The sequence below is a fragment of the Diplotaxodon limnothrissa genome, linkage group LG16 (assembly GCF_057381915.1).
Source record: "Diplotaxodon limnothrissa isolate DT_005_m linkage group LG16, D_limnothrissa_male_GT1.1, whole genome shotgun sequence".
NCBI classification, from domain to species: domain Eukaryota; kingdom Metazoa; phylum Chordata; class Actinopteri; order Cichliformes; family Cichlidae; genus Diplotaxodon; species Diplotaxodon limnothrissa.
Window position 1 is genome coordinate 32326587 of NC_140611.1, and position 142898 is coordinate 32469484.

General features: G+C 41.0%; 7 protein-coding genes and 2 non-coding genes across 10 annotated transcripts; 3 read left to right on the plus strand and 6 right to left on the minus strand.

Annotated features, from left to right (window-relative positions):
* Positions 1-29239: 29239 nt before the first annotated feature.
* On the minus strand, positions 29240-31279 carry LOC146616488 (CD276 antigen homolog). The gene is made up of 4 exons (XM_085375285.1): positions 31240-31279; positions 30690-31052; positions 29429-29722; positions 29240-29325 (listed from the first exon to the last, which is right to left on the minus strand). The coding sequence occupies exons 1-4, from the start codon at positions 31277-31279 to the stop codon at positions 29240-29242; spliced, it is 783 nt and encodes a 260-aa protein (XP_085231411.1).
* A 6196-nt stretch (positions 31280-37475) lies between these two features.
* On the minus strand, positions 37476-41786 carry nifk (nucleolar protein interacting with the FHA domain of MKI67). Its single transcript, XM_085374181.1, has 6 exons — positions 41577-41786; positions 40856-40984; positions 40022-40130; positions 39703-39914; positions 38885-38947; positions 37476-38533 (listed from the first exon to the last, which is right to left on the minus strand). The coding sequence occupies exons 1-6, from the start codon at positions 41697-41699 to the stop codon at positions 38321-38323; spliced, it is 849 nt and encodes a 282-aa protein (XP_085230307.1). The 5' UTR covers positions 41700-41786; the 3' UTR covers positions 37476-38320.
* LOC146616490 (small nucleolar RNA ACA64) lies at positions 38718-38848 on the minus strand. Its single transcript, XR_014906979.1, has one exon. It is a non-coding gene; the product is annotated as a small nucleolar RNA ACA64 (small nucleolar RNA).
* Positions 40200-40330, minus strand: LOC146616491 (small nucleolar RNA ACA64). Its single transcript, XR_014906976.1, has one exon. It is a non-coding gene; the product is annotated as a small nucleolar RNA ACA64 (small nucleolar RNA).
* Positions 41787-43506: 1720 nt separating the features above from the next.
* On the plus strand, positions 43507-52390 carry LOC146616492 (high affinity cGMP-specific 3',5'-cyclic phosphodiesterase 9A). Its single transcript, XM_085374718.1, has 14 exons — positions 43507-43594; positions 44950-45111; positions 45199-45250; positions 45419-45521; positions 45787-45929; positions 46002-46061; positions 47568-47745; positions 49494-49616; positions 50147-50239; positions 50318-50385; positions 50924-51026; positions 51096-51200; positions 51665-51811; positions 52199-52390. The coding sequence occupies exons 1-14, from the start codon at positions 43507-43509 to the stop codon at positions 52388-52390; spliced, it is 1617 nt and encodes a 538-aa protein (XP_085230844.1).
* A 3443-nt stretch (positions 52391-55833) lies between these two features.
* On the plus strand, positions 55834-77842 carry LOC146616493 (glycerol kinase-like). 2 transcript variants are annotated; one of them, XM_085375062.1, is made up of 20 exons: positions 55834-55995; positions 58558-58631; positions 60524-60630; positions 60716-60793; positions 62748-62827; positions 63017-63154; positions 63236-63345; positions 64785-64851; positions 69398-69433; positions 70172-70239; positions 71005-71047; positions 72749-72829; positions 72929-73007; positions 73106-73202; positions 73920-74004; positions 74255-74375; positions 75373-75516; positions 76225-76311; positions 76413-76487; positions 77753-77816. In XM_085375062.1, exons 1-19 carry the CDS (start codon positions 55942-55944, stop codon positions 76484-76486), a joined length of 1623 nt encoding a protein of 540 aa, XP_085231188.1. In that variant the 5' UTR covers positions 55834-55941; the 3' UTR covers position 76487; positions 77753-77816. The 2 variants fall into 2 exon arrangements, with proteins under 2 accessions (XP_085231188.1, XP_085231189.1); XM_085375063.1 differs by lacking the exon at positions 76413-76487 and having other exon boundaries at positions 77753-77842.
* An 876-nt stretch (positions 77843-78718) lies between these two features.
* Positions 78719-84784, minus strand: ddx18 (DEAD (Asp-Glu-Ala-Asp) box polypeptide 18). The gene is made up of 14 exons (XM_085375061.1): positions 84634-84784; positions 84164-84340; positions 83931-84080; positions 82419-82554; positions 82237-82337; positions 81945-82144; positions 81741-81855; positions 80835-80974; positions 80472-80633; positions 80075-80227; positions 79838-79951; positions 79479-79535; positions 79218-79395; positions 78719-79067 (listed from the first exon to the last, which is right to left on the minus strand). The coding sequence occupies exons 1-14, from the start codon at positions 84764-84766 to the stop codon at positions 78922-78924; spliced, it is 1962 nt and encodes a 653-aa protein (XP_085231187.1). The 5' UTR covers positions 84767-84784; the 3' UTR covers positions 78719-78921.
* A 1679-nt stretch (positions 84785-86463) lies between these two features.
* On the minus strand, positions 86464-92716 carry LOC146616495 (uncharacterized). Its single transcript, XM_085375205.1, has 4 exons — positions 92587-92716; positions 92194-92445; positions 88994-89367; positions 86464-87189 (listed from the first exon to the last, which is right to left on the minus strand). Exons 1-4 carry the CDS (start codon positions 92714-92716, stop codon positions 86464-86466), a joined length of 1482 nt encoding a protein of 493 aa, XP_085231331.1.
* Positions 92717-100683: 7967 nt separating this feature from the next.
* LOC146616496 (actin-related protein 3-like) lies at positions 100684-118940 on the plus strand. Its single transcript, XM_085375274.1, has 12 exons — positions 100684-100870; positions 108381-108436; positions 108595-108719; positions 109139-109249; positions 109462-109557; positions 110277-110384; positions 111748-111891; positions 113115-113288; positions 113886-113978; positions 114977-115102; positions 116590-116673; positions 118018-118940. Exons 1-12 carry the CDS (start codon positions 100827-100829, stop codon positions 118111-118113), a joined length of 1257 nt encoding a protein of 418 aa, XP_085231400.1. The 5' UTR covers positions 100684-100826; the 3' UTR covers positions 118114-118940.
* Positions 118941-142898: the final 23958 nt, after the last annotated feature.

Below are 142898 nucleotides of genomic sequence, written 5' to 3' on the forward strand. Positions count from 1 at the left end.
TTGAAACACAGAATCAGAAAAAATTGAGATGAGAACACGCTGGCATGAATCAAGTGAGGAAAAAGAAAGTAAAGCATAAGTCTTTGGCATCGAAAACTTTTCTTGTGGATGTTTAAATTCCTCTCATGTGACATATTTTAGCTCACAAAATACTGTTGTCAGCTCGTTTGCACCCTAGCCTTCACTGCTGTGCAGAAACAAACTCGTTGGTCTGACTTCTTCTTCTCTCTGCAGGGCTTCTGTAGGCTTTAACAGATGGATTAACCCTTTCTTCCTCTCTTCCCTGCGGGGCTGTGCTTTGTCTTTCTGGATGACATGAGATCATCTGGGATCAACGCCGTGCTCACCGCCGCTTCCTCCTTGTGTTAAATCCATTCGTTTTTTTGTGTCCTCTCTTGACCTTTTCCATGGAAAGTGGCTGCTTCTGTTTTTTTTATAAGAGTGAAGATTAGAGCTCCCTAACCAGATACATGCACACATCAGCTAATTGCCTCTGTTGGCTGAATAACTTTAAAGAACTTGTTCATTATGCATTTCAATCCACAGAAAGCCTCCTGAGATGATGTAATCCTGCAGAGAGGAGCATGAGGATGGTAAGGTCACCTGGCAGGAACCATGAAACCCGCAGCTTCTTTTTGCATTAATGTGCACCTTAATGCTAATTTTCTTACCAACAATCAAGTGTTTCCTGTAATCAGCCATATTTATGTGTCTCCTGAAGGCATCAATGCGAAGTTTCCAGGTTGGAAACTAATTTCCTGATTAGTTTTTAAACTTCAGGCAAACCATCATGAATGTAAAGGTAAGCAGAACCATCATTTATATCCCAAATATAGTTGGGAGAAGCCATATCTGTGCAACTATGCTTGCATTGTTTGTCCAGGTGGCAAGAAAACAAACTACAGTGCCTCTGATGTCCAACTCTAGGATTTTATTTTGATGTCACATGTTTGGATATGGACACTTCTGGCTCGAAAAAACCAACATGGCTAGTGCGCTAACACCAAGGCTTCAAAGTGTTGAGTAGAGAATGAGTAGGCGATATTACATTTTCAGGTCCATCTTACATATACAGTCTGTGAGTTTAGCAGGTAGCTGCAGGTCAAAATGTCTATCAACACATCCTGTAACTGTGCTGCAGACTGGAGCGGAAACATGTGAGTGGTGTGTGTGCAAAGTGGACCACACAAGCCAGAAGTGGATAAGTGTTCATCTACCTGAGTATAAACATGTCTGTGTGTGTGTGTTTGTGTTTGTGTGTGTGGTTCTGGCCAGCCTTTCCTCAGGGTCTGCCTGGCATTGTGCTGCTTCCTGACCAGGCCTACGTTATCAGTGTGGGATCAGTGAAGGGACAAAAGGCCTACGAACACACACATAGAGTTACTAACTTCTTTTTTTTTTCTCAGGCCTCTTGGAGCCGCTGATGGCTTCCTGTCTGTATGAGTAAATATCTATCTTTGTATCTCAGGGTGTCAGATTCATTTTCTCTGAGGACCTCACTGGGAAACGAGAATCCCATTGAGGGCCAGGCGTCTGTCACTTACTGCCATGGTTTAATTAATTGGAAATGTAGCTCTTGTTGAGCCTGTTGATATGCAGATTAGGCCACATAAACCAGTAAGCAAAATAATAATAATAATTATGAAACTCTTTCTGATTACTGGTACAGACTAGTGCTTTTCTTAACAAAGTGGCTGATAACACAGCAGCAGTGAAAATGACGTTGGTGTTCATGGTGGAGCCGCAGTGAGCAGCAAATGTCACACGTGTGACTGTAAACCCTGGTGGACGTGAAGCTGAAAGCTCATATGCACATGTAAGAGTATTCGCTTGCCAGCCTTCATGCGTATATGAACTTGAGTTAAATCTCATTCTTGATACTCTTTTCTGACAAAGTTGTATTTTTACTTAGTTGTATTGCTATATAACTTTTGCACTGTCCACTTCCTGCTGTGACAAAACAAATTCCCCACGTGTGGGACTAATAAAGGTTATCTTATCTTATCTTGATCCATTGCATTCAGTATGATGGTAAATGGTCTGTATTTGTATAGTGCTTTACTTAGTTCCTAAGGACCCCAAAGTGCTTTACACTACATTCAGTCATCCACCCATTCACACACACATTCACACACTGGTGATGGCAAGCTACATTGTAGCCACAGCTGCCCTGGGGCGCACTGACAGAGGCGAGGCTACCGGACACTGGCACCACCGGGCCCTCTGGCCACCACCAGTAGGCAACGGGTAAAGTGACCGAGACTGTCCGAGCCGGGGCTCGAACCGGCAACCTTCCAATTACAAGATGAACTCCCAACTCTTGAGCCACGATCACCCCCATGATGTCAGCTTTGACAGTTTCAGCTCTTCCAGGAAGGGTTTCCAAAGTTTTTATGAAAGTTTTCCAGAAATTTTTGATCATTCTCCCAGAAGAACAAGAAAAAGTTCCCCACACCATAACCCCCTCTCAACCAAACTTTACACTGGCACAGTGCAGTCAGACAAGTATGTTTCTCCTGACAACCACCAAACGCAGACTCATTGATCAGATTGCCAGACGAAGAAGCGGGATTTGTCAGAGAACACGTCTCCTTCTCTAGAGCACAGTGGCGACACGCTTTACACCACTGCATTTGACGCTCTGCTTTGCACTTGGTGATATAAGGCTTGGATGGAGCTGCTTGGCCATTGAAACCTATTAAATGAAGCTCTCTGCTAATCTGAAGGCCATGTGAAATTTGGAGGTCTGTAGCAACTGACTCTTCAGGTAGTTGGCGACTCGCTCTTTGATTTTACAACTTCATGTTGAATTGCTGTTGTTCCCAATCATTTCCACTTTGCTATAATACCACTAACATCTGACTGAATATTTTGTAGCGAGGAAATTTCACAACTGGACTTGTTGCATGGGCCACAGTACCTCATTGGAATTCACTGAGCTCCTGAGACCCATTGTTTCACAAATGTTTGCAGAAGCAGTCTGTATGCATAGGCGCTTAACTTTAAACATTTGTGACCTTGGAAGTGATTGGATGCCTGAATTCAATGATTTGGATGGGTGAGTGAATACTTTTGGTAATACAGTGTATGAATATAGTAGGTAGGTAGGTTATATAGAGCATGTACAGTTTTTCAACAGTGCAGTGATCAACTGGTCCAAAAACATACAGTTTTACAGCTTTTTCACAAATATTCTACCATTGCATCATATTTCTGAGAAGCTTATTACTCTCTGTGGTTTATCTGACTATTAAACAGTAAACCAGTTGTGACCCCTCTCAGAAAAACAAGCCATGTTTAGCCTGGGCTCCTGATCGTGTTTCTAATGTCTATGAGATGTTGACATTTCCTCCAAACAGACATTTCCCCTCTAAACTCTGGGTTCAATTTAAATGTAAACTGTCAAGAAAAGAAATGACTTAAACAAGAAAACAAAGAGGTTTAATTCTTCAATATTTCACCAGCAAAGCACGAGATGGAAAAAGATTAGAGGAAAGAACAAGAAGCTGGAGTCTTGCCCACTTATCTGATCTAATGGCACATAAAAGAGGGGAGAGTCCGAGCTGATCGCCAATCCTCGGCCTTCATGAGTCGGTTTCCTTCATGGTGTTTTACTGTGGATTTATTTCACTGTGGGTGTCACTGGTCTCTAACTGGGATTCCTCACTAAATATGACTTTTTCCATCATCTATAGTGTAAAGTGGTGGCTGATCTGAGCCTTCCTTCCAATTTAAATATAGATTACAGACAGTAATTTATAAAGAAACCCCCACAATATCAGGATGGTGTGCACTGCTGCTGTTTACAGAACCTCGCTATGGCAGCAGGCTGTAAATGTGTTTACTTGTGCTGGACATTTTATTATGAGAGCCTATGGGGACTTACTCGCTGTTGGCTTCAGCCTCTAGTGGACATTAGAAGTGCAATAGTGATTATATAATCAGAAAGAAAAACACAATTACTTACTTTCGGAAAAATCCTCCAGAGTCTCCAAATACAGCTCAGGAATCGCAGTGTATTCTGGGTAGTCCCACTACCACACTAATAGACACTGAAAAAACACCAAAATAACCTGTGAGTGATACAGCAGCCTGATATAAAACACAGACAAGCTAAACTGGTGTACATTTTTCCTGTTGTTAGATAGCATCATTTTTACAGGTTATACTGCTGTAATGATCTTAGTTACCTGACAATAGCACTAACAAAGGCTATGTTAACATATCTGATTATGACAAAGTAATGGTTTAATGAGGGACAGATCCATATGAACACAAAGAATGGTCTTGGATACAACTTTAACTCCTGGATCAAACAACCAAATTTTTTCCAGCTTCCAGAATCTTCACTTTGATCCTTTTCTTGTTTAGAAATATCAGGTCCAGCTCATCATTTCTTGATGTTGAATTTTCCACAAAAATGCAGCACATTGTGTATAACTAACTAACTAAATGCAGTTCATTTGACTTAATATTTAATACTGTACTTAAATATTTTTAGTATTTTTTAATTTTGTATTGCAGGTTAGATTTTTACATCTCACAACTCTGCATACACACTTATAAAGCATTACTTGGTGTTCAACATTTTACTGTAATACTATCTCACCTGTTCTGACTTGTAGTTGCAGCTCTACTGGGAGTCTTAAAAGTCATTCAGGTGTGAAGTAGTTTTATATTTTTTATTATGGTACAATGCCTCTTTACAAGACTTTGTGTTGTGTTGTGGTGCTGCATCAGCAGCTGTAGGAGTTTCTAGACTGTTCTCTATTAATACTGGTCTGAGGAGCTATGACTTCTGTATGTTCAAGGTGTAATGATAGGACAGTGTCACATTTCAGAAGCTGTTTTTTTTTTTTTTTTTTAACAAAAAGCATAAAAAATTTCTTTCATTCTGGCTATGCCATCATGTACAGCCAAGAGAAATTCCATAACTAATGTGTGTAACCGCACGTAACTACAACAGTTAGACGTGTTATAACATACTTATATTTTCCAAAAACTCCATCCGTCATACATACAGATGAATAACTTCATCATTTCTCGGGTGGTTGGCCTTTTCTAAATCGTGACAAGCAAAAAAAGGAAAAAGATTCTTTGTACAAAATACAGAAAGAGACAGAAAGAGCATTTGTTTAAAAACAACAATCTTTGTGTTGTATCTAGCTATGTGGATAGATGTAATGTGAGACAACAGTGCAACTCATCTTTGCCTGAAACTCTTTTTTGTGACTTTAGTCCAACCTGAAATATCATTAAAACAACCCAAAACATAATCATGTGTCCATAGATTTAATGAAACATGTTTGAGGACCTTTGATGCCTCAATTTCTCTCCTTGTACATCTGTTTTATGCCTTTGTTTTCTTCATATAACTGATTGCTATCTTCATCTGTGATTGCCATCCCCCCCTCTTCCTCCCCTCATTCCTTCTGTTAGCTTCACAGCTCTGCATCACACATGACTGCATCCCTCCCCTCCTGTATAAACCTTGTTTTCAGCCTGTTTGGCTGTTGCTGTGATAATGAAGGCACAGGAGGGGAGGTGCCAAGAAAAATAAAGACTGCTGGTTATTGCACTTACATTTTGTTGATGCACATCAGTTTCGCTGTGTGGGAGCGCTTTCTTAAAAAATTCTCATGGGTCTGAGAGTGCACTGAGGAGCATTGTTCATGTTTTAAATATTTTTTTAAAGTGCCATTGCCTGAACAGATTGGGACTTTAAGAATTATACCAACTTCACAGCTGGTGCCTCTTTTCTGCTCCCCTAGTGTGCCAGCAGTTAGCAGTAATAGCTAAAGTTAGTTTGGAAATGGACTCCACGAATCAGTAATGTAGCTGTGACATCGGCTGTTTGTTTGAAATTTCAGGCGAGTGTTTTCACTGTCGACATGTTGGTGTTTTGAAACCAGATGTGATGAGCAAGGGATGGACAAAATTATGGAACTACAAGCTAACAATTTATAACTGACAAGCAATTAGCCAGTTAGCTTACTGTGCATAATCCTCCCTTTTGACTTTCAGAATAACCAGAATTTAAAAAAGCTGAGTTAACATTTTAATCAATCAATAATTTTTCAGATACAGAAGCTACGTTTATACACATTTGATTTTACCTAAAGAAGCTCAAACTCTTTATTCTGGCTAATGTGAGCTAACACTAGCTTGTCTGCTAATGTAGCTGTTTTTCTTTTTGAGCTTTTTATGAATTTTTAATTTCTTGTGGTCCTGAGCAAACATTATACTAAATTCTTCATCATGCATGCATATAAACATCACCATAATCACCCTAATGTGTGATTTTTTTCTTAAACCACAAAACCACAAAAATAGGAGTTGCGTTGCAGAATAAGTCAGAAATTCTGAATTCCTAGTTTGAAATTTTCGAGGTATCTTCCGAGGTATCTGGAACATTGTGTTAGTCACGACAGCCACAGGTGTCATTAATAGAATAATTTTTGTGGGTCTAATACTTTTAAATCATAGCAGGAGGACATGGGACAAGGTGAAAATGTAAATGAAGCAGCATGTCCAACAATGGCAGACCCGGTCTGCTACGTAATTCAACGTGCTAAGTCCCTGTTTGGGCCTTGTCTGAGAAAGAAACAGCCTCTCTCAGTGCCAGTTTGAGAGTTATTTTAATTTCCAAACATGGCAGAGTGAAAAGGTCCTTCTCTCCCGTGGCACCATGCCTCTGATTGTGATGCACGCTCGTGTTTGTTGATAAGGTCACAAAAGACCTCGACAGTGTTTGCGCCTGGTTTTAGTGGGCGAATGTAAACGTTTTGGGGAACAGAAACAATCCTCAGCTGACGGCGAGCTGTGAGCGAACACAGAGATAAGATGGAAATTCAATGGTAAAATTAAACACAATTAAACAGCAGCAATAACGAAATAGCACAGATGGTTTGAGTCACATGCAGACAGCACAGCGGGATAAGACAAAGACTGAAGTTCCCACCAAAAAAGAGACTTATAGTAAATGTAAAATGTCATCAGAATAAACTGAATATTACTGATAATATAATAAACTGACATACATAAAGGCTTAGATATAAAAAAAAAAACTGGTGGATGATCAATCATGTGCTGTGTTGTAAATGCTCACAGTGATGGATAAAAGTCTGTCACAGTTGGATCTTGGACATCATCTGAATATCTGACTGAAGATCAGGCTGAAATCTCTTTAAGACATGAAAAGGGAAGCAAATGTATTTAAAGTGAGCTTCTAAATGCAGCCTGATTGTAATCTGATTACACAATTAATGTTGGAATTTGTTGAAAGATTGAGATTCAGTCATTATAAATGATTTCAAACGATATTTTAAAGGCACAGAGTCTGAAATTTAAGAAAAAAATAAGGGTGAGAGAGGAATGTCAATGGTGAGGAAAAGAACACAAAAACTAAAACTTGCTAAGGAAAAACTTCTAAATTTGCTATTTGTGAATTCTGTATTTCTTCATTCAAAATTACAGAAATTACAGAAGATGATTAGGGCCACTGCATGGGGGAAAAAAAGTGGGCACGTCTATTTTTTCTTCTTTTCCAGAATTCTGTAAATGTTGTAATTTCTTTCTCACTGGTTTGTCATTGTTTTTGTTTTGTTTTGTTTGAAAAATAGGTGTTTTGTTTTTTTGTTTTTTTTAAAGAAATTTGCAGGATTTTCTAGAGTTTTCCTCATAAATTTGCAATTTTATATCTTTAATTTTTTCTTCTAAATTTCAAACTTCTCCCCAACCAAACCATCAGCAATCCTGATACTAGATTCACAAAGTAAAACTTTATGTTTTACCTTCTGTGATGTTGTTTGAGGTGTTTTCTTTGTCCTCACACCTCACAGAGCATCACTGTGGGAAACAAGAAGCCTCCTCCTCACCATCATCTGTCTCTCAGCCAAGCGTACACAAATAGGAAAGGACAGCAGCTAAATAGTAACACACACACAGACACACACACATCCGCTGTATTTGTGCTGTTTGTGCAGTCTTATCGGGCAGAGATAGGGCAGCTGAGCGGATTGTCTCAGGACCTCGGCTGAACCCCTGAACCTGGAGGCTGTTATCACGACCTCTGACCTCTCACACATGCACACACAGAGATAAGTTGACTCCTGCAGTTCAGGTGATTTTCGAGAGCATGAACGTGTGTGTGTTGATGGTTAATGTGTTCCGGAAGGCGAGCAGAAGAGGAAAGGGAGTGGAGATCAGATGAATCAGATGTGTTCTCTTTGGCCTCACAAACCAACACACACATATATGTAAAGAGGCTGTTAGCCGCCTCTTAGCTTTTCTTATGCAAAGTGGTCCCTGGAGGCGCAGACAGTAAAGTCACCTTCTCCACTCTCAGGGGAAGTTTCCACCATTAGAAGGTGAAATACAGCCAGAGATGAAGCTCAGATCTCCTGTAACACAGTCCACATGTAGAGCAGATCAAACCCATCTCCCCGCTTCACGTCTAACTCCCCTGACGGATCCGAATGTTTGTTAGGCCTCCAAGTAGAAAAGACACCCGCCTTTGTTCCCTGGAGTTGGCCTGTAAAAAAGAGGCAGGTTTAATGTTTTAAACGACGAGCACCTTCTTCATCTTCCCGACTTTCCAGCGAACGGGGAAGGCCAAGTGGCGAAGATAATCATTCGCTGATCCAAATATTTCTCATCTTCATCCCTGAGAGCAGCCAGACAGGAGGAAAAAAGCAACAGCTTCTTTTTATCTAAAGCACGCACGGCCGAAATGGAGCCACCTCCATCTGACCCACAACATCTTAAAAAGGGAAAAGGCAGCTTTACACACAGGAACCTCAGCATTAATGACTGCATTGTGTCTGCACAGATTTAACTTTTTAAAGTGGTTAGTGACCCAGCAAACGCTTCCAATACCCTTCAGCTGACAATCTTTATTCTGAGTGATTAATCGTTTTAAATTAACCTTTGGGAAGGAAATCCAATGAACAAAACCCGAGATGAATCGGGAAGAAACAGATGAGGCTGATGTGTTACGACACAAACAGGCGTTCTTTCTCTTGAACTGGAATAACATGATCAGTCCTTCCTTTCCAAAGTGACGAGTTTGCTTGGGAGTCAGTGATGGTGGTTTCTCGAAAACCAGGTTTGATACAAACGTCAGCTTTTCTTTAGATGGGATGTTTTTTTAAAACTGCCATAAAATCTTTTTACCACAGTCTGGATCACATGACCTTGAACAAAATTATTATTGTGATGGATTTCCAGTTCACTTAGCCTATAATGAGGCATTAGCAGCTCTGCATCATGGTGCCTGGACGGGAGCAAGAAACGAATGTTAAGGATGGCTGTTTTATGCAGAGTTATTATACTGTTGTATTTGTTATTAATATTTTTTAAATTAAATTTCTTGTTTTCGATACATTGTCTACTTGGTTTGGTTTGGTTGTGGTTATTTTCAGTGCTACTTTTTAGTGTTTTTTTTAATACTTAATTTGGGTTCGGGCAGGTATTAAAACAGAAATAAACTGTGAAGGCAGCCATGAAGATAAATCAATAAACAAGCTTTTCAAACCATCTTTATGCTTGGCATATCAGACAAATGGAAATAAACTCTTATGTACTTTTTTAGATGATCTGAGTTACTTGTGTAAGTACAAATATCCTTTGTGACACGGTCCTTGAGTTTTGCAGCATTTTGGGTTTTAGTCCCTGGTTTGAACCACTTTTCCCATTCAGAGCTGCTTTAATTCTTCATTCCATAGATTCAACAAGGTGCTGGAAACATTTCTCAGAGATGTTGGTCCATGTTCCCATCCCAAAGGTGCTCTGCTGGGTTTAGATCTGGTTCAAGTAACCAGTTTGAGATTATTTGAGCTTTGTGACATGATGTGATATCCTGCTAGAAGCAGCCACCAGAAGACAGGTACACTGTCATAAAACCATGGACACGGTCGGCAACAATACAGCTGGCACTGAGGGCACCCAAAGTGTGCCAAGAACACAATCCTCTACACCATTTACACCACCAGCAGCCTGACCTGTTGATACAAGCCAGATCCAAGCTCTTATGTTTTTTTACCTCACCCCCAACTCGCAGCAGATTCTGTTTCTGCCGGACATTTTTTTCCTCTGAAAAGGGAGTTTTTCCTTCCCACTGTCGCCAAAGTGCGAGGGGTCTTCTGATTTGGGGGGTTTTCTCTGTAATATTGTAGGGTCTTTACCTGCCAATATGAAGTGCCTTGAAGCAACTGTTGTAATTTGGTGTGATATAAATAAAACTGAATTGAACTAAAAGTGTGTTTTGGCTCAGGTTTTGTCTTCCTTCAGTGTTTCCTTGTCTCATCTTTCTCTCTGTGCCTGCCTCTGTTGTTATGTCTGAGGTGAGTCTTCTCTCTGCGTTTAGCGTTTGTTTTCAGTGATTTCCTGTTTACTTTGAAGGTTGCTGATCTTGCCTTGCATTAGTTTTTCTTCCACCTTTATGATTGTCTGCATTACTTTCTGCTCTCACTGCATTAAAAGTCCCAGGTTGCTGATTGTTTTTGTTGGATTGTCTGTTTCACCTGTTACCCTCTCCAGAGTTTCCCTGCCTTGTTTATGTACCTCTAGATTTATTCACCTTTTGTTCTGAACTTAAATTATGAGTCTGCTTTTTATTTTTATTTTACTCCGTGTTTTGTTCTGTATTTGGTCCGTCCCTGAGCTGAACTGCAGGTTTTAGTAATAGCCTCCATTTAAGTCAGTAAAATTTTCATTGTGGCAGGTCATGTTTAAATTCAGGCTTTTCGCTCGCCTTTTAGTTTGACCCTGTGGAGAAATCCTCTGAAGGATGTTGAAGGAATATTTACAGTTGAGACAGGGAGAGACAGGTTTTAAGGGTAGAAATCAGTCGATTTGTAAGGGAAGATGGAGAGGGAGACGAAAAGGAGAGATTAGAGGAATGGAAGGATTTGGAAAAAAGTGACACACGAGAGGGTGATGGTGAAAGGCAGGGTCGAGCTGACCATATTCTGTGTCATTTTATTGGAGAAAATGTGCTTTTTTTGTGGAAAAACTTCAGTATTTCTAGTTTTTGTTGTCCAGCTTGGTGATAAAATGTAATTTATACAGAATATTTTTAAAGAATGTCAAGTATCCTCCCTTTTCTTTCCCAGTCAGGGATCAGGCTTCATGTTGGGTGTAGGGCATGGTTCCAGGAGGCACACGTGTGCACCAAATTTCATACATGTGCACAAAACACGATGGTGTTTTTTTTTTCAGATATTTGTGAGGCTCAAACCTGTAGCTGAAAAAGAGATGTACCAGCTGATGAAAGCATTCCTACTGAAACCCAAAGACAGACAGCAACTGCTGCAACAGCTAACACCTGTTTATTATTTAAAGGTTACTGGGATAAAATAGAGAAAACTTGAGTATTTACTTAAGTATTTACACACTTAGGACACATCAACAAGCACTGTGATTTCAGCTGCTCTTCTGCCTGGTAACAGTGTTTGGTGTTTCACTTTGGATGGATCCACAGATTAGCATATGCTTTTTCAGACTGACACTTTTAGCCTTTCTTTATATAACCTTATACATTTATGACACACGCGTGCTGTGTCATGTCACACCATGTTTTCCCCTTGTGTAAAAGTGAAAAATAGGACAAAAAGATAAAACTCTCAGAATGTTCGACTGCTTCGTTATATTTGGAGTGGTTTCCATCACATTCAACAAAATCTGCAAATCTTGTAACCTTTTGGTGAATTGTAACATTGTAACATTCCCTGATGAGACTGACTTCCTTCTACCATGAAAAGCCTTCCCTTCATATAAACTGGATAAAAGCCAGACTTTCGAAAAGTGCATGTCTGGCAGAACCATTTAAAAGATATGACACTGTCTCAGTAATAAAAATGCTGTGCAATCACAGATAAAGAGCGACGTAAGGTCACCCTACCCTTCATGTTATAATCTTCCCAGCTTCGTTAACATGTCCCACATTTAGTTCATTTTGATCTGGTCACTCTAATCGCAGATGTTTATTAATCTCTAGGTGATTATTAGGTCTTCATAACTTTCTTCTTAAAACAAATGTTTCAGATTTCAAGTCGGCTTTGAGGACCCAGATCTCACAGCAGTCAAGTCCAAGTCTTGGGTTTGCCTAAGACTTGGACTTCCTTTTGCTGATCAGTTCTTGAGTTTATAAAATAGTTCCCATTACTGTCTGCACCTCTGACTGTTTTTTGTCTTCAAGTATGCAGCTCTTCTCTGTTTGCAGGACTAAATAAAGTCCCACAGCCCACCAACACTCCATCGTCCCATTCCTGTCATTCCTGGAATTAGTGACGCGAAGCGTGGGGCCTTAAAGAACCAAGGTGCTCTCCTCCTCCACCGCTTTGTTCTTTCTCACGCTGAGACCAGCCGAGATCATCACTTCTCCACTTCTTCCCATTGAATCCTCCTCCTCCTCCTCTGCATTCCTGAGGGCAGCGCATTGCCTGGGAGTGACGAGGAGACATTCCTGGGACTTTTGTTGGGCTCAGGATGCTCTTCCGGGGAGAAATGGAAGGAGGAGCAGTAACGGTAGAAGGTGTTTCTTTACGACTGCTTTAAATTTATTTACAAAGATGGAGATGCTGGAGGTAATAATGGCCTTTTTATTTTCACTTACAGTGAATGTGATGACGCAGTGACACAGTGAGCTTGAGCAAGCTGTGTTCATGTAAGGACTTAAATAGCAAAGTGTATATAAATACTTTTAAAGGACACATTCTCTCCTCCAAATCATTGCAATAAAGCTAAGCCAAAATAAATCTTCTGGCCACCACCAAGCAACAGGCCAGAGCTGGCTATAGCAGTGCATTCAGCAGCTTAAGAAGCAGAATGGAGTGGCCACAAATCCCAAAGCGGAAATAAAGACCCCAAATCATGACATCACAGCCAATCTCTAATGTAGTATTGCATTTCTCTAATCTCTAATATAATGACCAAATACCCCTTTTGGGCACACTTTAGCCCATATGGGACCAACTCTGAACAGAGGGTCAACATTCAGTCACAAAGAGCCCCAAAAGTAGCCCCTATTAGGCCTAACCTGTTTGCTAACTAGAGTGGTTTTACCCCATTCAGGTGGGCTAACTTATTTTAGCCTTGTGGCAAATATGGTCCAGATTTGGTCCACTTTAGCCCAGATTTAACCCCAATGGATTCCATCTAGATAGCAATGATTGTTTTGCTGACACCTGGAATTTTCTTTGTGCTACATTTTGGCCCTGACTAGCCAAGTTGACTAGGGGAGCGCAAGATGTCAGGTGTGTTGTGGCACTTGGGTCACATCTGTCCCATTTTTTCCAGTGCTGTAGCTGAGCCATAAGTGCCGAAAGTAGCCCAGCTTTGGCACAAATGTGGGGAACTGGAGCAAGGGGATGGTTGTAACAAAGCTCAGGTCTCTGTGTGAGTACTGACCCACCTCACAGGTCAAATAAATCATTATTTTAAACATGACGAGCATTCTTTCTGCAGCTGTGCAAGTTTAGAAGTTATTTATCTGTTGGTTGTGTATATGCAGCTGAGAACCAGACTGCTCTTATCACAGCCAGTGTGTATAGAAGCCTGCACTTTTGTCTTACGTCTGCTGAGTAGGCTGGCACTCCTCAGACGGGTGTGTGTTTTGTGCCTATATGTCTGAAGAATGTTAATTCACGGTGGACAGAAATCAAGGAAGAGAGCCAGACAATAGAAAATGGATAACGTGAGAGGACAAAGAAGCTGGCAGGTCAGATTAATGAAGTTGAACAAGTCTGTGAAGTCTTTGAGAGTCATACACTCAGAGATGCTTTAATTGCTCCTAATCACGTGATTTCATTGTTCATTGAATGTCTGCATCCAGTTTTTAGGGGCCTTTTAGGGGGCTGTGGTCCATTCTCTTAGTGGAAATGTTAGCCAAATGGAAAGTTAGTCTAAGACCATGACTAAACAATGACAGGGCTGGGTGATTATTAGATTTTTTTTTTTCAGCTAACAAAGATTACGGAAACAAGATAAAGGGGATAAAACAATTATTTTGCTTTATCTCGTGCTTTAAATCAAGCACACCCCTTTCGTTTTGCAATATGTGCTTTCAATGCTCAGACCCACTCTGAGTTTGGTTCAGCTCAAGTATGAGGAGATATCGGTGTAATTAACAGTTTAAGAGGGCAACAGACTTTTCTGTAACTTCCATGTTTGCTTCATAGAAGACTTCCAGAAAAGCACACCAGGGTGAATCAGGTGTAAACTCTTTATATACCCTTAAAAGGACCTTTAATATCTCCTTGTATATGATCCTTTATACGACTGTAACAACAGCACATTTCAGGCCTCGGTCAGCAACACTCCTTTCACCAGTTTCACTGAAGAATAACCCGGCCGTTCAAACTGAAGACTGATGTGAGATCATCATTACTTTTGTGCAATGAAGTGTGTCTTATAGTTTGACTAAGATTAATGCCTTCATGATATATTTCACAACCCAAGCAAGGAGCAAAAATATTACTGGAAACCAGTTGTTGATTGAAAGTGGCAGGAAGTACCTGTACGCATTGTGTCAGATACATAAACACAGTGAATTAACCCTTAAAACAGCCACATAAATAAGCCCTCTTATCACTGCACCCTCTGGCATGGCGGTAAATAGGTGAGAAACCGCCATCTTTTCCTTTTCGCTCCCTCAAACTCGAGCACACAGACGGTTTCTCACAATATCCTGTTTCCGATCACTGCCTCTTTAACACTGGATCCCCCTGCACTCGGCCAGAGGCGAGGAGGGAGTAACAGGCGGGCATGAGAGAGACTGCCTCTGAGGGTTCACAGGCATCAGCGAGGGCAGCCTGGGCATTGTTTGTCTGAGTGGTTTATGTCTGGCATGTGAGCAGAAATCACTGATGGTTCATAGTCAAAATAAACACTCCTGTAAATCACCTTTGATTAAACCCTGTTCAGGTACTGATAGTGTAATGTTACAGACTGTAAATATAATATTTCCTATAGTTTTACTTAGAAATGTCAGGACTCTTACAGAAAGAGGTGCATTAATGTTATATTACACTTTAGATTGGATCATGAAGACTTTAAAATCAGTTGTAGACCTAGGAAAAGGTAAATATTCTCTTAATTGCTATGAATGACATTCACGGCTGTTAACTGAGCTGTCTTTAGCATTTTATGGCTCAACAGCATCTGTTTTTTTTTTGTTTTTTTTAAAGTCTTGTTTATTATATATGTTATGATGACTTGGACACAAACGTAAGTGCCAGACACCTGTTGCATAGTCAATTTTTCCATGCTTCCCATAGATATGAACCCAATAAAGACTTTCCTGATGAGTTTATGCACTCAGATACTCATGAATAAAACATTAGGTCCATCTGACAGTCAATTAAATGTCAGAAAGCCGGACTAGCCTCTATAGCTAGCTGTTAACCTATCCAATGATAGGATTTTGCTGATTATGGTGTGCTTCTGTGTCCACAGACACACTAACATTAGCTAACATTAGACAGAAAAAAAGATAACTCAGGGCTGGATTTGATTATGAAGCACTAAACAATCCCTCTCTAGCCTTTATTAGAAAAAAAAACATGCTTTTTTACTGGCTAATGCTATGAATTTTCTAACGTCATCAAATGAACATATTTTTCATGTCTGTGTACGTCTGTTTTTACACCCACTAGTTTGAGTGCATAACTGTCTTCTTACTATCAAGTGCTGCTACATGAACAGTTTTGCCATTTGTTTAGGAGGGCTTCATTTCATCTGGTAAATGCTAATTTACCTTTCAAGCTAAATATTAGCTTACAATCTAATTTTACCTATCATTAGCTTCCAAGCTAATACAAACAAATAGCTTGATACCATATGTAAAAGCTAACTGGCTAACCCTAGCATTAGCAAAATACTATCTGAAACCACATCAGTTGTCAGTGTTTGTTAATGCTATTAATTATATGAAGATTTCAAAGGTAATGTTAGCTAATGTTCCTCACTGTTGTTATTGGGAGTGGGAAAAAATGAGGGATAATCCTTCCTGAGTCCTTTATATAGCAACCACTAAATGACTGGGATTAAAGCGTGTTCAATGCTTATGTAATACATGCTTAATTTGGATTTTTCCTTAAAAATTTATTTTCCTTAAAAAACAAAAGGTGAACTCTACCTGCTGAACCACACCTGTCTGAGAGTGTGTCTTCTAATCTGTTTTCAAAGCAAACTGCATGTATCAAACCTTCCTCGATTTACTGAGGAGCTAAATAAATATTTGAGGGGGATCAATGAACAGTGCTGCTCTTCACAATGCTATCACTGTCTTGTATGTGCTTCATGCTAACAGAGCATTGTGGGTATTGTTAAACCGGCATTGTGGTCCTGTTTCTTTAATGTTTCTGTGATCAATCACAGGGGTTACAGTGCAAACAGCAACAGACCTGGAGTCAGAGCAGGCACAGCTTTCTACTTTACTTTCTATAAAAACCCCCAGCACAAATACAGATCTTAAAGAATCTGAGCACACATCACCTCCTACAATCCTGCAGCTATTACTGGAGGTTTTCACGTTGCCAAGCTTGTTTCACCTCAGTGATCCGAAGCAGAGAGTAAAACCAGCACCTGTTTCTCAGACCAATCCTCCTCAGTGCTGGAATCTTTCCTTCCCATGGAGATTACTGCTTCTGCAACTCCCTGATTTATGTTTCCTACAAGAGCTCAATAATAAAGAGATATGAGGGAGAGTGGGAGGAAGAGGAGAGGAGGAGATAGAGATGGGAGAAAGCAGAGGATTTCATGGTCAACAGGGCAAACACACACACTCACATACACAATGTTACACATGTTCACCCCACACAAAGTTCATGTCTGGTATTTACTGCTTCCTGGGTCTAGCAGAGCTAAAAGACTGTTTTATTGATCTCTTTGTGTGCACATTTGAGGCTTTCTCCATCATTAAGATGTCCTCTAAGGCAGTGAGAGGTGAAGCATCTGCATTAAAATGTCAGAAAATGTGAAAATGATTTATTCCTACTGAGATAATTCATCAGTTTTATCAGGTGCCAGCTTTCAGATGGAGTCATATTGGGCCACTGTGTATTTAAGAAAGCCACAAAGCCCCACAATAATACAAAAATAATGTCTTAAATCATTAATCATTCCTTATCCTCTTTGCTTCCTGAACAGGGATAATTCTGTTCATATGTGATGGTAATTCACCAAACTTCAGCAGACTGCATATAACAGATGAATGCAGCCAGTGTAATGCCACCTATAGGTTTGTGAAGTTATTGTGAAGTTGTGGTCAACCCAGAACGTCAGCCCATATTAAAGAGGCGGGGTTTGTAGCACCTGACCAATCAGAAAACTGTACAGGTCTATTGGCAGCAGAGCAGCTGGTAAGAGAAAAATAAGGGATTAAACACATAATACAGACTGAATACCTCACAGCAGCAGTGTGTGTGTGTGGTTTAACAGCTTTAAGACTGGAAAGGAGCTGCATTAATAAATTTTAATTGAAGCCAGGAGGAAAATTAACACGTCTCAGTGTCACAGCTCTATAATTAAGACACAGGAGAATCTGGCAGATTACAATTTTTATACCATTAACATAATATGTAGATGTGTGCAAGACAGTTTTATTCTTCCAGCTGCTGCCCTGAAGGCTTCGCCTGTGATCAGATTTGATATAAAGTCCGCAGGTACAAACAGTTTTCCTGTTTTAGGAGCATATATTAATTCTTAAAGAACAATAAAAATGTTTTAAAGTTGCCGTTAATAGAAGAAAAAAAAAGCAAGAATAAAGTTTGACTAGGAATCTGTATTTCTTACTGATGCTCAACAGATAAAGACCAAGACTTTGGACCCTCTTACTGTCTGCACGCTGATATCAGAGGGGGTGTCACAAATGCAGACTCTGTTCTCCATGTAAGGATCAGAATATAGGTTTTAAGCTGTCAGTCATGCAGAGCTACTCTAGTGGAGTCCAAGAATAAAAATATTAAGCTGGAATTGAGCTGAATGGATCCACCTTAAAGCTGAAATGATGGCACTAGTACACTTGGACATGAAGGAGCAGGTTTAATAGGATGCATCCAGCTTGTTTGTGGCAGCAACACTTATCTGTGAAAGGAGTGTTTAAGCTCAGCTTTATTGACTGAAAGAGCCTGAAGCTGCCATAAAAGTCCACGACTACCACTCCTGCTAGTACTGCTACTACTGTGACTACCACTATTACTGCTACTGCTGTTTTATGACCGAGCCTGCAGGTTGTAAAGTTACTGCTGTTCACATACACAAAAAAGATGTGTGCTCAAACACACGCACACACACACACACACACACACACATAGAAGTCCAAGGGGAGATGTGTGGGTGGGTGTCACACCTGGTCAGGTAAAATCCACCTGGCTGCTCCCCTCTTCTTCACTTGTCGTTCACCCGGCGGCTGTGAAGCGAGCAAGGTTCCCCCCCCCCGCTTTCTTCAACCTTTTGACCTCTACACTGATTATGAAACCACATTTACACACAAACATTTAAAGCATTCCTTAGACACAGTAAATTTCTCACACACACACACACACACACACACACACACACACACACACACAGATGCCCAGCCGGCCCTGCCAGAGGCCGGTAAACTGCAGTGTTTTTGTTATTCATGGACTCGGACAGAGCAGCAAACACTAACCAAGGCTGAACTGTTTGGACAGATGTGCTTCAGTCCCTCCAGCAGACACACACACACAAACCCTGGGCTACCAGCTGACCCCCACAACCTTGACCTGTGACCCTCAGAGACGGTCTGGCTCTATTTTCAGACCAACATTTGAGCAGTGTGACACATAGAAGTGACATAAGCCTGTTTTCCAGCTCAGGGAAGGTGGACCTTATCCTCTCGTTTTAGCTGATGTAGATTTGTTCATGAAAGTCCGATTTCAAGTCATCAACCTTTGGGAGAGTAAGAGCCAAAGTCCCGGGTGGGCTGTAGGTGGAAGCCTATCCATTCATTTTCTTAACCGTTTAACCCTTGTGTCTACAAGGTTGGCTAAGCTGGTTGAACGTTGGTGTAGTTTGCTGTGTTGTGGCTAAACGTTGGCTGATTGCTGGCTCGGTGTTAGCACAGTGGCCATACTTTGGTTCAGTGTTGCGATTCTGGCACAGTTAATTAATTTTCATGCTAAATACTGTTGGAGTACTATTTCTACTTGCTTATTTCATGGGCTGTTTGGGATGTCTGTGGCCTTAAAATGCTGATTACCATATAAACAGCCAAAGCACTGAAGCTATGAGGCATTCAGGACTGCCCTAAAATTAGAGCTATGAAAGGCCCAGATTTTACTCTGTTTCACAGATCAATAGGCTTTTACTACATTAAAGCTATTACAGCCTTTTCACTTGGTTCACTGTTGTCAGTTGCCGGTTTCACAAACACCCCCCCTGCTGTGAAATTGCCTCAGTTCCCACCTGTTAACATGAGTTTTCAGCCCAGTTTCCTCTTGTTCTCTGTGTCCTCTTCCCTCCCTGCAGGGATCAGATGGGAATGATGCCTCTCCCTGCTCCCAGCTCCTTAACGCTGCCGCTGAGTGATGGGAACAGGCGACGTATGGCTACTTTCTCATGGCTGTGAGGTTTCAGTGCTGCAAGCTCTCACACAGGCCTGCAGAGGTAGAAGCAGACACACATAAATAGAAGCAAAGCAGAGACTATGAGGAGCTGAGAAGGGAGGAAGAAAAGTATAATCTTGATACACTTTTCCTGTATTTTTTGAGTCAAGGTCACAGAGGCAGGAAGGTGCAGGCGAGGGTGAAACACTAAGATAAAATGCTTTGACATCACTAAAATGTTATTTCACAACATAATACAATGAAGACTCTTAATTTACTTCAGAATCTGGGTCTGATATTTTTTTTGAGGATCAGAGAATAAATTTCATTTTCAGCAGGAAGGGAACAAATCTTTGTAAGAGCAGATGATAATAATAGCTACAGTAATGGTCAGCAGTAGTGACAGAGTGGGGTGGTGGAGAGGCAAAACATGAAGCTAGAGTTTGTTTGCCATCAACACTGCTCCGTAAATATCCATATGAATTAAAAACGTGACTCCTGGGTCTGAAAATGTGCTTGGTGAGTTTATTAAATACCTGCAGCTTCATGCGATCCACATGTGCATCTCTGAAGTGGGAGGCACAGCCGTGCTTTGTGACTTCACAGAGAGAGGATCGTCAGGACCTAACCGCCTACACCTGAGAAAGGTGTCCCGTCTCACACACAGTCACACCTTTAACGATCTGTCATTTGTTAGAGAGCCGTTGTCCTCGTGTTTTGAAGATCCGTCACAGCTGTTAGTAAAGTTTTGAGCTGGCTACCAAACTGGTTATTATTATTCTTTCACTTTTTCCTGTTTAACTTCATACAGGGACACTTGATAAGCAAATAAATATTGTGGTTACCGTGTTTTTACCCAGCTCAAGACACACTCTCACCCTCGAGTGGATGTTGGAGGACAGCTTTGTTTGTGCAAAACAGATTAAAATCCTTTTTTTCCATCAGATCTCGAGAAAGTCGTGCTTGCCTTTGCAGCTTTGTTACTGGACGAGTGTAACACACTGAACGCCGGGCTTAGCAAATCATCTTTTGCTCTTTTGGTCCATAGACAAAAGATCACATTACTCCAAGGTTTGCACTCGTGTAGGATCCCTGTGTATTAGAGTCGAGTGTAAAATGGTCGTGCACCTGCATATGCGATAGAAGTGCTGTGCTCGTACACTCCTGCAAGATCCTAAAAGTCTGCATCCCAGTAAAGAGTCTGAGTTCCCAGTGTTTTAGGGAGCAGATAATAACTTTTTTGTAGATGTACAGTTGCACCTCTAGACTAAAGGTCCAGGTGAAGGTATAGATAGGATTTAAATGAAGAGCTCAAGCAGGCGAAATATTAAAAATCAAGCCTTTTAATTCAGCTGACAGCAAAGTTCAAACAGATAAACTGAAAAACAAGCCGAGGGAGCTCATCAAAACACTTTAATAAAGACACAGGTAGGGAACAAGGTACAATTAAAAGCAAAGAAGAGGTGAAGACATTCAGAGAGTAGGGAAAAACAGGAAGTAAAACTGGCCCTCCCTGAGCCTGGTTATGCTCAAGGTTTCTTCTTGTAAAAAGGGAGTTTTTCCTTCCCGCTGTTACCAAGTATTTGCTCAAAGGGGCCCGCCTGATTGTTGGGATTTTCTCTCTATTGTAGGTATTAAACTGAACTAAATTAGTGCGTCGCCTGCTAGAATAAGTTTGAGGCCCACAGAGCTGGAGTAACACACCTTCAGCGTACACACACACACACTCACACAGAGACCTCACTTTTAGGCCCACTTAGTGCTCCAATGGGCACATCCATCTCACTCTCTCGGCACACACCGCTAACACGGACCCTCGAGTGGACAGCTCTGTTTGTGCACACCAAAAACAAAGTCCTATCTCGCTCTCTCTCTTTGTTAGACTCAGGGTGAGAGTTCATTTGCTGAAGAAAAGCGGGGTCAGATGCATCGATTTGGCCTTGTGACCGAGCGGGGAGGAGGAGGAGGAGGGTCTGCAGGCCTGACCTCTTCGTCACTGTTGCAGTTTTTGCTCTGAGGCTGAGGTGTTTACTCAAGCAGTGGGGGAACACGAGGATATCAACTTACCCCTCTGCTCAACTGGGAGCTAACCAGGCTTCCTATTCAGGCCGCACTGTCAGTCAATATCTTCCTCTATTCATACAAAGGTCAGCGGGCAGATCCCGGGGCAGCGGGGCCGGCCGGCGCTGAGGCCCGCACTCTGTTTGTGTGGTAACCCCACTGCTCTCAGATAGAGTCCACCGAGAGGGGCTTTAAGTCCTTTTTAATCATTTCTTTCTGATTTATTATAACCTGGGCCGTAACTCGATGGAGCCGGGCCCTCCTCCTCCTCCGGAGATCTGAGAAGGTGTTGACACGTCGAAAAAGAAAGAAGAAAATGAATCATTGCTGAGTCTGAGTTTCTCTGAATGTTGTGCGATTGTTGACGAACACATGGCAAAGGACACGCACAGTCGGCTGCGCTTTGATGTGGAGCACATGCGTTTTACATTTAATCTGATTGCAGTGTCACTCTGTGTGTGTGTGTGTGTGTGTGTGTGTGTGTGTGTGTGTGTGTGTGTGTGTGTGTGTGTGTGTGAGTGAATCAAAGGGAGACGAGGCTTAGCCTGGGACACGGTGGGTGACCCTGACAGTGTGAAACGCAACCTGACAGGACAACAGGGAGGGTATATTACCACAAAGTCTCCACAGCATGTGTGTTTCACTGTGTATTTTTGTTTCACTCTGTGTGTGTGTGTGTGTGTGTGTGTGTGTGTGTGTGCGCGCGTACGTGTCTGGTCACTGCAGGACATAGCTCACCCACATCTGAGTGACAACACAAACAATGATAGCAGGTAACAACACATCTGCAAATCAAAGATCTCATAACGGGACTTCAGAGTGGGAAAGTTAGAGCAGAGGACTTCTCATCAACACACACACACACACACACACACACACACACACACACACACACACACACACACACAACCACACACAACTGGGAATTCGCTGGTAAAGGCTGCCCTCCAGTGGAGAAACAGGTGCACTATCTTGTCAACTATTCGGTTTTTAAAGTCCTGCAAACTAAATCTTTATTTCTAAATATTTTTATGGAAGATTCTCTTTCAAAAATTATTCATTTAACTTTTATAAACACTCATAAGAGTCATGCACATCCTTGGTTAACATAGGATGGACGGCGGATCAAACAAATTGAGCCGTTCTACATAAAATGAGACAAATCTGAGAAGAGCTTTAAAAAAAAGTAAAGAAAAAAAAGCATTAATGAAACTAGGCAAAACGGTACCTTCATACTGAGTGCGTGAATATATTTGAAGTACATATCAGTGGGATGAAATGCAATTTTTCTGGCATTTCTGATCCCTCGTAACCTCGTAATAGGAGCTAGCCAGATTTTCAGGGTTGAAAAACTCATTTAAGCCGTGTGGGATGGATGGTTACTCCGAACAAGTCAGTTCATATGAGACGGCTCCTTCACAGGAGCAAACTTTTAATACCGGCTTCATCTTCTGGCTGTGGCTTCCTCTGGGTTAAAATAATTTTCTGACTAGTCCTGAAGTAGTTTTTTTTTAAATCCTCGAAGGACGTTGATCTCTGAGGGTTTCGGGATCAGTCTGTTCAACTTGGGATGATTTTCTTTTGCCTCTTTTACTTATTTTACTAAACTTTAGATCAGCTTCTGTGATGCTTTTGTTTAGATATTGACTTTTTGGGTCCATTTATGAAACAAAACAAATCAGATTATGAATAAAACTGTAACTATATCTATCCACAGCAACGAAACACAGACAGATAAGAAATCAATGGATAACTTCCACCCGCAGCCTTGTTGATTATTTGATAATTTACGTAAGATTCAGCTGGTCACTCTTTGCCATAACATTCGAGCGGTATGGAGATGATCTTCATCTTCTTCATTTTTTCTTTCTGATTTGTACATTTACTCTGGAATGAAATTTGAATGTTTTCTACCCTTTATCTATAATTTTTATTATCTTTCTTGGGCTTTTTTGTCGCTCCGTGATCTTGTCCTCCTCTCCCTGAGGGGTTTCCATCTGCCATCAAGACCTGGACTTGGTTCAATGCTGTGTAGGAGCTCCAAAGTGCAATCAGTGTCTTTGCTGTAAATCAGAAACACTCCTGGTCCTCGTCTGATTGGATCCCAATCATCTTGAAGCACAAACGAAAGAGAATAAACACATTTTATGAATAAAAATGTTCAGAGCCACGATATGTGGAAGAGAACAGGATGGCTTTTATGTGGATGTTTTCTGATCTTACTGACTAATGCACATGTTTCACCAGCACTGCAACATGTGGAGGTAACGCTGGGGATATTTTGGTAAAACCACCCAAAATCGTACCCCTAATGACATCATGATTTCTCTAAATTGCTGCAAGACGTTTTCCTGACTTTCTTTGGAGAAGTATTTTATGTTGGAGCAGCTCTGAGAACTGAGTGCATAAAATATAAGATTTCTTTATGCCTCGGGATAATTTGAGCACTTGTTATCGGCTGCTGTAGTTCGCTAAGGTGAAGCTAATCGATACAGCCGGAGTTCACAACTACAGGCATCTCATTGTGGTTTCTAAGGAAAGGTAAAGGTAAAAAAAACTCAAGAAGAATGGAGAGAAAACCCTGATTAACAGACAGTCTGTGGAAACTGGGAACTATGAGGATGTGGACACATTTCAACAGAAGCAAAACAGTAAAAAAAAATCTGGACATATGTGAAATGTTAGTTTGTGCTATCGAGTAGAAAAAATGCAAAAAGGAAAATTTTCTGTTAAAAAAAACCTCTGTGATAAATTACTGACAGACAGTCTGATTACAGCTAACACAACATAGAGTACAAAATCAGTTTCTTAGCAGCAGGTTAGAGCTGAGCATAAAAAAACATGTTAATTTCACTGAATTTAGCTTTATGGCTGCTGCCATGTTATCAGTGTTGTTTTTGGTCAATAATAATTATCTGTTTATTAATTATCTGTATTTAGCAATCAATAGCAACAAAATGCTACCATTGAGGCTTCTGAATGTGGAGTCCAGAAACCCGTGCATGACATCACAGCTGCTGTGGCTGCTGACGTTTTGGGTGATTGAGGATTCGAGCTGCTGGGCCCACTGAGTCATTTTATGAAGCTTCTTATTGTGAAGCCATGCTGCTGGAATAGATGCAGTATGTGGTTTAGCACTGTCTTGCTGAAATATGCCATACCTTCCCTGAAAACATGTTTTCTCAATGGGACGTGTCTTTCAGCACTGATGGTCTTTTTCCAGATGTGCAACCTACCAACTCCACAGGCACTGATGCAACCCATTACTATCAGAGAGGCAGGGTCCAGAGGACGTGTTGTCCACGTTCAGAGCATTTCAGACTTTGTAGACACAGTTTTCTTTTTGTAGCTTGATGAACCTCTTCCCATTTAAGCCCACACCGAGTAGCAGACCTTCAGACTGGTCTCCTCAGCACCGTGACAGATAAAAACTATCAAAGACTCTTCTCTCTGATTTAAACTCATCATCAGTGTCCTGGTCGCTGTGCAAAGCTTCTTCTACTGTGTTTCCTGCTGCTAAATCTGTTCAGGGTGATGTTTGTCCTGAGTTTGTCCAACACCTCCATCCCTCAGTGTCTGTCACAGAGGATCCCTGTTGGGTCGTTTAGCCCTCTTGTATCTTTGGCGTTCCCGGCTCCGTTTGTGGACCGACCGGAACAGCTGCTGCTGGCTCTGATCAAAGCAGACTGGGGCCTGAGCACCGTCAGTCCCTGTGTTCAGCAGGGCCATTCTGTTTGGGATTATCACACCTGTGGTTCAGGGATTAATCCCAGCAGAGACATGGGAACCAGGAACAAGAGGCTCCCGAGAATGGCTGCACTACCTGAGTGCATGCTGGGAGTTTGGCCCCATAAATTGACTTTTTCATTTAATGATCAGTTGATTGTTCTAAATTAGTTTGGATCTAACTGATAAAGAACATTTTCAGGGAAACTGCAGAAACATGCAAGTCTGAAACTGAATAAAGTGTTTGTCATAGCCTGTATTTAAAAGATGTAACCTGTGTGACATCACCGAATGGTTTGTGAGGTTGTGCGTTTGAAGGCTGAGCGTTTTGGCTCTCAGCTTTTTGAAACCAGAGGTCTGCAGCGTCTTTGGGTCTGAAAAGTGAAACCAATGCTTTAGACTTGCAGTGTTTCCAATGACCAGCAGGGGGCGTTTCTGTCTGATTCTATGGGAGTCTGAAAAAAATGTACCTCCTTCTCACCCAGCTTATAACCTCAGTTATTTCCTGCTCAGTCATTAATTTTAAGTCTTAATGAATGCCATACAATTTTTATTTTATAAATTCTGATCATATTAGAGGGGAAAGGAGGAGAAACCAGAGCAAACTAGTGCATGCTAGTTGGCTAACAGCAACTGAAGTTTCAAAATAAATGCCAGGGGATTGTTTGCTACTGAAGTATTCATGTTGTTGTTCCAGACAGATGAAAAAAACTAAATAAAACTGAAAGAATGCCAAAGAAACTCTACATATATGTAACAAATGTCCATAAAAAGTAAACACAAGCCAGCTTGAATTAATTCAGTGATGCACGGATGCGTTTCAATTTTAAAGAATGACACAGAAAACACTCAGACCTACTTTGAAACAATCATTCGTGTCTAAAAGGAACTGCATTGAACATATTTCAGGTCTTTCGGTGTCGTGATTCTTCAGCATGTCGCCCTCCACTCACTGTGGAGACGAAATAATGATCTAAATGAATGGAAATGTCATTGACTGAACACATGAGGTCTTTACTAGTTTGGTATTTGCTAAAGTCTGACCTCCGACCTTTGAGCGTGATTCCAGCGGCGTCATGTGTCCACACACGATCAGGCCGAGCGGAAAATCCTCTCCTTGTTTGCTTAGCTTGTTCGACTGTTTCCCGCTCTGTTCCCTGTGAGCCCGTCTGTCCAACAGCTTTAAGTCCTGGCTGGCTTCACCCTCCACCCCCCCACCCAGAAGGTCAGGCGTCTGAACCCATCACACACACACACACACGTATGTAAAAACACACCAAATACCACTAATGCCACTTGTGCAGCAGCACCTTTTCTCTCACATTGTTTGACAAACATGGGCTTAACCCTGTAGGACCCTTAGAGACACACACTTCATTAAAGCAGCCACAAAGGCGGCATCTTAAAAACACTCTTCATTTTTCCCAATTTACCTCGCAGCTGCAGACGAGGGACAAATTAAAGGAAAAACTTGAACTTTTAACCCTACAGTGAGGAGATTCGGTGTCTCTTGCAGGGTTTGGGTCCCACATTTGTGTCCTAAGTGGTGTCATCTTCAGTAGATCAACCAAAATGAGCTGAAAATATAATTGATTAATTTGATTTTCCTGTCGTGTCATGACTAAATCAATACGCCCAGCTCAAACAGGCTCATAAATACCAATAAAAAAAAAGTTGATCCGAGGAGAACTATAACCTACAATTACTGAAGAAATAATCCAATAAACCAGTTTTTTTAACTCACAAGTGACCGAGCTACTTTATTTTAATGGCTGTTTGGGTTTCTCACACCTGTACCTTGTCCTTTATTTGTGATGGCTACTCTAAAATATTCTAATGCAAAATTAATCACAGTTTTCAATCATGTAAAATAAGCTAAAACCCCCACAAATTGTGCTTTCTGTAATCCAGTACGCTTGTATTATTTTAACATCAAAACACTGATGAACCAGTAACTCCATAATACTTTGATCAACAACAAATTACTTCCATGCTTCAGTTTCAAGCTAAATGTGAACAAACATCTGGTTTACAGATGTGGAAGTCTTCAAGATTTTTGTGCAAAAAGATGAAAAAAATATTTAGATTCATGAAATATCTGAAAATTGTGCTAAAAGAGACGTTTATTTATGTAATAATAACTACAGAGAAATTACAATAAGATCAGAAGACTGCAATATTAAAGAGAGAGAGACGCATATTTCACACAGCTCTGCATTATCCGCACCATTAGCCTCAATCAGTTTAATCAGGTCCTGTAAAATCTATGAAAAGATGCAGAAGGTTGGTTGATAAATTCATGGTGGGTTATTAATCATGTTCATGAATAATAACATCCACAAACAGCAAAAAACATGGACATATCTTCAAGATCAGTAAACTGAAGCCAGTGTGGACGTGACTTAAATCTGCTTTCTCTCCACCAGATGGCGATAAGCTTTGGTCATCTTGACCTCTGTAATCTCTTTCCTTCTGATTTCATGGACTCAGTCGCTTATTTTGGTTCACACTGAAAAAAAAAATAGAGTGTTTTGTATTTTGGTCACACAACTGATGACTGAGGGCTGCTTTCTGTACAGCCTGCAGGGTGGAGTCAAAAAGGGGGGGGGGGTCCTTCACCATATTTCTCTTGAAGTCTGAATAAAACATTTTTCAGCTTATAATATAAAACATAAATATACTAAAAAACATGTATTATTGTAAATGAAGCCACCCAGCAGCATAAAAAGTAAGGTTGTAAAGGTGCTTTGTTGTTTGCAGTCCAGCGCTCTCCTCTGCCATTATTATGGGTTGCAGGGGGAGACCATTATGTTTACATCTTGCCACAAAGTTATGAGCCAATCACAATAAGGCTGGTGAGTGTAGTTCACTATGCCATCAGCATAATCTGAATGGATTTCCAAAACTTTACAGGAACCACCAGGAAATATCAGGAAGAACTAAAAAACCTTTAAACTTTAATGGCAAAACTGTAAAATAAGAAACAGAAGCATAAGTAAAATAACATTTTATTCATATAGATAAATATAACAAAGTGCTTCACAATCATAGTGCTAAAAAAACCAAACAAGTTTAAAAGGAGATTTCTGCTGCTTTTCAAAACAGATCACTCCCAGCACCCTCCCCCATCACCAGTCCTTCACTACATCCATGAATCTCCGAGGTCTTCCTCTGTTTCTTTTCTTCACGTCTCGTCTGCTCTGTCTATTTGGAAGGTCGAGCCCAAACATTTAAACTCATCCACCTTCACAATCTCTACTCCTTTCATCTTCTGCCCGCACTCCCTTCACTGAACACAAAACTAGCAGGACTATTATTATCCACCTCGAGGTTTTTGACCCACATGTGTGCGCAATTGTTCCTTTTATGAAATCCTGAAGTAACTACTGACACGAAATGGATGAAACCACACAGGGAACCTGATCCTAGGTGTGATCTTTTGGTTTCATTTTTCTGATTCATGAAACTCAGTCTGTGTTTTCCCGTCCAGGCCAGACTGAAACTGGATAAGCAGCATTTTCAAAAGTCTCTGATTTGGGCTTGCAATAAGACTGGAGTAGTGTGGCATAAATACACTTATAAATACATCAAAAGTCACACAAACTTTGGTGTACTTTGAATATCCTAGACCAGCTGAAGTCGTCCACCACCAAAACCAGGCCCTGAGAAAGGAACAGAAAATAAATTAACAGATTTTTCTATCTTCAGGTGGACAAAATACACAGATTAATCTATTTCTAATACCTGTATTCAAAATGTAAAGGCACTAAGATGTTGCTGTGTCACATACACAAGAGACAGAAACACATACACGTCCTTTAAACATATATAAACCTGAAAAAAGCTTCTTCTGTCGATCAACTCACATCATGTGTGAACTACAGCTGCTGCAGAGCTGTTAGAAGAACTGCAGCAGCCACTATGAGACCTGCAGTCCGGCCAGGTAAACTCCACACTGCTGCACCTGGAGAAGCAGAAAGACACAGTCTGTATCCACAAAGCTCTTCCTGTTTCCTGTTTTCTGACTCAACATGTTGAAAACAGGGCATTATGAACTTTTAACCTACCTTTGCTTAAAGTATAAGTGGCGTTCAGAGTCGTATTTGAAGTGGGGTTGTGGCACAGACAGGTAATGGCTCGGTAATGATCTGCAGGGATGTGGAGAGTGCTGCTAGAGGTGTACAAATAGTTTTCAGGATCCTGCTCTGTCTTAGTGTGGACATGCTTCGACTCAACCAAGGATTCAGAGTGGTTGTAGTGGATGGTCCAGCGTATCTCAGGAGCTGGAAATACACCATGCAGCGTGCACACTGAAGTCATTGTTTTAGTGTTTACAGCCAGCTTGAGGTGCTTGTAAGGCACTGAGGAGAGAGGGGAAGAATGTTAAAGTCAATTTAAAAAAAAGTCCCTTTCATCTTTAAGAATGCTTGTTCGGTTTCGAGTGAGAGTTAGATTAATCAAACTGATACCATCATTCTACCTACTGAGGTTTTGCAGACACGTGATGACATTAACTTGTCTGACATCGAGACTGGTCATGAGGGGAAATGAATAATTCCTGACTGGTTGGTAGTAGTTGCTGGGAAAATGACTGCTAAAGTCACACAGGCCTACCGACCAATCAGTGACCTGAATCTTTCCCTAGCAACCGATCTGTTGCTAGAGAAAAGCGTTTATTCCCCAACCGGCTCCCAAAACCCTCTGTGATCAACTATAGTTTGCATGGTCATGGCTAATAATATCCATCCACTAATACCTTTAAATCAGTAGAAGTAATTTCTTCTGATCGTTAAAGCTAACCATAAACCCAGTTTTATCCAAAGCTAACAGCTAGCCTGTTGTATTCCACAGCTAATAACATATTTCAAAATCAGCTAAATCTCTAATTTTTTTCTTTATTTTATATCTTATATCTTTAGCTAGCAGGTAGTTAGCCAAATGTAAAAAAAAAAAAAAAAACGCAAAATTAGTTCGAAGGTTTATGTTAAAATAAATTAACTTTAGAGAATCCCAACTGTAAGGTCACTTTTACTTCATGACCAGGGCTGGGTCAGATAACTCTTACATGTAGTGAGTTAAAAATAAATTACATGGGAAGTTGCGTCTTTAGTTATGCAATCCATTATGATTTAAAATCATGTGCTCTAACTAAAGTGAAATTCACAAAAAGAAAAGAGTTCACATATCTTCTCTTTAATCCCAAACAACTTATGCATATTTAGTGTGAACTTTGAGTGTTAACTCAAAAAAGCCTTTTTCAGAAATTTCGCTGGTATACTCACTTCTTCATAAAACATAAACATCAGCAAAGCCAACTTCCTCTCTTACCTGTTACATACAAATTTGCATGGCAAACTTTTGAGGTCTGCATCACTGTCTCCGAACCATTAAAAACTGCAGCGTAAGCTTCAAATATCCTCCCATTATCTCCAAGAGTCAAATTCTTGACTAGGACTGAAATATTTCCTTTCGTCATTTCCTGGGTGAAGGCCGCGGTCCTGTTCAGATAAGGGTCTTTTACATGCGTGAACATTGTCTTTCCTTTATTGAAAGAGTACAAAACAGCCTTCCTTTCATCCTGCCAGTAAAAGCGAAGATTTTTCAAGTCTGTTTTAACTGGCACGCTACATCCCAGGAGTGCTGAGTCCATGATGGTTGAGTTGACATTGTACACAAATATGGCTTCAGACACTAAAATGTAAAAAAAAAAAAAAAAGGAAAGCAGTTAATGAGTCTCAAACACCGGTATTGGACTTTTCGATGATGCAACAAACAGCCATGTTTAATATGAGTTTCAAACCCAGTCCCACAGAAACCAGCTGACTTTGTTTCTTTAATGTAAACACACAGGCTTTGCATAAAAATATATAAAGCTTACCAAACAGGAGAGCAGAAAAAAGTCCAAGCAGAATAGCCATTTTTGTGAGGATGTTTCCTATAAATCGAGATGACAAAACTGATTTTAGACGCATGGTGCCCAGGCATGGTGCATCTTCCGCTTCCTCTTATGAGATGCGGTAGACGTCATCGGGACTTCCCCTAAATTCGCTTTGATGACCATTTTAAAGTAATGACGCATGTCTCTAACAGTTCTTTGCTATTTCTGATTCACAAGAATATGGCTGAGTGGGTGGACTGTCCCGGGCTCTGTGGGGCCGGGCGGCGCTGCTGCACTGGGCCCGGTCTGGATGGGCCTGGGCCCCCTTTCCCTGGCGGGTCGCAGAGTATGGGGGTGCCTACTGGGGTCAGCGGGGGAGCTGACCCCAGGGAGGGGTCACCTGCCCCTCCCTTCCTTCCCTCCCCATCTCCAGCTGCCTCCCTCTTCCCGCTCCACCACAACCACCCACACATGCAGGGCCTTGGAGTAGGGGTATGTCACCAGGGTGCAGAGGAGGCTACCCCCCCCCCCCCCCCCCCCCCTCTGTCCCCTTCTGGCTGCCTCTGCCTCAATTTTATCCCACAACTTAGACATTCACATTACTCACACTCTCATTACACATACATATAGGATCTTGGGGGTGGGCACGATACACGGAGTCCAAAGTACCATCAGGGTGTACACCCCACCCCTGGCATCGTTGCCCACCTCTCAATTTTAAATACACGTAGACATTGAGGGCTAGCAGGAGGGACCATGCGCTTACCTGCTGCTCTCTGGCAGGTAGCTCCAAGCCCTCCTGGGTTTTAAATGCACCTTAGAACACACATGCATCAACATTACAATGAGCGGGTGGAGGGAGGTTCGGAGTCTTCTCTCACCCCCGTTCTCTGCGACCTGCTGGAGCAGGGGGGCTAGGACTAGGAGGAGGAGTTGGCCGTCCGACTGCGGTCTGGAGTGTGGAGCCTTCCTGCTGCTGCGGAGTCGGGGCGGTCTGCCTCCCCCCACCGCAGGGAAAAGGGAAACACCACCTGGGTCTGGGTGCAGTTCCCCCCTCCAGGGGCGGGGGCACCTAGACCCGGTTTGTAGAGTACGCTTGGGGAGTGTGATCGTGTGTACAACGTCTCTTTATGTATGTCTCCACGTTGGTTGAGTGTGGAGTAAGTGCATATGAGAGCATGAGGGTGGGAATGGATGTTTGTATCTGTGTGTGCCTGTATGTCTGTGTCTATATGTCAGGTTGGGTGTCAGGCGCCACCTCTCTGGGGACATCTCAGGCCCTCCAAGGTTTGGAGGCCTATCTCCCCCTACCACCACTTCCCCTGCCAGTGGCGGACCCCCTCAGACATCGGTGCGTTGGTGGTTCTTTGTGTCCGGGGATGGGCGTCCAGGTACACACCGGCTCACTCCTTGGCGGCCGCTTATCGGGGCCTGGAGCCTGGGGCTCGCTCGGGCCACTTCGGAGGTGGGGTGCCCCCGGCCTCTCGGCCTGGGGCTCGGTCACTCAGGCGCAGCTGGCTGCCGGCGGAGCTCACGGGCGCGTCACTGCAACTCCCCCTGGCTTCTGCTCCGCAGCTGCTGAGTGAGCCCTCATCTGGGACTCTCCTCAGCTCTTTCCGGGACAGTGGCGCAGCTGCCCCTCTGTTGGTCTTCCTTGGTCTCTTGTGTTCTGGGGGCCTCTGGATGTCTGGAGTTTTGATCTCCTCCACACCTGCTTCACGCCCTGGAGGACGGGGCTGTGGCCCCCCCACACCCTCTAGCAGATTATTACATGAAGGAACCTTTTAAAAAAACAAAAAACAAGCGCGTCCATGCTCACAGGTGTACACACGGGTGATCACACCCACAAACTACACCCTTTTTGGCTCCTACCTCAAAGCACACTGTGTTCTGTTGATCTTATGTGCTGCACAATAATGTTTAACATTTAGTATTTACTGTCATATTCCCATATATCATTGTGATGTTGTTTATTCTATTACTCTTGTTCTCTTCTGCTTGCTTTCTTTTTTCTTTCTCAGCAGGTGATCCAGGTGATTGATATATGCATTTTTTTTTCTCTGCCCGTTCTGTTGGTTTTTGTTTTTTGCCCTTCTCCCCCGTCCCTCTTCTCAGCTGTTTCTCTTTCCCTCTTTCTTTCTCCCCTTCTTTCCCCCAGTCAAGTCTGTCCCGTATTCAGTAAGTGAAAATAAAATAAACAATAAAAGGTGAATCAAATGGACCATTACGGCAAGGCTGGGATGGTCAGTTTGGTAAAGTAAATCCGTTGGGCATCTTTCTTTGCCTTTAGACAACAATTCTGATGGCAAAAGAGCCAAACGGGACAGGCCAAAAAAAAAAGAAGAATATGGCTGACTTGTTAATAGTTATGCAGGTTTTGCAATGCGTATTATGTGTAATGGAGTATGTGACATTTGTAGGGTCAAAGGTCAAATGGTCACAAAGACAATTAAACGGAGGTGTGAGGTTAGACAAAAACGTTTGGCACGTCTTCATAAACTGCACAACTTTGCACGGTTTCCCGTCATTTTTTTCATCCTTTGCACATTTTCGAATTATCGAATTTCCCAGAGGAACCCACCCGAGGGATTAATAAAGTTCTATCTTATCTTATTTTGGTGTTATCACGAGGTGCTTCATCGCGTCTTCCACCCACCCTGTGATCACTGATCTTCGTTCTGTATAGTTTTTGTTGGGATAGATGACTGACAAGCAGTTTCGTGGCCAGACGAAGCCTATTACCTTATTACCTCAGCCCAGGCATAACAGCATCATTTCATAAATATTTCCAATACAAACAAAGGCAGTAGAATTGTAAAAGACATAATTTTAAAGATAATAGACATTTTATGAAAGTTTGACCCTGGTTGACCTCCAGAGGAAGATACTTAGAATCCCCGTATGTCATCCCCTACGTGCCTATATGTTGTTAATACAGACAAAGTGTCAATGGAAAATTGTATTTAGTAGTCAGTATAATCTTTTAGTGATATAAGTTTGCATATGGTAGAATACTGCATGTAGTTATTTGTATTAGGAAATATTCAACCATGTATACTTAGAGGCATATAATTAATTGTGTGTGATCTCTAGCAGGCTGCAGGCTTGGCGTGCACCCCAGGAATGCACCCCCACGTCCTGGGAGAACGAGAGAGCTTGTACCTGGTTTTATTGTTTTATGGCAGGATTAACGTAGTTACGTTTGTTTTAGTCTAAGTGCTTTAACTGCTGGACTTCCTCACCCTTCTCCTGACCAAGGATGTACCTTTTATGACCCTTTGATCAGCAGGACACACACACACACACACACACACACACACACGTACACACGTTCAATGGAGTATAAAATAAAGACCAGGGGCAGTGCTCAGCGCGAGTCTCAGTCTGGAGGCTGCCCTTGCTAGCAAGAAGTTCTGTGTGTTTCTCTGAGTCTTTACTGAAGAAGTGTTTTAGAATATTTTCCCTAACACAAAGGCAGGAAGAATCATAGGTTTAAGTCTACAGAGCACTTTGACATTAAGATCAATCTGCTGACCTTCAAGACCTCAGTAGATGTAGGCCAAATTTTATTAGACTGTTAACATCACTGCACTCTACCCCAGCGGTCCCCAACCCCCGGGTCACGAACTGGTACCGGGCCACGAGAGTTGAGGCTCAGGTGTGAAATTCATGGTTTTCAGGGTTTTTATCGTTAACTCGGTTTCCCTGGATCTTTTCCCATGTTGTAGTTGTGCGTCTTATTTTGAAAGAAATATTTACGCATTACCATAGTGACCAGAGGGCATTAAGGGGCAGAGCGGAGGATGTTGCTCTTAATGTTGTTGCAGCATTTTCGGAGGACTCTGCTAATAAAGTTACACAATTACACAGTGAATTCACGTTTATTATTGTATTTACAAAACACCACAGTTTTTGTCTTGATCGTATCATTTTATTTTGTTGTTTATCCGTGACAGCTTAAAGGCCGGTCTGTGAAAATATTGTCTGACATTAAACCGATCTGGTTGGGGACCGCTGGTCTACACCCCTGCAAAGTTTTGTTGGAATTGATTCAAAACTTTTTGAGCTATTGTGTTTACAGGCAGGATAACCTCTATACAAGACCTTCTTCTAAACTCTTCGGAAAGAGGAATGTTTTAATAGTCTACATTCCCCGTCTGAAAGGTCAAAAACACCCGGTAAATACAGGGGAGGTATTGCTGATATCAATACCGATACTGATACTTTTAACCTATAAAGGCAGCTTATGTAAGGGAGAGCAGTGTTTCATAGCTTAAGAGATCAATCTCAGTTCACCAAATTCTGAACACATTTCAATTACCACCAAATCACTTTCATTTTCCACAATAATAAGTTAACACACCTTTCGGTTTTGTTTTGAGAAGAGGAAGGTATACGTGCCTGTCTTTGGGTCAACTTCTGTTGTTTAAATGTGTTGTAGGCTATTATTAAAAGATGTGACTTTCAACGCAAAAAGATTCAGAGATTTTTTTATTGTGCATGTTTGAAGTACAGTTTTTAATTTGTAAAAAAAACAAACAATTCAGTGGGCTACATGCTGAACTTGGAGGATAGAGCCAGATTATCGATCTGATACCAATCCCAGCATTGGTATGGATCGTCTCTACGGGTGAGCATCAGTATCAAGTGGCGTCGTTTAGTTTTACCCAACAGGACTTAACGATTGCTGCAATTTTTTTCAGGAACCAAATCATACTTACAACTGTGTAACAGCTGTTACTCATAGAAAGTTTAGAGAAATGTTTTACAGAAAAAACAAAGACTGAGTCAGTTGCATTTCTCAGATTTCCTGTAAATTAATAGTAAACAGAGGCCAGTTCAGGAGCGTCACATTACTTATGCTGAAGTACGGAATTTTTTTTTCAGCCCTTTTACTGGTAATAAAACGAATTGTGTGGAGTTTCTGATCTCTCCTGCAAGGATTTTCCCCGCTCGCCAGCTTTTTCTCGCTGTAAAAACTAACCACACACTCAAAACTTTCATATTGTTACAGAGAAGTGCTCCACACCGAAGGTCCAACCTATCAAACAGGAAGTGGGAAGTTCTATTTATAATGCGGGGGTTTTGCAGGGTTTTATCGGGACACCCTTTTTTCAGTTTAAAAATAAAAAAAGAAAGCAAATTTTCGACTTAAAGTTTAAATTGAAAGACTAAACACATTTAACACCTTTAAAAAACAAATCAGTTCAACAGCTTCATTTCAAAAAGAGACATATGCATTATTAAGTCACACTTTATTAAGCTGAATTAAATAAAGTTCAAAGATAAACACACGTATGCTTGTCATTAGTTGTTAGTCAACGAGGGAGCAGTCACATCGTCCCCTCGATTCAGAGAAAAACTTTCAGCTTTCAGTCTTCAAAACTTCACCAGCTCAGCACTCCTGTTTCCCCTGCTGAGGTTCTCTGCACTGCCTCCAGCTTTGGTTTCTCCTGGGAAACTACCGCAAAGTGTGCGAGCTTCAGATTTTACTCAACAGAGAAATTAGTTTTTTGTGTGTTTTTCCAAAGCTCTTTTAAAAGTTCACTACAGTACAGCTTATTCTCTGCCCCCTCTGTTTATTCAGACGCTTACATCATTCATTTTTAAAAGCAGAAATCTGTCAATGCTGAAGCACTCTGCACACTAACAAGCATGCTCTTCCTCATTAGTCGACTTAGTTTTTAAATAATCTGATGATTCTGCTGCATCAGATGCTTGCTCAATTCCTAAAGAGCCAGACTATCAGTCAGAAGTTTGAATTTTAAACGGACTAAAATGAGATGAGGCTACACAGGAGGGACTGCAGATTCACCCCGATTCTCCATTTTTATGTTTCTACACTGGCCTGTACATGTTGTCACATCTTTTTGTCCATAAAACAGTCCACACACAAGTTGACCCCACGTGCGTTGACTTCAGGAAACACAGACGCACCTTTTTCCAACAACTTTCACTCAAAAAGTGTTCATCAGAGACCTGATTTAGACTTCTGCAATGAGTCTTTGCAGAGTCAATAATGTAGCCTATGTTAGCAGCGGCATTTATGGTGAGATTATGCCCCCGTTTTATTTGACAGCTGATACAATCAAAAAGCCAGGTATTTTTTTCCTCTAGGTTCTCACTCTTAAATTTGTCCCTCTAGTTTTTTCACTTCTTTGCTCATTCTGAAGGACTCAGCCATCTCCCACCATGAATTTGCAGACATTTGGGTCCTTATATTGACCGTATGATTATTTTTCCTTATACTGACACAATAATTTTATTCTGACGGCTAAATTCAAGAACTGCCCCAAAAACATAACTGGAAACAGGAGAGGTGATGGTACTCAACAGGCCAATCACAAGAGGCGTGAGCTTTGTCGACATGCCATTTAGTCAGGGTCGGGTTTCAGAGGCGTTCGTGGTTATGATGTAGAATTCCACCGAGTCAAATCTCCAGTAAGGGTGAACGGGCGTTTAGACGACGTCTAAAAGTGCAACACTGGAAAATCTGAGGCTATAAAACAAATCGGAAATCTCTGGTTGGTTTTAATATAAACTTTTAATTTTATTTGGGAAAATATTTAATAAATTCACAGATGCGCTGCGATCAAAATTACCTCAGTTATCAGAGGTCTGATGAATACACGGCAGTTAAAGTGTATTCAACACACACACACACACACACACACACACACACACACACACACACACACACACACACACACACACACACACACTCTTACTTCAGAATTTGAAAAGTAAATGGTGGCAGGTATCCTCAACAAAGGTGACGCCCCTTTGGTTGCGACCATCTTTTAAATACAGTCTGTGGCTGAAATGTGAAGCGATCTACCTTCCCGCCTGCTTTCCTTCCATATTTACATTTATTGTTGAAGAATTATAGTTTACACATTTTTAGACGAAGCAAAAAAATCTAAACGCAGCCTCGTGTGTCGTACACGCGCGGCCGCAGCTCGCCTTCAGCGGTGTCCGTCACACAAACATGTCCCATCGATTTCTGAACACAGAACGATTCAGTTCAGGATCCTGACGTTCGTTTCTCTGCTCTCAGAGTCCACAACAAAACTCAGGACTTTCACTCTGCTTCCTCCTCAGAGTCCTCCTCGCTTCCCTCTTCCTCCTCATCGTCACTCCCTTCTTCCTCTTCCTCCTCAGAGTCTTCCTCCTCAGAGTCTTCCTCTTTGTCTACAGCTGGCATCTTGATGATGATCTCATCATCAGCATCATTTTCCGCCGCCGTGGACTTCCTTCTCTCGAGGAAAGAGGGTGTGCAGACAGGTGTGCTGTCCTAAAGAAGAGCAAAGATTACACTGACTCACTGCTCCACTTTGTGGTAAAAACCAGTACTGCATGGAAGTACAGCATGAAGCTCAGGCATCAAATTCAACACCTTTCTTCTGTCTCTCTGGATGATATCAATCCTTTTTTTGCAGATTTTGTTGTTAAATGCATCTATTTTAAGTAAGAGGCTTAAATGTTGGTACATGGGTTTTATCACGCTGGCACTATCAGACACGCGCGATAAGCTTAACGCACCGCAGTTCTTTAGGCGCAGTTATCTGACCCCAGACCACTGAGAGACCCGGGGCCATTTTCACTCTGCGCCCGACATAAAACCAAACATGACAACAAGACTTACGTCAGTGCACGAAGATACGTTCCCGGCATCGGAGGATGACTTCTTCTTAGGAACCTGAGCCGCCTGGAAGAGCACAGAGAGCAGTGAAGGTGAAGTTTATAAGACCTCGGAAAGAACAATCTCAAAAAAAAAAAAAAAAAAAAAATCACTTTTTTTTGACCAAGCCGAGCTGACAGTGTAACAGTCCTGACTGCACACAGTAACTGAGGCCTGACGTTAAAGACAATCTGCTTTGACTTTCTGGACTGTTGCTCAGACAGAATAAAGAGTATGAAGACACTGATTGTAGTTTTCACTGTTTACTGTGCAGGGAGTCTACTGCAAGTCCCAGCAGCCCGCAGGCTTAAATCGCAGCACATCACAGGATTTCATACTTTGAAAACCTTTTTATTAAGCTACAAACAGCCCTGAGTTTAGTTTGTGGAATTTGCATTTGAAGTGGGGAGATTCCTGCAGGGAATGACTGGAAAGAAAGCATGAGGGTAAAAGTGTGCATGGCTTCATTAAATAATCTAAAGTTTCTGTAAATAACCAGATGATTCTGAGGGGGACAGGTGGGAAAGTCTTTCCAGATTCAGTTGAATTTATATGGAATCAGCAGTATTCCAAATCGCTGTAATTCTCTGAAGATCCTTTTTCTTTTTTGTAAAAACTGAAGCTTCTGAACAGATCACAGCTGCACGCTGTTTGGAATTTAGTTGGAAGAAATCCATTACTTAAATCAGACGCCTTTAAATATGCCGCCATGTCACGGCACATTTCCAGTTTTTAAAACCTAAATCCGTTTAATGTTTCCGCTCCAGCGTGTAAACACTTACGAATCCGGGGAATTCGTACTCGATGCCGTATGCTGCAATCCTCTTTCGGAGCCTCGACTCTTTGCGCAGCAGCTTGCCGGTCATTTTTGCAATTTCCTCCTCTGTGTGCTTCTTGTTGTAACGCGTTACCGCGGGATACGTCGGCTTTTTGAACCCTCGCTCCGAGCCGACAAACAGCTTCTCGTGCACCTTCTCGGGAGGAAACACCTGACCTGGGAGGAAAAAAAAGTATACATTTAAATAAACATCAGGTCGGAAATAAGACCCTTAGAGGAAAACTTCCTGTGAATCAGGATCTAAAAGATGAGGTTTGACTCACATTTGATGAGTCTCTCTCCCATCAGGTAATTATTCATCGTCTCTGCAACGATCTTCGCCACTTCATCGCAGTCAAACTCGATGAAAGCGTAACCTTTGCTGTTACCAGTCTGCAAACAGACAGAGAGAGGAATAAAGTGACAGTCACAGACTCTCAGATGTTTTCATTCCCTCCAGATGTTTGTTGGCACATGGGTTTTATCACTCTGATAACAGGCAGAGCAGGTGATAAGCTTAATGTACCAGAGTACTCTAGGCTCAGTTATCTGACCTCAGACCACTTTTACATCTGAGATCATTTTCAGTCTCAGCCAAAACTCCAGATTTTAAGAAGTGGAGCTTCAAACAGGCTCCTGCCTGGACTACTTAAACCAAAATAAAGAAATCGGAATGTTTGCAGAGCGTGCTGGATTCAAGAATAGCAATCAAGAAGTTCCTCGACTGCTCCTGCTAAACACGGAGGTGTTGGGAGTCAGTTTTATTACTTTGTTACTGGAGACAAATCCCTGCAACTTTTTACCAAGTTATAGTTCAAAGGTCATTTTTTGCTTAGATGCAACATGTGGGCTCCTTTTCTGGTGAGTTATACCTGAGATTTTTTATCTGGAAGTTTCTGTTCTGGCTATGAGGCCTCAAACCACACAATCTATAATCAGCCTCACAGTGACCATTTCCCTCTAAAGTTTTATCAAAAATAAAAATAAAAAGACTCCAAGTGAAGTTTTTAAGGAAGTGATACATCGCTGCAATAGCTGTGAAAGTTTTAGAGATGCAGTTGAAGATTCTGATCGCCCCTCACACATTCACACGTCTGTTTCCACATGTTCAGGGTTACCTTCTTACTGCGGGACAGCCGCAGCCGCAGGATCTTCCCAAACTGACCGAAGTAAGATTTGAGCTGAGGCTCCACCAGGTTTCGGGGCAGGTGGCTGACGTAAATCACTCCTGGGGTCAGACGGTTTGCCTGTGATGGGGGAAAGACAGATCACCACATTACACAGAGAGCTGGGCCTTCACCTGTGATTTATAATACAATATAATGCACAGACTAAATTATGAGAAAAAACAACTTTAAAGATTTATTTTTCCCAGGCCGGCTTTTAAAACGTCTACAAAATAAAAGTACAAAATAAATACACTTTATATATATTAAACATACAGATGTTCGCCTCATTTACAGATTTTCTTGTTTAAATCAGTTTACATTCAGTTTGGTCACGTTTCTTTGGGGCCAGTTCTCTTTATTTCTTTACTGTAATAACATTAATCTTCTTCTCAGTCCGTAAACTTAATAACTTGAGACAGGATGTCATTTCTTCTTCTTTTTTTAAATGGGCCTGCCTTACATCTGTAAACCTGAGTAAATACGCTGCACGTGGGCCGACTGACAGAGTAAAGACCACGAGCCTATAAAGATGTCACGGCACCTGAACCAGAGTTAAACACAGACTACAGAGAGAGACATAGGCAGTCTTAGAGTAAACTAAGCGACAGTAAACAAAAGAAAAATAACTGCAGACTATCGGGTCTCCTTCAAGGCCACATGTCTCACCCACCTTGCCTGATTTCTTCTTCTTCACCTCCTGAACCTTCTTTCTGAAGTCGGACTCCTGTGCAGGATTCAGCGCCAGCAGCTCTTTGGCCGCAGCAGGAGCCGCTTCGGCGCCACTTTCACTCATTTTTCGCTGTTGGAAGCTACAAACGCCACATAAACTGAGACAAACACTCACTTAGCCGTCCATAAACCACGATGCTGCTGCTGATAATGACCCACATCCGGCTGCACATGCGCTGAACACCAACGAGTGCCGGAGAATCGCGTCACGTCTGCAGCTCCGCGCTCTGTGCAGCGACACCTACAGGTGCGGAGGTATGTTTGTTAGTACGCTCAAAAAAGAAAGAAAATAAAACCTCAGTAAAAAAAATTAAGCAATGTTTTAATTAAAGGAAAGTGAAAGTAAAACAAAACAAAGGTACTTATTAAAATTATTCCTCTTTAAGAATGTTTTAGAAAATGTTCCTGGTACATTTAATTTGAACATATTCCTTTAAATTTAACATTTTATATCGTGTTTATTTAACAAAAAATGGAAAATTAAAAAAAAAAGTAATTGAATTGAAATTAAATTAAGTTAAAGTCAGAATCTTGGGCTAAATCTTGTTTTTAGTTAATTCTTCTTCTTCTTTTTTATTATTGTTGTTGTTATTATTATTATTATTATTATTATTATTATTATTATTATTATTATTATCATTATTATTATTATTATCATTAGTAGTAGTAGTAGAAGCTATATTTAGGGGAAATCAACATCTCATTTTCTTATGTGATTATCACTTCTTATGTCTCACCTGGCTGTGCGCATCTTTACTTAAGTTTGAGAACCTCTACATTTCTATTCATAAGAAACATCTCATAACATTTTAATTATGATAAAAAATTCCTGCTCCAATCACCAATCCTAAGAATTGAAATATAAAAATGTGTAAAACTGAAAAAAGTCATTGTGCAGGCATCATATTTTATTTTATAAGATTTCATACATTTTGGTACAAAGTCTTAAAGTTTAAATTACAAAAAAGATAAATATTTCAAGGAAAGAAAAACACATTTGTGCAAAAACTGGAAAGAAAATTGAATAAATTTGAAAACAAATGCAATAAATAAATACATAAAAATGAAATATATCAAAATTAAAATGAAAGAAAACTTAAAACTGTGGAGAATAAAAGCAAAAATTCAAAAATATGAACTAAAAATATATAAAAGTCAAATTTTAAACAACAAACAAAAAAAGCACATATAAAAGTTTTCACATTTAGAAAAAAAATGGCCATATTAGGATTAAAGTTGAAATTTCGACATTAAATTTAATTAGTATTTTGAGAATAAAAGTCTAAATGGGGAGATTGTGGTTGTTGTTTCAACCAAACAACTGCAATGGCTCCTGTACCTTCTATAAAATTCTTAACATGGTCCTAATACTCTTTCATAGCAATGTGCCTATGAACACAGCATCACAGCATAGGGGCACAACGTGCACTAAACAGCAGGTTCGCTACAGCACTTAAAAATCAGCCAAAAACACTCTGATTGGTTATCTCATTCTCAGTTTGACTCTATAAAGACCATTCTCTCTTTCTTGTAGAACTGTAATTATATTTGTATTAAAAATCAACACCATGTTCACCTCTGTGCCCTTAATTTGTCACCCGCAATTTGAGAACCACTACTGTAATCATTTTTTGAAAAAAAAAAAAAAAAACCTCATAACCTTTGTAATTGTCATAAAAATCTAAATTTCGGGTGAAGACAGTTGGCTATTGCTCTGAGAAATGTTGGAGTCCAAAGGCAGGGGAGGAGGAGGAGCTTAGGAGGAGGTGGAGAGGGGGTGGAGTGTTTATCATTAAGATAATAAGAGGAGATAGACATCAGAGCCAGATCAGCAGTGCGCACAGCAGCGTCAGTGGGTTTAGATTCATGACATGGAAACAAAAGTAATCTACTTCACGGTGAACGGGAGACCGGAGCAGGCGGAGTTCCCGGTTGATTGTCCGGCTCAGGACGTCAAAGGTAGGAGCCGAAGCTCAAGTTTATGTTTCATATGATCAAATGCATTCTAACGTGTTGTTTTGGACAAATGAATTAAAGTGGAATATTCTTATGCTTAGAGTTCAGGAAATACTCTTTTGTGACTAAAATCAATAAAGCAAATTTGATAAATGGATCAACATAAGACAAAGCAGTCTTTGCTGCAAATACAGCTGCCACTGACAGCTCCTCACCTCTCACAGCAGCTTCAGCCTTTGGCATCATGGTCTCCACGCACATTACATACTGCAGATTTTACTCATTAGAACAGGGCTGTAACTGCAAGCAGTGTTCTTACTTAATTTAGATGACTGCATTTAACTTCTACTGTACTAGTTTTTGAAGTTTACTTTCCTGTATTGAATTATCTGAACGTTGTACCTGCATAGTTGTAGACACTCGTTCCACTTAATTTGTGCTAGATTTTTCTAAACAGTTCTGCAGTGGGAAGCTCAGAATCGAGTCACTGTCAAAAATGTTTACCTTTACATCTTTTTTTGGTTAATATTTCAGTGCAGTCATTTATAGAAAACTTTACATGTGTGATGCGTGTTTTTCAGCGTTTGTGACTGATAATTATAATAGAGACTCCTGCAGTGCCTAATGCCTCCCAATCATGTTCGGGGCTGCTCGTGTTTCTGAGACACTACGGTGTATGGGGCACATTAAGGCAAAACCCCCCTCAGCCCTCTAAGTATGTAATTCTCTGAGAACTGGGTATATTAAAACATTTATAAACTAATATTAGATGAAGTGCTATGAATATAAATAATAGAGCTCTTTTAGTTTAATATACATTGTATGATTATGGAAGTTCATATTGAATACCCAAGTATGAGTATAGCACAACCACACTAACCAAATTTGTGTAAATCACCCCTCTTAAGTAGATTTTACTTTTTTCTGATAAACTGTTTGTTGATGTTGGTTTTTGTTATAGTTGGTTGTATTTGCTGATTGTTGTTATTGGTGGTTGTTGGTTGTGGTTGTTGCTGATTGTTGCTGATTGTTGCTGGTTGTGGATTGTTGTTGGTGACTGTTGGTGTTGCTGGTTGTTACAGTTGTTTGACGATAATGGGTTGTTTAGATACTGAGCACTTTACAAATATTATATAAGTGTTAGCACAAAAATTATACCAATAACCTAAAGAAAACAAAATGCAAGAAAACTTTCAAAATAGCTCAGAACAGACAAAAAATCTAAGTCTAAATGAAATGATTCATATCAAAGTTGGTTAGTAATTTGGACGTGGTTATATATATCTGTTCATTTGAATAACAGTTCCTGGATTTCCTCAAGTGATTCTATAAAATAAACCTCAAGCTGGTCTTTCTAGATCTGTTCCGCTCTGCCGCCGAGGCCGGACCCCATGACATCCTGAAACTGTACAACCCTAAAGGCAACATCATCAACATTTCTCCGAGCCTTGAACCCAACAGCCCCAACCTGTGCTACAAGCTGGAGGTGGTGGCTGCCGACTGTAACAGTGAGCTGTTAGGTATCTTTAATTAGGCATCGTGGGAATGGCAGTGATCTAGTTCACATGGAAACTGTTGACAGTCTCCATCTTTTTATGTCATTTCAGGTGCCGAGCTTGCTGGTGCACTAGGATTTGACCTGTCATCCATGGAAAAAAGGTAGGTGGGGCAGGCTGGGTATTAAAGGAGAGAACATGCGTAAAGATCTCTTAGGTATGCTACCATCAGTGTGCTTTTTAAAGTCTCATATCAGGCATTAAAGACCAGAATCTGAGCCATGACACGTACAGCTGAAAAGTTCATGAATGGTTGCTTCACTGATCCCAGACTGCAGGGCCTGGAGAAGAAAATCCTCATCGAGGCTGGCGAGACGCCTGCAGTTGTGTATGAGATGAAGAAGCAGGTGGATTCATTCAGAGAGAAACTGGAGGTATCCCAGCAAAGTTTCCCACATCCAGTGTTGTGTTGTTTAAGCTTGTTCCGCCTCAAATAACTGAACAAAAATACCAGAAGTTTTTTTAAATTCAAAACTTAGAGACAAACATGGGGATAAAGTGGGTTTGGCAGGTGGGGGAACCCTATGATTAGATGTCACAGTGCAGCAGGGCTGGGGAAATAATCACTTAGGAAGAAGTCAGTAATAATTTGTAGTGTGAGCTCCAGTAGGTTTGTGTTCAGTGCTCATTTGTCTTCAGAGTGTGGAGCATCTAAGCTGGCTGGGGCTGTTCAAAGATCTCTCGGAGGGAACCCACAAGCCCTCACCGTTCTACCACAAAAGGACGCTGCGTAAAACCAGGGAAGAGTGTGAACATGTGCGGGAAAAGTTCCTGCAAATGAGGTTTGTAAAAATTCACATTAAAATGTTTGGAATAATTTGCTATTCTTACTCCTCATGCCACAATCTTTGCAGCACTTTGGAGGTATCTGAGGAAGTGAGGCAGTACCTGAAGACGCCAACCTTTGATAACTGGTAAGTTTTGCTTTAAAATGCATGAATCCAATTGCTTTTAATGTCACCTGCTGAATCTGTGTTCATCACCCTGATGCGTCTTTGTGATCCTAAATAAACGAGCGCACCTGTTTCCTCCGTGGACAGTGAGGCAGGCGGTCAGCCAATGACAGTCGTGCCCAACAAACACATCTGATGTGTTTCTGAAGAGGATGGAAGCCCTCAGCCTTTTCTTCTGATCCGCACTCTCATCTCAATATGAATAGGCCTGGATGAGGACTCGCTAATTAAAAGAAGGTCTTTATAAAAGCCTTAATATGCACACCTCGTTTGAAGTGAGCGCCATGCATTCACTAAGGTTCGGTTATCTTTTCATTTGTCCAAAAGCTTTTAAAGCAAACCTGCAGCAATAGAGGAGCATCGATGAGGTTAAGTTCAACCTACACACCTAAAGCTTGGAGCTAAATTACAGGATTCCTCTAAAGACCTGATAAAATGTGCTTTTTGCAAGTTGGCCAGTGCAGTATTATCAGGAATAATTCTGACGTGATCCTGCACTCTTGCTGCTGTAAACAAATTTACTGAAAAGACTAAAACCCTCAGTGTGTTCGTATGTTTCTCAACACAGGAGTGCAACCACTCCTCGTGAGCACAGTCCAACATGTGTTTGAAAAGAAAAAAACACATGAGTTTTAAGCAAAAATGCAAAAGTAGATGTTCAGTAGATAGATAAACAAATGTGGGAACAGGGTCCCAGCAAACAGAAAGGTGATAACGCTATACCTGCACTAAATTTTGGAGAAATATAGTGAAAACTGATGTTTTTATGAATATTTTAGTGCTGTCAGCATTAATCGCGGCAAATCTCTGTTAGCGAGTTATCGCAGATCACCCTGATGCGTGTGGCTGGACGGCGCTAACGCGTTAACGAGCATTAATGAGGTGTGCAGCCACAGGCACTGGGCGAACTCGCTAACAGAGATCTGACGCGTTAATGTGGTTATGGCGTTAATTTCGTTTTAGCGAGATTAACGCTGACAGCACTAGAATATTTTTTTGTTTGTGTCAGTCAAAATAACATTTTTTGTTCTTTCTGGATTTGCAAGACTTTCACCTTTTTTTTTTAAAAGAAAAAAATTTCATGACAGATGGTTATGGTCCTCACTATTCCAACTTTGGCATCAGAGGGTTGAATATGTCTAAATGGTTCAATAATTGTCCTCTTTCCTTCCTCAACACTTCAGCTGACTCCACAGCTTCTGCATTTCTGTGTTGAATAATTATCGTCTGCTTGTCTTTCCTCAAAATCTTGTCTTGAAAGATGTGCTGAAAGATCCATTCTTGGACTTTGTAGCAATGGGAAATTTATGTCTTTTACATTATCTGTGTGTCCATTAGAAAACATTTCACCATTCAAGGTTTTTTTGTTAAGCTGAAAATTGGCAGGTCACATTTAGCCTGGAAATCCGAGTGGAAGGACAAATGTTGACTGGTTGGCTATTGATTTTTTTTTCTGGTGATGTGCAGGCAGTGGGAGGATGCAGAGATTATGGTGCTCCTGCAAGTCATGTACACAGATTTAGACTTTATACCAACCTTCAACATCGAGCCCGAAGTCTTGCAGCAGTTTCTGTTCGAAATCTATCGCCGATACAACAACATCCCTTTCCACAACTTTAAACACTGCTTCTGTGTGACCCAGATGGTGAGTATGTTTAACGCCTGCAACTAAGGGCGTAATTCCCAATTACGCTGTGGTTAAATTTACCTACAAATACTTAAAGGCAGTTACACTAGAATAAGAGGGTAAAAAGTTAGTTAGGAAACAAAGAAAGTAATTTTAAGTACTGTGTAGTTTCATGGTAATAATGGTACACAGCACTTTTCAGGTTGTGAGGCATATTTTGGCTCCATCACTAAAAGCTCACACAGGTCTACAAATTATTAAATATAGCACAAACCCCGAAAAGTACAGCATATTTACGCATATGTAAGAAATATTGTGTTTTTCTGCAAAATCCATCCATCCATCCATCTTCTTCCACTTATCCACGGCGGCCAGGTTGCAGGGCAGCAGCCTAAGCAGAGAAGCCCAGACCTCCTTCTCCCCAGCCACCTCCTCCAGCTTATCTGGGAGAACACCAATGCGTTCATAGGCCAGCCGAGAGATATAATCTCTCCAGTGTGTCCCGGTGGGACATGCCTGGAACACCTCACCAAGGAGGCACCCAGGAGGCATCCTTATCAGATGCCCGAACCACCTCAACTGGCTCGTTTCAATGTGGAGGAGCAGCGGCTCTACTCTGAGCCCCTCCCGGATGGCTGAACTTCCCACCCTATCTCTAAGGGAGAGGCCAGCGAACCTTCGGAGGAAATCCATTTCCAACACTTGTATCTGCTATCTCAATCTGTCAGTCACTACGGACAGCTTGGGACCATAGATGAGGATAGGGACTTAGATTGACCGATAAATCAAGAGCTTCGCTTTTACACTCAGCTCTCTCTTTACCACAACGGACCGGTACAGCGTCCGCATCACTTCAGCTGTAGCACCAATCCGAAAGTCGATCTCCCGCTACCTTCTGCCATCACTCGTGAACAAGACCCTGAGATACTTAAACTCCTCCACTTGGGGAAGGAACTCGGAGTTGGCACTCCACTATTTTCCAGGTGAGATTTGGAGGTGCTGATTCTCATTCCCCCTGCTTCACACTCAGCTGTGAATTTTTCCAGTGCGAACCATCACCCGTTGAAGCCAACAGAACCACATCATCCGCGAAAAGCAGAGATGGGATTCTGAGACCACCCAAGTGAAAGACTTCCGCCACTTGGCTACACCTAGAAATTCTGTCCATAAAAATTATGAACAGAATCGGTGACAAAGGGCAGCTGTGCCGGAGTCCATCACCCACTGGGAATGAGTCCGACTTATTGCCAGCTATGTGGACCAAGCTCTTGCAATGGTTGTATAAGGATCGAATGGCCCGAAGCAATACGCCAGACACCCCATGCTCACAAAGCACCTCCTACAGGACACATGTAGACTGGTTGGGCAAACTCCCATGCACCCTCAAGTATCTTTGAGAGAATAAAGAGCTGGTCCAGTCTTCCACGACCAGGACGAAAATCACATTGTTCCTCCTTTCTCTGAAGTTCGACTAACGGATGAACTCTCCTATCTAGCACCCTGGCATTTCTGCAAAATTATCATGAAATTACACAGTTTTCAAATTTACTTACGGTATAATTGTTTGCTTGTTTCCTCTAAGAACGGGACTTGTTCCCCCTTATTCTAGTGTGCCCATCTTTAAGTATTTGTAGGTAAATATAATTAGATTTTAATTTGAAATAAAAATTGGACATTATAAAGTGATACCAATAAATGCAGGTAAATCCTTCTTCTTCATTCTCTCCATTTGTGTTGTTGCCTTTGTTTGTCTTCCCTCTGAGCAGATGTATGGTTTGATCTGGCTGACTGACCTGAGGAGTAAGATGGACAGCATTGACCTGCTGATTATGCTGACCTCTGCAGTCTGCCACGACCTCGACCACACGGGATACAACAATGCCTATCAGGTACACAAAGCACACTTTTTAGGCTTCCCTAGTACTGAAACTCAGACCTGCATTGTGGTTTGTTGTACCAGTTGGAGTTAGAACACTCCCGGCCTACATATCAGAATATGAGAACAGAATTTTGATTCAACCTGAAAATTTGGCTCGGTGCGATTTTTGTACACATTTTCTCACTAGATGATGTAAAACTGTGATATGGCAACAATTTTCTGCATGTAATGGATGGCACTTACTGCTTTCATATAATAATGAAACTCCTTTAAGATTAGGGAAAAGTCTCTTTGAGACTCTTTGAGAACCAGTCCATGTAATTCTGTGTAGTTTCATCGCTTAAAATCTTTTATACCAGTTATTTCGAAACTACCACCTTTTGCACTGTAGAAGAACAGCCAACACAGGTTTTGCTGGGACTTCAGTGCAGATGATGTTACAACACTCTGTGATGTTTTATTCATCTGAATTTTCCAGTTTTCCAAAATAAGGTTGAGGCTTGAACTTTGGTAAGAATCTCATGTCTGACTGTCCTTCAGATAAACGCTCAGACTGAACTCGCTCTGCGCTACAATGACATCTCTCCTCTGGAGAACCACCACTGTGCTGTAGCTTTCGAGATACTGGAGAGGGTAAGAATGAAAACCCTCCATTAACCTGCGTACATGCATGGATGACTCCACAGTGACCCGAGAGTCTTTGTTTCATAGACAGAGAGCAACATCTTCAGGAATCTGTCCACGGATCAGTACAAACGGATACGAGAGGGGATCATCAAGTGAGATCATCTTCCAATAGTCATGTTTTTAATTTTTCTCCCCCCAAAAGGAGGGAATATGTCTGCCTGTCTGTCTGTTTGTTAGCAGTCTAGCATCCACAATTTTCAAGATATCATGTTCAAATTCTGTGTGCCGGTAGAAACCAAGCTAAAGGTGATTTAATTTTGTGTAAAAATGCTAGACCTTGAGGGACATGTGTACCTAGTTTGGCTAAGCATTTAACCTTAACCTTCATTGTTACGTCCAAGGTCAAAGTTGACCTTGAAAAAACTTTGTAGAAACCATATTGAGTAATATATCATAAGAAAGGGCACGCAGAGAGCAGTGCAAAACACTTTTTATTTTGTCAATACAACACCCTACAGTGTCACAATGATGTCATAAGATGACATCAGTATTTTATAATAAAAACACAAAAAAAACCCATCAATGTGTTAGTGTAGTCTTTGCCTTCTGTGGGGAAGTTGTGATCTCTGAGTGCTCTTGTTCATCATGATATCTTAGCACAGAATTTATAATGAGCACTGATTGTTTCAGATGCATTCTGGCCACCGACATGTCGAGGCACAATGAGGTTCTCAACAAGTTCAAGTCCATCCTTCCAGTGTTTGACTTCACCAACAAGGACCACAGAGACGTGGTAAGACTACAGAGCACCGTGAAAATTTGGAAGCATGTATACATCTATTTACTGTTGTTGTTTGTGCAGCTAATGACGATCCTGATCAAAGTGAGCGACATATCCAACGAGGCCCGGCCCATGGAGGTGGCTGAGCCCTGGCTGGATTGTCTTTTACAGGAATTCTTCAACCAGGTACCGACTCCTGCTGAACTTTGTCAAGACATTTCAAAGTGACAATATGATATGATGCTGTTTTTGATGAGATATCTGTAACTTAAAGAGGGATGTTTTGGAGCACAGTGACCTGAACTCTAAATGTTTTGGCTCTACCATGAGATTCAGGGACGGTCCAGCTGATTTTTGAAGGGCAGAGACAAACTGTGAGGTTCTTTATAGACACAGTCTGTTATCAAGTTGTGTGAGAATTTATTTTTCAGATGATCTGACCTTGTTGGTGCAGTTCATTATAACAAATGCAGAGTAACTTCACTTTTTAAAGCTACAGAAACTAAAATATATTACCTTTTAAATTCAAATGTTAAATCCACCGTGGCCTTACAGTAATGAGGGTGTGCCACACAGCTGAACACCCCTTATAAAGCAATAGAAGTAAACTAAGTTAAGTGGGTCAAATCTGTCTCCTGTCGTTCTGTCAGAGTGATGTGGAGAAGTTGGAGGGCCTTCCCGTTACCCCCTTTATGGACCGGGACAAAGTTACCAAACCTTCATCTCAAACAGGCTTCATCAGATTTGTTCTTCTGCCTCTCTTCATCGAGCTGGCCAACCTCTTCCCCTGCCTGGAGGTATTAAAATCAAAAGTATGGAGAAAATGTACTGTATGTACTTCTTTGAAAGCATCTTTGCAAAATTTAATGAAGACTTTCACAGGAAGGTGTCCAAAACATCTTAAATAAGTGGCTCAGATGAAAAGAAAAGACTAAAATAAACAAAAAAAAAACCCCCTAATTGGTGTGAAAGGCAGCACAGGTAAACAGTGAATGGTGAACAGTGTAAACAGGGTAAGATTTACAAAATAAAACAGGAAATTACTTTACAGAAACCCGTCCTCAGCAAGTGTTAAAGTACAGCCGGCCTTTTTCTACAGTAAGGAACTCATAAATGGTTAAATTCAACCCATGTTTTTTGGTAAATTGTAATCAGTTTAAACTTTTTTTGCAATAATTCTGCAGCAACACATTATTGATCCCGTCCGGAAAGCTCTCGACTACTACACAGAGATGGAGAAAGCTCTGGAGACGGAGCAGCAGAACCGGGCTCAGAGCGAGAACGCAGCCAAGAGCAAGGAGGCAGCGGGAGGCCGACAAGACAGCCAGACGGACGCCGGGCCAGACACCTCGGAACCAGAGTCACAGTTAACATGAATGATTTCATATCAGTTCACTGTCATATTGATTATTTGGTGGACTAAACGTCCTGTGATGTAGTTTCTCTGCATGCAGCGTTGATGTAACTAGAATAGAATAACATCACATTCAACAGAAGTCTATTTTAAAATAAATCTGTTTCTCACAGAATGTATTTTATGAAAGAAACATTATTTGTAAAGGATCATAACACTGCGTTGTTACTCTGGTGCTGAAGTACCCATGAAAACGCTATGTTGTAATGACTGCCGCTGTTGTTTGTTTGTGTGTGTGTGTGTGTGTGTGTGTGTGTGTGTGTGTGTGTGTGCTCTGAGTTGTTCTTGGTCTAGTTTGCAGTTAATAAAACACACACAGGGAGTTTGCTGTACTGTGTATTGTTGTCATTGTTCTATCTGTAAAAAAAAAATGGGTTAAAAAGTGCTAAAGACTTGAAAACTGAAAGACGATAATTTAATGCCAAACCAACCAATCAAGCAAGTGACATGACCCTAACCACAAAACTGTGTTAGCCAATCAGAAATGTTAATATCCAGGTTAGCTAAACATTTGACCTTGACCATCATTGCTAGCGCTCAAGATCAAAGTTGACCTTGAAAAAAAAAAAGTCAACAAATGATCCAACCATACATTATCTTATCTGCTTATCCTTATCAGGGACACTGATGGGCTGGTAAAGAAACCATATCAAATAATATTTCGAGTCGTAGGTGGTTGCAATGTTACTATAACAGGCTGATGTCATCATGTTGGAATAAGAACACCATAAAACATCAAAGTTTTAGTTTGGTTCTCTTGTTTTGCTGTTGTTTAACAGAGACTTTGAATGAAACAAATGCCTGATTATCAGCAGGTGCAGGATGCATTACTGGACACTAGGTGGCACCATACTGCAGAGCTCAGAAAGATCAGCTGGGACCAGAAGTTCAGTCAGAGGGAATCACAGCTTTGTCTCCAACAGGAAGTTCAACTCTTAGCCACCGGTATCTTTGTTAGAGGCTTCCTTCTCATCTGCTTTTAATGTATATTCAGTTTGGTGCACTTTCAGAATGAATTACCCAGCAGTGTGATATATTTTTACCTTTACACAATAAACCTTCTCTAAAATGTTGATTGTTTACTTGTTTTAGAGGTATTGACATCACTTTAAGACTGTTCTTTCCCCCTCGGGAAGACAAAAGACGCCGTGGTGTGTGGGGCCTCTGGCTTCTCTCGCCTGAATGAACGCTGGTATGTGCTCTGTACTTGCAGGGGGTCACCATTCATTCTTCTAACGCCAGCAAGCAATGTGACCCGGAGCAAGTTTGGCAGCGGGGAAGAAGTCCCAGAATAGTGTTCCTCTTTATCGTTTTTTCAATGACAGAATCAGCTATTAAAGTTTGCTGGTAGCAATCCCATCACAGCTCAGAGCCAAATACAGATCTGTTCTTTTTATAGGCTTCTCATAATCAGAGGAAAACTCTGAGTGAAAGAAGAGAAGGGCAGGCAAACGTCGTCACCCAGAGCTGCTGCAACAGCTGCTGACAGCGAAGGACTCAGATTGAGAGATGATCCATTTACAAAACCCACTTGAATAAGATTAAAACTCCTAAGAACCCTAAAAAATCAAATATTTAGTATTTAGAGGACTTGTATTTGTGCACACAAATAAAATCCGGAAAGATTAACGCTTTAAAAACTTGGAATCAGCTTTGAATCTTTGATCTGCATAAAGATTCAAAGCATGGCTGTGGAGCTACTTCAGACAGTTATCCAGTGACTTCTAAACGTCTGAGAATTAGCGCTTGTGTGTGCACTTCAGTCCACACTGTCTGGTTTAAAATCCACTGTGGGGTTGTACAGAGGTAGTGGGCCCCACAGTGGCAAATACACATGACCCTGACTGCATGATTGTAAAGTTCATGAAACCCAATCTCAGAATGAATGAGCAATAAATGCTAATCAGAAATATAAAGACAGTTATCCGTTGACTCTATGGACTTCCCCGTATAATCTCGGGTCATCCAGTTCCATGTTTTTGGTGTTTCAAACTGCAGCTGCTCGACTTCCAAGTGATCTGTCGGAAGGACAACAAGTGTTCCAGCCCAGCTGCACGAGCTGAGGTCATTTTTACACAGTCTTTGAAGGTCTCTGTGAATATGCTCCACAGCAGATTACACATCAAATCAAACCCCATCCTCTGCCTCCAGGTGATCCCCTAAAAACTAAAGGTGACCAGGCTCTGGAAAAGTGTGATGGCCCACATGAAGGTTCAAGGTTCAAGGTTCTTTATTTGTCACATGCATAGTTATACAAGTATAACACACAGTGAAATGTAGCCTGACACGCTCCTCGACATGTGCAAAAAAAATGGGGGGGGGGGGGGGGGGGGGGGGGGGTGTAGAGGAAAAACATTATATATATATATATATATATATATATATATATATATATATATATATATATATATATATATATATATATATATATATATACACACATATAGTATATACATTGGGTGAATGTGCAGTAGTAGCAGCAAGCAGGTGAATTCTGTACATTAATATGAATAGACATCTGACTATTTTACAGGATAGACAATATAAACATATTTAAAATTAAAGGAATTGAAATGTACATTGTGCCTTGGTTTAGAGTGTCTGGAAGAGTCCTGTCTCAGTCAGTTATAGATGATGTGAGAGGGCGGGTGTGTGTGTTTAGGGCACGGATGGCTTGGGGATAGAAGCTCCTCTTGAGTCTCTCTGTCCTTGCCCGGAAGATGTGGAACCTTCTACCAGATTGCAGAAGTTGGAACAGTTTGTTGCCAGGATGGGACGGGTCCTTCAGTATCTGCGCTGCTCTAGTCCGGCATCTCCTGGTGTAGGTGTCCTGAAGCGGGGGGAGAGCAATCCTGCAGCAGCGTTCTGCTGTACGGATCACTCTCTGGAGAGCTTTTTGGTCCTTCACACAGCTGTTCCCAAACCACGATGTCATGTTCTGTGTGAGGATGCTCTCCACAGCGCCTGTACAGACATGAAGGCCATGTCTGAGGGTTCAACTGTGAAGGTTATCTGCCCCAAATTTATTCTTTTTTAAATATTTACTTTATTGTTTTTATTATTATTATTTGGAGATGTTTAAAGATGTTTCTGTTATGTAGAACTTTTTTTTTATGATATTTGATATTAATTTTTTGTTTTTTAATGTGTTTTTTTTTTTTTTTTGCATTTTTGAATAAGATCCAGATGTTTTAAAATTCCGTTATCTATTATTTTTAGTTACTTTTGGTTTTATGTGTCTTCGTTTTTTTTTTGTTTTTTGTTTTTGTTGTTGTTTGTTTTGGGTGAACTTGACCCTCACAGCTGATTGGTCGGAGTGTGACCAACGCCTTCTGAGCGAGCAGCCAATCGGAGACTGCGCTCGCTGCGGGCCGGTTCCGGTGATCGCAGAGGAGGAGGTCTGTGTCAGTGTGCACAGCTGTCCTTCTCCACCTCACCGAGGAGTCGTGTTAGATTAAAGCAGAGATTCACCGGCTGTGTTTAACACTCGTTTTAAAGAAGAAGAGAATAAAAATGGACCCACTGGTTGCTGCTATTGATCAGGGCACGAGCTCCACGAGGTTTCTGGTGAGTTTTAGTGAAGTTTCGCTGTTTTCATGTTGTGTTCAGGGCCCGGGAGCAGCTGGGACAGCAGACTACGGAGACTCTGTCCTGTGCTCAGAGGCTTTGGCCAAACAGCTGTAATCGTGGGTGAAGTGCAAATCACCACGTGACTTATGTCTGTGTTGTGCTCGGCTCAGAAACGAGCTTGAACATCATGATGATTCTATTTAAACAGAGATTTAAATAGAAAAAGCAACCAGTGGACTGGAGCAGCACACTGACCTGTAGCTTCCACCTGCTTTGGATGGGGTTCAGGTGCATCTACAAAGAGCTAAAATCAGTCCAGCTGAATGATCACTTTGAACAAATTTGGACTTCCTCAACCAGGTCAGCTGGAAAATCGAGCTTTGGCACAGAGCATGAGCAGTGAGGGGCTCAGAGGAGGTAAAAGTGCTGTTGGAGTGCACAGAGAGAAATTCAGATTTGTGGGTTTTTCTGACACGTAAGAGCTTCTACTCATAAATGAATCATAAATGAATTTCTTTTTGGTGCTTGAGATTTAAACGTCCACAGGTGCTGAACTCTCTGAAAATAAAGGCCTTTCCTGTGTCATCATCAGCTGACATAACGGTCGTTCTGAGCAGCAGTAAAACTTTAACCTAACGCCTGATTTTGACTCTTGATCATTTGGCTGCGGATCGACTGCAAAATTGTCACAGAGCCTTCGTTTGTGTATACATGTGTAATGATCTCATAAAAACAAACTTTACTGCGTCTTTACGGTGTTGCATTTGCTACTTTGTGGTCCTCCGTCATGGTGTTACTCCAGAATATAGATTCATAACATCCTAGAGGGTCTCAGTTGGATTCAGGTCTGGAGAATGTGAGACAAAGGCATCAGCGCCTCCATCATCCAGGAACTGCCTGCACACTCCGGGTACATGAAGCCAGGGATTGCCCTGCACAAACAGGAGGTCTGAGAACCTGGCATGTAACAGAAGTCAGGGTGCTGTTGGCTAGCACGTGGAGGCCTGCGTGACCCTCCAAGGATACGCCTCCCCAGACCATCACTGACTCACTGCCAGGCTGGTCATGCTGGATGATGTTACAGGCAGCATAACGCTCTCCACGGTGTCTCCAGACTCTGTGAACCTGCTCTCGTCTGTGAAGAGAAGAGAGCATCAGTGGTGGACCTGCCAGTTCTGGTGTTCTCTGGAAAATGCCAGCCAGGCTGTGAGCACAAGTCCCACTAAAATGCCCTCATGTGACCCTCACAGAGTATCTGATATCTCAATCAGAGACATGCCTCTGACTCTGGCAGTACTCCTCCTGATCCGCCTCGCATTAATAAGCAGATACCATCCCTGCTGCTGGGTCTACTCCACGCTCCTGACACTGTGCCTGGAGACACGGCAAACAATCGGCTTCCCAACTGGACGCGAGTTTAGAAATGAGTACATGAGATGGAGCGCTCAGGGTGAGCAGTTTGGAGGCAAAATTAGAGAGGGAAGGCTGAGATGTTTGGATGTGTGCGGAAGAGGGAAAGGAGGAAGAGGAGGTTCACAGATGCTGAGGGATGGGGTGAGATGGAGGGAGGTTATCTGCTTTGGCGACCCCAGAGGAGCGCAGCCAAAAAGAGAAGGAGAAGACCTGGAGACTTTGATATCCCTGACGTTTACCTGACTTTTAGTTATGCTCTGATGATCCAGCGTTCCCTTCCTTTTTTTGAGGTGTCATTAACAGTCAGAAGGGCAGAATACATGTCTAAGCTGTGGGTGGATGATTGAGAATCAGCCCTAGAGTCAGCAGCTGACAGTGGAGTTGAAATCAAGATGAGGAACTCAGAAGAGAAGCAGCTTTATTGTTTTATTTGTGTATTTGTCACAGATTGGGTCTGTGGGTGCAGAGGATGTTGTTTTATATGCTTATTAGTTTTTGAATCAGTGAGCGTAGCCCCGTACGATCAGTATTTGTGAGGTCACATTTTTTTTTGGGAGCAGGTAAAAAAAAACAAGTTCAGACTGAGTTCAGTTCTCATCAGTTTTCAGTAAGCGTGATGATTCAGACTTTTAACACTGATGGTGCAACTGAACTAAGATGACATCAGACATCCTCCTTGCATCAATGCTCTCTCTTTTTACAGGCTTAGTTTGTTCCTGTTAGATTTCCAGTGTAAAGTAAGTCAGGAAGTCTAAAGTTTAGACTTTAGGGTTGAAACTACTCTTGGATCACATGTCCTAAAAGCGTAACAAGGATTTCCTGTAGCTGAGTGAACGCACGGTGAGAGGAGGGTGGTGCTGCACGGAGCTTTATCCTATTACTTAATCAGAAGAAACGCTGACTTCTGTCTGACTGCAGGTGACAGGGAAAGTCCTGCCTCGTGTTAATTCCCTTCTTCTCTACAATACTCTGGCAGCACCCAGAGGCGATCGAGCCAGTGATCAATATCGTCTTTCCACTCCTCAGTGGGTGGAAGGAAAAACATAACTGGAAAAATTAAACTGTGGCAGCTTTAATTTGCTCCCTAATTAAATGAAGCTTTTAATATTTCTGTTCCTGCTTCTAATGAGCTGTGTTTCTCTGCAGGTGTTCAACGCAAAAACAGCTGAACTGATCAGTCACCACCAAGTAGAGATCAACCAGAGTTTCCCCAAAGAGGGGTGAGTGACTCGAACTTCAAATTATCACAATTAGACACTGTGTGTATCCACCATATTGTCCTGGTGCAACAGATTGCACACCTATGTGCAGTATTTATTATCTCTGCACACCCAGCCTGAGATCCGTGTTGCTTGAATAGTTGGTGGAATAACAGGATGCTTTGCACTTCAAGTCTTTGTGCACTCACAGGAGTCCAGTTTTCAGGTGACGGCTCAGTTGTCTACTGAGGCCGAAGCTGGTAAAACAAAAAAAACAATGCCATCAGGAAGCTGATGATAAAAACGCTGTCCTTTGATCAAATGTTACTCATTCAGCTGTGAAGCAGAGAGCAGAGGAGAGAAACTAATCACAGAGATTCATCACACTGGGCCTTCAATCAAATATGTGCACACGCTGAAGATAAAGAGCAGAAATACAGGAGTTTAGTTTTTATGTTTTATTTTTTTAAATGTTGGTTTCTTTGGGGATGTGCAGTTTGAATGTTCTTGAGAAAGCTGCAAGCTGTTGTTGAAAGGCACCGTGGCACAAAGTAAACACACTTCCATTCATTTTTGGCAACGCTGCGGTCAGGGGACTGCGAGGGCCACTGTAAAAGCTTCAGCTTGTCTTTCTCTGGGAGTAGTTCACAGATTATCCTTTGAGCTGTTGTCCATTTTATTTCACCTGCATGTCTGATAGCAGGGCATGTTTGTTAACAGCAGATATTTCCACCTGCATGCCTAACAGTTGAAAAATAAAAAAGTCTGTCCACATCACTTCCTGCCCACTTCTCTGAAACACCTCTGTCTCATCCACATACTGGTTTTCAGTAATGCACTGGCTGACTTTTTTGATGTGATAGCAGTTAAGTTTACCTGCTCATCCATATAGAGGCTAAAGCTTCTTCCTGCAGTCACATTGAGTTTCCTTTGTAGTCAGCAGACCGGCAGGTTTCTTATCCTTCAAAATCTCATTCGGACCGCCACCGTTTATCACTTTGATTCACATATTTTCACTTACCAATATAATATAACCCAATGAAAATAGCTCAAACCTGTTAATATTCTTTCTTCTGAATTTTAACTCTTGCTTTATATAGGAGTCTTTCGCAGTTGCACAGATATGTGTTGATAGAACTGTAAAGCTTGTAACAGCAGCACCTCCCCCCTCCTCTGGTGTCTTTTTAACAGGCTACTAAGTTACAGTTTAACCACCTTTTAATCACATAACTTTATTTGATATGTAACAAACTGAGTCTAAGGTCCAGGTTTTATTTCATTTTTGTTCCTAACAAGCTGGCATGTGTGACCCGGTACAAGAGACAGACTGACCGGCTGTACTGCAGATCCAGAACACCCAGACAGAAATTACAGCAGGCTGTAAACTTAAGGTGTTTTCTTCCTGAATGCAAATCTCACAAAGCTGCAGGTGATCATTCGGGCCGTGGAACCATGGAAACATCTACAAGCGAGACTTTTTCTCTGTTAATGAAGTCGGCTTTTTACAACCTTAAAATGTAGAAAAAATTAAGGATTTCTGTCAGAAGAAGTTCTAACATGCACGTCTACAGGTTAGACAGTTATAACAATGTCTTTACAGGTCTGAGTAAAAAATCAGAAAACTACAACTCATCCAGAGTGAAGTGGATAACTCCCTTTGTTAAACCACTGCATTGGCTTGGGTCTGGCTGGTGTGCCAGATCATAGTTTTTAAAATGCTTCTATTGGTCTATAAAAGCAGTAAATAGGCTTCCCAGATTTTAATTTGATCTTGATTATCATGTTTTTCATAAAAATTTGAAGCACTCTGGATTTTCACATCCTGAAAAGTCTCAAAACTTCATCTGTCGCAGATTTCAAACGGGTTTTAAACATGCACGCGTGTGTTTTCTGTGTGTTTGCGTGTTGGCCAGATGGGTGGAGGAGGACCCGCGGGAGATCATGCAGTCTGTTCACGAGTGCATTGAGAGGACCTGTGAGAAGCTCTGCAAGCTCAACATCGACGTCTCCAACATCAAAGGTAGGACGCTGACGGTGGAAGACGGGGTAGAAAATGAGGGCATCGGGGCAAATTCATTGAAATTTATCCTTTTTTTTGTTTTCAGCGGTGGGAGTGACCAATCAGAGAGAGACGACCCTGGTTTGGGACAAAGACACCGGCGAGCCGCTCTACAACGCCATCGGTGAGAGCGTCAGCATCAGTATTTTTGGATTTCTACATCGGTGTCAGACTCACCGAGCTGTAAAAAAGTGGATTGTGTAATGTGGGAAACGACTCGGGGCATGACTTGATTACATCAGGTTGAAGCATCCTGTGTCGTGTCTGTTCCTGCCCCGCCAAAAACCATCAGAGCTGTGATCCAGCAGCAGCCACTCCCACTCACACAGGCTTTCAGTTTAAAAAGCCAGTTTATCAGCGAGCTCTTCAGTCCCCTGATTCGACTGGGGGGTGTTGTGTCAGCTGTTCACTGATCAGAGCACTGCTTGAGCTATGAACAGCCAACAAAAGCTAGCAAAGTTTTTTTTTTTTTAACAAAATGTTAGTGCTTAACTTCTCACAGCAGGAGAAAAGGCACCGCAAAGCAATTTTCTTCAAAAGGTGTGTCACCTTCATATTATTTAATCAGGTTTTGGGCCAAAAAGTGAACGCAGATGTTTTTATGTGGCTTTTTTATGTCTAATATCCCCGTTCATGCTGGAAAATAACCTGCAGTTAACAGGATTTACAATGGAGTCATATATAAAATAAATTCAGTTCACTTTTCTTCATATAACACCAAATCACCACAGCAGTTGCCTCAATCTCTCTATATTGTGAGGTAAAGACCTCACAGAGAAACCCCCTACAATCATACCACCCGCTGTGAGCACGCACATGGTAACAGTGGGGAGGGAAAACTCCCTTTTAACAGGAACAAATCTCTTCAATCTAAATACCAGCAATCACTTTTTGCCATGACAACAATGACAATGTGTAGAATGGTAGTAAAAATAAGTCCAAATTCATTGTGTCAGTTTGTCGCTGTGACCAGAAGCTGACAGACAGATGTTGTTAAATCCAGTTTTCCTGGTTTTTGGTGTTATTAGTGGGTCTGATGATATAACCTGATTTCAAACTGTTTTTAGCAGCTATCTTATTGATATGCTCTGTTTGGGATAATTTACTATCTATTTGCAGTTTGCAATAATTTGAAGTTTAAGTCGGGCTCTCAGATTAATGTTAGCCATTTTCAAAAAATGCACCACAGCATCATCAGACAGAGGTGCAGAACTCCCATATCCAAGTTAGGTTGAAAATTAAACAGAAGTTAACGTGGTGGTTTGCTCATACAAAGTCCACACGGTCTCCTGTTTTGCCTCCTGCGGGATTCACTCTAGCAAAAGTTGTATTTTCAAAGCGGCATTTTACTTTCCTGCTGTGCTTTGTGTGATGAAGCTCAACTGGGGAAAATCCCGACCTGGTTCCACAGCGTGCTCCAGAGTTCATGTGTGAAAACGACCACACAGCTGCACCAGCAGCCTGGCTAGTAGAAGTATATATAATAAAATATCACACATTGAAACCTTAGACAGGAAGGACTCAAGTTTAGCTGGTTAATAGTGACCAATCTTTCAAAATAAAAGCAAGGACATTGTTCACTAATACATTGTGGATGGCCTTGTTCTTCCAGAAAGATGAAAAATAAAGAAGGTAAAATTAGAGTTGGGATTATGCCCATGCCCATTCAAACAAACCCTGGGAACGCTGAGCTGTGAGTCTCATTTCTCATCCATCCTGAAAAAGACCTGGAGCTCTGTTGCCTTGGATCCTCTTTGAGGTTTAACCACAGAATTTAAATGAAGATCAGGTCAGAGGGCTGTAAGGAGCGTGATTAGTTAAACAAAGTTCTTGTGTTGTCTCAAACTTCAGCTGGTCCTCGTCATTCCTGCCATTTCTTTAGAAACTGAGGAAAATGTTTCCTGATTACTCAGTTTTTATTCATTACGCTGAGACCGCCTGGCCTCTGATTAAAGAGTTAGTCTTTATGAAGCTTAGATCTACAACTACATATTGAGGTTGCTGTTTTCTCACAAAACTAATGCCAATGTTTTGGGTTCCCGTGTTTGAATCTTTCTCCTCTCCTGCTTTGTGTTTAGTTTGGCTGGACCTTCGTACTCAGTCGACGGTAGAGAGGCTCATTAACAAAGCTCCGGGAAGAAACAAGAACCACCTCAGGGTGAGAGATGATTGATAAGAAATTGGTAACAACTTAATCAGGGCAAGTTGTGTGGGTCAGAGGAACACTTGGGGGTGTAGTAGTGACTTTGTTATCTACTTTGAATCAGAAATCTGAAAGAAGGCAGGACTCTTGCTTTCTTTGTTGAAATATCTTTCTGATCTCTGTTTCTATTCTTAATCTCCACAGCATAAAACAGGCCTTCCCATCAGCACTTACTTCAGTGCAGTGAAGCTGCGATGGCTGCTGGACAACGTGGACGAGGTGCATGAGGCTTTCCTGAGCCAGCGTGCCATGTTTGGCACGGTGGACTCCTGGATCATCTGGGTAAGACCTGAACCTGTACCTCTACTTCTGTCATGAGTGTGTGATTTGTTCTTTTAACACCCCCACCCCTCCACCCCCCAGTGTCTAACAGGGGGAAAGAACGGCGGGGTCCACTGTACAGACGTTTCAAACGCCAGTCGCACCATGCTCTTCAACATTCACACCATGGACTGGGATCCTGAACTCTGCAGGTGATTCACACTATACCCTGTACACTATAGACTGTATATAAAGGATGGGTGCCACAGCCTATCCAAATGTTTTGGCCACTGCCATGTTGGATTGTGGAGCCAGAGTGACCATATTTGCACGAAGGGCCTGAAAAGCTGTGTTATTGGCTAATGCTAGCTAGCTAGGTTAGCAAACAAACTATATAAGAGCATCAGAGAGCCAACCAATTAGTGTTAATAACATTAAATAACAACTGAATTCATCTGAATTAAATATTAGGTAATAAAAGGCTCCAACAGCACAAACACAGAACAGAGGTCTAGTTCAGGCCGGGTGAAGCCTAGCAAAGAGCTAGCAGCTACAGCTACCTGTGTCGCCATAAATCTGTCAGTCAGAGACGCCACACCCCTAATAATGCAAACTTTATTGCAACTTAAACAGATGAGTGATGCATATGTTATGTCTTTATTTCTGCTGTAAAATTGGATGTTTTGGGGATGGACTAAGTTTTTAATGCAGTCTCAAGTGGCGGCTAAAGGAACTGCAGTTTTTGGTTTCATGTTTTAGCCATGGAGGTTGCTGCTTAATTGTCACACACAGAATAAAGCATTTAAGGTTATCGTCTGCGTATCTGTTTGCACACTCCAGTAAAAGCTCATTCACTTCCCATTCAGGGAGTTAATGAGCCATCTTTTGTTTTATGCAGTTGGCTGAGCTTTGAAGCAGTGGAAAAAATGCTGCACCAATACATTTTATTTCTTTTGAGTCATAAAAGCACAGAAAGAATGGACTGGTCTTCACCTGATTATTCAGAGTCAGCTCCCCAGCTTTAGTGAGAGAGAAACAAACACTCTGTTTTAGCTCCGTTTTGTCGAACTCCTCCAGATTTAATTTCAGTCATGATTCTTCTTCTTCTTCATCTTGCTGCTCTGCTTAGAGGTTGCTAAAGTGGCTCACGTGCCTTCATGCAGACTTAACCATCCCAGTATCGAAATAATCGGAGTCATATATTCGATTGTAAAAGATTTTACACCGGACATCCTTCCTGTACTGGTGAGGAGCTCTCATGTAGTTTGCTTTTGATTGCTTGTGGTTTGCCCAGGCCAATCCTCGTTGCCCCCTACATTGAGGCTGCAGGTTGCCCTTGGAGACGGGCTGGACGGGCTTAACTTGGCATCCGATCAATGTCTGCCTTGTTTTTAATTGATTTGATTTATATTTAAAGTTTAAAGAAACCTCGTGTGAAAAGCTACATTTTTAAAGTCACATTGTTGCCACTTTCTCCTTTGTTGTCTGTTCTTCCTCATCTGCAGCAATCTGGGGATTAAAACACAGAACAACAGGACAGAAAATAGAACAAAGACCTCATCAAAAAAAAAGAAAAACTATAAGTGCCTTTGTGTTTGTTTTTATTATGAACCTACAACCTCATGACAGACTCCTGCTATGCTCCTTTCAGGTACTTTGACATCCCGATGGAAATCCTGCCCAGCGTCAGAAGCTCGTCTGAGATATACGGCTGGATGGTGAGCTCAGATACGCCTCACAGCACGCTGTGTGTTTGTTTCTGTGACACCATTTGTGTTTTGAGGTCACAAACCTGAAACAACCTTTTTTTTCCCTCTACAACTCAAAGAAGAGATATGTGAAATCTGTGCAACCTGATACCGACACGAACCATAAATATTTCTGGTGAATGGTCTCGTTAAAATGTTGTTATTACTGTAATGGCTATAAAACTTGATAAGAAGCATCAGGAGAGGTGATAATGTACAGACAGTGTAGATAGTGAAGGTCTGCTGAAGATTTCCAGCTGAACGTTTATTATTCTGATGGATTTATGCTGCACAGTTTTTTCCATACATCCAGATGCATGCATGACTTCATCCAATCCTACATTTTTTTAATTAATTACATTTAAATTAATTCAGTAGATATTTTTCCTACATAAATCATATTAATTAGTGTTTTTAACCTCTTTCCATATAAAGGATAAATGTCACCATGCTGGACTTCTGAAGGTGCATTCCTACATTTCCAACTAAACCTATATGGCTTGGTTAGCAACCTACAGCCACAAACTGTGTGGGTACAGTGTATGCCTAGAATTTCACCAAAACTGGAGCTTAACCTCCTTGGACAGTCTGGAAGTACAAATCAATGCACTGCAGTCGTATTATTGTTGTTCAGATAATTGTATTTAAAATACTCCAAAAAAGAGGGAATTAATGAAGTATTTGTAAGTTTCTATTCCAATCTGTACACTTCAAGCTCTCCCCCTCTATCAGAAGAAACTCTCCAAAATATACATTTTCCAAGAATAGATAGTGATCTGACGAAGGGATTAGGGGGACCTATTACTGTAGTAGAGGTACAAGAAGCCATTAAATCCTTAAACACAGGTAAATCGCCGGGCCCTGACGGTTACTCTGCAGAATACTATAAAGCCAATTCTGATCTTATGGCACCGTTGTTGAAAGATATGTATAATGAAGCCTTTTCAAAATGTCAATTACCCAAGACTTTGTCCGAAGCTACTATTTGTTTAATCTTGAAAAAGGACAAGGATCCTCTGTTGTGCAGCAGTTACAGACCAATTTCTCTTTTAAATATTGATTTTAAAATACTATCTAAAATCCTCGCACTTAGGCTACAACGTGTTCTGCCACAAATTATCGCCTCTGACCAGACGGGATTTATGGCCGGCAGGCACTCATATGACAATTCAAGACGCCTCTTGAATATTATCCATACATCGTGCAACTCAATTCCAGAGGTTGTGGTATCTCTTGACGCGGAGAAAGCTTTCGACCGCGTTGAGTGGAGCTTCCTCTATGAGGTGATGGATAGGTTTGGCTTAGGGGCTGACTTTATTCTCTGGGTTAAGCTACTATATTCCTCGCCATCCACCTGTATTCGTACTAACAACAACTTGTCTTTGCCTTTTCCACTTGAGAGGGGCACTAGGCAAGGGTGCCCTCTCTCACCCCTCCTATTCGCCATTGCTATCGAGCCTCTTGCAATATGGCTGCGTTCAGAGGATAGATTTAAAGGCATTACAAGGTTCGGTGTGACCCACAAACTCTCCCTTTATACAGATGATTTGCTCCTGTACATTTCTGACCCTCTAAACTCATTCCCGGTACTTTTTGACATACTGGACCAATATGGTACACTGTCAGGATATAAGCTCAATTATCAAAAAAGCGAGTTGCAACCCCTCAATTCCCTGGCCAGAGCTCTTCCCCACTCAATAGTGCCTTTTAAGTGGACAGAAACCGGATTTAGATATTTGGGGGTTTTTATTTCCTCTTCTATATGTAAAATGATGAGGGAGAATTTTCTATCCCTACTAGAAAATGTTGGGAAAGATTGTGACTGTTGGACTTCTCTACCATTGTCAGTGGCAGGGAGAGTTAACCTGATAAAGATGAGTGTCCTCCCAAAATTCTTGTATCTTTTTCAACATGTCCCGATTCTTCTTACCAAGGCATTTTTTGACAAGTTAGAAAAGATTCTGTCACATTTCATATGGGGAGGGAAACAAGCTAGAATTCGCAAGTCTATTCTTCAGTCCTCTAAAACTGACGGCGGTCTTGGTCTGCCCAATTTTAGACACTACTATTGGGCAGCTAACATACAAAAACTTTTACATTGGGTTCATAACGACCCCCCTGCACCAGCCTGGGTACAAATGGAAACTGCATCTAGCTGTTACTCATTATCATCAATACTCAGCTCACCACTCCCTTTTTCTCCAACCCTTGTTGGGGATAATCCAATAGCTAAGGAAACGGTAACTATTTGGCGACAGTTCAGAAAATACTTCGGGCTACTTGGACCGTCTTTGCTAACGCCTTTATCAAAAAATTTTAATTTTGCACCTTCAAACACTGATGCGGCCTTTAGGAGTTGGAAAGATAACGGACTTAGGACTGTTAAGGACTTGTACAGTCAGGACACCTTTCTATCTTTTGCTGACCTATCGTCTAAATACAACCTGCCTAATTCCAACTTTTTTCGTTATCTTCAGGCTAGAAATTTTGTAAAAACGCAGTTCCCTCACTTTCCCAATCGGCCTCCAGAAACAAATCTGGATATCATCCTGCAGACGAACCCTCATCAAAACAGACTGATATCAGCCTTGTATAAAATACTAGATGCTTTGGTCCCCAAATCCATTTCTCATATTAAGCTGAGATAGGAGGAAAAGCTACAGACAACCCTGCCAGAACAGCAGTGGGATTCTGCTTTGAAATTGATTCACTCGTCCTCAATTTGTGCTTGTCATGCTTTGATTCAGTGCAAGGTGGTCTATAAAGTACACTATACAAACGCAGAATTATCTAAAATCTATCCAACCATTAGTGATGCCTGTAGCAGATGCGGACTATCGCCTGCCAACCATGTCCACATGTTTTGGTCTTGTTCGAAACTGAGTGCATTTTGGAGGAATATATTCGACACACACTTAGTCAAGCATATGGCCAGACTGTCCCTCCTAACCCACTCTCCGCAATTTTTGGCATTCCTCCCGACTTGAACTTATCTGGTCCCCTCAAACAGGCCCTAGCCTTTACCGCTTTACTGGCTCGGAGGCTTATTCTGTTGAAGTGGAAGCTTCCCCACCCCCCAACTCATGATCATTGGGTGAGAGATGTACTCTTTAACTTAAAGCTGGAAAAACTTAGATTCTCTCTAAAAGGTTCTATTAGGGAATTTAACAAAATCTGGAAATCATTTCTCTTGCTGGTGGACACCATTACTTTACTTCCTGAGTCTGAAGTGAACTGAGCGAAGCTACATTATAATGTGTTTTTTTTTTTTTTTATCTTATTTATACCTTATCTATTTGTTTTTCCTTTTGTTTGGTCCTTTCTCTGCTTTTGTTTTCTCTGTTTTTGCTTTGTTTGTTTGTTTGTTTGGTTGCGGGGCGGGGGGGTTGTGGTTGTTGTTGTTTTTTGGGGGTTATGCGTGTTATGTGTATGGGTCCTGAGATGTTGTTGTTTTGGTTTTTTTGTTGTTTTTTTTGTGTGTGTGGGCAGAGACTGGTTCTCTGCGGTGTCTTGTCTAGTGTGGACCTGGTAGGGGGAGAATTCGGGTTGGGGGGTTGGAGGGTATAATGGACATACCACTGTTCTGAAATCAAGATTGACTTTGCTGTTGCTAACTTTGTATGTCATTGCTGAAATCAATAAAACAAAGTTGGAATAAAATACTCCAAAAAGCTCCCAGAGCACAAACTGTTTAGATAAGGTAACGCAGTATTTCTTCTATATATTTGGACCGCTTGTGTAATTACACACTTGCAGAGGTCCATTTTAAACCCTGTCCATGGCCCTTCAGGGGTGCAGGCACCTCGTCCATGGCCCATGGACTCCTCATCAGTAATAGTTTTTTTTTCTGTGCAAATGCACGTGTTACATGTGTGTTGTGAATCACAACACAGAAATATTTTCTGCATGTGTGTGTGTATATAGTATATTTGTGGAGTGTAGGTAGGAGTTCATTGAGTTGTTTAAAATCCCATTCTGTGGCCTCTCCCTGATAAACATCCTGATAAGAAGCCGTGCGGCTCTTATCTCATCTCCCGACAACATCATTGACTTTAATGTCGAAGCTTTTTTATGCAACGTGCTCTATGGACTGAGGTCCAGAGATCAGCTGAAGCAGCTGTTTGTTTCTCTCTCTCTGCCTCATTGATCGGATCATTTTTCTTTTTCTTTTTTTGCCTCTACATGTATCTTTCCATGCAGGACCGACCTCTTTAATGACTGGAATTAATGAATAAATAATCAGTTCTGATAAAACTAGAAAGGGTTCAGTTAGGTTAAAATAATAAAAGTATCCTATGCTCACTTTGACGCTTGTGGAGCTTTTATTAAACTGTAATTACCACTGATAACTCAGTGTGATGCATACTTGGCTACAGGGCCACGAGTCTGATTCCCTGCACAGCAAACGGCCTCCTGCTTCATCCTAAAGGTTTTCATATCATTCTTTGTGTCGCACTGAGCTCAGCGGTCATTTATCCAGAATCTAAACATGTCCACATTTCTGTCTCCTAACCAGAAATCCGGCTCACTTGCAGGAGTTCCAATTTCAGGGGTAAGAGCTTTTCCCTCTTGTGACTCATTAAACAAAGTTGCATATCTGTCTGTGTTCCGCTGCGAGGCTGTCGCTGTGCTGGAGCAACGCATGGCTCCCTCCCACTTTTTTTTTCTGAGTAGAGACCATTTCGCTCGACCAATGAAAAATCTGCCCTGTGACACCTCAGAATCAGCTGATTTGTTTTGTATGTAATGAAGCCAAGCAAAAGCGGTATCTTCACACTCTCTTTCACAGTTCAGGCCCGCCAAGTACACGTGGGCGGGTCTGAACTAGCTGCATAAGTACAGGAGACGTCAGCAAGACCAGTTCAGGGCTGCAAAACACATTTAAGCTGCAACCAAATCAATTTAAAAGGAAAATAACCGTCTCTGAGCATCAGCATCATCTGAGGTCTGTCGTAGTTTGAATGAGCTGCAGCAGTTTCATCTCTGTAGAGTAGAGGAACAGAAACAAGCATTGGTATCCTGGTTGTTTGATCTGTTTTCTCATAATTCCCTTGAAACTTAAAAAGTGCATCCTGGGTACATTTTAATGGTCATATCACTATGTAGTTTAGTGGGGTAGATCAGAAACACACTGTAGCATATGGAAGGTCCCCTTTTCAAAAGGTCATTTTCTGGCTGTGGGTTTAAAATTATGTTAACTGCTGGGTTGGAGCTTCCAGGGTGAAGCAGATATGTTTGCGGTTGTATCCACTCATCTATGACTGTTTACACGTCCTACTTGATCTGTCAGTGTCTCGGTGACCAGTCGGCTGCTCTGGTTGGTCAGATGTGCTTCAACGAAGGCCAGGCCAAAAACACGTAAGCACTCTGCTCCCTTCTTTATCACGGTGACGTCAATTCATTGTTTTTCTATGTTCAATACAGAGATTGTGTTTTTTCAACTTGACAAAATACATTACATGACATTTGAGGCTGTTAATAAATATCATCATAGGGATATGTGGACTGGGTTAAATTGCACTACACTGATACGATTGAGTTCTCTTCAAATGTGTCTCTACTGTGTTTCAGTAAATTGTAAAGTCGCTATTTTCACTCTAAAGAAAGGTAGTACTTAGTAAACTGTAGCAGTTAACATACAAATCTATCAGTTTATAACAAAACGCTAAGTCAGTGGATTTAATCATCGCTCAGTGCCTGCTCAATCAACTGAGTAATCTCCCCACCTCCTGATTCACCAACTCTGTGAGATAGAAGTCACAGTAACTAACCCAAGAAAGGTGCTTGATTGGAGTCAGAAAGAGTACTCATTTCTTTATTTTTGTCCCCCGATTTCTGTTCCTGTTGCTAAGGTGTGTTTTAACCCAAACCACCTGCTTTCTCTAAATCTAACCAGCGAGTGGAAGTGGACATGAAACGTAAAACAAATATACCCAGGTTGGCTGTAAACCTGCTAAAATGTGACACTACAGGCTCTCTGTCCTCCTCATGAGGACTATGCAAATCTGTTAAGTGTGGCGAATATCAAAAATCAAAACACCAGCGCACCCACACTGTAGATGAGTTAACGTCACCAATAAACCAATCGCGTGTCTAACGCTTCTGTTTTATTCTCATGTAAAGGTATGGGACTGGCTGCTTCCTGCTCAGAAACACAGGCACCAAGGTAAGATGTTGTTTTTAAAATATATACAGTGGGGCAAAAAAGTATTTAGTCAGCCACCGATTGTGCAAGTTCCCCCACTTAAAATGATGACAGAGGTCAGTAATTTGCACCAGAGGTACACTTCAACTGTGAGAGACAGAATGTGAAAAAAAAATCCATGAATTCACATGGTAGGATTTGTAAAGAATTTATTCGTAAATCAGGGTGGAAAATAAGTATTTGGTCACCTCAAACAAGGAAAACCTCTGGCTCTCACAGACCTGTAACGTCTTCTGTAAGAAGCTTTTCTGTCCCCCACTCGTTACCTGTATGAATGGCACCTGTTTGAACTCATCATCTGTATAAAAGACACCTGTCCACAGCCTCAAACAGTCAGACTCCAAACTCCGCCATGGCCAAGACCAAAGAGCTTTCGAAGGACACCAGGAAAAGTATTGTAGACCTGCACCAGACTGGGAAGAGTGAATCTACAATAGGCAAGCAGCTTGGTGTGAAAAAATCAACTGTGGGAGCAATCATCAGAAAATGGAAGACATACAAGACCACTGATAATCTCCCTCGATCTGGGGCTCCACGCAAGATCTCATCTCGTGGGGTCAAAATGATCATGAGAACAGTGAGCAAAGATCCCAGAACCACACGGGGGGACCTGGTGAATGACCTGCAGAGAGATGGGACCAAAGTAACAAAGGTCACCATCAGTAACACACTACAACGGCAGGGAATCAAATCCCGCAGTGCCAGACGTGTTCCGCTGCTGAAGCCAGTGCATGTCCAGGCCCGTCTGAAGTTTGCCAGAGAGCACATGGATGATACAGCAGAGGATTGGGAGAATGTCATGTGGTCAGATGAAACCAAAGTAGAACTTTTTGGTATAAACTCAACTCGTCGTGTTTGGAGGAAGAAGAATACTGAGTTGCATCCCAAGAACACCATACCTACTGTGAAGCATGGGGGTGGAAACATCATGCTATGGGGCTGTTTTTCTGCCAAGGGGACAGGACGACTGATCCGTGTTAAGGACAGAATGAATGGGGCCATGTATCGTGAGATTTTGAGCCAAAACCTCCTTCCATCAGTGAGAACTTTGAAGATGAAACGAGGCTGGGTCTTCCAACATGACAATGATCCAAAACACACCGCCCGGGCAACAAAGGAGTGGCTCCGTAAGAAGCATTTGAAAGTCCTGGAGTGGCCTAGCCAGTCTCCAGACCTCAACCCCATAGAAAATCTGTGGCGGGAGTTGAAAGTCCGTGTTGCTCGGCGACAGCCCCAAAACATCACTGCTCTCGAGAAGATCTGCATGGAGGAATGGGCCAAAATACCAGCTACTGTGTGTGCAAACCTGGTAAAGACCTATAGTAAACGTTTGACCTCTGTTATTGCCAACAAAGGTTATGTTACAAAGTATTGAGTTGTATTTATGTTATTGACCAAATACTTATTTTCCACCCTGATTTACGAATAAATTCTTTACAAATCCTACCATGTGGATTCATGGATTTTTTTTCACATTCTGTCTCTCACAGTTGAAGTGTACCTCTGGTGCAAATTACTGACCTCTGTCATCATTTTAAGTGGGGGAACTTGCACAATCGGTGGCTGACTAAATACTTTTTTGCCCCACTGTAGTTATTGCTATAACAATTTTAGTGAGAAATATTTCACCCTCTCAGTAATAATTTTCATGTGATCTGTCAGCCTGTGATCTCAGACCACGGCCTGCTCACCACAGTTGCCTACAAACTGGGAAAAGACGAGCCGGCCTGCTATGCCCTCGAGGTGTGTGGTGGCCTCTATTAAATAACTATGATCGGTGACGGCTGTCTGTGCTCTGGTCTGATTTTTGGGATCTGCTTATTTTTTTCTTGTTTCCTGCAGGGGTCGGTGGCCATAGCAGGAGCAGTGGTACGGTGGTTGAAGGACAACATGGGGATGGTGCAGTCGTCCTCAGAGATCGGTACGTGCACTTCACCATTGATTACATTCAGGACTCGGCGCTGGGGTTTGTGCTTGAATATCACGTCTGCTTCCGTCTCCTGTTGTCCTCTCTTTCAGAGAAACTGGCAGCGGCAGTAGGAACGTCGTACGGCTGTTACTTCGTGCCAGCTTTTTCGGGGCTCTACGCCCCCTACTGGGAGCCCAGCGCAAGAGGGTGAGCGAGTCGGCCCAGGCTCATTCTAAACTGAGGAAATCCTTTATGCTTGAACGCTTGTTGAAATGGCTATATTTCTATGTATAACAGTGCATGTGTTAAAAGATCAGCTATGAGCCTGGTGCTGAGCCCTGAGGAACCCCAAAGCTAATGTAGGAAAATCCAAACCCACATTTTGTGCACTCAGCATTAATAATAAACAGGATGGAAGCTGATTATAAACTCTGAGATGACACCCTCACTGGTAATCGAACAGGTGGGCTTTTTTGTCAGGATCTGTTAAGTGACTTATGGAGATGAGCTTCTACAAAACATCTCAGCTGCTCGATATTTAAAGACATTTAGTATATTCACATTCAATTTCAGTTCCTCAAAAGACACATTAACAGAGTTTGGAGGATGCACATTTGGACTCTTTTTAAAACCTTAAATGAAGCTTTTGCTCCTTCTGATGTAAATCCGGTGTTTAGCAATCAGATTAGCAGTCTGCTTCTTACTTTTTTAAAATCTGTGTCAAAGTATGAACATGTGGGGAGAGGTTGTTTTAAGATCATGTGATTCTATATCTATTCAATGACAAAAAAACACAAAACACAAGGCCACAAAAACATGACAGAGCTCTGCTGTGCTGCCCAATAACACAGTAGTAAATGTGGAACAGTTTAATGTTTGGTCTCTGTATTAAAGTATTAAAGTTTTGCTTTCTCTGTTTTGCAGCATCATCTGTGGGCTCACACAGTTCACCAACAGGAACCACTTGGCATTCGCTGCTCTGGAGGCCGTCTGCTTCCAGACCAGAGAGGTGAGCCTCCTCTTCTCATCTCTAGAACGAGAAGATACACAAGAGTGTAACCGGGCTATCACTAAGCATTGATCACATAGGTGTAACGTGAGTTTATGATACATACAGGTTTGCTTACTGAACACTATATCAGAGCATGGTAGTATTTCAGCTAGGCTGAATTTCAGATGCAACAAGAGTTAATAAAGAGGGGTTAGAGACGGGTTTCATCGTAGTTGAATTGAAGTGTGTGTGCGTGTGTGTGTGTTAGATTCTTGATGCAATGAATCAGGACAGCGGGGTCCCTCTGACGCAGCTTAAGGTGGACGGAGGGATGACGTCAAACAGATTACTGATGCAGCTGCAGGCCGACATCCTCTGCATCCCTGTAGGTACGACTACTAAACGCACACACACTCAGAGTAACTCTGTGTTTTAAAATCGAGGAACTGGTGACACGAGGCTGAACCTTAACCTTAAACTGTCCATTCTGATATTTGACCCATTTAAAACAAACACTTTGATATACAGGTCGAAGGTAAAGGCAGAAATGTACCTGTGCTAACCAGTTAAACATGAATTGACTTTACACGCACATATCTTCCTGTTCATTAGAATACTTTGCCAGCATTGTGTAAGTGGATGATTTTATCACCTGTAAGATGTTTCCCATCAAAGCTGAACAGCTGCTCCTTTTGATTGTTAGAGACTTTACTAGAGACTCTAATGACCGTTTGGTTCACTGTGACAAGTTTAGTCACATGTAGAAATGACAAAATGTCCTCACTGTCTGATGGTAAAGATTATTCTTTACTCACAGTCTGCACTTTTGAAAAAACAATCAGGCACTATCTGGATGATAGATCTGACTAGTAACACACAAAAAAAACAAAAACAGCAGCACTACTCCCCTGAGTAGTTTGGACATTTTACAAAACCACAACATGACCTCATGAACTGAAGATATATTAAAAACCAGTGTAGCACTAAAGGTTTTTTGGTTTTGTTTGAACATTTGCCTATGTTCTGCTTTAATTTCTGTAACTTAGGTGTCAAAGTACCTAGTTAATTTCCAATAGCTGACTAGAAGATTTTATTTTAAAGAAAATGACTATTTAAAAAGTCTGGCTGAAGTCCTCAAACTACATGGAAGCTTTTATTTTGAAAATACAACATGGCTGATGTCAACCTGATGACTTCCTGCAACTAACTTTTAAAGAAATTTAAAAAACAAATCACTGACTTGAAGATTTCACCAAAAATATTATGAAAATGAAGAATTTTTGCATTTAAATAGCAACCAGAATACAGGAAGTGATGAGCCTGATCGCTCTCAGGGGGAACATGTCTCTCTGTCACTCTCTAACCGTCCGTCTTACGTTGCTCCAGTTCGACCCACCATGTCCGAGACCACAGCTCTTGGTGTAGCCATGGCGGCGGGGGCAGCAGAGGGCGTAGGCGTATGGAGCCTGAGTCCCGGTCAGCTCCCACATGTCACATCTGAGAGATACGAGCCTCAGATAAACCCTGAGGGTAAGACTGTGAGAGTGAAAAGCTTGCAATGGGATCATATGACATACATGACACAGGACATACAGCAGATAATAGAACACAGAGCAGGATGGCCTCGAGTTTTGGTTAATGTTATGCAGCACTATGTAATTTAGAATTTACAGTGTCAGCCGTTGTTTCTGTTTGTCCAGATGCTGTTAAACATTTACAGTGAAATAAAACACTGTGTAAAACATTAATTTCCCATTTAATAGATTAAAGTGAACTTAAAGTTGTTTTTTATCCTGTGACAGCAACATGCTGCAAGAGTCAACATAACTGATGGTTGATTGGCTGGCTCCTCCCCCCTTCAGGCGCATGATGGTGTTTTTTTTTGTGCAGAGAAAATGTTCCTTATTTTACCATCAGCTTTAAAATTAGCAGATATATTCAGATGTGTTTATTTTTCAAGTAATGTAAATGTTCTTTTGTTATTTGCTGGGCAGTAAAATTCAAAACAGTGTCACTCTGTGCTGTTTTGTGGTCTTTGCTTTGCAATGGCATCAAATGTGAATATCTTAGAAATATTTGTGTAGCTTATTATTTTTACACAGCTTCAGCTTTAAATCAGTTTTGACTGAATCTGTAATCTCAGTGTTTTCCACTCAGTGACTTTTAGGTGTAATTTGCTGCATTTGGTGGATGTTACTATGACGACATGACTTACACTTGTTTCCTCGTCACAAACAGAGAGCGAGTACCGCTTCGCTCGCTGGAAGAAGGCCGTCCAGAAAGCCATGAACTGGGAGACCACAGAGCCCTGCTACAACGGCAGCGGTAAGCCACTGCATGCAGGAAGTGACTTCAGCTGTTAACTGTTTCATTGTTGGAGAATTTCCCCCTCACTCACTCACAATCTCCTCACTTACTGACAACAGGTTTAGGAAAGAATATGAACGGCGCACCCTGGGGGGTCCATCCCAGCCCTCCCCCCAGCAGAGTGGACCACTAAGGTCCGACATTTGCCGCTGCATGCCGTGTGTGACACTTGAGTTTCGACTTGGGGCATGTTTACATATTAAAGGCTTTACTAACACGGTGTGTTCACGGCTTTAACCGACGCAGATGTCCTCACTCGTTAGAAACTAATTTAAGGCGGAACTGTTCTGTTCATATTTATTCTGCTAGAGCAGCTTTGCATGATTCTTGGTTCAAAGTAATCCTTCTCTAGCTCATGCTTGGACAACAAGCTGTTTTAGCCCCTCCCCCTTTAAGCCAACTGCCTTCCTACTGGCTGTCCTTATAAGCAGAATGGTTGAACAACAAGTGAGCAGAGCTTCTGATTTTCCATCTCTCTGACATCATAGAGATCAAAGAATAGAAAAAACTGTGTGACACTGACTGTTTAAAACAGCCTGCATAACATGAAATAAGTTGAAGCAAAATAGGTCAAATTAATGATACTTTTAATCCTTCCTAAAGTTGTAAACAGAATGTGAGGAAACAACGCTACAACTGAATTTCCATAAATCTTTTTCTGTCATGTTAACAGGAATTACGTGCTACACTGGCTCACTGCACCACCCTGTGGTTCTTAGTGGTATTACATGACAGTACATTTCAATTTCACCTGATATTCTTGCAATACAACACCACAGTCGTCTCGTACGTAATGTCTTAGCGGTTAATTCTTCACATTCTGTTGTTTTTTTTATTTGTGTTAGAAGGTTTTAGAGTCTTTGACAAAGTTGGGTTTTTTTTTTTTTGCAAAACCTACATTTCAGATAAATTAAATCTGAGTCAGACCAGCCTGGTTGTGTGTGGGCATGCGACTGTAGTTATTCTTGTATGCCTCTACCAAGGAAGTCTTTTAGGATTCTTTTCTAAAACAAGATAGGTCAAAGTTAAAACGCTGGCTTCATTTGTTTACAGATAGATCTACATATACTTTCAGGTGGTATTCAGGAACTCACTTCCTGTCCCAGCTTTAGCCTTGATGGAGGTATACATTCTCACAATGCTCTGTTTTTCCTGCTGGTAAACCGCAATTGTTTCTATGACTTTTTAAAACGTGTGGAAATCAGGAGATTGCAGATCGCTAAGAGGTTTGTGCTTTAACTTCTAAATCTGCAGCTAAGATGCTAAGTGTCCCACAGAGCTCCTTTGAGTCCACGTTTAGTTTTAATCCTTTTCTTTAAACTAACTGCTTTGCTTCCAGAAAACAAAAGTCTGTCAGTGTTTGTTTGCTCTCTGAGACTCGTTTCTGTTCGCCTCACAGGTCACTCGCAGTAACTTTAAACTGTGTGGAGCCACATTTTGGGGGGAACATGATTGTGGAGTACGGTGAAGACGGGACTGGCGACTGCTCGATCCAGCCTGCGGTCATCTTCAGTGACGTGCAGCCTCTCAAATGCTCTGAACATCCAGCGAGCTTTTCACGAAGAACGACACCACATGCAGCCAGGAACAGTTTCTACACCGTCCAGTTAAAACAAACATGCCTTCAACACAGAGACTGCTGTAACTCCTCACTGCACCCAAAGGGAACACTGGACTTTATTTTGAATGTGTTCTGTACATGATGTTGATGTTTAACCCCCAAACACGGAACAGAAGTCACTCATGGAGGGGACGAGTACTTTTAAGTCAGAAAACCGTCCTTTTAAAAAAGAAAATTCATTGTAATTTACTGCACTTCATTAACTACAATCTGAAAGCCAGCCAATTCTTAACAGCACTTTATAATTTATCCTGTTTGTGGAAAACATTTTTTTTTAATCATTTGATGTTTTGAAGAAACAGGACTTTGACTCCTTTATAATTAATTATAACACTTGATGACCTTTGAAGATCTGAGCTGTGGCACGAGCCATAAATACCTGGAGGATCATTTTCCATGAGACTTAAGCTTGTCTGTGAAAGGGGGAAAACGTGGCGACTGTTAAATCCTGCTGATTTATTACTGCTGTTTGAACCCTTCATATTACCAGGATGCCTCAAAAAGTTGTCCAAGTCAGAATAAACACAAAATGTACTTTTCATGTCTTTTCTGAACACACAGCAGGAAGAACTCTTAAAGACTAAACTCTTGTAGATCTTTAGGAACAGCAGGAGTGACAGGTTTTTATCCTGCAGAAATTTCAGTTCATCTGTCTTTCTGGGACGTTTGGGTTGATCAACCTGCAGCCGGGTGCTTTTTTGCACTAACAAAAAGAATGATATGAGCAAAACACACTAATCTGTTAGAGGTTTAATTTGCTGCAAATACAAGAAAGAAAGGACAATTGATAGCCGATACAGGGATTAAATGTGAACATTTACAAAAATATCTTTAAACAATGTTTCAGCATGAAAACTGATAAAAGACGTCTGAGGGAGAAGGGTTAGTCCGACTGCTCTGAAGCAGGAAGTTCATGGGATTAAAGTAGGAGGGGGAGGATCCAAGGCTCAGCGGGAGAACTGCCTTCGGTCGCTCTTTCCTTTGTTCACGTGTTTGAAAATTTTCGATTTCTGCACGTTTTTGGACTTCTGGTATCCAAAACCACCGCCGCCACCTCGCTTCTGCAGCTTGGCTCCTTTACTGCTGTGCACGTCTGAAGAGAAACATTTAATTAAGGAGAACATCTTTCTTTTTAAAAATGATCCTCTCTATTGGAGAGCTACAACCTTTTACATGAACGTGCAATTCTGTAACATTCAGATGTTTTCAAGCATAATGAATAAAAACAAGCAGCAAAGGATACTGAGATCAACATATGGAGGAACTTTGAATCCAAATGAGAGCGCCACCATGGGGAGGTTCAGGGTGTTGATGTTGTAGATCTGTTTGAGCGAGTGGGAATCGTAAGCCCTCACGTAGGACTTGTAGGCCTCCTGGGCAGACTTGTGGAGGTAGTAGTTCTTTTCGATAAGTTTCTCCAGCTGAGGGAGGACAGAGTTCAAGTCACAAAACTGCCTTTGCTATCTGAGGCATTGCTGAGTGTAAACCGCACGTTAATTCTCACCTGAGACTGGATGTCGGAGATTTTACTCCAGGAAAATTCAAACTCACTCAGTGGGACCTAGATGAGATAAAGCAGATAATGCAGACTTTAAAGAAAACTAATCAACACAAAAAAGGGACAATCAGTGTCTATGAATATCTTTTCATTGGCATGTCCTATTTTTTCCATTAAAAACATTAAAACAGGAGGTCCCCAAATCAGAGCCCTGTGGGACACCACAGCACAGTGGGAGGATTTAGATACAAAACCTTCAACAGTGACTATAAAACTATATGTGATGTAAAATTTAAAGGCAAATCCTGCTTAAAAGTCTGTATGTGTTCGTACAACTGAAATGACCAGGCAGGTGGTCAGCTCACCTTGGCCTGTTTGAGGAACCGCAGGAAGCCGAGTTCTTCTGGCCGCAGGATGAGGAGGGCGTGGCCTCGACCATCGATGCCTCTGGCAGTCCGACCCACCCTGTGGATGTACTCCTGTGGGAGAAAAATCAACCTTAAGATTAGTCCTGTTCTGGGAATTTTTGATCAAACTCAATAATTTAACATGACAAACTAATGCTGCATATGCAATAAAAAAAAACCCAAAAACTTATTGACCTTGGGGTCATCTGGAGGGTCGTACTGCACGATCCAGTCCACCTCGGGGATGTCCAGCCCTCGAGCTGCCACGTCTGTGCACAGCAGGATGCCGGAGTCAGCGTTGCAGAACTGGAAGAAGGTGGTGGTACGTTTGGTCTGCTTTTGTTTGCCCTGCGAAATGATACAAAGCAAAGGAACGCTCAGAACAGCTGCAGCTGCAGGTCAACATCTGCTCACCGTCACCCTTCAAATATCAAAGGATAAAATAAAACAAAAGAAAAACCATTTGCTTCTAACATCAGCCAACTTATTTTTCACAGGTACAACCAAAGAACTTTAACTTTTAGAGGCTCAGTTTTTTTGACCACTTGTATATTTAGATAAGATTCATGTAAGCTGCGTCTGGAGAACTTACGTGGATGGCCATGACGGGCAGGTCGATGTAGTTGAGCAGTTCATAGTGGAATTTCACAGACATGCAGGAAGAGAAGAAGACCATCAGCTTCTTCTTGCGGTTCTTCTTCAGGAAGGTGAAAAGCAGCAGGAAGCGCTTCTCTGATGGACACACCACATAGCCCTGAAACAGGAGAGAGAGAGAGAGAGATCACTGCATCAGCAACGAGAAAGAAGAGTGAGTTCTAGCTGTTTCTGTGATTTCAGACCATCTAGTAAAACTGATGTGATTTCATGAAATACTGAAAGGATTTCAGTAAAAAGGATGAAAGGGAAACTGGCTTCTTTGGATTTGGCCTGTATGCAACAGTTTATGACTGAGTACCTGCTCGAGGCCGTCAACTGTGGCCTTGTCTTTGTTGTCGTCCACCCCGACATACAAGGGCTCCTTTTTCAGGGAGATGCGAGCCAAGTCCTCCACCTTCCTTGTCTGAGTGGCTGAAAACAGCATCGTCTGCCTCCGCTCTGAGAAACATCAAAGAGAGAAAGTAAACAGAACAGGTGAGAGGGTTTAACAACATCTGGAGTTTTAAGGACTCTCTCAGGATATTTTACACTCAGGGTTAGGATTTGATCCAAGATCAGCTAATCCTGGTAACACTGGTCAGGTTTTTTCAGCTCTTCAAAGCCAATGACAGATGTTTGAGGGTTGTGACGATGTTCGGAATTTTTTTGCTGAATTAAAAATGAATTAAACTAAAAGCACGCGCTTAGGGCAGTGGAGAGCTCATTTACTGTTTCAGAGAAAGCCAAGGCACATCAAAGAAATGAGAATAAAACATTTACAATACAAGTCTTTATAAAACAGGAAGCTGCTTCATGTCACAGGTTAGTGGTCAGTTTTTTAAATACAAAAACAGGAAACCCCACATTTCTCTTTATTTACATGTGATTCACTTCCTCTTTTAGAGTCAGAGTAAAAAGAAGCAGCACCTCTCTCTCAAAACTACGATTGGTGTTATGCCAAAAGGTCACGATGACACATTATTGGCTCTACCTGAAACATTTTTTTTTAACTGGACTGATTCCACAGTGTTTGATGTCACTAAGGTCCATGATTTAAATACGTTTAGACTGAACAAAAATGCTCATGAGTTGGTTTTACTTTGCTGCTTTGGAAATCAAAACGCTTCTTCAAAGAACTAAAAGTTTTTTGTGCCAAATCATCAACTAAATCAATGTTCATAAATTTCTCACTATTGGGTTTATTGATACTTTCACTGATACATACTCGGCAGCAGTTTGATGATCTGCTTTAGCTCCTCCTCGAAGCCCACCTCCAGGATCCGGTCGGCCTCGTCGATAATCAGACACTGCAGGTTCTTGTACATGAAGCCGGACGTGTTCTGTAGATGTGGAACAAGCCACTCAGACGGTGTTCTTCTTAAAGTATTAAAAATGAGAATGAAGAACAGAGAACTTTGTTTCTGCTCACCTGCAGGTGGTCCAGCAGGCGTCCGGGTGTGGCTACCACGATGTTGACGCCGTTGGCGAGCTTCTGGGCCTCAGCTGAGCGGTTGCTCCCTCCCATGATCAGACCGTAAGTGTGCACGTGGTGCGTCATCAGCTCCTTCAGCACGCCGTAGGTCTGCATGGCCAGCTCGCGTGTAGGAGACAGGATGATGACGCCGGTGCCTGAGATGAAAGAGAGCAGTTACAGAGTTAGCGAGTGAGAAAGAGGAGGATGAAGCTAAGCAGGAGACGAGGAGACTCAGACGGCAGCTCACCATTCCTGGGCATGAACTTGAGTTTGTAGATGAGCTCGATGCACGGAATGAGGAAGGCCAGAGTTTTACCGCTGCCTGTCTTTGCCGCAGCCAGGACATCCCTGCAGAGTGGAGCAAACGATTTCATGTTATTCCGCCGCCTCGGCTGAGCAGCTCAGAGTCTAAGTGGACAACCAACCCACCTTCCCTCCAGCAGAGGGCGGATGCTTTTGTGCTGGATCTCGGTCATGTGCTCGAAGCCCATGCCCTTCACTCCCTTCAGCGTGTTCTCGCTAACTATACTGGCGAGAGAGGCAAAGGATGTGTCCTCGAACGCCCCTGAAACAGACGGAGAATTGTGGATTTTTCATATTACATCATGGTTTGATTATGCACAGGTTTATAGTGCTTCTGCCATGAATGTATTTAGTACAATACTTGAATGTCATCATAAAAAGACATAAGATAAAAGCAGTTGTGAGGTTTTGCTGACTGACCAGACTAGAAACAGTCTCAAAGATCAACTTCTTCCAGTGATCCAGGAGCAATTTGGTGACATTCTGTGCAATTTCCAGCATTACGGTGCCCCATGTCACAAGGCAAAGTGACTCAGAGGTCATTAGATTAACATAGTCTGATCCAGAATCTACGCTCAGTCCTTAAAAAACAGATGGACATGCAGAACAAGGCAGGAGTGGATCTCCACCAGGAGCTGATCTGTTTATTTACAAATACACAATGTTTGCCGCCTAATGATTTAAATTGTTTCCCAACAAGTTAAAGCTGTTTTACCCTGTACGAATGAAAGACCTTGCAGATTTTTTTTTTATTATCATTTAATAATTAATATCTCTATTATTATCCTTGGGCAAGATACTAACCCCATGTTTGCCTACTGGTGGTGGTCAGAGGGCCCGGTGGCGCCAGTGTCCGGCAGCCTCGCCTCTGTCAGTGCGCCCCAGGGCAGCTGTGGCTACAATGTAGCTTGCCATTGCCAGTGTGTGAATGTGTGTGTGAATGGGTGAATGACTGAATGTAGTGTAAAGCGCTTTGGGGTCCTTAGGGACTGAGTAAAGCGCTATACAAATGCAGGCCATTTACTATTCACTTGAAACTGACCAAAGAAAAAATTATTTTCTCTTCTGTTTGTGTTCTTCTATAAATCTTGAAGCTTTTGACTGGTCAGAATTAAGATTTTAGTTTCTTATAAATACTGTTTATTTTATTTGAAAACACATTTACAGTACATTTATCATTTTCCAGTAGAAAATAAATAATATTCAAGTCAAGAGTAACCTCAACTTCACTTGGGAGCAAAAAGGAATCTTTAAGCTTGACAGTGGTTTTAGTGATTTGAATTATTATATTATTATATTATAATATTGTGATATAGTTATTGACTAAGATGTAAAAATTGTGATACAATTTTTCTTCCATATCAGCAAGCCCAAGCTGAACAGGTGTAAGGAAGTGTCCAGTGTGTATTATAAACAGAGCAGAGATACGGTTTGATTCAGCGTGTCCTTACAGTCGTTCCTGTCAGAGGCGTCACTAAAGACGCCGCCCACAAAGACCACCGTAAGAGTTTCTGTATGCCTCAGCTGACACCCGGCTCATGATGGAAGCAGCGACCGGGCAACACATGAAGGCAGCACGGCAGAGCCGGCCTCTCCTGTTAACCGCCTCATATGCAATTAACCTGATTCACTCAGTACCTGTGAGTCCACACGGCAGCTCAGGCTCATCTTCCTCCTCTTCTTGTGGTTTGTCAGCAGCTGCATCTCCATTGTCATCTGCTACTTCTTCCTCCTCCGTGTCCTCCTCCCCATTTTCTTCTTCTTTTGCAGTTTTGCTCTTTTTCACGGCTTCAATCAGAACACGGACATTAACCGAAGCACCAACAAAGCAAACTTGAGTGTGTTACCCGTATAAAGGGCTCTGTTTTTACCTGGAGGTTCAGCACCCTCAGCCAGCTGCTTCCTTTTCGCTTTCTTCTTCATCTGAGTTTCCTCTGTGCTGGTCCCTTCCACTGGTCCCTCTTCCTCCTCCTGATTCTTCTTCTGTTTCTTCTTTAGCTCTCTGGGTACCTCCTCCTGGAGGCCGTTTGAGCTCACCGTCAGACTCACTGGAAGTATGATCAAAGTTTGTTGCTAATAAACCCCAAAGGAAAACTCTGGAAGCCTGGTTAGCACAGTGCTAGCTAAATTGTTTTGTATACTAATCTTTTGAGCTAGTATGCGGCGAAATGCGCATGCAGTTGTGTAGCAAAGAAAATATACCTGCATGCGCAGCTACAGTGAACCCAAACTCAGATTTAAACCTTAGAAGAGTAAAAAAAGTTAGAAACGGACCAGGGAAGAGCGCTACCTGTTAGCTTAGCCTGCGACATCAGCGTTTACCTAGCCATCAAACACTCACCATCTTCTCCTTCTTCTCCATCTTCTCCTGTTACTTCGTCTTCCCGCTTCTTCTTCTGCAATTTGCGCTCTCTGTCCTTCTCGTTTCGCTTCTGGATCTTCTTTCGGAGAAGCTTCATCTGGAGGTCCGCCATGGTTACCGAGAACACGGCGCACACGTGTGTATGTGAATGACGCTCAGGACCCCTCAGTGGAACAGAGACAGATAGCGGCCCGCAGCGCCTGACTGAAAATCAAAAAGGACCCCGCGTGCTGTGAAAACAACCGAGATAATGCCTAAAAGAAAAGACACCTGAACACGGGAAAAATAATGAAATAAAGATAATCAACACTGAAGTGTGGAGTAATAATCATTAAATAATATGAAACATTTAAGGCACTACAGTTAGGGTACTAAAACACATTATCAGCAAGCTTTACTTATAAATCACCAAAAACTTTTTTCCCCGTTTTCTCAGTTTTTTTTTTTGTTTTTACAATTTTTAATTGATTTTATTATTTATTTTTAAATAAACAAATAAGATATATTCTTTTGTGGCAGGAAGTTTGCATACATTGATGGAAATGAATGTATGCACAAATGACTGAAGACGCTATTAAGAAAAAATAAATAAATACATTTTAAAAATTAAATTTCTTTAATGTTAATTTTGCAGGGTGGAAATGCTGGAATAATAAATTAGTCTTGAAATACTGTTTTAGGATTAAGGTAGAAATTTGCCTTTTTAAAAAGTATAAGCATAAATTTGGGGTTTAATTTGCAGTCCTGTTAGTTCAGGAGGAGCTGTGACTTACAGATCCTTTCCAAATAATTAGGATATCATGGAAGAGTTTGGTTATTTCCATAATTCTATTCAAAACAATAAACTTTCATAGATTATAGATTCAGGGCCCACAACTTAAACGATTTCAAGTGCTTATTTGTACATAATTTGGGCTTCCAGCTCATAAAACCCACAAAAACAGGATTTCAAAAAATTAGAATACTGTGAAGACATCAGCCCAAATTTTACAGGGCATGAATGTTTTAAACGGAGTTTCACACATAACTCATCTACTAACCTGAAAGCACCTGCACAGGTTTCCCCAGGTGTCATTAAATCGCTTCACTCAGTCACTTTTTTTTTTCCTGCAAAAAATGAGACGTTAATGGTGAGGTCTTCACAGCATTCAAATTTTTTGAAATCCTGTTTTTGTGGGTTTTATGAGCTGGAAGCCCAAATTATGTACAAATAAACACTACTTGAAGTACTTGAAATCATTTAAGTTGTGGGCTCTGAATCTATAATCTATGAAAGTTTAATGTTTTGAATAGAATTATGGAAATAAACTTTTCCATGATATTTGAATTTTTGGGAAAGGGTCTGTGGTGGGTTTCCATGCTTCCATCTGCAGGACAGGGGGGGAAACTGCAAATATTTCCTCATAAATCCATCACAGCTGTGTTTAGAGCTGGACAGGTTACTAATCCATAAAGAAAAGGGCCAACAAGGCTGAAAACAAGAGATTCTTTATTCACAACAGAAAATCCAAACAAGATTCAGACAAGTTTTTTTTTCTTCTTTTAGCTGGGTAACAAAGAGAGCTGCCTTGTGTTTAAAGCTAATTTCCTCATCTTATTCAGTTTTCTGAATGAAGACCATCCAAAAGTTCAACTACAGGCTTATAAACATTTACTTTGCAAAGGCAGAGATGTGTCTTTAGTTTAAATTCTAGCTATGGTGGCCCTGAGGTGAAAGATCCAAAAATAAAAGAAAAACTAGAAAAAAAATGACAGCCTTCTCTTCCATCCCTCCAAACCCTGCTCATCTTGCCCCGACAGACTCTCAAGTCAGTCCATGGCTAAAGGCTCATCTTCAATCTTTACTAAATCTGGCTCCCCATCTTTTTTAATCTCAAACACCTGAAGAATAACCTGAGGCCCGTTTGCGCTCAACCCCTCTGCTGACTGCCCTGGATCGACAGGTGGTGCTAACTGACTCCTGGACACCCTCCTATTCTCCTCCCGCCTCTGCGACCTGCTTCCAGTCCTATGCCTTTTGTTCCTCCTCTTCCTCAGAAGCCTCTGGCTCCAGGAGATGTTTGAATACAGCTGCAGAGGATTGCAGCAGCTTTGCGTGCCATTCCCAGTCACTGAGGATGGCGCTTGAACACACCGCCTCCGCATGTCCTCCTCCACCGCTTTGAACACCAGGTCTGTGATGTCTCTGCGGAGCCTCATAAGCAGCACAGGGTCTTCAACCTGCCGCATGTCAGCCAGCATGACCTCAGCAAACTGGTTGAGGACGTCGTGTTTGGGTGCCGTTTTAACAGGTTGATTGTCTTCATCGCGATGATGCGGACAACTCAGAGACACGACCTCTGTGACCCGAGGCTGTGGACACTGAAGTGGGGCGAAGCTCGGGGCAGAGTCCATAGACTGGGGCTCATCCAAGTCTTGGCCACCTCCATCTGCATCCAGCTGGCTGCTTACTGAGCTGCCCATCTCCTGATCAATGTTCCCCTCAGTCTTCAACTCCTCTTCATCCTTCTCATTATGATCCACAAAGTTGTCCGCCTGCAAACAAAACAAACAAACAAAAAAAAACATGCAGTTTAGAGGATTTATAGATATATAGATAAAGCTACCCTGTGATGATGACAGCGTCAGTCGCTATGGAGCAGGCTATCAGTCCGAGCTGTATCCTCCTTTTATGCTGTTCAATAGGCTACTGAACAAGTTTAAACTTTTTAAAATTATGCAAAATTGCAAAACTCTTAGCTGTGTCTCTAATAAAACCTCTGTAACTTTGCTCTGTTTCACTTCAGCAGCATCAGGCAATGTTCATATGTTGATTAATGGTTTTCTTTCGTTTTTGATCTACTGCACACAGAATATTTTTATAAAATCCCAGGCCAGGAAAGTCGCCTTCACGTTTTTCTGTGTTTTATCCTCAGTTACTTTGACACAAAGGCATCTTCTATGATGCTTACACCTTTGATAAAGTCTCGCAAGTGTCATCTTTGCAGGGATAGCTCAGTAGGTAGAGTGGTTGCCCCATGATCGGAAGGTCGGGGGTTCGATTCCCCTTAACAGCTACCCTGAGGTACCCCTGAGCAAGGTACCGTCCCTACACACTGCTCCCCGGGCGCCCAATGGCTGCCCACTGCTTCACTGAGTGAATGGGTTAAATGCAGAGAGCAATTTCCCCACGGGGCTCAATAAAGTACAATAATGTACACACTTTCTTCTTCTTCTTCTTCTTCTTTCTCTTCTTCTTTCTTTTTACAGAAATAAAAATATGGAAATGTACAGATGCATGATCTGAATTGTAATATTTCTGACTGGGGCAAAATTTCCCCCGATTCCTCGATTCGAGACCTTGTGAATCGGATTGATTCTAGAAATCAGTGACGATACCCAGCACCATTGATTACCTCTAACTGAGACTTGTGTGAAAACCTCTGCACAAAGTTTCATGATTCAAAGCCGTGTAGACTTGCTAGCATCTGCCTACTGGGAATGAACCCTCCTGGGTAGCGTTCTTCTGCCAGATTTGTTGAAAAGAATTTCCTCTTCCTACCTGCAAGCAGCCTTTCAGAAAATGAGTCGTTTGAGAGAAGAAGAACAAGCTGCAAAATTGTTTTTATATCTGACCCTGAAAAACTAGTTCAATTATTTAATTCTTACAGGCATTACTATTTTGACTCATTATTATCAGGATGTCCTCAAAACTCCTTGAATTTAATCATTAATTATTATTAATATCTGGCACTCTTTCACAGTGCGTCTTTTGTCCTGTCTCCTTCTCCTCAGCCAGCTCCCTCTCCCCTCCCTTAGCCTAGTTCTTCCAGTTAAAAAGGACAATTTCCTCCCCACTGTCACCAAGTGCTTGCTCATAGAGGGTAGTCTGAATCTTGTTGTTTCTTTCTAATATTAAAAGAAATAAAATGGCTTTGCAAACACATCAGACCCAGAACAACTTAAGTACTTATTTTGAATTGAATATTTGCGCTCCACCATCTGAGAAACTATCCGGTTTCGATGTTCATTTGCTGTTCAATGCAGCGGGAGGTCGTCTGCTGCATTTATCAGTTTTGCTGTTGACTATGTTTCAGTTAAAGTCCTTAAAACTATATTAAAACATTTAAAGGCAAAAATGTAAAATGCTAAAAAAATGCTTGATCATTCTCATGAAGTCTTCCAAAAATTTCACATTAGACACAGCCCTCTGAGTTATTCTAAATATAAAGGACTTGCTGCTGCAACTTTAACGTCTCCCCCCCCAATTTTCTCACCGATTGATGTTGTTATTTCTTTAAACTGTGATAAGGACCTTCTTTAATATTTAGGAAATGTATTTTTCTCTTTGCAGACTTACCAGAGATGAATATCCTTTCCTGCGAACTATGTAAGGCCTCAAGAAACAGAGTTTCTCCCTCAGCTTCTCCTGCTGTCCAGCGCTCAGCTTCTCCTGCTCTCCAGCGCTCAGCTTCTCCTGCTCTCCAGCGCACAGCTTCTCCTGCTCTCCAGCGCACAGCTTCTCCTGCTCTCCAGCGCACAGCTTCTCCTGCTCTCCAGCGCACAGCTTCTCCTGCTCTCCAGCGCACAGCTTCTCCTGCTCTCCAGCGCTCAGCTTCTCCTGCTCTCCAGCGCTCAGCTTCTCCTGCTCTCCAGCGCTCAGCTTCTCCGGGTGATACAGCACCCTCCCGTACTGTGTCCGCAGAGACCTGGTCCTCCTCTCCACATCAGACACTGGAGAAAACACGAGACACATGCAGTCGTGAGAGTGCCTAACGGTGCATACTTGTTATGGTAAATAAGAATAACTTTATTTATCCCGAGGGAAATTCTTTTGTCATGTACATGCTCAAAGTAGCAGGAGAGCCAGAGGAACAGATAAATAAGATATACACAATAAGAATAGTAGTGCAAATGCGATAAATGCGATTCTTCTTACTGAATCGAGTTTGAATGAGTCACTCACCAAGATGAATCGGATTTTTTGAGTCAGTTGCCTAGAGAGTGCAAAAGTTTTTACATTTTCACTCAAACTTAATTTGTTTCTCTTTTCATATATATCCATAAGCAACTATTTTTATAAAGCATTAAAAAAAATTTAGATTTCTAAAGGGAACATGTATTTTTATATTATTAGTATTTTCCTCAGATGTGTCAAATATATATTTTCTCATCTAAATGTCCACAGAGCTGTGAGCCAGGGGGCGGTAATGCGCCTTAACATTGGTGGCCAACCAAGAAGAAGAAGCTGTGAGCCACAAGGGAGAGGGTGAGTGAATGGCTGTGTCCCAATTAAGGGACCGCACGCTTGAAGTACGCATTTTGAGTGCGATTATGTCACCGCCACGCGACGACGGCTGTCCCAATTTGAAGTGTACTTCAAATGCATACTCCAAATGCACCATCGATTTCCCCAAATATCAAGCGTGGTCCGGTGCACGCTTCGTGGTCCCGTATATCCCACAATTCATAGCACGGCGGTGGGTGTGGATAATTTTGCCGCAAAATACGGCAGAAGGGAGCGGCCGAAGAGTGAACTGTCAAAAGTAAGTACAGAATATCATGTCACTTATATATGTGCAAATGTTTAATAATGAAGAACATTAAAACATTACTGTTGGCCACAGGTCGGCAAAGTTATGTGACATTAGTGATGTTTGTACTTTCAGCGTTTACTTGGTTTTAAAGCCTCTACACACACACACATACAGATACACATACAGTTGACCTTAATCTTACAGAGAATGTGATGATTTTATGGATAATTAAAGTCAGTCATGTATCCACAAACACAACAAGCTGAAAGTCCGTGATGCTGCTCGGTTTGCAGTCCTGAATATCACAGCACAAGCAGGATTCACCGCACTGTTAATGTTAGCTATGTTATATTGCTGCCTCTGTTCGGTGGTGTCGAGCCAAACGGACTTTAACGTGTGTTTGAACGAGCTGACGGTTTACTCGTTAAGCACATCATCTGTGAGGCTTTGCACCCCTGATGATCCACCAGGATAAACTCAGCAGTGTGTGAGGAAGAGGAGGAGGAAGAGCCAGCAGCAGCTGACAGACGGAGAGAATAGACCGACTGAAACAAGTTTAATATTCAGAAGCCTAAAGTATGTATCAGCAGCAGAATGGACCTAAAAATAAATGTTTGTTTCAGTTCTATGAAGCTTTGAGTATTTTGGATTAGTAGCACTGCTGTGTTTGTTGCATCATATTGCTGTAATTGTTTATATGCTTTATATATTCTGAGGTAAGTTGATCTATAGTGTTACATCATATTCTATATGGATGTTATGTGTTTGTATACTTTCTGCCCAGTTTGACCCATTTAGCAGAAGCCAGCCTGTTTAAGGCTCTGATATCTATTCTGTATGACTTAAGCAGTTATGACGAGGTGTGATTTTCTCACCCAATAAAGGAATATTTAATATATCAGTCTACTCTTCATTCTATCAGAAACAGTTTTCACAGCTTGTACATTTTCCTTTTTACACATATATGTGAGCATTGAGCCAAATGTAATAATGCCAACATATTAAATGAACAATATTTGTCTCTTATGTATAACACATCTATATATACACTGTCAAAGATACTTGTCTTTGAGTGAAGATTTAAGGTGATAGGAAATATAAATAACTGCAACTTGAATCTTTGACCCAGAGTTCAAGCTCACTGCTGTAATATATCCTGTATATTTTATTTTTACATTACCACAGTGAGATGACTTTAGTCTCATGACCAACATTAGCTAATTGTTATTTACTAACTAATCTTGAAATGACTGTTCAGTACAGAAATGAAACCCAACTATCATGTTTTACAGTCCTGTGGTCTTAGCCTCAGATATTCAACTAATCAAAGTGATGTCATGACAAAAATGAATGACCAACAAAACATTTTTTCTCCTTCATTTAGGACACACAATGCTGTATGTAACGTTTCTCGCAGTTAGTATCATGGTTGCTAGGCAACCTGAGCAGCGCAAAGAGGGCTAGACCGGCCCATTTCACAGGCCTCTCACTTCCGCACTTCTCCTACTTATAGTGTGCATGCTTCAAGCATGCAGACCCTGAATTGGGACACAGCCATCGATTTGTTCATGCTAAGATTCAGCACAGGAAAGGGGGGGGGGGGGCTTGAGTGACTCAAATGTTCTGTTAGCATGTTAGCAGAGCGATGCTTCTACTCAGAGTTTGTTCTTACAATTCAGAGCAGAAATGTTTTTGTTAAGAAACTGGCAGTTGTTTCCCCCCCGCAATTTTTATTATAAGCTAGATATATTTGTACTAATGAAATTAGTTTGCTAACAGCAACAGGGATGAGTCAGTGAATGAGCCAGTTGGGTTTGTGAATCATGATTCACGAGTCAGTAAAGTGCTTCTCGAGTATTGAACGATTCGTTCATGATTCGCACATCACTAGAGCACACACACCGAACGCGACAGAAGCATCAGAATCAGAATACTTTATTGATCCCTGGGGGAAATTATTTATATATACCTATATGAGAACATGCATAAATTAACTGCCTACATTAATTCATTGTAAACATACCTTCTGACTGGGACTTCGCTGCTGCCTCTTCGGGCTGTCTCTGGTCCTCGGGAAGGATGTTCTCCAGGGTCCGCACCATATTGCAGCTAGTCTCCCGCGGGGTGAGGAAGGGGTCCAGAAACCCCATGACCGTGTAGAACCTCCATTTCCTCCCCTTTACTGCTGCAGACCCACTACTCTTCTCCTTAACTACCCTCTTCTCCTTGGAGTATGTGTCCCTGAGGCTCTTCCACTTTCTCCTGCAGATGTCCTCTGAATAAACACATTCTCTTGTTAGCGGAAAGGTATTTGTACATCAGTGGGAAATAGTGGGACAGCGTCAAAGCTTGCTAGCTTTGACGCGGCTTCCCCGGGTCAGTGAAAAAATTTAAAAAGAGAAATTAATGAACTTACCAGGTTGCCCTATATCTTTACATATCTTTCTCCAAGCTAGGTCCTTTTTATTCCTGTCTCGGTAGAAAGCACAGTTGATGTCATACAGCTCTGGGTGGCTGGCTACTGCCTTGATGAGCCTTTCCCACATATTGAATGAAGAACAAATGACTTTGGCTGGACCTGCCCCTTTGAACTAGGCCAGAGCGTCGCGTCACCAGGTTCCTGATTGGTTGTCGTGGCGCGACTTGAAGCTGGGGTCCGGTTTTTTCCAACTTGAGCGGCAGATGCGATAAGCACGAATGCATAAAATGCAGCGTGTATTTTATTTTGCGTCAGTCGCGATACTTGGTCGCGCGAATCAGGCAGAAAGCGATTTCGCAATGCAAATCTACTTGTGAAGTTTAGCGGGACCCCCAGTCGCGCTCCTCGCGCTCCTCCAGTTACTTCTTCTTTTTCTGTATAGGGTTTATTGGCGGTTGGCAAACAGCAAAACGGTGCATTACCACCACCAACTGGTGTGGAGTGTCCTCAGTTGACTTTACATGTAAACCAGAAGCTCTTCTTCTTCTTCTTGACGGAGGCTCGCGAGATGGCGGACTGAGCAGTGGCATCTGTCTGAACCAGTGAGTGTTTTCTACAGTCAATGGTAGAAACCCAGGTACGGGCTGACATCTGACTAAAAAAGGAATACACAGTGGAACATTTCGGATGATGGGACTTTTACCTCAAGACTTTCCTACTCCACCTCCTAAACCTGTTCTTTAAAGCTGTTCATGTGTTCCGTGTTCCAATTGAAAACTAACATTTCTTTTTTTCCCTTTAACACAAGGGAACTTAAAGACTCAATTAAGCATAAAGCTGTTTTCTGTTCTGCAAGGGGCGACAGGCAAATTGTTTTTTTTTCCTCCAGGAAACTCATTCTGAGGAATCTGATGTGAAGTTTTGGTCACAACAATGGGGAGATAAAAATTTTTTTTAATCATGGTACAAACAGGTCTGCTGGGGTTGTTTCAACAGATGTCCTGGTAGGTTTTTGTGCAATATGGCAGACAAAGATGGACATTGGGTTGCCTGTGTGTTAAATACTGATAATACTCTGATTATTTTGATCAATGTTTATGGATTCAACAATGATCAAGAGAATAAGAACCTTTTGTATCAAATTTCTACAGTTATAAAGGAACTTAATACCAAATTCCCCACTGATTATATTGTAGTTGGAGGTGATTTCAATGTGACTCCCGAATGAATGGTTGGATAGATGGCCTTCAAAATTTTCAAGAGAACATAAAAACCCAATATTTGAAATTTTCGCTAATGATACTAAATTAATAGATGTATGGAGATACTTAAACAAAGATGTCAAACAATTCACCTGGCACAAACCTAATGGTCAAAGCAGGTCACGTATTGATTATTGGTTGGTATCCAACTCAATTTTACAATAGGTTAAGGAAACAGTTATCTCTAATGGCCCCATAAGTGACCATTGCACCATTATGCTAAGATTATAAAGCAAAGACCAAAACAACACATTTAAGGATTATTGGAAATTTAAGTCTCAGATGCTGAGAAATGAGGAGTATTGTAATTCTATTAAAAAATAATAATTTTAGATATCCAGAATGACGAAGCCATCAATACACCGATACTCAAATGGGAATATCTTAAATTTAGAATCAGAAAAACCTCAGTCACATTCGGTAAAAAGTTAAACAGACAAAGGAAAGAAGGGGAATCAAACGTAGTAAAAGAACTTATGAATCTTTATGGCAAATTGAACTGGACTGAGGAAAAAAAAGGAAAAATTAACAACTTACAATCTAAATTGGACAAAATATACCTTCATAGAGCCAACGGCACTTATTTGCGATCCAAAGCCAAGTGGATAGAAGAGGGTGAAAAGAACACTGCCTATTTTTGCAATCTAGAAAAACGTAAACAAGAATATAATTCAGTATGTAACCTAATAATCAACGGAGAGGAATGTACAGACCCTAAAAGCATTTCAAATGAAGTATTTACTTTTTACAGTAACCTTTATAAGTCTTCATACTCAGAACAAATTATCACCTCCTTCTTTGACAAAATCAGTATTTGGATTTCAGTAATTGATGATAATTTTAGAGAAATTTGTGATGAAGACCTAACTATAGAAGAATTTGATTTTGCTATCAAGAGCTTGGCATCTGATCGCTCACTGGGACCAGATGGAATAACAACTAATTTCTATAAGCACTTTTGGGAAGATTTAAAATTACTATTATTCAGTGTGTATTAATCAAAAGGAGCTTATGACAACAATGAAAGAAGGAGTTATAAAATTAATTCCAAAACCAGGAAAAGATAAGAAAAAACTAAGTAATCTAAGACCTATAACACTCTTAAATAGGGACTACAAAGGTTTTAGCAACCAGACTAAAAACGGGTATTTCTGAAATAATTAGCCCAACACAATCAGGATTTCTCAAAGGACAGTTGATCCAAAATAATATCCGCTTGGTTTCGGACCTTATCGATTACAATTACCTAATTGAGGATGATGATTTTATGTTGTTCTTGGACTTCCATAAAGCATTTGATTCTATCGAACACACTTTTATTATTAAGACATTTAACCATTTTGGGTTTGGAGATGCATTTCTGCATATGATCACTATGTTATACACTGATATTAATAGTTGTGTTTCTCTTCCAGAAGGCACATGTTCCAGGTTCAGGGTGGAGAGAAGTATCAGGCAGGGCTGCAGCATCTCACCTCTTTTATTCATTGTAGCCACTGAACTACTTGCTATTACTGTCATAAACTCAAACATCAAAGGATTAGACATAAATAACCACAAATTAATAATAAGTCAGCTTTCAGATGATACAACAATATTTCTAAAAAATAAAGAACAAATTCCATTGGCCTTAGATACAATAAAGATCTTTTCTGATGCTTCTGGACTACGCCTGAACCTGGACAAATGTGAACTCATGAGTATCCACAATTGTTCTCACTCTTCTTTGTACGATATACCTGTCAAAAATGAAATCAAATATCTTGGAATTTGGTTAACTAAATGCATGGCTGATAGTGAAGAAAAGAATATTCAGAATACAATTGGCAAATGCAAAATAAACTCTAAACCATTGGCTACAGAGAGATTTAACGTTGTTCGGCAGGATAATGTTAACCAAGGTTGAATCTTTGTCCAGATTAATCTATCCAGCTTATTCCCTAGCCATCCCACCAAGGATTATAAAAGACATCAATAAGGTGAATTTTAATTTCATATAGAAAAATAAACATCACTATATAAGTAACAGGGACTTGATAAAAGACTATGAAGAGGGGGGTTTAAGAGCAATAGATTTTGAAATAATGAATGGCATGTTAAAGATTTATTGGCTTGATCTTTCTTAAAAAATGATAATGAGATCTGGTTCTTGATACCATCTCTTATTTTCAACAGAGTTGGGGGGATCCAATTCCTATTAGTATGCGATTTTGAAATTTCTAAACTGCCCATAAAACTCTCCAAATTTCATCACAAAGTTTTGTTAAATTGGAAATTAATGTTTAAACATAACTTTAGTCTGTCTGTGAAGGTTCTCAGTCATCCAGGTCATCGTAGTCAAAGGAGCTTGCAAAGAAAAGCGTCTGGACTTCTTTAAGTTGCTTGAAGACGTTTCACCTCTCATCCGAGAAGCTTCTTCAGTTCTAAGGTCAAATGGTGGAGAGTCCCAGATATAAACCTAGTGGGAGTAACCCCCCACAGAGGGACAAAAGGACCCCCTGATGATCCTCTAATCGCCTGAGCCAAGGTGGGAAACTGGGCGTGGGTCCCAATCAGCCAGAGTTTCGGGTGTGTTCATTGTGAAACCTGGCCCCACCTTATCATGCGAATTCCTGAGGTCAGATGGCCCAGGATGTGAGTGGGCGTTAAGGCGTCTGGGAAGGGATCTCAATAACTTTAGTCCCCACAACGGTCCATTGTGGAATAATAGGGTGATATTGAATCGGGGGAAATCTACGTTTGTGGAAGAATGGATGACAAAACAAATTTGGTCTGTGACACATATAATGGATGAAAATGGAGATATACTTGAATTAAACAGGTTTAATGAGAAATGTGACAGGAGTTGCTCGTTCGAGCTCTATAAAAAGGTTTCACAGAATATCCCAACAGACCTTGTCAATACGATAAAGAACAATTTTTCAAATACACCGACTCCAAATTTACATACAATTAAACTAGATGGTCTTGACTTGGTTAATGAAAAATGCAATAATCACTTTTTGAGGAGGTATTTGGTTAACACTTTATATCAAAGTAGGTCAAAACACTCACTCATCTTTAAAGATTATAACAAATCTGAGATCTCGTTGATGATATTAATATTTGAAATTTCCAATCCCCCCCAAACTTAAAGAAGTCAATTTTAAAAATACAAAAAATATTTACCCCTCCAATGAATTTATGAGAGAAAGATTTAAATTTGTGTCAGACAACTGTTATATTTGTAAAACAACTTTGGAAACAACAGAGCACATGTTTTATGGGTGTGTGACAGTCCAGAATTTATGGAAATCCCTCCATGTCCTAATATTGTCCCAGTATGGAAATAATGATTTTTGGTCTTTTCAAATAGTGATGTGTCGGTTGCGAACGAAACGGCTCTTAGAGCCGACTCTTTGAAGTGAACGACACCCTCTCTCTCGCACTTTTTCCGCTTCACTCTGCACGCGAGGGAAGGGGGGGAGGGGCGGTAGTTACACTCGCAGTAGCACAGGAACACAGCCGGAGGGAGAGACAGAGAAAGAGAGCCAGGGACAACAACGTCACATTAGAAAGGTATAGTAATCATCCACAACTATTTTCAGTTGCAGATGATAAAGGATTCAGAAAGTTTATTCATGCAGGTCCATATGACAGAGAATATGCATGTTCTTTTTGTTTTCATATTTTAATTTATATTTCATTGTGTTGTGGTTTGCAGTGTTTTGTGTTGTTTCCCTTTACATTTGTTTAAAAGAAAAAGTTGAAAATTTAATTAGTTAAAAGTTGAAATGTAAATAGTTGGTTTTTGTATTATATTATTTATTTATTACATTTTATGTGGAGTGAATAAATAAAAGTATATTTACGGTGACTCCTAGAGACAAAACACCTACAAACTCCAAAACACGTACAAAACACAACGGAAGTACTCCAGGATGCTAGGCGCAGTGTTGAGCTTTGTACATGATTTGTCTCTAGGGGCTAGGGCTGGGCTTTTCCTAATCAATGAATCTAGCGATTAACTCATTCACTGCCAGCCATTTTCAAATCAGGTAACTCCCCACTGCCAGGGTTTTTGAGCATTTTTACTCATTTTTGAAGAGCCACAGAAAACTGTGTGTTATGATCATATAAACGCTGAACCTACCAAAATGAAGAACAGACTCTCTTCTTTCATCCAAAAAAAAAAAGCTTGTTTCTACCATTTTCCATTCGTTAGTAATCAGCTGTAGAAGAGAGGTGGGTTCCACCAAAAATGCCTGTTTTGACCAAAAAAAGGGAGAAAACGAGCTTTTTGTGAAAAATACATTTCAAGCAGAAAAGTGCCTTTGACACTAATATTTCTTGCTTTGTGACACCTCTAACATATAAAATAGTTTTTCACTTCTATAAAACAGAAATAACACTGAGAAAGGTTATGTTTTATCAAAACAATTTATTTACAAATATATGAAAAAATAAAATTCACTGACAAGCTGCCTGAGGTTGTATTCTAGCCCCTCCCATTGAAAAACGAAATTGACGTCTATAGACGTCAATGGCAGTCAACGTAAGTTTTTCAATTGACGTCTATAGACGTCTATAGACGTCAATGGCAGTGAATGAGTTAATTTTTCAATCTGATTCTATTTTGCTTTGATTCGATTAATTCCCCATTATTTGACTTGTATAGCAATTTCACATTTACTAATTTATATATCTCAATGAAAAGCACAGATTTCTTCATTTGAACACCTTTTAATAAAAAAATTGCAAAATAAAGTTGTAGTAGTAGTACAATCTTATATTACAGATAGCATTTAACAAGAAATGAAATGTGCAAACATATATACAATTAAGGAAAAGTTAACAAAACATTTAAAACATTTAATCCTTTGCAGAAGCTGCTCCTGGATGCCGTTGTTTGAGGTGCTGGTGCATAGCCGTCGTGCTTTTATGATAGGCCATTTCCACCTTACAAAGCCGGCAAACGACTGAATCACTTCCTTTTCTGTTAAAATATCCCCATAATGTAGAACTGTGTGTTCGGGTGGAGTGATTTAAGTCAACTGTGGCTGCCTCACTCATTTTTCCACTACTCACTGCCGCCATGTCTGTTTTGAAAGTGATGACGCATCGACGCACTTTTTTTTTTTACGAGGGGCCACTGTATATATTTATATGTAAACATAGATAAATAAAACCACGATGTTTTTTACATTAGTAATTCCTTTTGTGCATAATTTCATATTTTTATTGATAATAAATAAATTAAAGCAACAAAACAACCTGAAGAGCCGGTTAGGAGCCGAAAGATCCGGCTCTTTTTAGTGAGCCAAGCCAAAAGAGCCGGAAGCCGGAAGAGCCGAGAGAAACAAGCCAATTTATGCCATTTTATTTGCTTTATTACATTTGAAATAGAAATTGAAAGAGTTCAGTAACAGAACGTGTGTAACAACCACGCTTTTTTCAAGTACGCTCACTGGTTTTACTTAAACAATAACATCTAAGTATTTGGTGGAATTTAAAGATAACATAGAAAAAAGAGTCAGGCTGGAGTAGATCTGCTGCACTATGTCAGACACAGGAAACCTTCAGCTGGACGACCTGAATGAGCTGCAGGTATCCAGGTTACCTGTCGTCACTTTGAGTTGCACCAAAGGAGCTGGAATGGACTCAAAGTGTTTCCTGCTGATTATGCAAACAGTCATGACTTTGATTATACCGACTGTGCCTGAATGTATAACTTTAAACAGCTTCTTGGGCATCTGTTCATTGGTTTCCTTCATTTTTCTTGTTTTTATAAGTGAAAAGGGAACAGAGAAGCCCACCTGACACCACGGCTCGCTGACGTAGTGTCCGTAAGCCTCCCGGCCATCCTTGTCCTCGGAGTGATGGAGGGAGCGGGCGGTTAGTGGATATCCTGGAGGAAGATTCTCGAGCAACACTTTAAACTTCTCGTCAGTCAGAGCCTGACTCGGTGTGAGAGAGAGGTTGGGAGGAACTTGTCATGGCCGAATCAGGAAAACGGATGCAAATGCAGACGGAGACACTTATGAATGTGATAACAACACTTTATTTATAAGCTGTGGAGCAACACTTAAAGGCAATCATGTACTGTGAACTGAGTCCCATAGACAACAATGATGCTAAGTTTAGCTAGTAAAACAGTTTGCTAGTGTAGCTGCTGACACTAGTCTCATTTCAGTTTGATGGTACAAACGTAACAGGAGTGACATTATTGATATTTTACTATATACACACTATTTTGGAAAAAAGAAAGCTCAGTGGTGGAATCAAATATGACATTTCAGTCCAAGGTATTTATTTCTATTTCATATCATTTATGACTCCTGTGTGAAAGCTTTAGTTATATTTAAGGACAATATCCCCAAAATAAAGTCAGAGATTTGATCCTTGTGTGTTTCAGATAAAATGAAGACAAACTGATGCAGTAAATATTCTTTTATTGATGAGAAAAATTTTTTTTTTTGTTTTCTCTTTTAATTTTGAGATTTTTATAGCTTTTTTGCAACTTTAATTTCAGTTTTTTTTCAAACCTGGCTATATATATTTATATGTATAAAACCTTAAAATAAGTTAACTTTACCTTTTTTAACTAAGTAAATTTTAGGTTCATAGAAATATTAGTTTTCATTTGTTACTCGCAATTTTATTTTTAAAATTCCCTTAAACATAATTCATTCATTTTATTTTATTTTATTTTTTGATTGATTGCTGATTGATTTTGGCACTTTTGGTCCGCCACACTGTGGCCCCGCCCTATCTCGGTGATTGACAGCTCCGCGTCCCTGCCTGCGTCGCTCTGCCCGGCCTCCGCCATCTTGCCTCTCCCTGCCTGCCAGAAGCCGAGTGCGGAAGTGGAAAACGGCAGTGTGCGGGGCTTAGGGTTCCGCCTGTGGACGGCCAGCCAGATCCTCCAGCCGACACAGCCAGCTTTCCATCATATCTTAACGGTTTCGTAGCGCGCCAGAGACCCGGGGGGCAGAGATGGCTGGACGGTTACCGGCGTGTGTTGTCGACTGCGGCACAGGGTAAGCTGTTTAGTTCGGACCGCCGTGCAGGCAGACGGGCAGCCCGGGGGCTGAGGGGGCTGTCAGTGTCAGCAGGGGCAGCAGCCATGGGTGTGTGTCTGTGTACACTCACAGCTGGGCAGCGAGCGAACATGCTAACAGCGACTTATTACTGCTTATTATCGGGAGCTTCAGGGTTAGTTTAAACGCCTTCCTGTTCTGGTTCTCCTTCCTGCCGCTCAGGTGGTGTTTTCTGGTGCAGACCTGAGGCAGGAAGGGTTCCCCTCATTCATCTGGAGCTGGAAAATCTGCACCTCCGCTCTCATGATAATATCTGATGCTAATAAGATAAAATTTTCTTTGCTTGTGTTTGCTCCCACTTTAAAAAAAAAAAAAAAAGATTGTAAAAACGAGTGTAATTCATAAATCTCTTTGCTCACTAATTTGGGATTGAGCATGCGCGGTACTACTTCCTACACAGCCTACACTTCCTCATTCACGTTTTTTAGTCCATATATGGTCGTCTCTCGGCATCCGAGCGTGGTTTTTTTTTTTATTAACTTCTCTAATTTCGCCTCTTTTACCGGTCCGACGATTCTTCTCATAACGACTTGGATCTCGCAGATAAAAACATCTAAAACTTTGGCATCGGATGTTGTGTTAGAGGACAGAGGGGAAAAAAACAGAGAAAGACAATCTGAGCTCCTCCTGCAGCTCCTTGCATTGATCAGAGTACTGCTGTGCAATGCTCTTGGAATTTTGGTATCAATCCCATAAAGTAAATACAGGGCTAGCTTTGCAAATATTAATGCCGATACTTTTAACTTATAAAGCCAGGTTATGTAGAGGAGAGCAGTCTGTCATCCATTATGAGATGAATCATTAATTTGCAAATTCTGAACGTATTTTAATCACCACCAAATCACTGTCATTTTTACTTTACACAATAACTAGCTACAACAGAACAAAACACACCTTTCTCCCCTATCCTGCAATCACTCTCTGATTTATTTATTTATTTTTTAATTTGGTTGAAGCTAACAGATTTTTCTCACATGCTATCTAAGTATTACAGCCATGTCTATAAATATTTGGACAGCGACACAGTTTTTTTTGTGAATTTGTAGCTCAACGCTGCCATGATGGAAATGATTTTGTATGCGTGGTTTTAATGGAAATGCTGTGTTAGGTGTCAACAGCCTAATTTTGGGTGCAGACTTTCTGTTAGATGATGCATTAAACCATGCATGACATTTGAAAAATGCTGTTTCCTTTTCTATGAAGGAGGAAGGAAAGAGTTAGAGTCAGTATTGAAACATGGTCAAATTTATTTTAGTCTTGTGGGATATGAGAATGTTTTGTCATTTTCCAGGCTCATAGGTAATTGGAAATAAAATAAAATGTTAACAATTAGCTGAAGTTTTGGAAAGGGATGATTCTGAAAGATATTGTTCAGCTGTACTGTTCCCTTTTGGGGACTTTGGGGGGGAAATGAGGTCAGTCCATAAGTATTTGGACAGTAAAACAACTTCAGGGTTTTTTCCTGCTTTAAAAAATGTTGACATCCACCAAATAAATGCTGGCTCTTCACAGAAGGAAAATCACCAAGACTGTGAGAAAAATGTAGCCTTTTTACTCAAGCTGAAGTCATACTCATGTGCATGGCCACCCTGAAAGGACACTTTGGAGAAAGTTTTTATTAAAAACGTTGTTACTGTTGCCACTCCAGTTCATGTGAAATGAAGCAGTCAGGATGTGCTGAAAGTTCTACAAATCTGAAGAAATTATTGCATTAACTCCCTTGGAACTGCTGCCCCTTTCACACGCTGCAAAAACTATAAATGAAAGGATTGTTTTTAATGATTGAACCACGCGATGAGTTGTAAAGATGAGCAGGACTGTTTTCTTTTTTATGAATGAGGAAGGAAGGCGTTAAAAAGTCTTTCTGTGAATTATATTTTTAAACCTTTGCTTTTTTTGTGCCCTAAAAACATGTTTACAACATTACAGCTGACATCATTTCCATAATGCTGCTTCATAAATGCTGCATGATGCATTTAAGGGCAGATGTTCTTTAATATTCCTGTTTAGGACATGCTGCAGGTTTACAGTTAAAGGTGATAGAAAAAATACACAAAAGTGTTTAGGGGGGAAAATAAAAAGAAATTAGGATGGTTTTCTGAGGTGAAGGTTTTGGTTGTTGGAAGCATCTTGTGTGTGTGATTATACACACAACAGTTGATCTAATGTTTCTGGTCATTTGATGAACAAAATGAATCTAAATGTGAAAAGAAAATGATTACAAACTGGTGAAAGGTTAAAAGATCTTTGGTGGGCACCACAGTGCATTCAAAATGCACCAACTGAGTCGTGATAGGAGTGCAGCTTTATGTAATGGCTTGTTTGAAATATTAAAATTGACTGTGCAGCCATTTTCAGAGGCTCAAACGCTGCAAGAACGTGAACAGTAACAAACAGAGGGAGGTGTTTTTTTATCCTAACTACCTGCAGCCCTGGCTAAAAGGTGGTGCCGGTGTGATAGGTGTGCTTGCTCTGTTAATCTGGGCTAAACGTGCCATGCATTGCTTGCATGTGGAGGCTTGAACTCGTCACAGTGTATACAGCTCGTATCAGCAGCCTGCCTATCCCCTCAGGTTGTTAACCAATCTACTGCAGCGAAATCTGTGAGCCAATTTCTCCTCAGCGAGCAGACTGCTTCATAATAACCCTCAGGTTCCACTTTTATACCCATGCAAACCTCTGACCAGAAGAAAGAAGAGTTTTCTATTTTTCCAAGTAGAAACTTTGCGGCGGAGGCACACAGTGCCAGCTGTGGGCAGATGTTTTACAGCTCTGATGGGGCTCAGCAGCTGCCTCTGACTAATACAGTGACCGCTTCACATCCTTTTACACATCATCAGGCCTCTGAGTGGCCAAGATGATATTATCAGATTAGACTGAAAGAAGCTCAGTCACAGTCATACTTGTTTTTTGGTTTTTTTGGACACCAAAGCTTCCTTAAAAAAAACAATCGCAGGTGTTGCAGCTGAAGTTTGGGTGGAGTCTTCTGTCTGAAGCAACCTGTGGGGGTCTCCTGACATGAGTTCAGCGGTGTCATAAATAAAGCTCATGCTGGACTTAAAAACTGTGTTTTCCAATAAAAATAAAGGATAATTTAGCTAAAGGCAGCATAAAACCTGCAGCTCGTGTTGTCCTGTGCAACGATGTGTCCGCTGTCGTGCTGGGTGACGTGCTTTTTTCTTTCTTTTTTTTTTAATTTAAAAGCGTGTCCGGGCAGGTCAAAGTAGGCAAGCTAGGACGGCTCTGTGGAATGAAGGTTTTCAGAGGACTTGTTGTTGTTACACATGTGATACAGCTGTTTGTTTTTACGATTGCCAGCACAGGGTTTTTCATTTTTAGCTGTGTCCAAGGCAATAAAACCCTGAATCGTGGTCATTTTTGTGATGAAATTTTGAAAGTTTATTTTCTTTAAATAAATGGGAAGTTGAGGTTTAGGAGGTGGATCAGGTTAGTGGTTTTATTGGTTCTCATTTTTCTCAGAAGTTTAGTTTTCTAGTGTTTATTCACACACTTATAGTTTTAAACAGCTCTTTGTGTCGCAGAATAATGTTTGTGTGAGTGTTACTCGTATCATAAAGTGCTTTGAGTGCTTGAAAAACTAGAGAAATGCAGTATTAACAGAGTCTGTTTACCATTCAAAGTTTGAAGCCATCACTTGTAGCATGTGTCAGATCATCATCATTAATAACTCTGTAGCTGTGACTTTAACAACATGAATGTGACTAATTACGCACTGATGAAGGAAATTAAGTTGCACAACATTTTTTATGGCAACTTTTGTCAGCTCACTCTTTTCCTTAATCAAGCAGCATAAATCTTTAAGGTTTCCTCAGAGACAAACAGCTCCAGTGCTTTCCAAATGGCGACCCTTGGGATTTTGTGTCAGTTAAATATTATCACTGTAAGCACACAAAAAGTAATGAATGATATTCAAATTTACTGCATTGCTGAAGACCGTTTGCCTTCTCCTCTCGCTGTCTGAAGCATACACTCTGGAAAAGATGAACCTAGCTTCCAGGTATCTTAAACGATCACTTTTTAATGGCCACTAGGGGGCGAGAAATGTGTTTGCAAAAGGACTTCCAGTCCTAGAAAAGTCTGAAGACCTCTGTAAACACTTGCCTGACTAGTGACTGTTGTGACGTCATGTCCAATGTTAAAACACCAAGATGGTGACGACGAAACTGCTTAGCTCAAGTTTTCGTAACGGGATGTCAGTGGGTGATGTCATAGCAGCTATGGGATACATTGCTGCCTGATTCACAGTCACTCATATGTCAGCAGTGCTTTCCATGAGCGTTTCTGCTGCTCCTTCTTGGCCTGACTGAGGTCCAGAGGGATGCTGCTCACTCACAACGACACGGTAAATCAAATCCTGCTTTATCATCCTTTGTGACCCTGATGATTCTAATTTACAACACAAACATCCTATTTATAGATTCAAATTCACTGAGGTCATAGCTCACATGAGGTGATTTCCCACAGACTCACGTCACTGTTTGACTTTGAGATAAACTTTCACAATGCAATAAAGGCAAAAAATATATTTTGAAATTTTCATTCATTGTTATGTTTTGTTTTTTTTTTAATTTATTTTTTTTTGTGAAAGGAGCCATTTAGGATGTAAAACAAACTGAAAGCACCACACTTACATTTCATCACGAAGAAAGAAACTGTGCGTTCACCGCGCCTGTTCACACTTCTTCTCTGTTTGGGCTCCACCAGCCGAGAAACTCGTTGCTAGCTTTGTGTGCTGTTGGTGCAGGTGAAGCTGTCTGCAAAGCAGCCCTCAGTTTCAGGCTGTGGTTTTAATGCTGTGGCTGGTGGGTGCAGTTATCTGTTCTGTGTGGCTTAAAATAACTTTGACTAAACCAAAATTCATGCGATAAGCTGCATGGTCTCTTAATAACTCTGCCTCAGTTTGTCGCTGTGAGTGTCTAAAGTACAAAAATCTGAGCTCATGTTAAGTAAAAATATTGAGTCTGCTGAGTCTCACCTGACAATTCAGTAAAAAGAGACACAGCAGACATGGTGACATCATACAGTAGGTCTCCAGGCTCCAGGAGCACAGGTTTGGTGGGTTTCCCTCAGAGTTTCTGCTGTGCTGTTTTTTCTGGCTGCACCTTAAAACAAATAAAAATCTGTGCTGGCCAGAGCTCTGTTAATATTTCAATGTGCTGTACAGATAAAGTGTGAAGATGCCAGATAAGATTTTACCGTATAACCAAAAGTTGTTGAGCTGAAGCGGAAAAGAGAGAACTGGGTGGTGTTTTCACTCTTGCCTGTCAGCTCGTACCTCTTGCTGTCAGAGGACTTTAACTTTATTTGACCCCAGAAACATAAATCAGATGGTGGAGCACATCTGCCTAGCTGTGAAGCAGAGTTTCCCTTTTTGTCTCCCAGCTACACAGACATGCGTAGATCTGCAGAACATGTGGGCTTTCTAACGGGGATTTTTATTTTTTACATTTTTCTTGCACATTTTTCACAAGTTATCAGGACGATTTAGTTATTTTTATGTAAAAGCTGATGTTTTCTCACAGGCTTTGGCAATGAGATCAGACAAAACAAGCAGTTAAAAGCGGTTTTTTTTATTTCTATGTTCACCATCCCAGCCGGTTTCTTCTTAATTGTACATCTCTGCTTCCTGTCTGTATTTACTCTACACAAACTGCAGCGTTTCCTGTGCATCAGAAGGTGCTGTGCAGGAAAAAGAAACCTGTGATTGGAAAGGAAACTCAAAAGCCATCATAACTGTCTTACAGGGTAAATATTCTAAATAGATGTTTGTTCCTGGATAAATCTCCTGAGGTTCATCGTCTCATTTTAAGGAGTTTCAGTGAAATATTACAGCAGCTTGAGGTCAAACAAATCTAATGAATTCATCTGTAGGTGAAAAAATTTAGAAAATATGGGAGAAGTGATGACATCATTGAACATATTTTGTTCACAGTTCAATTTTTATTTTTATAGCCATAGTTCAGAACAACAGTTGCTTAAAGGTGTTTTATATTGTAAGGTATAGACGGTACAATCAGATGATCGGCTGTGAGTAGCTTCTGGTGACTGTGGGGAGGATGAACTTCACGAAGAGCACAAAACCTCAGATAGAACCAGGCTCAGAGAGGGGCAGCCATAAGCTTCGGGCTGTTTTAGCAAGTTCCCATTTTACTTTTGGAAACTGTAGAAGTAAGACAGCAGTCTGAGAGAGAAATGCTCTGTTACGATAATAAGATACTGTGAGGTCTTTAAGAGTTTGAATGAATGAATTCCAGTCTAGAAGTAAAAAGTACATAAACTAATTTTTCAACATCACTCTGAGACGGGGATGTTTCTAATTTTTCTAACAATAATCATCAAATGAAAGAAAGCAGTCCTACATTTTTAATTAATCTACACATTGAAGAACATATACTGGTCCAAAATGACTAAAAGATTCCTCACAGTATTGCTGGATTCCAAGGTCATGCCATCCAGAGTCAGTATGATTAGCAATGGTGTTTAGAAGTAGAAAATTAGGCCATTATGTCTGTAAGAGGTGTCTGTAGTTAAACTAATTTATTAATGTAAACTGGTCTCGTAGGTAAATATAGGTGGGTATCATCTGATTAGCATTTAGTTAAATGTTTATTTACATTTAAATATTTTTTTATATTTTAATAATATTTGTTCCTGATTTCTTATGAAGAAGATCAAAAGCGAGCAGCCTCATATGAATCTTATCTTTAAAGTTGGTATTTGAGTCGTATTTTTAGCACATTTGTTGTGCCATAACTTCAGCGTCTTTGAGATACTGCTGATGTCCTTCCGGCTCCTCGTTTTGCAAAGATGAATTCAAAGCAGCCACTGTTGTGACCAGGATGTGGTTTGTTTTGCCCGCGGTGCTCTGGCATTCGTCAGCAGGGTCCTCTATCGGTCCCTCGGGCCTTGTGTGCAGGAAGTACAGGAGCCCTGAGCCGGGATCACATCTGGTTCACATGTGCCTGCGAAACATTGTTCAAACAGAGGAGAGACAGTTGTAAACTCAGTTCTTTGATGTTAAATCTGAAGGTGTGCTCTCTCAGGATCAGCCATTCTTAAATCTTAAACATCTTAAGTCATTTATCATGCTTACAGATTCTCTCGTACTGCAGCAACGCTGCAAATGCAGCTGCCCGAGTTATATGAAAGACGCTTGATTTCCTTGACAAACATAGACGAACATAGTTGACCAATACAGCATGAATGGCTCTTTCAGGGGGCTCCCATTAGCAATCCCCAGAGTCGCTGCTGCTTTTGGCACCCACCCAGTGCGCCTGAGGGACAGTGACGCCATTGATCAAAACGATAGGGCCAGAAATAATCTTTACTGAAGGAAAAGGCCTCGCATACAAATGCAGTTCCAACAGACTCGATGTCCATGACGTGCAGCCTGTTTCCCTGTAGTGAAACTGATTGTTGTCTGTTGCAGTTACACCAAACTGGGGTATGCAGGGAACACAGAGCCACAGTTCATCATTCCATCATGTGAGTATTTTGCATCCTACGTATTTAAACCAATTCCGCCAACGGGCCTCTGCAAATGTTTGACATTATTCCACTTTTCTAATGTCTTTAGTCATAAAATGCACCAGATTTTATCAGTTTATTTTCTTTCTCTGTTTAATTCTCTCTTTTCTCGTCAGGTATCGCCATCAAAGAGTCGGCCAAGGTCGGGGACCAGGCCCAGCGTAGGATGATGAAGGGGGTGGATGATTTGGACTTCTACATCGGAGATGAAGCCATAGACAAACCCACGTATTCCACTAAGGTACGAGACCTTTAGAGGAATACAGAGAATCCCGGTCGATGTGAATTTCATCTAAACAAGGAGAGATTGGATATTTTATCAAGGCTCAAGCTGGGCTACTTGGTTTTGGGGTGCATCGTGTAGATGTTTCTCTGTACCCGAGACAGACTAACAGCTTGTGAAGAGGCAGACTCAGGCAGCGCTCCCTTCTATTTTTAATTTGTGAGAACTGCAGGCTGAGCTGGACTCCCAGAGCTAAAAAGTGGGATAGATGAGAATGTAGGAGTATCTAAATTTAGTGGATGGTCTGTGACTTTGCTGAGGGTTCAGCTGTTGAGTGTTTGGAGGCTGAGGAAGGAGAGCTGCCATCTTTAGCTTCCCAGAATAGGTTTCTGTAAAGTCACTAATGTCACTCATTAAACTGAGCTTTGTTGCAACAGTGGCCCATCCGTCACGGCATTGTGGAGGACTGGGATCTAATGGAGCGCTTCATGGAGCAGATCATCTTTAAGTACCTGAGGGCCGAACCTGAGGACCACTACTTCCTGTTGGTAAGAGTCTTAAACACAGGGCCTCTCCAGTGATGTTAAACATTCAGTTTAACTGCAACAGTCACTTCTTAGAAAGATAAAGATAAATGAATTTAATGCTCTGCCATGAATATGTTTGAGTATTTGTAGATCTGTGTTAGTGTTTTTGATCTGCAGAGTTTTACTGTTAGGTCCAGACTTGAGTCTAACTGTACCACATCCTGTGTTTGCAGACGGAGCCTCCACTGAACACACCAGAAAACCGAGAGTACACTGCCGAGATCATGTTCGAGTCCTTCAACGTACCGGGGCTCTACATCGCTGTGCAGGTCAGGCTCCCTTACCCTAGAGCTCTAGTTTGTTTGTTTAACTGTGGAGGCATGTTTGTGTCTTTATTTTGCAGTGAAGACTAGAATTAATTCAACTGCACAGGGGGTAACTTTATATAGGAGTGTAAAGTTTGCAATAATAGGGTCCTGGAAATTTTATAGGGCAGGTGGCTCTAGCTGGTAGCTGTCAGCTAGTTGGCCTCTGTGTGCTGTTGGAACCATTTGGAACATTTTTAATGATGTTATTCATCAACAAAAAGGCCGCTGTGGGGTTAATTGTACTAACAGACCGTATAAAAAGTCTGTGCTTCAGATTACTGAGTGAAATTCTGGAGTTTTATTTGCACTAATTAGCAGGTATCTGTTCCTGTGTGACGCGCCCATACTGATACTGATATCTCAGTGTGAGATTCAGTTCAACATAAAGCAAAACTTGAGATTCTGAAATGGATTTTACTTAAAATACTTTTAATGTAGCGTTTGTTTTGTATGTTCTATTATAAAGACACAAACGAGCCTCCGTATGTGAACAGAATATGAATGTATATGGAGGAATTTGAAAGGTTCCGTTATAGCATGTCTGTTTTGAATAACTTTTCATATCATGTGATCATGTGACCATGTTTAGTTCACAGCAGTGTGTCACGATCACTAGCACTGCTGAAGTGTGAACATACTGTGAAGTGTGTGACATTCCCGTGTGTATGTGTGCGCGACAGGCTGTGCTCGCTCTAGCTGCCTCCTGGACATCCAGACAGGTCGGGGAGAGGACGCTGACGGGTACCGTCATCGACAGCGGAGACGGCGTCACCCACGTCATCCCTGTGGTGAGTATACAGATCACGCCATTGAAGGACACTCATCCCTGAGCTGCACTTATTTTTGTTTTCTGTTCATTAGAAGAAAATAGAAAGTTTCAGAGGGGAAGAATCGACAAGGCAACCGAGAAATGTTTTGTGAAACATGAAATGAAAGTGATGGTTTGAAAGCTTAAAATTAAAACATTTCTGATTCATTTCTGATCTGTTTACCCACCTCAGTTCATTTGAAGTAAAGACAATCATTTAAAAAACATTTAAAAATCGAGCAGTGGAGGGTCTGGTGTTTCTTTTTTGCTCAGTGAAGGTAAAATGGGAACAGAGCAGAGTTCTAGTATAACTTCCAATGTGCACGAAGAACCAGCAACACTTTTGTTTATAGACCGAGTTTATATGATTGGTGTGTTTCGACATGTGGCTTTCATTACTGAAGTCGTGCCTGAAAGCGCTGCTCTTTTCTTATAAATGTACCTTTTATCATTTTTTTTGTTCTGTAATTTACTGTTTATGTGAAAATTAAACATATTTTTTTGCATTTCCTCGTAGCTTTTCCCTGTTTTCCCCTTTTCACCAGGCTCCTTAACTGTTTTTTTCCCCTTTCTGCCTTCAGTGTGCACTACTACCTTATTGCAGAACCTCTTTTATTGAAACGATCCATCTTGATGTGTATATGAGACGTGAAATGTCGAGTTTCTAATATAAATCAGAAAACAAAAGTCCAGAATTTAATCTGATATCTTAAAAAAGCAAACAGTTTCGGAAATGCGTTTTTAAACCTTTGGAGAAACTAACCACTCACATGCATCTACTTCCTGGTTCAATGACTAACCAAACCAAATGTTTTCTAGTGTGTGCTTTAGGAGTTAAATGGAGTTTAATGTCATGTGTACAGGAAGCAAGTACACTGTTTTTGTTCATTAAAAAATGCTCCTGTGCTAATTTTAATCAATTATTTCTACAGCGTTTTAATTGATTGCTGTTTTCATTATGGTCATTTGTAACTGTTAATAAAAACAGATGGCTTTCATTTACCTGTGATGCAGAGCAGCAGTGTATGTTTCTTTGAAGTCTTATAGACCGTGTGCAGTGTTTATATATTTTTCCATTTTGCTGAGTAACCGGATAGTGCCGATTTTAAAAAGTAGGGCAGAGTGTCTCGGAGGCTGGAAGAAATTACTCAGTTTGAGGAAATGTGCTTGCAGAATTCGTTCTGAGGCTGAATCAGCGAGTCTGCTGAGCACGCTCACGTCTCCGTGGGGCCTCGCAGATGTGATGGAAAAACACATCCAGCTTTAGCCGCTGGAATCTCTGTTTGGTTGCAGATTGTATGACATCCTCTGTCTTTCTTTCTCCACCTGTCTCTTTCTCTTAGGCTGAAGGTTATGTAATTGGCAGCTGTATAAAGCACATTCCCATCGCAGGGCGAGACATCACCTACTTCACCCAGCAGCTCCTGAGGGAGAGAGAGATCGGCATCCCGCCGGAGCAGTCGCTGGAGACGGCCAAGGCAGTGAAGGTACAGCTCCAGCTCCCACCGCCGCCTCTGCGGGGGAGGCTGTTATTATAGTTATTCAATGTGTCAGCAGTGGCATGCAACATGTTGGTCTCCTGTGGCTGTAGAGGCTGAAAGCATCCCCTTGCTCTCTCTTTGCTCTCACACACAACAACACGCTCAGTGTGGTGATAATGTTATTGAAGAATGTTCTACTGACAGTCATTAAAATATCATTGTCATACTGCTGAATAGCTACAACAAAGACAAACTGCAGCATTCAAATGCAATATTGTGTTTTAGTGTAAAAGGATCGGCAGTGTTATATCTGTATAGCCCGAATTTTCTGTTTCTGTGCACAACAGAAGCTGAACGCTGTTTAAAAAAAAAAAAAACAACAGTATGAGACTAATTTCACTCCTTAGATTAAAATGCTTCAGCTGAAAAAGAGCCGGGGCACTCGAGCTCCGTTTGCTGCAGTGACAGCACCGGACTCCGCTGAATTATTTTTTAAATCAGGGAACAAAGTGGGACTGCACTGCATTTATCTCACAGTGACAGCAGGTGGCGCCATCAGTCTGTCTCAGGCAGCAGGCGTCCTTCACACACAGTTTCCCTGAAACTCAGCCTGAGACGATTCCTTGTGGGACACAGACGGCACACTTCAATATTTTCTCTGTTTTTTGCAGCTAAATTCGTGTCTCAAGAATTCATTATTTTTTCCTCCAATTAATTTTCCAACTTTCCCGGTCACGGATTGATGTGACTTTTATGTTAATGCTCTTTCTTTTATTTTTCCTCCCTCTGTCAGTCACTGATTTGCCCCATTTCTCCATGTTTCCTCTATGTTTATTAAACAGCTTGTTATCCAGGACTTTGTTCTGGATGTCAGGGGCCATTCTTCATTACCCCGAAACAGAAAACAAGAAATGAAGTGAACTGAAATAATTAACATTAGCACTGTCTGTCGTGCATATTGCCTATCGTGTCTGGAAATGTTAATTCCGGTGCCTCCTGGTGTGCTGGCACAGTGTACCCCAGTCCCTGCAAATCAAAATAATGAGTATGGGGCGCTGTTAGTGCTGCACGATTCAAATGTGTCGGTGCCTAATGTTCCTATCACTCCGGCATTACAACCCATGATAATAGAAGCTGTGACACAAATAGAGCCGCGATGATTAAGTTGGCAGATTCTGCTTTCTGTGACCTGATATAACACAACTTTTTCCTGTTGCTCTGACCACCAGGAGCGGTTCAGCTACGTGTGCCCAGATCTAGTCAAAGAGTTCCAGAAGTACGACACGGACGGCTCCAAGTGGATCAAGCAGTACACCGGCATCAACGCAATTAGCAAGAAGGAGTTCACCATCGACGTGGGCTACGAGCGCTTCCTGGGACCCGAGATCTTCTTCCACCCAGAGGTCTGTCTGTGCCGTGCAAATCATGAAACGCAAATTTGACCTGCTGTTTGTCGCAATTGGGTGCTGAGACATGTGGGAAATTGTGGTGTCAATATAGGAGTTTATCAGGATTGTTTACACATGCACTTAAAGACAAAATGTTAAATTAAAGGGAATTTGTGAGTTTGTTTACTTTACTTTGCAAGTTAGTAAGCAGCTAGTTTGACACACAAAGCTGTGGGGAAACCAGTGTGTGTCCTGCTGTTATGCTGCTCTGCTGCAAACTTGCAGGACTGTAAAGAAACAAGTCTGAGGTGTTCTGCTGGATAAACTATTAAAGAGCCCAAAAATTAAACAAATGAACACACGCCCCCAGTCCCACGACATTATTAGGCATGCACAAAGCTCTGATATTTTGTTATGGCTGAATTAGGGTGGCTTGTGAATGTTTTCTGCTGCTCATAAATGCTGATTAGGTGGCTCTGCTGTTACCTCAGTGAACCACCCGTGGTAATTAACTGCACATCTTTGTTTTATACTTTGCTGTTTGAAGGCTACATTTAGTATCTACCTCCACGCTGCACCCGACGACATGTCAACCTTGTTTCTTCCTCCTAGTTTGCCAACCCGGACTTCACCCAGCCCATCTCCGAGGTGGTGGACGAGGTCATCCAGAACTGCCCCATCGATGTCAGGCGTCCTCTCTATAAGGTGAGCTGACACGCATGAAGACCAAACATCTCAAAGAGTGAAAAAATCTGCATTTTTGTAAGACTTATTCACATCATGCTGCTGTTCGGGGGAGAACTGAAGCACACGCTCCTGTTTGTGCGTTTGATGGATTGTTCAGGTAAAAAAAAACAACAACAACAACAAAAAAAAACAGGTCAAAATAAAAAGATTACAACAGGTGGACATGACACTGGCTGACAGAACAGATGGTGTTCACCATGCTGAGCTCGACTGTTTTCATGAGCCCATGGAATAAAACATGTTTGATATTATCCCAACCCCATAGTGGGAAAAAGACAGACTTAACACGACCATTTGACACCAAACCATCGAGGTAACAGGAGCACGGCACAGCTTTAGCAGACTCACAGCTGTCACATTACATTTTCACTCCATTTTATCATAGCCAAAAAATTATCCAATAAATAGTTTCTTGTATATTTATAGAAAATTGAGCAACAGTGTGATTAATGTTTATTTTTTTATTAGTAAAAATCATCTTTGTTCAGCATGTGTGTGTTTTCTTTTTGGTAAATCGCTCTAAAATGACGTAAATTAAGGTGGAGAGTTTCCAAAAAGTTCAGTTACGCAACTGTTTATAGGATCATCGTCTTCATTAACACCATATCCATGTTTAATCTTTAAATATCAACATTGGCATGAGTACAGGTATATCTCTTAGAAAGCCAGTATTACTCAGTCTTTTTAAGGGTCTCATGGGAATGTTTGTTTAGTTTGAAAGAGACAGGAGTGAAAAAGTAAGAATCACAAGTCTTGAAATGTTTTTTTTCTTTTTTCTTTTTTAAAGCTTTTATTAAAACAAAATCATGTGACGTGATCATTTGTTGGGTTTTAATGCATTTTGAGTTTAGTTTGTAAGAGTCATACAGGCCGCTGGTCGGCTGCAGGTCACTGGTGTTAAGCGTTTGTGTGATTTTTCGTAGCTCTGTAATAGCGGCGTCCTTTTTCTTCCACAGAACGTCGTCCTGTCGGGAGGCTCCACCATGTTCAGGGACTTTGGGCGCCGTCTGCAGAGAGACTTGAAGAGGACGGTCGATGCCCGCCTGAAGATGAGTGAGGAGCTGAGCGGAGGCAAGCTCAAGGTGAGCAGAAAAAATGAATTTACACTGGGCACGGATCGATAGTTCTCAATCAGCTGAATTACAAAACGGCACACAGGTTTATTGAAAGTAGATGAACTGATTTCAACAGCAAATTTCTCCCTATAAAAATCTAATGAGGCTTAAAAAGATTAGAAATATTTCAGGCTCAGGTATGCAGGGCACAGTTTTTTATAGCTCCATAGATGCTCAGGTCATAAAGGTGATTCATTACGAGCGGACCTGCAGCTGTAAATCTACCTCAGACGGTAGAGGAGCAGCAAGCAGCGACTGCAGCTAATTTAAGGCGGACCAGAATGTTCTGAACCTCAGAATAAATCTCCTCGGTGTGCGTAAGTAGAGCAGGAGCAGGTTCAGGTTTAGCAGAAATGTCCAGAACCTTCTTGAAACACTTATTTAAATCACATGCAGATAAACTTTTAAGTTTTAAGTAATACCAACCTCCTAACTGTTGATTCAGGTTTCTCTTACTGTACTAAAAGCTTTCCAATAACTGTTGGAAATGGAGTTTTTCAGTCATGCCAGCTCACGTGACCACAGTCTACACTTAAGTGAATAAATGTGCTGATATCAGAGCGATCCGTCCCTAATTTTAACGTCTTTACACTGAAACCCTTCCAGGCCACACGGTTGCAAACTTGTTAAGTATAATTTTGCACCGTCCTGGACAGCTGGTGGGATCAGGCTTTGTGAGTCAGGATTAGAGAGATATCAGATCAGCAAACTCTTCCTTTTACTCATCTGTGACAAGGTACTCCTGACTCTCTTCTCCATCCACCCCGCCTCAGCTGGACTCTGTTCTTCTCCTCTCCTGTGAACCCTCACAGCTATTTGTCATTAAAAGGTGGAATTACAATTACATTCAAGGAAAACAGGATAGGATCTTCTTGGCCTTGATTTTGTGAAGTTGTTTCAGTTTGATGTCACTTGCTCGATGTCGTTATCCCACATTTATTTATATTAAGATATAGTTGACACACTAGGGGGCACCAGCAATCACAGGTTGTATGTAGATGTTGTCATCACCTGGTTTATTTGTTACATGGGTTGATTAGTGGTGGACGCACCGTAGAAACCACACCCGTATGTTATTGATGGATTCCTGTTCTGCTCAGAAAAGCCCAGTAAATGTGAAAATATTCACAAGTAAAGCATCAGTTACTTTTAAGTATAGTAACTTTTAAGTACTAGTAACTTTGGCTAATTCATAAAGGTCTGAATATAAGGCGGCACTTTCTTTGGTTTATTAAGCTCCAAAAACAAAGTCTTAAACACTGATTTAGATTTTGAAAACATTGAGAAACTGTCAGTCAGGGTTCGTGCACGGTTGCACGGTTTCAAATATAATCTGTGGTGATCAAAGTGACTAATTCTTGTAATGTCACTACTACAGAGTCCTCCCCTGGCTGCATTCACTCTGTAGCTCTCTCAACTTCTGAAATAATCTTTCCTCTGTGTTTCCTCCGCAGCCCAAACCGATCGATGTCCAGGTCATCACTCATCACATGCAGAGATACGCAGTGTGGTTTGGTGGATCAATGTTAGCATCAACTGTAAGTATTTCTCATGTTATCATCATCATCATCATCATGTGGTTAAACTTTATTGCAGGAGAAGGAAATCTGCTTTTAGATTCACCCGCATGTCGGCTTTGCTCCCGTGTGGCATTTAAGGCCACACGCACTTTAGTTAAGCCCTCATTTATTGTGTCGTTTCTTTTAGTCCCTCTGAGTGGAAGTGAGTGCTGTGGGTGGTTGTGACATTTCATTATTCTTTTTCCTCCCCTGTCTCTTGATGAGTTATTTGTGTGAGTGAGGCGGATAATTTTATCAGCAGGAAACGTGAGTGGGAGCGGAGGTCTGACAGCTGATTCACCAAAGGCTAATTGATGTTAAAAATCGAATAATCCGATAAGAATAACAATCCTTTTCATGTCTCAGGATTCACAGTTAAAGAAAGTTTTGTCGGATAATCGCAAACATCTTGAGTTTGTACCTCGACCCCTGTTTACCCCCGCGGTTTGGTCTAAATTTAGAACCAATATATCGATCAGTCAATCAATCAAACATCACAAAGGAGTCGTGCTTTTAATAAATACACTCCAATTCAAACCCACTCCAGCACACGTACAGTTCAAACCTCAAACAGTTAATTAAAGAAAAACTAAACTAAGATAAAGCCACAGACTGTATGTAAAAGATGGAAGTACTTTTCAGGTTTGTAAAGTGAAACCTGAGTTTTGAACTTTAAAATAATTTGCACTCTGATCTCTCCCTGAAAAGTTTGAATCTTTCTGCCAAACATAGTAAAGTCCTCCATCAGCCTCTGTGTATTTATTACACGTCTGCTATATTGTTATTACAACAGCATTCTTTATAATGACCAGCAGGGGGCGACACTTCTGTTTGCATAAAGATTTCCAGTTGTGTAAGAGAATAAAAATACAGTTTTATTCATCCCAAATTTAGGAAATGTTTGCTCCAGCAGATGTAGTAGTAGTAGTAGTAGTAGTAGTAGTAGTATGGTCATTTATTACAGTCTGCGAAGATCATCCATAGAGTTGGCTAATGGTTTTTCAGTTAAAGGAGAATGGACGGTACCATAACTCGCCTGGTTGAGCAGGTCACCGTGTCATTTCCTGTCAACTCTCTGTACTTCCCTGTTATAGAAATAAGCCCCCAAAATCTCATACTTTTGTCACGATAAGCTACTTTTAGATCTTGGAAGCTTTGTGTTTTGTGCTACTGGATGTTTCACATGAGTTCAGCACCGTGTTTCATCCATGTTTTCAGCGATAACAGTTTAGTTTTCCACCACGCCTCCTGTTTCAGATCTTTGGCTGCTGATTGTTTGCAGTATTTTAAATGTTGACAAGCTCCTGTTTTGTGTTTCCTCAGCCGGAGTTCTACCAGGTGTGCCACACCAAAAAGGACTACGAAGAGATCGGGCCGAGCATCTGCCGCCACAACCCCGTGTTCGGAGTCATGTCCTAACTTTCTGGAGTTTTGCTGGCAGTAGGAGGGTGGGGTGGGGTGCGGGTGGGTCTGAGGCAGTGATGTTAGGCAGCGCTTGGTGGCATGTGGAGGTGTGTGCAAGAATCCAGGAAAAGGAGGAAAGAAAAAAAAAAAAAAAGAGCCCAGACCAAACAGACGGGCTGGAAAACGTGTTGTGAATGTTTTTCCGTTTTCTTGTTTCTTTTCTTTTTGTTCTTTTCATAATGAGGGAAAACAGTCTGTAAGCCAAAATGATTTTAAGACAATTTCTGGATCTGTTGAGTGGCGATGATGATGACGGTGTTGGTGGATGTTGGTGGGATGGTATTTTCCTGACACCAGAACATTATTTATGCGAATAAAACGCGAGCCCAGGCGAGATCTGGTGACTCTCTGAGATCACGCTTAGAACATATTTTTGTCCTTTTTTCTTTCAGCTTCAGCATCTGCCTGTCTGTTTGCATCCTGGGAAGAGCTTGTTTATATTTCATACTAAAGTTTTTATATGTAAAACTTGGGGAAATCAGGGGTTGAAATAATGTTACGAATATCAGTGCCAGCGAGAGACTGTTTTAATCCTCAGTGCAGCTTTGATACGCAGTATTTACTGAATTCGAGTAGGCGTTGTTCTTTTATTCCCCGCGTCCTCGCTGTCTGCCCTCTCATTCTTCACACACAGACCACGTCAGGTTTCCAGGAAAGAGAAGTGAAACTGAATAAGGATGACTGTCAGATCAGTATTGTTAGACTAGAAGTCTTTTTTTTTTATTATTAAATACCAAATTATGAAAAGAATGGGATTTGTGTATTTAATGCAACATTCCAATAAAGGCTCAAATTTGTTTCTAAGCCCCGCTGTCGTCTTTGTGACTCCTTATTAGAGTAAAGCTCAAGTATCCATCTCAAGATTAAGAGGTGACTATGTTAAACTATTTTTAATCCCAGATCGGTCGAAATAGAGTGGTAATAGAAACAAACCCTCGACTGACCAGTCTTCTCAGGTTTTGGAGTCTTTTAGTCACCCGCCTTCAATCACTGCTCAATCCAACTAGCAACAGTCCCCCAAGGCTTTCCATCTGTGGGCCCAAACAGGCCCCTCCCCAGGCTCAGCTCCAGGATGGTCTAGGTGAGGTTCCTTAAATCCAGTAGTGGATCTATAAAATCTTACATGGGGGGCAAGGGAGGACTAGGGAGGGTGACATGTGAAAATCCCCTATATGTAAATGGAGTCCACATATATGCCCCATGTCCTAGCACCTCTAATGAAGGCGGCAATATGAGAATCAGTGATGGTGTCAGTCTTTGACCAAGTGTCAAGTCTTTTTCTAAGAAGAAAATAAAGCCTAAAAGTGACTGTTCAGCAGCATCCCATCAGGTAGGATGGAAAGAGATGGAAATGGAATTATTATAAGCCAAAAGATTAAGTAAAGACCTCACCTGATCATAAAATCCAGGATCTGATTTTCCATTTTGAGGCCTATAAGAAGTAATGACTCTCATGATAAGAACAAACCACCTCAGAGTCTGAGGGTTTTATTACCATCAAACATCAGGAAATAGGAAGTTCAGTAAATCACACCCCAGAAAATATCCTTAAAAAAATCGCTCTGAACTTCTGACCTTCAAAACTTCCTTTGGCAGAAAAAGTCAGGTTCACTCTGCAGTTGTTCCAAGCACGAATCCCACAGAGCGGCGAGTGATGAGGAAACTGCAGCAGTTTATAAAAGTTTATAAAACGTGACACGTGGTTAATGTCTGTCAGTGGCAGTCTGCTGCCTCCAAGATTGACTACTGACACATCCTTCCTATCAGCCAATTTTAGGTGGAATAGACTCTGGCCTCCTGCAGACCTGCACAGCAAGAATTCCCAACAGGGCAACGAGCCCCCTGCCGGGGGTATGCAGAGGGATTACGGAGTCGCTGAAACGGCATCAAAAATTGATTGTGTGCAACATCCCTCATCAGTCCACAAGATGGACACCCAAGTAACTCTTTGCCTTTTTCTTTCATGATGATCATGATGATTATAAAAAAAAAAAAAATCACACGCCTGCCTCAGCAGCCCACTGCACACATTTATCAATACCTGATGACGAGAAGATAACTTTCAGTAAATACATTTAAAAAGCAAAAGATTTTATTTAAATTATTCATTTTAAAAGAACATCTTAAAGGTGTTTGTTGTATTTACCCTCTGCACAAACTAAGTAAAACTTACAGTCACCACCAGGGGGCGACATTTACCAGAAGTGTTTCGAAGGCCAGCACCTTCAAGCCTGAGGCTATTTATGGTTCTCTGCTGGAAAATGGTGTTCTGTCTCCTGTAGGTTGTGGGGGTGAGGCTACCCCGAGCAAAGGAGTTTAAATGTTGTGGATTGATGGTGAGTGATGCTGGATGACTGGCAGATTGGTGGAGCATCAGCAGGAATGTGGGCGTTGTACTGGAGGGTTGTGGTAAAAAAGGCAAAGCTTTTGTTTTACCAGTCCAGCTACATCCCAGTCCTCACTTATGGTCATAAGATTTGTGTTGTCTTGCAGTTTCCTGGTAGGCGGAGTTAGTTAGTGCAACTGGTCATTGTCTTTGGCTAGGCACTCCCAGCACCATGTTTTCATTTGGTTGGCTTTGGGCTGGTTATTTAGATTTTTACTTTCCACAACCCTGTACAGCTGACATTTAACCAACTGCTGCTGACGCACTGATAAAGTGCTAGCACACCTCATAAAGTTAATCACATTTGCTGCTTTTAAACTAGTCAAGTTTGTTTTGAGTTGCATCTCTCTTGTTATTTATCATGCCTCTTCAATTTTAGTTTGTGTTCTTTTTAGTCAGCAACAGTTTGCGCTTTTTGTTTTGTTGAGGTATTTTCCAAAGAGAAAAGTTTCATCTCACATTTGCTTGATGGAATGTGAGATGAGACTTTTGGGGAAATATTCTCCGGACTGATGGAACAAAAGCTGAAACTTTTGGAAGGTTTGAATCTCATTATATGTGGCGTAAAAGTAACTCAGCAATTCATAAAAAGAAGATTATAGCAACAGTCAAACATGGTGGTGGTAGTGTGATGGTCTGAAGGTGCTTTGCTGCTTCAGGATATAGATGAATTGTTGTAAATGGTGGAATCGTTAATTCTGCTCTCTACCAGAAAATCCTGAAGGAGATTGTTTTGCTTCAGGACATAAACTGGTGGCTGGACAATCATCAGAAACACACCAGCAGGTCCACCTCTGAATGACTCAATAAATAAATAAATAAATGAAGGTTTTGGAGCGGCCTAGTCATTGCCTAAACTTAAATCCAGTTGAATTCTTTAGTGTGACCTCAAACAGGAGATTACTCTCTCGCAACCATTGCAAATGTCTGATTGCAGTTCTTGCTGCCAAGAATGGCACAACCAGGTGTTGGGTTTAGAGGGTGTTTAATTTTTCACACACTTCTTAAAAAATGAAATCATCATTTAAAGACTACATAAGACAAAGATAACCACAGTAAATATGTCAGTGTTGAAACTTGTTTGATATTCTGAAACATGAAAGTGTGACATAAGCAAAAAGCTAGGAAAGCAGGGAAGGGGCACATACTTTTCACAGCACTTTATCGCTTCCATTTTGCTGTGAAAAATGATGTCTGGATGCCTGTTTAGCTTGCTGCAACTTGACACATAAGTAGAAGAGGATGGATGGATGGATTTTCAAATGTACCATCTTCTTTTAGCAAACCTTAAAAAGGTTACGGGCGTATTTTGGGTTCATGGTTTTCAGCTTTTTTAAAATCTGACCTTTGTTAAAATCCCCAGTATCTTTGCACAAGGCCATTCTCCCTGCAGCCAGCACACTGACTTTAAAAACTGACTGCTCACTTGCCAAAATAACCAACAATACTGGTTTCATTTCTGAGTGTTTTTAATGTTTTGGTACATCAGTGTCAGTGTGTTGTGCTCAGGTGTCTGGGCACTTTTAACTGTGTACCGGAGCTGTAAATCTGTCCTCTTCAAATTCCAAAAAAATGTGTGAAATCTACGCATAACGCAACAGCCTCTATTATTTCTCCAGACGGCTCAGCGGTTTTTCTCAGCTGTCACTTTGGTCCTTGGGAACCACTTATTAAAGTCTTGTCTTCAGCATTTGGATCTCTTCTGTGCGAATGACAAATAAACTTGGAGGCAAAAGCTTCATCTAAATGGAGGGGGGGTGTCGCACCCCGCCCATGCACTTAATCGTTTCTCACTGAGAGTCAGACAATACGGCACAACACCAGGTAGAAATCTGCATTTAAATGGACTAATCCCCCTGACAGGAAGTCAATTTGTAAAAAAAAAAGAGCTTTGCAATGGTTTTTGTGTGGCATTGTTGTTAGCAGGCAAGGACGCATCAAGCTTCTGACATCTGCATTAACCGGACAGGGTTTTTGTTTACAGTGCACATCACCTAAGGCAAAGTTTAAATGAATTCTTGTGTGATAAAATATGCAGTGTTTTACTGTGTTTGGAGTTGGGAAAAAATGTCTTTGGAGAAGTTGAGCTTTTTGAGTGGTGTCAGTCTTTCTTTCAGGAACATTAAATAACATACAGAGACGTAGTTCCCCATGTGCCCAACAGATGTCACTCTCCCTGCATCCCGGGGGTTGCTCTTTTCCTTCCTAACTGTTCTTGTATGCCTTTGCATGAACATGCAATCCATTTGGCTCTAAATGCTCCACGTACGCTGCAAAATGAAGACCCTGCTCAGTAAAGACATCCTTTGAGCAACTTTTTTTCCTTTGCAGCAGGTGAAAGGTCTGAGGAGTGGGAGGAACAATTCTCCACAGCAGCCCGGTGTGCAAAATCATGTGCCGACACCATTCAGATAGAGACTGCAGGAAGGTTAAATACTGATATGTCACAGCAGGCAGATCGATTTGACAGGGCATTTCCTCTTTGCAGCCTAAATTGCCGCCGCTCTCACTTGGCACGGCCATTGTCCTGATTCATTTGAGGGCTAATGACACACGCACTGCAGTGATTGCCGGTCTCTTTGCTTCATAAAAGAAAGTAATATCCGTTTATCTTCAATAACTGGCCAGAAATCAGATGTTGGCTCTCTTGAGTGAGTGCCAATCACAGGATGAAGGCTGACAGACCTCACACCGTAATATGAAATCAGACATCATGTAGGTGACAGCTGGTTGGTCACTGTAGCCTGCATCAGCAAGAAGGTGCAGGAGAGCTGTGCAGCTCTGCAGCGGATGTTTTATAGTTATTACTGTCATCATGACAGGAATGATAGCGTCCTTCAGAGTAATATCAGAGCAGAGTTTCATTACAATACCTACTGGCTAAACGGCAACAAAGAAGTGGGGTGATACTGCACAGCTTTCCTGTCTAATTTGGCAAATCAGGAGAGTCAGTGACTGTCAGTGGAAAGGTCAGATTAATCCTCAGAGTGTTGTTTGAACACATCCTTAGAAATTAACGTACTCAATCCAGAGTCAGGGGTGATTTTGGCCCTGATGGTTACTGTCTTGTTGAAAAAACATTATAAATGCAGGAGGACCGACATCACAAGTTTCAACTATGAAGCAGAATTTAAGGTAACTTTAGGTTTCTTACCAGGATTCATTGCCGTGGTAACTTAATGCTGCACACTTAGTCTGCTCTGGATGAGGGTATGTTTGAGGTAGATAAACACATACAAATCACTGCGATAGAGCGTTCTCCTTCAAAGTAAAGGTTGTGCCTTTTGAAATTTCTTGGGGGGAGCAATAATGAACAGCTTTTACTTTGAAGGACAATATTACATGTTTCTGTTGCGTCCCACTTTTTCAAGTTTCACTTCAACTCAGAGCAAATGGTGAATATTTGTGGACGTTATTAATCTATGTCTCTCTTCCACGGCATGTCTTTATCCTGTTTTCCTTCTCCCACCCCAACCGGTCGCAGCAGATGGCCCCGCCCCTCCCTGAGCCTGGTTCTGCCGGAGGTTTCTTCCTCTTAAAAGGGAGTTTTTCCTTCCCACTGTCGCCAAAGTGCTTGCTCATAGGGGGTCATATGATTGTTGGGCTTTTCTCTGTATCTACTGTACAATATAAAGCGCCTTGAGGCGACGTTTGTTGTGATTTGGTGCTATATAAATAAAATTGAATTGAATTGAATTGAATTGAATTGAATTGAATTGGACAAGTCAATATCTTCACTGCAAACTATGGGTGACCAAGCTAATGTCCGAGCGACCAGTGGAACAGTGCAGCAGCTCCAGCAACCACTCGCCTGCCGGTCATGTTCTTACTAGTGAGCATTGGATTTTCTGATAGTCGCTGACTGGTCCCTAGGTCTGTGTAACTGAGACCTAAGCCTGCTTAAATTAGACTGTTTCACACTGCAAAGAGGTTAAAGGCCTTTACACACCGATGGTGTTGGAAAAAAGTGAAAGGAAATTCAGAACTTTTCAGATGCAAATGTTAAACTAGTTGTGTTACATATACAGACACTGAAATCGTTGCTTTGTTACAGAAAATTAATCCTCGAAAAAAGATGAAATTTAAATCAAGCCACGAAGAGCTGGTCCAGATGTTTCCAGACCAGCAAAAGGAAGAAAAGGAGTTTCTGAGTTCATCTGTCAGAAGAAGGCAGCAGCAGGGAGAACTTCATGGTTTGATCTGGGACTTAAAGATGTATCACGGATGCTTTCGTACATATTTCAAGATGTCAGTGGGGCAGTTTGAGCAGAGTTGCGATCACATCTGCGGAGGCAGAGAAATAATTTCAGGGAATTTCAGAGAAACGTTTGACTGAGAGCAGCTGTGCTTCTGCGCTAAAATGCGCTAAAATGTTATCATTTTACTGTTTCCATATCATTGTACATTCACTACCAGTCCACTTGTTGCCAAAAATGCACTGACCTGATTGGTCATATCTGTTTTTTCAGATCCAAAAAATTGAGTTTGGTTAAAAAAAAAATCGCAAATTCATCCTGCGAAATTACGCAACTTGACATATAAGTAGACTGTGAGGCAGTGTGAAGGTTGTATTTAGAATAATGAGTCACAAAAATATTTTTAACATAAGAAATATTTGTATGAATTTTATGTGTCCAGTGTGTAAAAACCTTAAGACCAAAAATAAATATCAAAAGTTAAAAGTGCGTATCTGAAAACATCTCAACAGACCCACTGGTAAAACACTGCCCTCTGGTGGTGAGAAGTTTAGTTGAATTCTGCAGAATTCGTGTCAGTACTAAAAGTACCTTTAAACTGACTTTGGTGTTTCTCCAAATGCTTAAAGTGCACACACACATTTATACAGTGTTTTTCAATATTAGCACTTATTTCTTTCCTCTCTCTCTCTCTCACACACACACATACTTGCCTTTTATATCCTTGTGAGGACATCTAATTGTCATAATGCTTTCCCTTAGCTGCTTACCCTAAACCTAGCCATCAAAAATTAATGCCTAAACCTAAACCATAACTTTACTGTAACGCTGACACTAAAACCAAATTTTGAGCCTCAAAAATGCCTTCAAACTTATGGGCCCTGATCCCAACAAGTATAGTAACACAGTAAATTTTTGGTCTCACACTCACACACACACACACACACACACACACACACACGCGCGCGCGCCTGGTTAACCTCGTTTTTCTAACATCATAATTTCTATTCCTTTGTAAAATATGCAGCTCTGCCTCTTTGATGTGAAAGTGCCAGACTGGGAAACCCCCGACTGATTTAGCGAGTCCCATCAACGTGTGACTGATTAGCTGGATTGCTGATGTTAGGGGCAGCATCAGACTCTGAAGAGTCTTGAGGCCTTCAGAGTTTTTCAGTTCACAGTTACTGAAGCCACCGTGTTCCTGTGAACACTTAATGCTTTAGGAATGCATCCTGATCTTTGCCCTGTCACATTTTTAGTGTGACAGACTTCAGAGAGGTCTTTGGATTTGATGTTTCAGTGCGTGTTTTTCTAACACGATTCCAAATATTTCAGTTTGTGTGGTCAGATCTCAAGATTAATTCAAGGATCTCATTTGTGAAGTACAGCTGACACTTGGTTACTGACCGATAGGGGAAAAAAATAACATTTTTATTGCTTTAAAATGTCTCCACATTTCTTTTTCAAATCATACTGAGTGTTGGAAAAAGAAGATTAAGTTGAAGAATACTATCACACAGCACTGAATCAGGCAAAAACACTTAACTCTGGTTCTTATTTTGCACCATTGTGTGTAATTTAATTCCATTACAGCCCAGTTTGAAAGTCCCAGTCTCTCGCCACGTGCCAGACGGCCTCAGCTCTCTTTCAGTACAGATTCAAGCTTCGTGTACTGTGATGGATTTTCCTACATTTAAAAGTTTTCTGCTAGATCTCCCTTTAAAGCTTTTTTCCCCCAAACTACCTCTGCTGAAATCCAGAGAGTCTCTAGGAAAATTGGAGTCATTCTGTCCAGGAGAGTGAACAGATCTAATATTTCAGGAGTAGCTGCTCTCTCTGTATACAGCCCTCAAGATGAATAAATATTGCATTTTTAAAAATCTCAGCCCTGAGCAGACAGAACGCGGCGATGTTTCGGTGTTCATCACAACCGCACTTTGAATATTTCATGCTTATGTCACGGCCAAAAGGCATTTGAACGGATGCTGAAGTGTTCATTTATCTTTTGGAGCACAAGTGCATCTGAGAAAAAGCTGATTTTAAAATTCCAACGCATCAGCATCACTAGTGAACAGGTTATATCGACTTTATTTTAATGGCTTTTCAGAGGCGTTATGTCTCAGGCTAAAGACCTCCTTACCTTCCCCACACATATATCACATTCAACATAACAAACAGTTTTTGAATAAAATTTGTGTTCTGTAGTTTATATTTATTTTTTCCATAGGAGATTTCGATGATTTTCAAATCACTGCATTCTGCACATTTAATGATGAAAAAGGGAAGTTGTTACGACCCGGCTCTGCTAGGCGACAGTGGACGTAACAGAAGTATAACATCTTAAATTCTGCAATGCATAAAATATATTGTACTTATTTATGTAATACATCGTATATATTTGAATAGTCTGGTGGTTTACTGCCTGTTGGGCTGTACTGGTGAGAATGCAAATGCTGGACATTTGAGGCAGAATAATTTAAAAGAAAAGCGAGTTTTAATGCTGAAACAAGTCTAGAAATCCAAAATCACAAAATGCGAGGAGAGAACAGGAAACTGGGACTGAACATGAGCAAACAAAAATACAGAGTTCTGTTCCAGACAAACAAGAATGTAGTACTACACTCACTGGCCACTACATTAGGTACAATGGATCAGAAAATCACACGGCTCTTAATGTCTGACTTTAGGCATGTAGATATCATTACAATATCATTATAATGAAGGTTTGCAGAAGGACATCTCTGAATGAACAACATGTTGAACCTTGAAGGTTCTGTCAGCTGAGAACAGGAAACTGAGGCTACAGTCTACACAGGCTCACCAAAACTACACAGTCGTTGCCAATTTCTGCAGCGACATGAAGACTGAAGGATCAGAATTTAGCATATAAACAACATGAAAGCATGGATTGATGCTACCTTGCATCAACAGTTCAGACAGCTGGTGGTGTAATGGTGTGGAGGAGATTTTGTGGCACAGTTTGGGCCCCTTAATACCAACAGAGCTTTGTTTAAACACCACAGCCTACCTGAGTGTTGTGGAGTTTGCTGAACTTGCTGAATCTGTGTCATAAAGAATAAAGTTGATTTTGAAGGTAAAAAGGAATCCAACGCAGTACAAGCAAGGTGTAACTAATAAAGTGGCCGGTGACTACCTATACCTATCTATACGTACACATATGTATGTATATGTATACACACACAACACTATAGGTCCTACCCAGTCCTTTTTTAACAAACTGCTACGAGACTGGGCTGATTAATGTCCAGGTTAATATCTGTGTCATTGCCAGTTAAATATGTTTTCAAGTCTCCCATTCTGATTTTAACATTTTTTTATTTTATTTTAAGGGCAGCACTGTTGCCTCACGGCAAGAAGGTCCTGGGTTTGAATCCACTATCTGTTTGCGTGGGTTCTCTCCGGGTACTTTGGCTTCCTCCTGCAGTCCAAAGACAAGAAGTTTGTGGGTTTAAGTGAACTGGTGAATATAAATTGCCCATGGGTGTGAATGAAAATGGTTCCAGGGTGTACCCCATCTCTCCCCCTGTGGTAGTTGGGATAGTCTCAACCCCTCCTGAGACCCTTGATCAGCATAAGTGGAACAGAATGGATGGATATAATAATGCAATATAATATTTGGCTTATAAACAATGCTTTTCTAAATCAGACAACAGAAGAGCACACATACTACACCTTCAGCTGACATTGTTATACAAAATTATTTAATTACAGTTCTTGCTGGTCGTGAAAATAACCGATCTGACATGAAATGCATTGCTTCCTTTATCAGTACATCAGTTTTAAGCCATGTCAGTGTGATAAATCAGCCTTTTAGCGTGATAAACTTTCATGAGATAACGTAATGTGGTGCTGGAACACGGGAGTGAAAATGGGACTTTATATGCCATGAATGACTTACGATGAATGACTCCGATTCATCCTTAAAGCTTTCCTGTTCAATTAAAATATTACATCAGATAAAAAAAAGAAGCTTTCTCAGAAACAAGGACATTTTCTAAGTGACCCCCAAAATCAGAGAGGTACTGTGAGTTATTATTAATGGAGGCCAAATACAAATGAAGTTAAGCTTGAAATAAACCTCGTCATACACAGTAGTGTTTTTACCATCTGGGGCACAAGTGCACACTCTTTTGTATCCTTTTAAAGCGTCCTGATAAAAGGTTCAATCACCTCTAGTACTCTGACTCAAAATAGTCAGGGTGCTCCTGCTTTTATTTCAGAAAACGATTTAAAAATGAAAAATTCCAGTTTGGACTCACAGGAGACATGAAAGCAGAAAATATGCCGTTAACATGTGAGTTCGAACATCGGTATTAACATGAACTCGCAGCAGTTTTAAAGAGGTTTACGCAGAAATCATCCATTAAAATTAAAGTTGTCACAGCCCAAAGCCCTCGCTTCTGTCTGATCTTCCTTTTTGTTGCTTTTCCTTCAGTAAACTACAAAGAGCATGGTCAAGCTGAAGAGCAGAAGGAGGACATCAAGGTTGTTGAAGGGCTTCTTTTTTAATCATTTGGGGCCTGAACTTGGAGGAGTCTGGGGAGAAGAGTGGAGATAAAAGCGGCTGAAGTCTGAGGGCTGTATAGAAGTGGATAAGATGGAGTCCAGGAGGACATATCAAGGAGGCAGCCAGAGATGTGGAGGGTGATAGGACTTTGGAGGAGGGATGGATCCACTCCCCTCGCGGCTAAGAGCAATCAGAGATGGTAGGAAAAGAGACAAGCCACAGCCTATCTGTCATATTCTCTTCATCAGTGCCTCTTTCATCTTTGTCAAGATTATCTCTCTTTAAAAAGACACAGATAATGCCAATGTGGGCCGCTATAGAAACAAGATAAGCGGAGATTTACCATCGCTCTGAATCTTAATGTGACCCCTAATGTGACGTGCTTGCTGCCCTGAAAAGAAAGTAATACTATTAATTTAAACCCGATGATAAATCAAATCTAATGATACCGTAGCTGTTCATGTTTTGACTTATTATTTCTAACATGTTTAATTAACCTCCACAGCCTGTGCAGAATAGCCAAGGTAATATCCTTGGCAGAGGGAAGGCATTTGCATGAGGATGTTAATGTGTCTGGCTGGCGATCATAGATGGGGCGGGGGCGGTTTTTGAGTCTCTCCAAGAGGTAGAGTGTGAGCCCCGCTCGGCTGGCAAATGTACACATTATGACATAGAGCAGCAGATGGTCAAGCTGACCTTAGTGAGCGCTTCCAAAAACTAAAGCTGTGTTTCCCAAACAAAGGGCGTTATGGGATGCCACATTTTGACAGTACCCAAGCCAGACAGGATTATTTGCCACAGAAATAATCATCCAGCACCACCGTGATGCAGTGAAAAGACTAAAGGATGGTTGTAACAACATAATAACATAAATATTAGCAGGTAAAATAAATATAAAATTGAAGGAGGAGCTGGGCACACAATAACTGAACAGCATAAACCTTCCTTTACATCATTTTTATGTAATTTGTACAGGAAAGAACCTCAGACATTGACAACACTGTAGTTCTGCAAACAAGCATCCTAGTGCACTTCAGACCCAGTAAGACCCTCAGAGACTAACAAGAGCTGGTTCATCATCAGGACAAAACACCTGCATGCAAACTGATGAATGCTGTGTACGATGTGCAGTGCGCTGAGGAGTGCTCAGACTTCACGTAGGAGAGAAGAAACAACCAATCCACAGGTGCATGAGACCGGTGTTGGGTAAGTTACTTTAAAAAAGTAATTAATTACTAATTACTAAGTCAATATTGTATTTAAAATACTTATCTAATTACTATGTCAGAAAAGTAACCTAATTACTAAATAAGTAATTTAACTAAATACTTCTTAAAATCCCCATAAACCTTGAGTGGACAAACAATAGAAATTAAACTCTTTAAATAATAAATACATTTTTTTAAAAGACGTAGACTCTACAGTACGCAGCGGTAGCATCTCTTCCACAATGTAGCCTGCATTCCTTTTTTTAAGCTCACCTTCAGACGCTTTCTGTGCTGCTGAAGTAAAATCAAGTTTTGCTGCTTAGCAGGAGTTGCCGCGGTGTTATCCATGGATGATGAACAAGGATCACTCAGAAGTGTTCGTCTATGCTCTCGTGTCAGGCGCTTCAGTAGATTACTCGTGCTATTAACAGCGGCCAATAGTTTTTTCTCCCCAGGAGCTTACATATTACTGTAATATTCTTGTCTGCTTGTTTCTGAAAAGTGAAGAGTATGTCCATTTCATTTCCACTCGCTTCAGCCGAGTCCGACATCTTCCGCTTTAGAATACGACTATGCAGAAAACTGGCGCGAAATGACGTGCAGCTGCACTACAGCGATGTTAAAGCGGCAGAGTTTACTTCTACGTTTAGAAGATAAATTATTGAAATTAAATAATGATATTCAGCGAGTTTAATTATTTTACAATGTAACGCAAGTACATTGTAAGTAACTGTAATTAAAATACCTAAAAATGAACAGTAATTAGTTACTCTACTTTTTCAGTGGAAAAGTAATTTAATTACAGTAAAGCGTTACTTAGTAACGCATTACACCCAACACTGCATGAGACAGGAGGAGAGTCACATCTTTAGGGCAGGACTCAACTGTGCATCGGCGCCTAATGGAAAAGGGACACTCCATTAAGACTGAAGACAGATAGTTTGAGAGAGAAGGTCAGCTATGCCCACCATCACTGAACAGAAGTCCTGAGACCGTTCACCTTCAAAGTAAAAGCTGTATTGTACTGACTGAAAAAAGAAGACAAGTGGACCTCTTTAGGAATGTGAAGACTTTTCACCTCTCATCCAAGAGGCTTCTTCAGTCCTAAAGAAAAAAGTCCCAAGCAATCACCATGAAGTCTTCTGTGCAGCACCATGCAACCTCTAGTGAATGCCAGTAACAAGATGCATGCAACCATGGGGGAAACTACCTGCTCACCTGGTAGTTGCCAGTTGCCAGAGGGTTTTTAACTGGTCTCTAGATCTGTATTAATGAGGCCCCACACAGTCAGCATTTTTGCCAGCATTCCCTCCTGACTTCATATAAACCAGAGTTTATTGAAATAGTAGGCCTTTCTCAGTCTTAATGGCTTAAGTGTTAAAAAAAACAAAACACTTTTTTTTTCTTCAACACCGTGTGTGTGTGTGTGTGTGTGTGTCTGTGTGTTAAAATGCACACACATTCACTTTGAAATGATGGCTTCCCCTCTCTGAGTCTGGTTATGATTCTGCTATTGGCTTCTTCCTGCTGAGACAGGAGTTATTCCTTCCCCTTGCTTTGTTGCTTTCATTCTGTCTTATGAGCTTAATCTCTTCATATTTTTCTTATATTATAGTTTTGTTTACCTTTGTATAATTAGCTCAGGTTAGGCTGTGAGGACCACCCCTTTCATGTAAATTGTCATGGCGGGGAACGCTGGTGTGTTTATGAAACAGACCCAAAAGCAGACATGGAAGAAATGAACTGGTATTTAAACAAAAGGTGAGCCTTCATTGACACAAAAAACAGAAAAACAAGGCGAGGCAAAACGAGGACGAAACTAAACTGAAACCTTAAAAGAACATGAAACTGAACAGGAACATGCAACAACGTAACTATGAAACAGTCCAAACATGAACAGTAGGAAACGAAAACTCTGTGACTTGACATGACCTCACATGAAAACAAGCAGACGATCTGAAAAAGAAAAGAAGGAGACAGAGGACTTAAATACACAGAACGGTAAAGAGGGAAGTGGAAACACCTGGAGACACAGCTGACACAAATGATCGTGACGCCACAGGAGGAAGTAAAACAAAACACACTGAACATGGAAACACTAGTTTCTTCAAAATAAAACAGGAAACATGGAGAGACGTAGGCATGACTCACTAGCTTCACAAGATGGACACGACACACAAACACATGACAGACAGGACAGGAAACATGACACATAACTAAGGAGACATAAATGCAACAAAAACCAGAATAAAACTCAACTAAATCGTAACTAATAATAACACAAGAACTAATTATCACAAACTTAACATAAGAAGCTCAAAAATACAAAATAAACTCAAAACGCTCGGTCCCAGCCCCTGACGTGAATGCTCTTGTATCTCGATTGATAAACCCTGATGTTATCAAGTTCATAACTTCTCTTTGTTTGAATGGATTGTTGACGTTACGGTAAGGGAAGTGAGATAAGATAAGATGGGAAAACGTCCTGAGGATGTTTGCTCCTCCAATTTCTCTTTTTTTTACTTACACATCTAAAGTGTCCCATAACATTAAGTCACCTTTGAAACCTTGAAGAATTTATTAAACTCTCAGTGACCTAAAAAGTAGCTGTATTAGCGGGGGAACCCAGTAAAGAGGCAACCACTCTTACTGATGGGCGTCTTTTGTGGTACATCAGGATGACTTCTTCAAACCCTAAAATCAGACTGAAGGTGGGGAGGCTTTTATCTCTATGGTGTTATCACTGCTCTGGACAGGAAGGGCATGATGAGTATGGCGTTAATAACACCTCTGGAAAGTTTTCTTTCCATCAAAAGGGAAACTTACCAGACTCGATTTCACAATCCTTCTAACAGAAGTTTACATAAAATATTTAATTCACTTTAACACAACCTTGAATACAGTCAGGAAGACACAGACACACCTGAAGGAGAAAATAGCTTCTCTTTCACTCTATTAGAAGCACAATTATTGGAGGTGTTATGATTGAATCAAATGTTGTGGGTAGTGATCACATGCTTTCTGTTTTGATGTGTGGTTCCTCCCATATTGGTGTGTGGGTATGTGTGTTTTTTGAATCTCCCCCTGGCTTGGCATGTGGGTGTGTTTGGGTAATGGCTGGTGAAACAAGCTGAACTGCTGATTGGCTGATTCAAACAAGCTCCTGAAGTCCAGATTGGATGATTGACAGACAGCAGCCTTTTAAGCTCCAGCTGAAAGTCATCTACTGCTTCCTTTATCTCTTCTACACCCAACAAAGAGCCAGCCGGTTGTTTGTAGTTCTGTGAATTTGTGTGAGGAATCCTCAGTGATGGTTTCTTTTGTAAAATGTGAAAGTTTTGTAATGTAGTTATCTGATGTTTAAGAGCATTGCTTTATTTTGCAAATAGTTGCTGTAGAATCATTGTAAATTCTCATTCACTGTAAATGTTCAGCACTGCAGTAATTTAGTAGAGTGAGAAGCCTCTTTGTTGAAAGCTTTTCCTGTGTTTGGATGGGAGCTTAGGTTAGAGAATTGTCTTTTGTTTGCTTTTATTTTCTGATAGGGAACATTTTTTTTCCTTTTGTTTTGACACCTCTTTCACACCCGTCCGAAGAAAATAAACTGCTGTTTATCACCTTAGTTACCGTGTTGCTGGCCTTTCTTGGGAGCCATTGGAGTCACCTAGATGTTTAGGCCCGGTTATACGTAGGCCGGGTCGTAACAGAGGATAGAACGCCATGTTTTTTTTTCACATTACAGGTCAGTGTCTTTGAGGTCAACAAACAAACATACTTCTGAAAAGTAATCATAGAACTGAAAGAAGTTTTTGATCTCCAGCATTTTCAAGACATCACCCAAACATTTCAGATTGTATTAAAGAAGCATATAGAGAATAAAACAGGACCAAGAATAGACCCTGGGGAACACCGTATGAGAGTGAGGCCTAAAGTAAGGACAGTTCTCAGTCTACAATGGAAAAGGATAGGGACTGGAGGACATCCATTGGCTGCAGGTCTTAGACCTCAGCCAGTGAGATGAAAGGCCAAGTAGAAAGAGGAGGAACCCCAAACCGGCAAGGTTACCTATTAAATTGCCTCTTGTTTTTAGGTGTTAAGCATAAGGTAGGTCAGAACATAACCTGGCCCTGACCAATTCTGTTAGAAAATAGGTAAATGTTGTTGCACTTGAGTCTAATCTGCTGAAAAGTCTGTTTTGCACTGGTGGAACTGCAGCTACTAGAACATAGACACCCAGAATAACTGTTCAATCAAAATGAATTCAATGAATTCGCTCTGTGCGCCAAATCATTAGATTAATGATTTTCTGCAGCATTAATCTCAGTCTTATTTGCATAAGGTTTTATTGTTTTATTTTCTCATCATGGTTACGCGATAACGTCTCTGATCGAAGTAGGCGGTACTCACAGGGATCATTTTGTGTGCAAGAGTAGTCACATGAGTTGTGAAACGCACATTTTTATGTGAGCGTGCACAGACGCTTAGAAACAGAAAGCACGGCTTAGAAACAGAGATTTTTCCTCTTTCCAGTAGTGGGAGATGACATATTTTAAGCATCTTCTCTGGTTGTAATAGTGGCTGAAGGGAGACAAAAACTACAACAGCAAACAGGAAGCTCTTCTCAGCCAGGCCAAGGAAGATGGCCCCGCCCGAGACTTTTGGACCAAGACAGTGCTTTTAGGCTGGCTAGTGTAGCTGAAGGCTGAATGACCATACAGACCTAATAGGATGAAGTCCATTGGTTTTCCCTTCTATTTACAGATTGTTTGGCCCATTTCAGCCATACGTTTGTGAGTGGGCCCTAAACAGTGCACTAGAAGTTAGTATTGTGTGTATTTTTTCTGTAATAAGTAATAAGTCCAGTTAATTGCGCAATCTGATTTAAACAGGAAGGCAATCCAATGTTGATGAACTCAATTATAGAAATGTTTAAATCCTAAGGTCTTAATTGTTCTCTAGAATTCAGTTTTCTTCAGATAAACAGCCTTTAAATGTATTTTATGCTTTGGCCAGACATCACATTTATTTTTCCTACAAATGTGTATTTAAGTTTCTGTGGGCCTTTTATAGTGTTACTCTGTCTCCTCATTATGTGTTTTTATGTATCTGAATTAAAACTTTTGCTCAGTCTTTCCTTTGTTTTATTGTGTTTGAGGCAAAGAAGTCTTGTGACGAAGCAAAAGGAGATGTTATTGTTTGAAAAATATCAAACCCTGCGTTTTCCCATTTCTTAGTGATAAGTAATCGAAAATATCAAATGACATTACAAATTATAAAATACAGTTACCAAAGAAAAAGTGTAAAAAAAGCAGTTTTCAGCAGGTCTTTTTTTTTTTTAACTTATTAATAATAAAAACTGTGACCCCTGTAAAGACTTAATCTGAGGTGTTTTCACCCTCACCACGATGTCTTTGCTTCTTTTGCATGCAGACATAGAGGTCTGTACTGCACTAATATATAATCTACTTCATTGATCTTACATTATGGTGTTAAGTGCCTCCTTTGAAATACGGCACATCATGGAAAAGCACTTACGAACAAGGTCATAACAGGTTGAATGTTAATTAGCAACATTTTTCAGCAGTAAAGAGTTCTGACAATCAACGTGTTCATACTGCTAACAAAGCTCCAATTACGCCGAATTATCTGTCCAAACTGCGTCATTATCTTCAGATTTTATGAGTCTCTATTCATGGCCACTCATGGCAATCTATTCAGAATCACAGCATCAACAGTATACGTGCTGATGAGCTGAAATTACTGACCAGCACTTGGATCTTCTGAGGTTTGGGTGTTTGATGTGTCCTCTGGTTTCTGGCACCCAGACATTTGCAGCAAGTCCTTCAAATCCTGCTCAAAAGTGAAAATGCACAGTTTGAACTTCATAACTGGGTCTCACAAACCAGACAAACCAAACCAGTGGGCAAAGACAGGAAGACTGTTGGCAAGCAAAAGAAGCAAGATTGACATTTTATAATTTCATAACCTAAAAAAGAGGGTAATCAATAATAATCACAGCCACAGCCATCTATATAGCCTGAAAATACATTTAGAAACTAATAATTTGCAACAGTAAATGCATTTTGTCTTGTTTCTAATGAACACAATGGATATACTGTACATCTGTTTCCTTAGTGATCACTCACAACACATTTTCATCTCAATGTTACAACTAATACGAACAAGGTTATCGTGAGACACAGTTAAAAAACAACAACGAGGCCTTCTCCTTCTGTAACCTCTGGCACACAAGGCTGTTTTAAAAAATTTGCTATCTGGGAGAGAAAAAAAACTCACATTCAGTCAATAACAGCTTCTCAAATGTAAGGCCAACTAAGAAATTTCCTTGTTCCCATATATCTTGGCCACAATAACATGTGCAGCAAAAAAGAAGAACCAGTTTTACTTCGACTTTGCAAAAATGTAGAGAGTAAATACCACAATAAATGAAAAAAAAAAAGGTTGCAAAAAGACTTCTGGTGATGTAGAAGTCTATGAGAAAATGAAACATGAAAATGCTGGAGATTTCATAACTGGACCACCAGAAGTCACTGGGTGAAGACATCCTAACTAACTACACCTTTCTACTGTCTACAGTAGAAACATATCTGCTTATGAATATGCAGAGTCTGTATGAAGCTTAGCTTTCTGGTGTTCATCTGTAGTCAAATAGAACTACACTCTGAAAATAACATAAGCTACTGTAATTTTAAACAGGTGCATCAGCTTTGGGTTGCGCTCTCTATCAGGGCTTTTCACATTTTTCTGCACATCACAGAACGAGCTGAAATATCACACCTGCCTTCATATCTCAGCAAAACCCCTACGCCATCTAACCTGTGCAATGATGAGCTCTTCTTCTGCGTGCGGGGTCAGAGGAAGGAACATCAGACAGCCCATACAAGAGTGTCAATCCATTCTATGGGAAATACGTTTTTTAGGTGCACGCATTGTACCCATTATAGTCTCGATTAAACCTTAACTGTAACTCGTTTATTTCTTCTCTAAATACAATTTTATCCTTGTAATCCTTTGCCAGCATTTCTGCTTCAGAAAAAATAAAATGCCTGAAGAAAAATTGTCTAAAGCAGATGTAGAAATTGTTCTGTGGATGAGATCTGGCTGCTCAATTTTCACTTTTCCCGCAGTGACTCCCAGGTGGTTTTATTGAATTTTGTGAGCGTGGATTGGAAACGGTGCTCCAGGTTGCTGCACTTGAAACTGAAGGTGGTTTGGTTGCATATTAAACTCAATTGGCTCCTCGGAGGATAAATTAAAATTTACTGTCCTCTTTTTTTCTTCTTTGTGCTGAAATTTTCTGTTTATCTTGTTTTGTAGTTGGATTTTTCCACCGTTTGAACTTTCTGTGCTCTTTCTGATTTATTATTTCTTGCTGCATGCAACAGACGGTGTGTTTGTATAGTGCTGGATGCCAGATTGCAGGTGCAGTTTCCACTGTATGCCTTTATTTCTAGGTTTATTTTTAGATGCAAGCCTACAGTGCAGTTTATCCTACATATATTGTACTTTTTTAATCAGCTCAAAGCCTCATGCACCAACTCACGTGCCCTGATTAGATGCTAAAACTGTAAGCGTTTAATGAAAGTCTGCATTGTCATGATTATTAGCTGCCAGTTAAAGTTTGATGATGAGTTAAAGTTCACACAATAAGTAGTTTTAAAAGAAAATCTCATTGGCATGCCCTATCTTCATAACAGCACACAAATTTTTCCCCGATTCAGAAGATCAGAAGATTTTTGTCTCTAAAAGGTTACTATGCGGACAAATGAAACGCGGCCGTGCCGGTCAAAAGCATGTTGTTGCTCCTGTGTTGCATCCAGCAGATCAAAGGCAACAAAAGCCTTTGAGCCAAGTGACAGGTGTGGTAAATAACCCTGTCTGTGACCCAGAGGAATCCTTTGAGGGTGCTGTGTACAGTTAATAAGGTGTGAGGCGAGCTGCAGTGGTGCTGTCAGGGCAGCAGGAAGGGCGCTGTCAGAACTGGTATTTGGGGATGGCTTTTAAAGCCTGTGTGTCTCTCAGACTGTCTGGGGTGCTGATACAAGTACCACTGGTTCAAAGGCTTGTATTGTGACCAGAGATCTGCAGGTCTGATGAATAATCTTCTCCGAGGAGCCGTCTGGAGGGGCTGGGAGTGGCTGATATGTGCTTGTAAAAAATAACAGCGTGAGTATGTCGTGCAGCTCAACCCCTGTGTCGCTCAGAGAAACAGGAGTTTTGTTTCGTGCTAACAAATCGTTTGATTGATTCGGTAATCAAAAGAAAAATAATCCTGCTGGTCGATTAAGCTTTTATTTCAAGTGCCAATTACACTCATTTATAAGGACTCTTTACTGTTTTGTATTATTGTGACATTAATTACTTTAGTGTTGAGACATTCATTAAAAATAAAAAGCAAGACTGACATTTTATAGTTTCATAGATTAAAACTGATCAGTTATTTTTAAAATAAGAGGGTAATCGGTAACAATCACATTCACAGCCATCTATATAGCCTGAAATTACATTTAGAAACTACTAATTTGCAACAGCAAATGCATTTTGTCTTGTTTCTAATCAACATAATGGATATAGTGTACATTTATTACATCAATCACAGCACATTTTCCTCTAAATGTCCGTTTATTACAACTAATACAAAGTTCTAAAAGGTTATAGCAAGTCACAAAGCACTGTAAAAGAATAAGACCAGGACCTTCTCCTTCTGTAACCTCTGGCACACAAGGCTGCTTTTAAAATTTATTATCTGGGGGAGAAAAAAAAAACTCACATTCAGTCAATAACAGCTTCACAAATGTAAGGCCAACTAATAAGTTTCCTTGTTGCCATATCTCCAGGCCACAGTAAGATTTACTGCTAAAAAGAAGAGCCAGTTTTACTTCAGCTTTTTCTAAAATGTAGAGAATAAATATCCTAACAATGACCAGCCACTAAAAAACAAGCATTAAAATAAAAATTAAAAAAGAACCAGTACAAGAACAGAAAATCGTATATAAAAAATAAATCAGTGAAACTGGAATCACTGAGATTTCAAAAAACACTGAGGAGCCTGACTGACATGTATTTATAGTCTAATAAACCACAGTGGAAACTAATCAGAAAAGCAGGTGACAAAAAATATTAGCAAAATAAAACAAAATTGAGACACAGGAAGGACACACTGACAAAAAAGTTTTTCTTGAACTCGACAGAAAATGTCATGATGACAAGAAAAGAAAAGAATGCACATAAATTAGACTCCTTCACACTGGCGGGAGATGCCACGTTAAAACGACACTGTCCTGAGGATGGACTACAAAATATGCAGCTTACGTTGTTTTATTGAGTTCAAATAAACGAGACCCACTGGTGAAAAATGTCAATGTAAAAATTGGAGGGTTTTTTTTCACCTAGTGTAAATGTAACGATAATCCTACAGGCTGACAATGCAGAAATGGACAAAACTAACACAAACTGATCTGGAGTGAATCTTAGCCACACTTTGACATCTTTTGAAAAATCTCACCCTGGAAGGTGTGAAAAAGCTATTTCTTACCAAACCCCACATGTAACTGTGGGCAAAGCTTAATATATCATCATTATATATATTGGATATTATATTATTATTATGGGAGAAATGTTTCATCTCTCATCCAAGTGACTTCTTCAGTCTCAGCTGACTGCAGGTTTCCCCAACCTTATAAACAGTACCTTTGTACAATGACTGAAACTAACACAGTTGAAGAGAATCAACTTTTTGGGATTTACTTACCTGGATGATTGAGCATGCATTAAGATATATTATTATTATACAATTATTGTTTAAGGTAATTGTAAGTACTTTGTCTCTTTGTACTCACTTTCTGTGCTGTCTATATTGCAGAACATGATAGTGTTTGCAGGGTAATAGCATTGGAAGAAAAACTTAAAAAACAGGCCAGTAGCACTAAAACTTAAAAAACGTACGTTAAAATGTTCTTTCTGTGGAGTGGCTTGTGATTCACTTTTATAGATTTTTTAAACAGAGAAGCCTTTGACAATACACACTTAGACGTTGGTGGTCAATATGAACGTCAAACAAATTTCTGTGAAAACCATTGTGGACTGTTTAAGTTGTTATTAATTATTAATTATTATTTTTATTAATTTTGTCAGTTTTGGTTCTATGAGAAAAAAATACTAACCACAATCTTTTTGTTAAGCCTGTTCCAAAAACTCAGAACAATACCAAGTCTGAGAAAACTCAATTGAAGCACAAAAAATGCCACCTCAATTTTTTTCATAGTAACTCAGTGTCCTCTTTATTTAATGCACCTCACTCGCCTGCCAGTTAAAAACTGTATTAAAGCAGTTTTTGATTTTCAGTGTCAAAGTCCTGTGTCCTAGAAGATGCTGTGAACAGATATTCCCCCGTAACTGAATTTGGCAAACCCATTTGAAAATGGAAATCTACTTTGTAGGAGACAGACCTGCACAGGTTATTTATGCAGTTCCTCATTCAGAACGTTTCTATCCCAATAATTTTACCTTCTCTGAAAAAAACCTCCTAAATTCATGGATTGCTGCGGCGCAGTCAAGCCTTTTGCTTATCTGTACAAAAAGTCATTCAAGTTTCAGCTGAGCGTGATTGAGAAATAGCATTAGCTCCGAGCCTTTGTCACAATCAGATAACTTTTAACATTGAGAGCTGAATGCATTTTATCTGATTGCTGATGCAATTTGTGGAGGCTCATAGAAACTTTGTTGGACACGATGCATTAGCTGGACCATTGTGTGCAAAGGAGAGCAGACGGGGTAACTTCTGAGCGAGCTGATTTCATGTTAGATAAGCAGTGATGTGGATGGAGGCAATGTCTAAAGAAATGTGGCTGTAAGAGAGGTGGGCTGTCAAACAGAGAGAGGCTGTTATTGGCTACCTAAATGTTTTTGGACTACACTTCATAGAAACTCAAGAATGTAACTATTGCTAACTTAAGAGGGGCGAGCTATACTAACTCGTTTGGGGAGGATGAACTGAATTTCGCATTCTAAAGTAAATGAGGACTATTTAATTTTAATGCTCCATAATACAGTTTAGCTAATGTTATAATAAATAGACTCAAAGTTAATGGCCCAGAAATGTAAAAATACCTCCACACAAAATTGTAATTTTCTGGACAAGGCTGGACAAGATTTACTATATTGATAGTTTATTTAGTGTATTAAAAGTTTAGCTTATCTGAAGCCAGGAGAGAAAGCTGGCAAAAAGGCAAAATGTGTGAGATAAAAGAAGAATCAATATCACAGCTCCATGACTGAAACACCAGAGAATCTGATGGGTTATAATTGAGTATTTTATTAAATGAATGTTTAGATGCAGCCCCAGTGGTGTTTAGTGGTCTGAGAGAAAGTAAGAATCAAAAACAGAATTTAAATGTAGGCTCAGACTACAGATGAATTTGATATCAGGTCAGCAGCTGCTCTGTTTTAGGTCATAACAGGTCTAGAATAATAAAATTGTCTAATGATTTAAGTTGTGTCTAAGAATTTTCATTTATCCCTGATTCTCCTCAGGGAAAGAGAAAGATTTTAGATGCTCTTAAAAAAACAAAAAACCTAGATCCTCCTGATATCAATGCAGAAAAGTCTGAAGGACGTCTATTTCCAGACGCTGTTGGTCAGTAGGTGGTGATTTCCTACCTGTAAGCTGGAACATGGCAAAACATCCCAGTTAGAAATGATCCACCATCATAGTACAGAAAACCCAATGTTAATCCTCAAGTTACCTGGATAGTCTCAAATCCTGCTTCACAGTACAAGGCCCAGGTGTCAGAAGAACTGAACCTTGCCAGGGACCACTCTCTTCAAGGATGAAGAGGAAAAACAGGGTTTTTAGCCTCATGACTACACAGTAGCCGTTAAACTGGGGCTGTCACACTGCTAAATTAACCTTTTGATAGGAAATGAGTACAGTCCCCGGAGTCTTTGTGCTCACCATTGCAGGAATATTCTTGAAAAATCAAGTGCAAATGAAAGATGTATACACAACTATATTAGGTTTTATATTGGAACAAAGTACCAAAAACTTAATTTTAGTATGTTAAGTTCAAGGAGAGAATAGGAAACAAAAAGTGGGATAGTCCAAAAGGTGAATAAAATAAACAGGAAGCACCGAGAGGCAAAGTGTACAGCAAAGAGACAAGTGGTAAAGGAAAAGGCACTGAAGAAGGAGAAAAGGACTTGTATTGATTGAAAAATTGCTGGAAAGGATGTGCAGCAATTTAGGGTGATTAAGGAGAGAGATAGATCAACGACTGAAAAGTGTGTTGAGAAAATAGAAGGAGTACTTTAAGGACCTGAGAATTTAAGAAATTGATAGAGAGGGAATGATAGTTGGAGGATTAATAAGGAGGAAGAAAGCAGCTATGATGAAGCTGAAAGGT

Coding starts and splice junctions, on each gene's coding strand:
- LOC146616488 (XM_085375285.1), bottom strand. CDS start 31,279: ATGGCTATTCTGCTTGGACTTTTTTCTGCTCTCCTGTTTG. Junction 31,053..31,239: donor TTTTTCTGCTCTCCTGTTTG/GTAAGCTTTATA, acceptor TTTACATTTTAG/TGTCTGAAGCCATATTTGTG. Junction 29,723..30,689: donor TGCAAATTTGTATGTAACAG/GTAAGAGAGGAA, acceptor CTCTCTCCTCAG/TGCCTTACAAGCACCTCAAG.
- nifk (XM_085374181.1), bottom strand. CDS start 41,699: ATGAGTGAAAGTGGCGCCGAAGCGGCTCCTGCTGCGGCCAAAGAGCTG. Junction 38,948..39,702: donor AGTACGAATTCCCCGGATTC/GTAAGTGTTTAC, acceptor GTGCTCTTCCAG/GCGGCTCAGGTTCCTAAGAA. Junction 38,534..38,884: donor ACGTATCTTCGTGCACTGAC/GTAAGTCTTGTT, acceptor GCTCTTCTTTAG/GACAGCACACCTGTCTGCAC.
- LOC146616492 (XM_085374718.1), top strand. CDS start 43,507: ATGGAAACAAAAGTAATCTACTTCACGGTGAACGGGAGACCGGAGCAG. Junction 45,251..45,418: donor CTGTCATCCATGGAAAAAAG/GTAGGTGGGGCA, acceptor CACTGATCCCAG/ACTGCAGGGCCTGGAGAAGA. Junction 51,027..51,095: donor ACAAGGACCACAGAGACGTG/GTAAGACTACAG, acceptor TTGTTTGTGCAG/CTAATGACGATCCTGATCAA.
- LOC146616493 (XM_085375062.1), top strand. CDS start 55,942: ATGGACCCACTGGTTGCTGCTATTGATCAGGGCACGAGCTCCACGAGG. Junction 55,996..58,557: donor CGAGCTCCACGAGGTTTCTG/GTGAGTTTTAGT, acceptor GTTTCTCTGCAG/GTGTTCAACGCAAAAACAGC. Junction 62,828..63,016: donor GAAACAAGAACCACCTCAGG/GTGAGAGATGAT, acceptor TAATCTCCACAG/CATAAAACAGGCCTTCCCAT.
- ddx18 (XM_085375061.1), bottom strand. CDS start 84,766: ATGGCGGACCTCCAGATGAAGCTTCTCCGAAAGAAGATCCAGAAGCGA. Junction 82,555..83,930: donor GCTGCCGTGTGGACTCACAG/GTACTGAGTGAA, acceptor CGTCTGTTTCAG/GGGCGTTCGAGGACACATCC. Junction 80,975..81,740: donor GATCATCAAACTGCTGCCGA/GTATGTATCAGT, acceptor GATGTTTCTCAG/AGCGGAGGCAGACGATGCTG.
- LOC146616495 (XM_085375205.1), bottom strand. CDS start 92,716: ATGTGGGAAAGGCTCATCAAGGCAGTAGCCAGCCACCCAGAGCTGTAT. Junction 89,368..92,193: donor AGCGAAGTCCCAGTCAGAAG/GTATGTTTACAA, acceptor TGTTTTCTCCAG/TGTCTGATGTGGAGAGGAGG. Junction 87,190..88,993: donor GGAAAGGATATTCATCTCTG/GTAAGTCTGCAA, acceptor TTTTGTTTGCAG/GCGGACAACTTTGTGGATCA.
- LOC146616496 (XM_085375274.1), top strand. CDS start 100,827: ATGGCTGGACGGTTACCGGCGTGTGTTGTCGACTGCGGCACAGG. Junction 109,250..109,461: donor AGGACCACTACTTCCTGTTG/GTAAGAGTCTTA, acceptor CTGTGTTTGCAG/ACGGAGCCTCCACTGAACAC. Junction 115,103..116,589: donor TGAGCGGAGGCAAGCTCAAG/GTGAGCAGAAAA, acceptor TTTCCTCCGCAG/CCCAAACCGATCGATGTCCA.